Source organism: Camelus bactrianus, chromosome 24 (genome assembly GCF_048773025.1).
Source record: "Camelus bactrianus isolate YW-2024 breed Bactrian camel chromosome 24, ASM4877302v1, whole genome shotgun sequence".
NCBI lineage: Eukaryota > Metazoa > Chordata > Mammalia > Artiodactyla > Camelidae > Camelus > Camelus bactrianus.
This window is the reverse complement of record NC_133562.1, coordinates 820,856-961,549: the sequence shown is the minus strand read 5'-3', so window position 1 is coordinate 961,549 and position 140,694 is coordinate 820,856. Positions and strand designations below refer to the sequence as shown.

At 53.6% G+C, this 140,694-nt stretch overlaps 3 protein-coding genes across 21 annotated transcripts; 2 read left to right on the top strand and 1 right to left on the bottom strand.

Moving 5' to 3' along the window:
• The first annotated feature begins 42,127 nt into the window (after window positions 1–42,127).
• On the top strand, window positions 42,128–110,929 carry GNAL (G protein subunit alpha L). Of its 5 annotated transcripts, none has more exons than XM_074352378.1 (13): window positions 42,610–42,744; window positions 59,066–59,307; window positions 59,558–59,630; window positions 60,306–60,360; window positions 60,513–60,632; window positions 86,648–86,745; window positions 102,642–102,696; window positions 103,992–104,065; window positions 104,442–104,500; window positions 104,805–104,925; window positions 106,532–106,662; window positions 107,935–108,002; window positions 110,128–110,929. In XM_074352378.1, exons 2-13 carry the CDS (start codon window positions 59,166–59,168, stop codon window positions 110,272–110,274), a joined length of 1,143 nt encoding a protein of 380 aa, XP_074208479.1. In that variant the 5' UTR covers window positions 42,610–42,744; window positions 59,066–59,165; the 3' UTR covers window positions 110,275–110,929. The 5 variants fall into 5 exon arrangements, with proteins under 5 accessions (XP_074208475.1, XP_074208479.1, XP_074208476.1 ...); XM_074352375.1 differs by lacking the exon at window positions 42,610–42,744 and adding an exon at window positions 58,414–58,514 and having other exon boundaries at window positions 59,063–59,307; XM_074352376.1 differs by lacking the exon at window positions 42,610–42,744 and adding an exon at window positions 58,415–58,514.
• Window positions 95,036–97,258, top strand: CHMP1B (charged multivesicular body protein 1B). The gene has a single exon (XM_074352397.1). It carries the CDS (start codon window positions 95,168–95,170, stop codon window positions 95,765–95,767), a length of 600 nt encoding a protein of 199 aa, XP_074208498.1. The 5' UTR covers window positions 95,036–95,167; the 3' UTR covers window positions 95,768–97,258.
• MPPE1 (metallophosphoesterase 1) lies at window positions 110,548–126,123 on the bottom strand. Of its 15 annotated transcripts, none has more exons than XM_074352383.1 (14): window positions 123,773–124,077; window positions 122,939–123,002; window positions 120,998–121,307; window positions 120,770–120,911; window positions 119,767–119,877; window positions 119,289–119,670; window positions 117,505–117,613; window positions 115,845–115,948; window positions 115,274–115,348; window positions 114,585–114,693; window positions 114,379–114,447; window positions 114,180–114,302; window positions 113,462–113,602; window positions 112,058–112,625 (listed from the first exon to the last, which is right to left on the bottom strand). In XM_074352383.1, the coding sequence occupies exons 6-14, from the start codon at window positions 119,588–119,590 to the stop codon at window positions 112,443–112,445; spliced, it is 1,215 nt and encodes a 404-aa protein (XP_074208484.1). In that variant the 5' UTR covers window positions 119,591–119,670; window positions 119,767–119,877; window positions 120,770–120,911; window positions 120,998–121,307; window positions 122,939–123,002; window positions 123,773–124,077; the 3' UTR covers window positions 112,058–112,442. The 15 variants fall into 15 exon arrangements, with proteins under 15 accessions (XP_074208497.1, XP_074208484.1, XP_074208486.1 ...); XM_074352385.1 differs by having other exon boundaries at window positions 120,998–121,121; XM_074352388.1 differs by having other exon boundaries at window positions 120,998–121,121; window positions 123,998–124,012.
• Window positions 126,124–140,694: the final 14,571 nt, after the last annotated feature.

The window sequence follows — 140,694 nt, the reverse complement described above, 5'->3', positions numbered from 1 at the left end:
CCAAGTGAATATAGCTTTCAATGTGTATCTTGTGCCCACGCGTCTCTGAGATCAGACAGAGCCACGCTCAGGGTGACCCGGGAGGAAATGTTCCAAACATCCTCTCCTGAAATTTGACCACGTACAAGACGGCCGAGGGTGCGGGTGCAGAATCCATGCAAGTCCACCACCTGCGAGTCGCGAAGCTCCCTGGGCCGCAACGAGCTCGTTAAAGCAGCAGCAGTCCCCCAAGCCGAGCCCACTGGACTCGGGTAAAGAGGTGTTAACCACCTGGAGGGCGTCCGCAGAAATTATACGCACAGTGTACAAGGCTTTGTTGTCCAGCACATCCAGGGGCCAGAGAGCCGTTAAGTGGTGGATCACCCGAACGTTTCATTTACGTGAAGTGCACCCCGGCGTCCACACCATCACAGGCCCACGGCCTCAGAGGTGGAAGGCGCCGGGTGGCCACATTCTGCAAGCCACGCGCTCAGCCGTCCTCTGTGTCTTCACCTTCTCTCGCATCTTCAAGTCCCAGAGTGTTTATGGCTCCAACAACTCACTACACCACCAAAGCACCAGCGATGGTGAAGCCCTCGGCCCTGCACCACGGCGGGAGCAAAACCCACTTCTGTGTCACCCCAGCCTGTCCCAACTCACGCCTGGGCTCTTCCTGGCGTTGGCTGGAGACGGTGCCCCTGACCCACACCAGGCCGTCCCACCGTGTCACCCGCATGGCCAGCTCAGCTCACCGTCGGCTGGACAAAAGTCACGTCCAGGCTCCCCTCTGGTGGGACCAACGGACATTTACGCCCCTATGAAAGGTCTAGGAGCTCCCTGAGAGCCATCTCAGCGGCTGAGAGACAGTTCCCCCGGAATAAAAAGATGCGATGATGGAGAACCCTGAACAGGCTGCGGAGAAAGCTCAGCTCCAGGGTGGGCTCTTCGGCAGGCAGCTGCGGGACTTTGGAAAATCGGTCCTTGGGCTTCCCGCTGCTGATGGGGCAGCTGGAAGACAGACTCTCCCAGGAGTTCTCTGCTCCAAAGTCCCTCGGCTCCTAAGCGAGGGCCACGGAGGTTCCCTGCAGGGCGTCGCCGTCAGGCCTCACACACAGACAGTCCCTGGAAGGAGAGCGACTTCCCAGAGAAAGCGGATGACCCTTTCTCTGCTCATACTGAACGGCCAGTTCTATCATCGAAATGTGCTTCAGCCACCAGCATCGAAGAGGCTGTGCTAACTGGCCCCTGAGCTGAGGGCTGGGGACTGGCCACGGCACCAATGTCTTGCCATCCTGAAAGGTTTGGTAAAAGGCCAAATAGCACATCTTTTATTAGAAACGGAGCATCACATAATAATGATTTGTGTCTGTGAACAGCCTGTGCCTGACCTCCTCATCCTTCATTTAAACAGCATTTTTATCAGATGTGGAGAAAAATGTACCATTAAATACATAGTCACAACACCCTAAAATATGTTACAACCCATACAAACTGGCGCAGCATGTAGAAAGAACAAATTAAGTAAACAGAGGAAAAGCAATCGTTTTAACCACATTTAGTGATTCTGTAGTAATGCAGAAAGAAAGCAATGGAAGTTTAAAGGACTCAGATGACCCTCCCTAACCCAGAGGATCCACGGCATGGAAGTGAGTTAGTGTTTTCTTATCAGAGAGACAGATTTTTCTTGTTTCCACCTTCTTTTTTCCACTCTAAACCATACATTCTATACATTTTTCACATATTATTTTTCCAGATCCCTTTGAAATAACTTCACGTCTTCACATGCAGCATTCATGCTCATCCCTGGACAGACGATGGGGTTTCAGTAGCTGACAGGTCAGCATGGAACTCAAGGCCACACCTAAGAATCCTGGAACAGCTCCAGGACCCTCAGAGGTTCCCCAAAGGTAAAAGCGACCCCTGCACAGAAAAACAACCCCTGGACATCAGTCACTGGGGGGATCCCAGTCTGAACCCATGGTCTTCTGGAACAGTGTGCCAGAGCTCCCAGAGACGCCCAGAGGACACTCACACGACACCTGTAGCCTCTCCAAGGACGGATTCGCTCCCAGCACAGGGCAGGGCCAGCGGGTTACCTGAGGGTCTGCCCGAATCTGAGTCTGGAATCCTACGGGGATTCTCACATCCGGCTCTGCATTTCACCTGGACACACTGTCCTCTGGCTTTAGCTCAGCTTTACCAGGCGGTCAGCTGTGCCTCTGAACTGCCCCCAGAAGACACCCACGCCCGGATCCCGAGAACTTGAAATGGCAAGAAGAACTCCATGGGTGACTGAACTAAGGGTCTGGAGAGGGGAGACTATCGTTGATGGTTCAGGTGGGCTCTCGCTGTCAGAGCGGCAGAGGGCAATTTGACAGAAGGAGGGCCCTGCGAGAGGGAGCAGGGGCAGGAGGGAGCGGCCGCCAGGAGCTGGACGGGGCGGGCCCGAGAAAGTGGGCCCCACCAACCCCCGATTTCCACCCAGTAATACTGACTTTGGCCTTCTGGCCTCCAGAACTGTTAAAAATGGTTTTTCTTTTCTTTTTTTTTTTTTAAATTATTGATGTATAGTCAGTTACTATGTGTCCATTTCTGGTGTACATAATGTCCCCAAAATAGATTAAAAAAACAAGTTTCTTCTGTAGAGCACAGGGAACTACATTCAATGTCTTGTAATAACCTTTAACGAACAAGAGTATGAAAACGAATACATGTAAAACATTTTTAAGCCGCCAGGTTTGTGGTAATTATTACAGCAGCTGCAGGAACCTAATGCAGTTTTCAGCTGGACTTTCCATTGTTCTGCACTGACTGTGACCTCGGAAAAGAAGCTTTGGTGTTAGACACCCCTAAGAGAGCTGCAGACATGAAGGACTGCGCTCAGAGCAGTCCTGCTGGGGAGACACATCCATTTTCATGGACAGGAAGGAGTTATTCAGCTTGTTAATTACAGGAAAATGCAATCAGGGCTCCTTTATATGCAGATAGAGTTGGTGTCTCCATGCTAACTAGCCAAAGCTAACAAATCAATTAAATTCTGTTTCTAATCCACCGAACAGGTATCATTTTGCTACTTATTATTTGTCTGTTCAGACCAAATCCTAATTACAAGTCTTAGAGGAGACTTTTCAGATAAACACGTTATCTAAAAATTGGAAGTTTTGTGGTTGCCAGGGGGGAGGTGGGTGGGAAGAGACAGACTGGGAGTTCGAGATTTGTAGATACTGACAGGTGTATATAGATAAACAGGTTTATACTGTACAGCGCAGGGAAATATAGTCAAGATCTTGTGGTAGCTCACGGGGAAAAAGAACATGAAAACGAATACATGTATATTCATGTTTGACTGAAAATTTGTGCTGTACACCAGAAATTGACACAGCATTGTAAACCCACTATAACTCAATAAAAATAAATTAAAAAAAAATTTTAAATTAAAATAAAAATTGGAAGTTCAAGATTTGCAGATACTAGTATATATAAAATAGATAAACAACAAGTTTCCACTGTCCAGCACGGGGAACTAACTATATTCAATATCTCATAGTAACTTAAAATGAAAAAGAGTATGAAAAGGAATGGATGTATGTATCTGGATGACTGAGACATGATGACTAGAAACGGACACACCAATGTAAACTAACTATGTTTCAATTAAAAATTTAAAAATAAATAAATGTAAAGACAAAGGTAGTAAAAATGAGCCCACTCCGCTACCAACTGAGAGCAGAGTGCCTGCAGGGCGCCTGCGGGGAAAGCTGGGCCGGGGGGAGGGGAGCGTCCCGCCTCCTGCCGGCTCCGCCCCTCCCGACTGCTGGGGGAGAGGACAGCGGGGTGGCCCTACGGAAGGGGCCGGAGCCCCGGACTGACATGCGCAGGGCCGCCTGGCACCCAGAAGCCCAGCGCGCGGCACCTGGAGTGAGACGAAACGAACTTGCAGAACGTACTTCCCTCGGGCCCCCTGCAGGTGCGTCCCCGGGACACCCGGTCGCGGTGCGCCGCGGGGCGGGGCCTCCCAGGCTGAGTCTCAGAGACGCGCTGGGAGGACACCGCGTGCTTTCAGGCTGAGCGAGGCGCGCAGAGGCTGAGAAGGCGCGGGCTGGAAACATCCCGGTTTCCTAGCCCGCAGCGCCCTCTCGTGCTGCGAAAGCGGCATCGTACCTTCGTTGTTAACAGCAGGGTTTCCACCTCTTTAAGTGTCTCTGTCGTTTTGCTTGGGCCTTTTCTAGACACAGAGCGGGAGCAGCAGAGGCCCTGGGAGGACGGCGAGGGGCGGCAGCAGGTGACCCAGGGACTCGGCCCGGGGTACGTCCCGCAGCGTCTGAAATCCAGGCCGTGTAACAAGAGGAGGAAAACTCTGCCCTGGGCAGCGAGATGTCTGAAGCAAAGACATTTAGGAGGGGTCTCAGATCAGTGACCTCACAGCTTTCCAACCTGCTGCGAAGACGGGCGGGGCCGCGGCCCCAGAGCAGCAGCTGACCCTCTGCCCTCGGGCACCCTAACCGCAGCTTCCCGTCCCACTCCTGTAAAATTCAGAAAGGAGCACGTCCTGGGGCCACTGGGGATTGAGTGAGGCGGTCCGTGTGCTCACTGCCAAGCAGCAGCCTCCGAGGGGGACGGGCCCCTGGGGAAGCTGAGGGGGGACCCTGGAGCACCTGTGGGGGGCCTGGAGCCCCTGAGAAGAGGGGCCACGGGCTGTGGGAAGTGAGAAGCTGAGCTGGGGTGGGGACGCACCCCTCCCTGCCCCACAAGACCTGTCCGGGGTACTGGGGCTCAGAAACGTTTGCTAAGGGTAGAGTACGGAGTGGCTTACTAAGCAGAGGGGCCTCAGGGCGCTGGCTGCAAGCCCCTCGCCTGGCCGGCACGACTCACGTTCACAGAGGAGTTTGGGATTTCCTGTCTGTTTCACCAGAAGGAAGTTACTTTCATCCAAGATTAAAAGTGAAATTTTATTTGTTATCATGGGCAATGACAGAAACAAGATCATGGCTAGATCATTTTCCCCCGAATACAGTATATTTGACACGTAACACTGAGCAGAGGCAAGGTGCACCGTAGCCTCACTGACGTGTTTGCACACTGTGGAGACAGCTCCTCTTTCACAGGACGGGACTGTCCTTCCTTCTCCGGGGTGGAGGAAGTTGTAGTCCCTGAGCGAGCTGATGGTTGCAGAAACTACCCGCGGCAAGTCTGTACCCCAGCGCCACCTACCCTCTCACCACTTCACCCTGTCCTTTGGGCTTCAGCCCTCGCGGTGCTTGTCTTCCTGTCTGCCTTTCCACACTCAGCAGAGTGTGCCGTCTCAGCCCTGCCACCTCAGCCTCGCCCAGGCGTGACCCCCGGTCTAGGTCAAAATTCAGAGGCGTCACCTGGCACTTTCCTCAGACAAAAATGCACTGAGGAATGCAGAATAACCCTAGAGTTAGAGCCCTGATTGCCGGACAGGTGTTCAGGGAGTCACTCTGAATTAAAGTGAGGCAGACAGCCGTTCCAAATTCTACACAGGCGTCCCAACTGCTTTCTAAGGATAAAAAGATGGCGGCTCATTAAAATCCTGACAAACAGTCCCTAAGTCAATAGCTAGAAGTCGTGGATGTTAGTGGGCACGGATGAAGTAATTACATCTTCACTGATGGCCAAGAAGAGTGTAGGTGGAGTCTTCCCTAAGAAGTCACAAAATCAACGCACATCCATGTTTGCTAAATAATTAGCCTTTGTTTCGGAAACCACCGACCTGACAGCTCTCAGGTCAGTGCATCAGAGGGACCGAGTGCCTCTCACTCCCTGTAATCTGCATTTTGATAGAGGACCACACAGGGGTGTGAAAGGTTTATTTAGGCTAGGGGTGAACTGAAAAACATGTTCACTGATAAAACTGACTGATTTAAATGTGGTTTAAAAAGGAGGGGGAGAGCACAGCTCAGTGGCAGAGCACATGCCTAGCATGCACGAGGTCCTCAGTTCAAGCCCCAGTATCTCCACTGATAAGTAATAATAATAAATAAACCTAATTACCTCCCCAACCCCAAGTTTTTTTTAATTAATTAATTTTTAAAAGGCCCTTCAAAGTGGATGTGGAAGAGGGCCAGGCTCTATGGGACAGCTCACTGGCTCAGTAGGACTGTCTTTCTCATGGGCTCTGCAAGACAATGAACCCGTTAGGACCGACTAAGGTCTCCTCCACCCCGTGAGAGCTACTGCTATCTCCCTCGTTCACGTTTCTGCCCACCCTTGTGATGCCCTGAAACCTGCCACACTCCTCCTGCCTGAGGAAGGAGAGTCTCACAAGCGCCAAAATCTCCACACTTCAAATTGATCTGCTAGAAATTCTCATAGAAAAATCCACATCCAATTTCACTTGTCCTTGGATCCTAATAGGATTCTTAGTTTTAAGAAGTGCAGGAGGGCATCGGTTCGTCCAGGATCTCAGGGTTGGCCACGCCAAAGCGCCTCAAAGCTCGTCTCCAGTCTGCCTGTTACCAGAGGCAAAATCGATTCGAATGTCAGTGGTGCTCAAAGCTTGTGGGCCCGGGGATAAAAGGATCAGTGCAGACACCGAGAGGGGCCCGGCAGGGAGGGGCAAGATTTGGAGGCGCTCTGGAGATAGTGCCATCAGCAAGGAGCCTGCTTTCAAACGGCCATCAGATTAAGGAACCCTAATACCTTACTGCCCCTGACGAGGAAGCTATTACAGCAGCAGGTACAGAAGAGCAGGACTTCAATGGTCAAGGAAATTCTGTGGCTGACCCCTCTGCCCAGAGGGCAGTCCTCACTTCGGTCAAGGCCTCCTGATCCTACACAGAAGGAGACTCTGGGAGAATTTCAAAGAGGCTGTCAGGTGAAGCCAAAACTTGGCCCAGTACCAGACAAACGATATGGGTAATGATCTGGCCCTTACGTCAGAGCCAGAGAACTTCAAAACGGAGCTTTGCAAAAAGTTTTTCATAAAGTCACCCACCGGAATAAAATGCACTTAACCCTGCTGGAGAAACTGTACTAAAATTGTTCTGTGAATACCTGAGGCATGTCTCATCATTATCCTGCAAACTGTAAGGTAGGATGTGGACAGGAGACCAGTCCTCAGAGGCCCCTCCCGTGGACATCTGCAAGTGGACGTCACACAGGAACCATCACCCTACGTAGAGAATTCAACTCTGTGTCTCTCCAGTATTCAAGGGACCCACGTCACTGAAACTCTCGTTAAGAAACTCTGAAAGTTCCAGTCAAGATGGCAGAGTGGTAGGACCACGAGCTTGCCTCTCCTTGCGACTACAATGAAACCACAACTGAATGCTTAAAAACCACCGAAAAAAGACTGGAATCTAGCAAAAAAGGTCTTTTGCAACTGGAAACATAAAGGAGGAACCACAGCAGGATGGCAGGAGGGGCATGCTCGCGATATAATTGGGCCCCGTACCCCCTGGGTGGGCGACCCACAAGCTGAAGATCTGTTAAGTCGCAGGGGCCCTCCCACAGGAGTGAGAGCTCCAAGCCCCGCGTCAGGCTCCCCAGCTTGGGTCCCGGCATTGAGAGAAGGAGACCCCAGGACATCTGGTTTTGAAGGCCAGAGGGGCTTGGCTCTGGGAGCCTCAAGGGACAGTGGGAAACAGAGACTCCATTCGCTTGAGAAGCGTAAACAGAAAGGCACGTGCACCAGGGCCAAGGGCAGAGGCAGCGATTTCACAGGAACCTGGGCCAGGCCTGCCTGCTGGGTTTGGAGGGTCTCCTGGGGACGTGGGGGATGGCTGCGGCTCACCCAGGGGACATAGAAGCTGGTGGCGGACATTCCAGGAGTGTGCATCTACGTGAGCTTTCCTGGAGGCTGACATCTTGATTGGATCATTAGCCCCAAGACCTAGCTTAGAAGACCTAGCCTATGATTCCAACCAAATGACCTTCTGGAAAAGGCACGGCTACAGAAACAATAAAAAGACCGTGGTTCCCAGGGGTCTGGGGAGAGAGAGGGAGGGAGGGAGGGAGGGAGGGAGGGAGGAACAGATGGAGCACAGGGGGTTTTTAGGGCAGTGAAGTTATCCTGTATGATATGATACCATAGTGGTGGCTGCATGTCATTACGCATTTGTCAAAACCCATAGAATGTACAACATCAAGAGTGAGCCCTGATGTAAACTATGGACTTTGGTCGATAATAATGTGCCCATGTTGGATCCTGGATTGTACCAAATATGCCACGCTGATGAGGGACGTTGAGCACAGGGGAGTATATATGTGTGGGCGGGGAGGGCTTTTGCGAACTCTGTATCTACTGCTCAATTCTGTTGTGAACCTGAAACTGCTCTAAAAGAATAAAGTCTATTAAATTAAAAAAAAATACATAAGAATTAAAAAAAAAATTTAGCTTAAAAAAAAGCAAACTCTGAAAAATCCTAGCACTCACTCAAAAACTCTGTTTTGTCCATGTTATCTTTGGTCTTCAGGCAATGCCTACAGGACAAATACCATGTTAAAAGAAAAATCAGAAAACCTCTCAGAGACCCTTCAACTTCCACGACCAAATCTGTTACTGGCCACAGTGACCGTGGAGGTCACGACTCTCCCTTCACGTGCGATGACAGGCACCTGGGAATGTCACCCAGATCTTACAGTCCACCTGCTATAAACTCCTACAGCTGCATATTTAAAGGGGCCACTGCACACTGCAGCTTCCCATCTTCCTGGTGACTCTTCCTCCGCGTCTCCCAAACCAGCCCCTACATGACTGAGAGCCCAGAGACCTTGCCTCCTAGATGGAACGCCAGAGAGAGGCAGCTCCTCGACCCCGTCAGGCCCTGCCGGCCAGCAGCTCCCTGGGCTAATTACAAGGCGCTGACCTCTGGATTTGCGTCTCCCGGTTCAAGAGAAACCAGCCTTCCTTAGACCACAGGGAAGCCACCCAACAACAACACGTCCAGACTTTCAAGTGTCCCCCAGACGCACGCCATCTCCTGAAGGCAGCCGCTGACCCCAGGCGCCCGGGGCATGCAGACGGGGCCGGGCAAAGCGGAGCAAGGTGTCAGGCACCCGCCTCGTGGGACTGCCACAAGCTTCTTCGCATGCTTTTGTTTCTTTCTTTAAAATATTTTGGGGGGGGGTGGCTTATGTATTTATTTTTTTAGCGGAGGTGCTGGGGATGGAACCCAGGACCTCGCGCAGGCAAGGCAGGCGCTCCACCGCCGACGCGAGCTTTTGTTTCCCGTCGCCTTAGCCGCTGTCTTTTCTCTCTGTAGTTTTAAGGTCCTGGATTTCTAACAGATTTGTGTTATCTCTTAACAGTAAGACTTATTCCCCAAAAAATTATACACAGACTCACCCTGTGATCCAGCAGTCCCACTCCTGGGCACGTATCCAGAGGAAACCCTAATTTGAAAAGACAGCTGCACCCCAGTGTTCACAGCAGCACTATTTACAGCAGCCAAGACGTGGAAACAACCTCAATGTCCGCGGACAAACGACTGGATGAGGAATCTGCGGCCCATTTAAACAGTGGAAAGCTACCCAGCCATAAAAAAGAATAAAATAATGCCATTTGCAGAAACGTGGATGGAGCTGGAGATCATCATTCTAAGTGAAGTAAGCCAGAACGAGAGAGAAAAATACCATATGGTATCAACTATGTGTGGAATCTAAAAAGTATGACACAAATGAACTTACTTACAAAACAAGCACAGACTCACAGACATAGAAAACAAACTTATGGTTACCATGGGGAAAAAGATGGGGAGGAATAAACTGGGAGTTCAGGATTCGGAGATACAAACTACTGTATATAAAATAGATAAACAAGGTCCTACTGTACAGCACAAGGAACTGTATTCCATACCTTGTAATAGCCTATAATGAAAAAGAATATGAAAAAGTGTGTGTATATTTATATACACACACACACACATATATAAATGATTACTATGCTGTACACCAGAAGTTAACACAACATTGTAAGTCGACTATACTTCAATATAAATATTTTTGAAACCACAAAAAAACTAGAGCTGCTATGTTAATTTCAGACAAAGGCAACCTGAGAATCCGGAAAACGATCAGAGACAAAGAGGTGCACTCACACAATGATAAAGGGGTCAGTTCCCCAGGAAGACGTAATCATCCCCAGAGAGTGCGTGCCTAACAACAGGGCATCCAAACACAAGACACGAACGCTGCCGGAGCTTCAGGGAGAGAGAGGCGGGTCCACCACGACGGCTGGAGACTTCAACACCCTCTGACAACAGACAGCCCCTGCGGGCAGTGTCACGGCGGACGCAGCTGAGCCGAGCCACACCATCAGTTACGTGCATCCAGCTCACCTCTGCAGACCACTTCATCCAACAGCAAGAGAACACAGATGCTTCTCAACACACGTGGAACATCCACCAGGACAGACCCCATTATGGGCCATAAAGCACGCTTTAACTTAGAAGAACAGGTATCATACAATGCATGCTCTCAGGCCACAGCAGAATTAAGCGAAAATCAGCAACAGACGTCCAGCTGCAAAAGCCCCCGAGCACTTGGAGGTAAAGCAACGCACCTCTAAATAACACGCACTCAAGAAATATCAAGGGGAATTTTTAAATACTTGGAACCAAATGAAAATGAAAACATTATGTATCACAATTTATGTGATGCAGCAAAAGCTATGCTTGGAGGGAAGTTTACAGCATTGAATGCACATATCAAGAAAGAAGAAAAACCTAAAATCAATCATCTAAGCATCCACCTTAGGGAACTAGAAAAATAAGAGCAAAGTAAATCCAAGCAGTCCAGAAACAATAAATCAATAGAAAAAAAAATCTATGAAACAAAAAGCTGGGGTCCTCGAGGGAAAAAATCAGTAAAACTGATGAACTGCCAGCCAACTAAGCTAAGAAAAGAGAGAGAAGACACAAACTCATGAAGTCAGAAATGAAAGAGAGGGCACCACTGCTGATTCCACGGACGTTAAACAGACAATAAAGGAGTATAATGAGCAACTCTATGCTCACAAGTCTGATAACCTAGATGAAGTGGACCAGTTTATCAAAACGCACGACTAGCCAGACTCACACAAGAAGGGACAGACGATCGGAATCAGCCTGTGTCTGTTCAGGGAATCGAATCAGTCATTAATGACCTTCCACACAGAAAGCGCCAGGCCCGCTGGGGAGCTCTAGCAAACATCTTAAGGAAGAAATTTTACCAGTTCTCTGCAATCTCTTCCTGAAAACAGAAGTAGAGGGAATAAATACCTCCGAATTCCTTCTCTGAGACTGACGTGACCCTACTACCAACACCAGCCGAAGACACTGCAAGGAGGAGAACTCCCGACGAATCATTCTCATGAACAGAGATGCAAAAACCCTCACAAAGTACTGACAGCAGAACAACCAACCCCGAGCATGGAATAAGCAACCACGGGGGTGGCGCCGCCAACTGCAAGCACACAAGGAGGGAGGTGCCAGTCCAGAGGCCGTGACAGTGCCAGCGACAGCCGCGAGGGCAGACGGAGCCCTTCAGGCATAAACAGGGGAAATTGTCCGAAACGTCTGCCACTCACTCAGGAAAGCGTAAGGGAGAAACGAGGCCAAGAAGATTCATCTGTTACCAATGCTGAGTGGGAGACAGTCAGAAACAAGAGACCTGGAGAAGTCTGCTAAGACGGGTAACGCCCTGTGCCCAGCGAGAATCCCAGAGACCTACAAATCTGCATCTCCAGAGAGGACTGAAATGGGAGTCAGCCTCAGAGAGACTGAATCTCAATCCTACGAAGCCCACCAGCAGTGATAAAATCAACAAGTTGTGAAAAGAGAAAAAAGAACGTATTAGCGTGCCAAGCCCCACAATGCATAAAAAGGACTCTACACCAGGACCAACTGGTCAGTTACTTGTTCCGCTCAGAATGGTGAACGTGCACAGCGAAGTAAATAAATAAAATCCACGCAGAAGCACATACCACAGGATTTCAGAATCTTGGCCAAAAAAGAAAAACCTGAAAATATCCTCAAGGGAAAAAGTGATCAAGAATAAGAATTTTCCCAAATCCTAAATAAAAAAGTAGTATCTAGGAAAGAATGCAGCCGTGCAAAACTGTGAGGGCGAGGTGTTCCCAAACTACAGTCTCACAGCTCTCTCGTGCCTACCCCGAGGAAGGAGGAGCACATTTTCAGACACGTAAGCTTTCAAGAATTTTACCAATCGTGCACATAGTCCCATGAAGCTACTGGAGAGGGTCTGCCTCCTCACAAAACTGAGGAAGGAGGCCTAGAGTAGGAAATGGGCGTGGGCGCACAAGGAGCCCAACACTGGAGAAATTTAATAAAATTCCCAGGATAACGATGGAAACCATCTAGCTGGCCTGGATCAATGAACACAATGGGGATTTCGCACAGGGGCAAGGCACCTGGGGAAAGACTCACCTTTCCAACCAGTGGTGATGGACGGAGTGGAAAAACACCTACAAAAGTACGTGAAGCGATCTCCACCCTGACTGCACACCGTAGCCCAAACTCAAAGCGGGCTGAAGACCTCGTATAACATTAACAACTAGAAAACTCCCCCCAAAAAGCTGAATAATCAGGAAAAGACAGACTTGTTAATGTCTAGCATGGATGTCTTAAACACAGCATCCAAGGCAGAAACCAGAATAGAAAGAAAAATTATAAAATCCACTTCATTAGAACACGAACCTTTCGATCTCCAAAATGCATTGTTAAGAAACGGAAAAGATGAGCCAGAGGCCTTGTGTCTGGAATGGATGAAGAATTCTGGCAGCTCAGTGGTGAGTCAGATAGCTTCGTTTTTTTAATTGGCAAAATATTTTAACAGACATTTCCACAAAGAAAATATATGGACAGCATTACCACCACCCCTGAAAAGACTCAGACTATCATCAGTCATTAAGGAAACGCTAACTAAATATCACTGCATCCCCAAGAAAACGGCCAAAAGTAAAAGACTGACTCTACGTTGGCCAGAATGTGGAGCCGCTGGAACTTTCTTCCACTGCTCATGGAAATGTAAAAACATAAAACCAGTTTGGAAAACAGTTTGGCAGCTCCTTTAAAAGTTGAGCCCACAACTACCCTATGACCCGACCACTCCACCGGTAAGCATCTAACCAAGACGATGAAATCACGTGTCCAAACAGAGGCTAGGACATGAGTGTTTATGGCAGGTTCATGCATAATTGCCAAAATCTGGAGAATAACCAGGTGTCCATTACCAGGTAAATTAATAAATCGTGGTACATCTGTCAGCAACAAAAAAGGAACAGACTGTTGACACATGCCATCATAGTTGAATCTGAAAATAATGATGCTGAGTGAAAGGAGCCAGACAAAAATAGGGTCCTATTGTGTGATTTCATCCCATTTCTGGACAACGCGAAGTTGTCTAGTGACAGAAAACAGATTAGCGGTTGCCCGAGAATGGATTACACAGAGACATAAAGGAACATTAGGGGGTGATGAAGACATTATTTTGACTGTGGCGATGGTATTATAGGTAAATACATGTGTTAAAACTCACCAAATTATACAGTTAAAGCAGATGCAGTTTATTTTACATAATTACAACCTCAATAAAACTGGGGAAAATGAGCAAAAAAGATTTGGGCTGCCCCACCACACAGGTCAGCCTAACTAGGGGCGCAGTCACCATAAACCATTTCCTTCCTAGTGTCAGATCATGTTCAGAAGACGTGGGTGTTCCTCCCAGAAAACTGCTCCCCGTTCCAGTTCATTCTCTGTGGTTTTCCATGCGATTGCTGTCCGTCCTCAGAGGTGAAAAAAACCCAAAAGACAGGCTATTCTACAGACTATGCAGTCTGAAGGGTCTTTTCTACGTAAGAAAGGAACCGCCTTTGTCTTGGGTTTGAGACCCCCAGCGGCTCTGGGGATGACCTGCTCCTAGAGACCCTCAAGACCTGCCAATTCTCTCTGGCATCTGGGGAAAGTGCCCAGACAGGCCGAGGCAACCTATGGATCTGGTGAAAAGATACCTGACTTTCAACTTTCACAGTCAGACGGGAAGTGGATCCCCGCAGGGAGTAAAGAGCTGAGAAGTGGAACCACTAGGAAGAACAGAAAGGAATTCTGCTGAAGACACTGATGAGGGCAGAGAGCCCCGCCGGGCACACGCGCGGCCCCGCTGCCATCGGCACAGCCAGCGTCAGGCTCTGGCGACCAGGGCACCACGGACCCACCAGGACACAGAGGAGGAGACGGGGTGGGCGGTGGCCCGGACAAGTTCTGGTGCATTCCCTGCCCCGGCGAAAGCAGGACTGCCTTAGGCGACACCACGGTGCCCTCCCTGGAGTGGATTCTGCAGTGACCCTCCTCCATCTTTTACAGAATATGGAAGTTGAAAGTCCCAGTAGCCCTGAGGCAAAGTGACGCCCACCCAGTTCATCAGCGCCTTCGCTGGCCGTGGCTGCGGAGGGTGCAGACCTGTGCCAGGGGGGCGGTGGGAGCAAGTCTGGTAGCATCTCCTGGGAAAGCAGTTCTCACTCATTCCTGCAACGTGTGCTCCCGAGGTGCCCCACGACGCACCTGGGGTGAGAAGTTCAGGAAACTCACCCTTGGCCAGAGAGGCAAAAGCCCCAGCCTCCAAGAGGCCACTCTCCAACACGCCCCCATGAATGACATTCCACTGCTTCTGCAGGTGTGGACCAGGCACGTGAGGCTTGGAACCACAGCAACCACTGTGCACCCTGAGGGAGGCCCCGCTGAGTGCAGTGTTTACTGCACAGAAGGCAGACGGGACAGAGAGACCAGGCACTGATGTCACTGGTGTCACCGCTGAGTCAGCGATTTGAATGCCGGTTCCCTGAAGCAATGTGACGTGTATGGTCTGCAGGTGGGGAGAGGGAGAGAGAAGCATCCCGACAGGAGAACAAGCAAAAGGCAGAAACTGACACTCAGCAGAGAGGAAACAGGAATGGCCAAAACCCAAAATACAGAAAGATGGCCTTTCTCATTATCAGTCAAGAAACGGAAATTAAAGAAAACCTAAGTTATCATTTTGCATCCCTGAGACCAAAAAATAAAGTTAACAACACCAAGATGTTGAGCAAAGAGAACTCTTTCTAATGGTAGTGACGATATAAATTCCCGGGCCCACTCTGAGAAACAGCTGGGCGCTAGCTACCCCTACAGTCGCACACACATACTCTGAGACCCAGGGGTTTGTCTGCTAGGGCGCTGCCAGGCACAGTCCTCGTGCGGGCACACCAGGAGACAGCGGGGGCGGGAGTGAAAAGGACATGTGGCCACAGTAGGAGTGTGTCAAGAAAGTAAGGTATTGTCACACGGTGGAACACGAGCCACCACGCAGCTCATGTGACAACAGACCACACCCAGTATACCAGCACATGAGGAATGCAAAATAAAGACAACCCAAGCCAGACATCTTGCTTAGAGACACGAGCCCCCAGCGTGAGGCCGGACGTGCTGGTCTGCTGTGCTGAGCGCCTGCGGCCTCGTCCCAGCACTCAGTGCCCACATCACACTGGTTGTTAAATATTTTGAGTATCTGCCCCTGGAAGAAACTCGAAAGAAGGCCGAGGCCGTACAACCACAAAGCTCCCTCCTTCCCAGTGCAGGAGCGGCGTGTGCGGGGAACCAAGGCGTACACAGCAGTGACGTCACGGGGCATGCCCCCCCCACTGGGTGGGGGCTGCTTGTTTCACCGTGTTCCCTTACCTACGTTACCTACGGTCCGCTGCACGGGGTGGGGTTTGCGTGGACAGCGGTGTGACTGTACTTTTCTGCTGGCTCGGTGCCGGGGGGCAGCAGCCCCCACCACGGCCCCAGAGTGCTCGCTTCCCGGCATCCGTGTCTAGGTCACAAAAGGCACATTCTCACCCCATGGGACAGAAGCCAGCTGCCATGTCGAGTGGACCCTGGTGCAGCCCTGGGGGGGATCCCCGGATCGCCTGCCAACAGCCGGCAGCCACGTGCCTGCCCCCGAGGGGCGCCAGTCCCAGGAAAGCCTTACCAACGACTGCGGTGGCAGCTGACCCGGGGCGGGACCTCCAGCCCCGCCGCGCCCTGGCTCCCATCGGCAGAGGACAAACGGGTGCCATTTCCAGCATCTAAGTGCTGGACCGTCTGTTACACGGCGACAGGGAGGTTTGAGCACGGGAGGTGGGGCGCTCCTAACAGAAACCTGAAACGTGGGGGGCGGGAGGCCTTCGTGGAGGTTTATGAAAGGAACAGCTGGCAGAGCGTGCTGACATCTGAGAGGCCACCATGAGGTGTGGAGGAGGAGGAGGGCATCAGGGGAGCCCAGGGCTCACGTGGTGGCAGACAGCCCTAACTGTCAGCGCTGCCACCTGCAGGCAGTGGAAAGCATAAAACGGGCTGAGGGACCCCGCCATCTGGCTGAGTTCTGGAGGGGCGCTATTCTTCCTTTCTTGCTGCTCATGCTAAGATGCACAGGCAGAGCAAAGTGAAGGAAGGACTACGAAGCACAAGGGAGCCAGGAACGATTGGGCCTCCAGATGGCTGAACACACGGAAACTGAGAAATGGCTTCTGGGCAAAGACCAAATCCAGGGCCTTCTCAGAAAAACAAGGTGTGAAGGTGAGGCTGAGAATTTAATTCAAAGTTCTCTGTCCTGGCCTCAAGGAACTGCTCAGCCCCAAGCCGTCTGGGGCGTCCCTGTCCTTCAAAGGTGTTGCCTCTCTGTGGTCTGAGCAAGAAGGCTCACCCCAAAGAGGGTCGTGGGTGTGCCACGGAACAAAGCCCCGAAGGCCGGAGACCCACGGAGACCTGAAGAGAACTGCTTTGGCAGAAACATGCTGGACGGAAAGGGACGGGGGGTTCGAACAAGGAGCAGCCTCTGGACCCCGGACGCAGACAGACAGGAGGCTGGACGCACTCAGGTCAGACACAGGCTGCCTTTCCCAGGGAAGGAGGGAGTTCAAGGTAAAAGCAAGAGTCAGAGGGCAAAGCCCGGGGCAGGGTACGCGCTCCCAGGCAGGAGCCAGGCTGAGTCCCATTAAAGTCATCTTTTCAACCTGCCTCCCCCAGGGCCCCGTCTCTCCGCTCTCTGGACAGGAGCGTCGGGGCAACTTTTCTCCGCCTGCCCCACCGTCCAATGCTGGGCATGCCCGAGGCCCAAAACTTGCCTCTTCAATTCCCGGATCTTCAGACTGTCAGGAACTGCTCTGAGTGGCCCCAGCCACACTCGGGCCTCATTTAGACAGTGAGCCCCTGGCATTTTTGAGGAGGTGCTCTGATGGGGTGCTGCCATGGGGGCCTCGGGAAGGGGGAGTGGATTTTGCACGTAGGAAGGACATGCAGCACCAGGGGCCCGAGGGGGACTGTGGTGTGTCACCCCGTGCACTTGGTGCCCTGTGCACCCGTGTCCCACAGGGAGGAGGGCCTGTGAGTACAAGCAGAGGGGTGTTACAGAAATCACAGTGCATGACTCCCAAGACTGGATCATCGGAGACGTCTGGGGCTTACCCTGAGGCCTCCTGGATCCTCCTTCTTGGGGAGGCCCAAGGCCCAGCCAGAAGGACATCAGGCAGCCTGGTGGGGGGTCCACGTGGCCAACAGCAGCCCCAGTGGCCAGTCCTGTGACTGAGACGCCGTGGAACTCTCGCTGTAGGCATCTGAGTTTGGGGGTCATTTGTTACGCAGTGACGGATAACTAACAGACTTGGGAACCTGGAACCAGAGCACTGCTTCAAAAAAGGTGGGAGGAGCCATGTATCCAGCTGTGGGCAGAGCCCGATGCCCCGCCCCCAGGACGCAGCTTTCCGGTAGCGGCAGCGCTGCCCGAGGTCCTGACTGCAACCTCGCACAGCTTCCAGCCAAGCTGCTCCCAGATCCGGGCTCCACTGAATCCGTCAGGGTAACTTGCGCGCAGCACTAGCTTAACTAACATACTTCACAGCAAAAACTCCACAAGCGGAGCAAGTCCACTGCAACGCGGAGACAGAGACCACACGAGGAATCTGCAGCGGCGAGGTGGTGCCGGGGGCTGGAGCCACCGACTGTCCGTCTCACCCGTCCCACCCTCCAGTTGCACAAGCCCCCTCAGAGCCAAGGAAAACGGCACGTCCGCTTTACGTCTTCTAAGAAAGAAATGTTTAAAGCACGACTATTGAGAATTATATTCTGGGTGGTTTTCAAACAGAAACACTAGTTCCAGGGAGAGAGAAAAAAAGTGTGAAGCCGACTGCCCGACTGGAGAAAGAAAGTAAAGCAGGATTTCTGGTCATTATTTATTTTAAAGCATATCATAGTTAGTAAAACGAATGTATTAGCAATTTCATTTCACTAATACTAAACAAGAACTCTTTTTCAATTCACGCACACACCTGCCCCAGCCGTGCGTGCCCTTCCCCGAGCTTTCTCCCAGGATCACACTCAAATGCATATAATTTTCCACAGTTAAAGTCAAACACACAGCTGTATTCTTTTCTCAGTTAATACTACATCTTATGGGGTTTTTCATATGGACCCAAAGACTTTGTGTTTACCATCATTACAGATGTGTATTTTAAAGGTCCCTTCAAGTGTCTTGCATAATTTACAAATTTTCCCCTTATTCTCAAGGGTGCAGAGAAAATGTGGGGTCTTTACTCCCCGCCCCATAACCACCTGGATAGTCTCGCGTGACGGCGTGCACCACCACAATCCCTGCCCAGTGAAATGAGCTCTCGTCAGTGGCTTCCGGGGGCAGAGCGCCTACCCTCTCCCCGCTTCTGCAGGAGGGCTGGGGGCTGAGGGGGCGGGGCTCTCACCCCCGGTCAGGTCCTGGGCGTGCACTCGCGGCTTAGCTTAGCCAGCGGGTCTGGTCCTGCCCCTAGGATCCAGACGGAAAATGAGACCTTTCCTTCAGAAGAAGCATGCGGCCACACTTCCCTTTGCCAGCCCAGCCCACCTTGGGGTGTCCCCGTGTCACAAATTCAGTGCAACCCCACCCCAATCCCGGCGTCCCTTCAGCCGGCTGCCAGGGCAACCCAACCCCCGCCCCCACCAGCAAGTCTCTCTGATCCTCGCTGCCTCTGCCTCGTGGAGACACTTGTGTGTCTGGGCCCATCCCTCGCCCCACAGGAGCTGACGGGGCTCTGCACCTGCAAATCCTGAATCTCCATCTGTGATCCACCCCAGCCGGGCCCCCGCACCACCCCTCCACAGCTCCCCATGAGAGGCAGGGCCAAAACCCATCCACTTGGGGCTTTCCAGCCAACCCACCTAAGACGCCTCCCCGCTCTGCCCCAGCCTTCCAGCTTTGACCCTGTTCCCTTCCGACAAGGGAGGCATGGGGGTAAACCCAGAAAAGTGTGTAGGATGGAGCCCAAGGACAGACAGAGGCTGGGAGCCCACCGCGGACAGCCAGCTGGGAGGAGGAGATAAGCCCCGGCCGTGGCGTCCGCTGGCCTTGGCTCCTGGAGGTGGGTGGGGTCCTTTGGGGGAGAATGAGAGGGGGGAACCCGGACTGGGGGCGGTGGTCAGAAGGGGAGACATTGGATGTAGACACTGCTTTCAAGAAATTTGGCTGTGAAAGGGGAGAGAAGGCGTGGATGGGAGGTGGCTCCCGGGCAGACACAGCCACCCAGGTCCCCCATGCGCCAGGCCAGTCCCCCCCTCATCCCACTGACCTTGGGGCTCGGGTGGACGTGTGGGGTGAGGGAATGGCGCCTGCAACAGACATGCAGCTGGAAGGATCCTTAGAAATCATCTAGTCAAACCACCCTGTTTTTAGCAAGGAGAAACCCAGCTTGGATAAGGAGCTGGCGGCCAAGCAGACGCCCTACAGTGAAGCCCCACAGGTCCCGCCGTCCCTCCAGAGGGAGCCCCACTTGCCAAACGACAGCCCCACTCAGCCCCTAGACTAGACGCGGAGAAACCGTAGAGCAGAAGTACCGCAGACTATAATACCAAGGAATTTATCAAAACAGAAGGCACAGCTCGGGGCACATAACTTCCCAAGAGGCTAAAGTTCCAGGTTTGCCACAACTGTTTCTCGCTTCCCCTGAGGGTCAGCCAGAGCCCCGGGGCCGGCGGAGGACCGTCCACGGACCGTCCACACCCGGTCATCGCATCATTAGCAAGTATTTTCTCCCACTCAGTAAGTTGCCTTTTCATTCTGTTGATGGTTTCCTTTGCTGTGCAGAAGAGTTTAAGTTGAATTAGGTCCCATTTGTTCATTTTGCTTTTATTTCTTTTGCCCTGGGAGACGGATCCGAGAAAGTGACCATGGCCGGGGAGTGACGGTGAAGACGTGGGAGCTGACTAACGTTCCTTGAGCGCCCCCCGACCCCGGGACTTACTAAACACCTCCAAGCACGTGCCCCACACATCCACAGTGACAACCTCACAAGGTCTCCATCCTCAAACCTCTGACTCTGCCGGCTGCCACATGGCCCAGGAACTAACCTCAAATGTTCCAAAGAAAATGGAATGTCACATTGTGACAGCATTTCACCCCATTTACTCCCCTTCCTTCCTCTGTCCCTCCCATCAGAAACAAAGGGCACAGCTCCTGTGGATGCCGTCTCAGGTGGGCACCTGCTTTCCCCTCGCCTCCCCGGCATGATCTACTCCATCAGCACCCGCAGGCCTCTGTCTCCCCCTGGGGAGCCTCCCCGACCTCCTCCTCTCAGCCTCACCCACACTGGTACCCCCTTCACCCTTCCCACCCGACTGGCCGCCTCGACCTGCTCTCCTTGGCTCTGTTAGGGCAGCAGAGACTTGCCTGTGGATAAACCTGCAGCCGGTCCACCTTGCCCCTTTTGGCCTCTCAGAAGCTGTGGGCACGGGTAGTCCTTCTCTTCCTTCTTGAAATACTCTTCCCTCTGCTTCCCGAGAGACGCCCCCCACCCCATTCACCTGCTGATTCTCCGAGTTTCCCTTGAGCTCTCGTCCTCCTTCTGCAATCTCTGCACAGTGGCCTTGACCAAGTTCCTGCCCCGCACCCCCTCCTCTCCAGGCCTGTCCCTCCAAAGTCCCGCCCACACCCGCGGCCTCCAGTGGGTTCCATCTCAGGGCCAAGTCTCTTCTCCAAGTTCCAGTCCTGCAGGCCGACCACATGCTGCTTGTCTCCGTGGACGGGCTCATATCTGCTCAGTCCCTGCAGATCCCAGGCCGACGCCCCATCGGCTCTTCCCGCCCCACAGACAGGTCCTCCTTTTCCAGCCCGCTCACCCCCTGGGACCCTGACCCCCAGGGCCCGCCCCTCCGTGGAGACGCCCTTCGTGCTGAAGGCTGGAGCTCCTCCCGACCCTCCCCACAGGCATCCAGGGGATGCTGAGTGCTTCCAATCCCACCTCCTAAACGTACTCCCAACCCATCCACTCTTCTCCATCTCTATGCCCTCCACCCCAACCAAAACACCTGTAATCCCACGGCACGGCACTCCCCTGCCACCCTGTCCCGTCTGAGCTGCCCCACCAGGCAGCCGGTGGGGGGATGCTGTCTGAATGCTCACATCCCTGGGTGTCAGGCCCTCCTCGTGGCCCCAGCCTCCCCATGTTTTCGTCTCCATCCAGTCCCCCTTGGAGGCCATGCCCCAGACCCTGGCCGCATTTCACGTCATGTCAGGGACCTCCGCCCAGAGGCCTGTCCTGCCCACCCACTGCCCGCACGTCCCCGCTCTGCGCAGCCCAGCCTGGCCAATCCAGCCCATTCACTAGCCTCCCCTTCACCTATCCCCATGGGGACACTTTCGTGGTCACCACCATCCCCAGAGCAGACCACGTCCATGTATTCACAGCATTTGTCCACAGCCCTGCAAGGGAACCTAGGAGTTCTCCAGTGGTTTGCTAGGTGGGTGTCAGGGCCGGCCTTCGACAGACATCTACTGGATGAGAGAATGAACCCTGGGCGCAGGCTGCCGTGCAGACAGTCAGGTCAGAGCCTCCCCGGTGCCTCTGCAGAGCCTCGAGGCCCGCGTCCTCCATCCACTCCTCACAGGCTCTGGGGTGGCCACCCACCCCCGCTCGCCGGGGCGGTCCCACTTTACCCCCGCTGTGGTAGCATCAGTATAGTGTGCGCCTGCCCTCCCAAAGGGGCTGAACTTCAAGAACCATGGCCCCCTGTGCACCAGCCAGGGCACATCCTCGGGGCTGCAGATGCTGACCTGTGGGCCCAGGAGAGCGGACACATCAACACCGTCGACACAGAGGCCGAGTCCCGGCACGTGGGGCCGGCAGGTGGAGGTGGCCTGCTGCCCGGTCAGGTAAGAGCACTTTCAGGGGGCTGGGTGGGGGGGGTCAGCATGATGTTTACAGAAACTGTCCACTTGCGGCTGGACCATGGAGGAAGGGCCAGCACACTCCCGCCTAGAGGACCAAGAAGTTAGGCCAGCGTCCTCGGTACCCAGGTCAGGACCAGTAAGGGCCAGTGGGGCAGGACAGAGAACCCGACAGAGGAACCCACTCTCACCAACTGCAAGGACTCAGCAGGACAAGATAAAACTAACCTTGGCACCTCCGTGCCTTCCGTGGGCACAGGGTACCCATAACGCTGGACAGAAGCAGCCCGAGAAATGCCGTGGACCCCCCCGGCCGTGGCCCGAGGCAGCTGCTCCCCCTGAGCTCATCCCGCACATAAGGGTGAGCCTGGGATCGGAGGAAAGAGAACTGTGTGATGAAGCACCAGCTGGGGAAGACGCTGGGCACCTCCCCTCGAAGGGCCCTGGGCAAGTACTCCAACCTTGCTTCTTATTCCTGTGGACACTCGCCATCCGCAAGGAGACCATCTAAACCCGTCCAGAAAGCCCCGCCCCCAAGCCCTCCTGAGGCAGCGAACTGGCACTTGGCGGGGGTGCAGCAGGAGCCGTCGGGGAAAGAGCGATGCTTCTGACGGCACAAGACTAACTGAGCCCCGGCAACCATTCACAGCTCCCCAGAAAGCCCAGCGGGAGCAGCACGGCGCTGCGCTGGCTTCTGAGGGCCCCGGCCCGGCGCAGAGCTGGGAGGAAGCCTTCCGCAGCGCCGCGCTCACCTCGCAATCGGAGGTGTGAGAATTGAGGCTGATGGGGAGAGGCCACCTGCCCCTTTGGAGAATATGCAAAAAGCATTTGCCTGGGGGAACCAGAATCCACATCCCGCTTCCCTGCCTCTGTGTGGAGAGCAAACGCTCCCAGCAGCACGCGGAGGCTGGCCGCCCAGACGCCTTCCTCTCCCTAGAGCATCCACTAAATGACAGGCAACCTCGGGCCTCACCTACGCATGAGCATCCCCGGTGCTCCCTGGGCACCAGGTGCTGTGGACAAGGAGCCTCCGTGAGTGCGAGCAGTCTAGCTGTCTGAGCTCCTGGCTGCCCCGCACCGCTGCGGGCAGTGGGGCAGAGGGGACCCAACCACCCTGGCTGAGTTCCCACCAGCAGGATACACCGCACAAACACAGACGAACACGAACCACAATGAGTTAGGGTGGCAACGATAGGACGAGGGCGATGGGCAGGGTGGCTGGACCACCGTACAGCTGCGCAGCCGGACATCACACCTGCTGTGGGGTGTGATGTGCGGGTCCATGTGTCCCCGTCACAAGAAGAGGACGGGCCTGTAACCGCCGGAGGGACAGGGAGGGGCAGGCTCGCGAGTCACTAGCCCAGGACAAAGGCCGAAGGGGCAGGTCACCCAGGAGAAGAGTCTGCCCTGAGCTGAGTCAGGACCAGCCACAGCAGGTGGAGCTCCGCCGAGGAGTCCACACTTCGCGCGGGGGAAGGGCATCGTCTTGGCAGGGAGGGCGGAGGGCCTGCCGGAGCGGACAGACTGGCTACGAGGGGCCGCGTTCACCTTCTGAGATGCCCGACCACACGCCGGCACACCACTGGTCTGGGCTGAGAAGGCGGCCTTCATGATCCCACCTGAACTCTGTCTTTGGTCCCCAGGACCAAACGTACAGGCAGAATAATTTTTTACTTTCCTGGAAGAGGTTGGTGCTTTGGGAAGAGGAGGAAGAGGCCCCAGGCAGGCGGGGGCCACGCGATGGGGGCGGGAGGGCAGGCGGCGGGGGGAGCTCCAGGCTCTCCCTCCAGCCTGAGGTGGCGGCAGGGGACGGGGTTGGGGACGGGGTTGGGGGCGGGTGGGCCCTTGGTCCCTTGGGAGGCAGGGCGGAGCCTGAGAGGAGACGCAGGGAGGCAGGGAGGCCAGCACTAAGGCACGTCTCAGGGCTGGACGCTCCCTGACGCCAATCCCACCCACCTCGCCGGGTCTGCACACCCACTTGGGACCCTTTTTCGGAAACACCACATCTCATTCGCTGTTCACAGCAATCCTGCGGGGTGAGTAGGCCCTGTTCCCACACTGTCTGCACATCCGATGGAGAGACGCGAGTGGGGCGGACACGGGGGTCCCTTTACCTGCTCTCTAGTCCCGCTTCCCCAAACCCTGAAGGCCGAGGGCACCTGTGAGAGGCATCATCAAAGACGCCTCTGCAGGTCAGGTCTGCAGTGCCCTCCTGGCCCCCCGCCCCCCACCCCACTCCTTCTGCAGACTCCAGACGCGTCCTTCTTCATGGGGGCTTCTGCCCTCCATCGCCGGCTCTTCCCGCCCACCCAGGGTCACCCCCAGGCCCCCGCAGCCCATCCACATGAGTTATGAAAGTTAACATTTTCTCCAAGTTTCCCCAAAAGAACCAACTCGCACAAAAGCACTGGTGGACTTTACAGATCACTGCAGGGAACCCACCACACTGTCCCCGAGACCTGGGTGTCCGCCCTGGACGTGGCCTCGGTTCTAAGCCCCCGACCCGGGAGCAGCCTCCTCCCTGGTGCACCGTCCAGCCCACGGCCCCACAGCCTTCCCCGCCGCCTCCCTGGGCACAGCCGTGAGCCCCCAGGTCCGCACCCGCGAACCCCACGTCCTGGAGCCAGACACCTGGCTCCCTCCACAGATGGCATCCGTGGTCAGACTTTACAACTGAGCCTCTGAGTCTAGGGGTATTTCATTTTTACTTCTGGTTATACACAGAAGCACAGGGTTTGGCTTTGTTTCTGTTCCTTGAAAGCCAGCAGTCAAATCATCACTTCGCAAGTACCATTTACCTGTGGCTCTTCTAACCAGCAGTGATGAACCCTTCCAACTCCAGACCCAAGGGGTCTGCTGGGGAGAACAGGTAATCGTGGGGGGCCACAGATTCTGTTTTTGTTTCTGGGCCAGAATGCAGGCTGAGAAGGTCTTGAGAAGTGAGGTGGGAAAGAAAAGGGGGTGGTTCTGAAGAGTCTTCAGAGAAAACATTCGGGGACGAGGTGACCTAGAGGAAAGACAGGTGACTGGGATTTAAGGAAGAGAGGGGGGTGGGGTTTGAAAGTGATAGAATCCCTTCATTTCTCCCCAAAACCTCAGCGGGAGCCACCTGGATCCCCACGAAACCCTCCAACGTAGAAGAAACTGTCAGAATTTCCCCGTTTTCTGGATCAGGAGCACGAGGTGAGACAGCTAAGCCCTGCTCACCAAGCTCTCAGAGTGGAGACCAAAGATGAGGCCGGGGTCCACATGAGAACCAGCCTCTTCCCACCTCACCCCAAACCTGTCCTAAACATTTCCTAGAAAACGCATCAGCTCTGGGGCCAGCAACGACTTTGGGAGCCGAGAGGACCAAGTCAGGTCTTGACGGAACTAGCTAGAAGCCAAGTGAGGGGTCCTCAGAAGGGCCCTCTGCCCACCCCACCCCACAAACCCCAAAACAAGTACGACCGACAGGAGCGCAGCCGCTCCAAGAGCATCCGGCCTTCCCGGAAGAGGGGTCAGACCCCACGCTGCCCAAGGCCTCCCGGGAGCCCACCCCTTTCCCATCCACGGCCCGCGTGCTTCTGGGGGCCAGACCCCTGGCCCCAGCTCTCAAGTGGACGCAGGCCCTGCCCAGCCCACCGGGGAGCTCTCTCCAGGGGGTCGCAGTGACTGACTCGGGAATGAACATGTGACGTCTTCCCAGAACTTCTGCTGGAATTTTCAGAAAAGAAACACCTCTTTTGAGCGTAGAAAACTAGCTGTCAGGGTGAGGTAAGCCATATTTGCTACCAGGCAGGTAGAACCTACACCAAAATGGGGTCACCACAGAAAGAACATGAAGCTGAGCGATGCCGTGAGTGTCCCCAGCGACATTCCAGCCCCTGGACGTGGTCCAGCTTGGAACCACCACATCCCAATGCTTCTGAATCATCTGGGCAAAAAAATTCCCTTTTCCCCCCCGTTTTTGCTTAAACAAGTTTGAGTTGGGTTTCTGTCACTTGCAACCAAGAGTCCTGACTATTAAACCCAGTATTAATCAGAAGTAAACACTGTGAAGCGGTCCCATTAAATTAGCATCGAGTGTTTTCAATGTATTGCTAGAAGCTGGTAGAGGGAAAAAATGTGTAATTGTGTGATCGCAGCCTGTTTGAAAATACTTCATCTGGGCCGCCGCCCTCTCCCCAGCTTCGCAGATGCCCGCACTCTGTCTGTGGAGTTGCATCTACTTGTACTCTGATCTGAGCACCCAACCCCCACACCTCTCTCTTGCCTCTCAGTGTATCTCTCTGAATAAATCTACCTTCACTCAACTGTGGCTCGCTCTTGAATTCCTTCCTGCGCGAAGCCAAGGACCCACACTCGGCGGGGCACGTCCTAGGGGCTCCCCCGAGACCTGGGACGCGGCCCTCCTCACGCCCCACATCTGTCTTCCTGCAGCATCTCTCTGGTGCCCAGCGTGGGGCATTTACACAGAGAGACGGGGCCCAAACGGCATCATCTCGACCTGCCTGTTGGGCAGCAGACCCCCTCTCTCTGGAGGGGGTCGGGGGTTTCTCCCGCGCCATGCAGATTCACGTAGCCCTCAGGTGGCGGCTGGCGCTGCCTGCAGGGTCTGGCAGACTCTAGCTCTCGAGCCATGGAGGAGCCCCCCGAGCCCAAGGCTTCCTCTCCCGTCTTCTCATGCTCTCCACTATCACTCTGTCTCTTCGGACTCGAGAATGTCCACCAAGGAGATCCCTCGGACCCCCAAACTAAGACCACGTGGCAAATAACTGGCAACCTGACTGGGTGAGATTCCCCTCCGTGATTCCTTGAGCCCAGCTCCTTTTCTCCTGGTCCAGTTCTGGGACGCCGGAACTGTGAAAGGGGGCCTGAGTTAGGGGACTCCGGGAATTACCCTTTACAGATTTGCAGCCCGGCCCTCCCCAAGTGCCCTCGGGGTGCACGGCCTCACTGCATCCAGAGGCAGGAGTCGCGGGCAGGCACTCCCCTGAGCGGGTCGCAGGCCTAAGCACCCCGAGGGGGAAACCCCGGGCGGGCACTCCCTCCATGGGTCAGGTTTGCACCCCTCCCGGGGTTGTGGCTTCGTTACACCCCGAGTGGGAGCCGCACTGGGCCCATGGATCTCCGGTCTGGGAGGCGCTGTGGCTAGAGCACTCCCTCTTCGTCCTAGGTTTCCACCTTTCGACACTATTTGTTACTCTTTCACAAAAGGTAACCAGCTTAGCTGACCTGGGGCCTAGTCTCCTCCTTCCCACTAAAGGACTTAGACCCTGGGACTCTAGCCACCATTTCTCCCGCTGGCCCTTGCTCCCTTCCTTCACTAGTCCAAGGGAGCACCTCAGGCTCATGCACAGAACATCCCAACCACGACGGGGCCAACTACAAGTACCCAGGGGACTCCCCACTAGGGTGCGTATTCATAAACTGGGAAAAGTTTAAACAGGATAGTTTGAGGGAAAAGGAGTTAATTTTCCTTTGTAACACAGCATGGCCTCTATACAAACTAGGCGACCAAGAGGTCTGGCCAGAGAATGGGTCGTTAAATCACAGTCCCATCTTACAGCTGGACCTGTTTTGCAAAAGAGGAGGTACACGACCGGAAGTCCCATATGTCCGAATGTTTCTGGCCCCACCCCAAGACCCAGCTCTCGGGAACTCCTGCCGGGTGTGCCTGGCTCGCGTGCCCTTCAAAGCGTCCCCCAGCAGGAGCTCGATGTTTTAGATGGCTCTTTGTGGGTCCACCTCCCCGAGGCCCACAGCCAGGAACTTTTACTTCCCTGGACTCTGAGGGGGGACAGTCTTCCCAATCATCTACCCCAAGCCCCTTCTGGGCAGCTGGGGACCCCAGGCCCCCATGAGTCAGCTCATGGATCTGCCGTTTAAAGTACTTAACAATGGAGACAGGGCCAAAGAAGCAAAAAGGATTCAGGGGCAACGGCGAAAGGCACAATTCTTAGCGGCAGCTTTAATCCCTGCGCCACCGCAGGGTCGCCCTCCGCAAAGACCCATGGTGAGGACAGGATCTAGGACGCCTGGAGCAGAGCCACTGTCTCGCCAAAAAGGGACCTGTTTCAAGTGCAGCCAGGAGGGCCACTGGAAAAACGAATGCCCCATGTATGGGGACAGTCCATCGGGACCCTGCCCCATGTGCAAACAAAAAGGCCCCTGGAAGCGGGACTGCCCCCAGACCAGAAGGGGGCTGGGGGCTCCCAAACCAACGATGGCTGAGATGACTGAAGACTGACGGGGCCCGGGACCCTCCCTGGCTGCCACAGGACACCGGGTCGTTTCTCCGGCGGAGCCTCGGGGAACCCTTGATGCGGCAGGTGGAAAAGCGGTCTTCTCATTAGATACGGGAGCCGCCTGCTCTGTGCTGACTGCTTTCCCTGGACCCTTGTGCCCCCGCTCCTGTGCAATGACGGGGATTGAGGCAAAGGCCCAAACCAAGGCATTTTCGCCCCGCCTTAGCTGCCTGCTGGGAAATTTCACCTTTGCACTTCCGTTTCTGCTCATGCCTGAGTGCCCCCCCCCTTGTTGGGAAGGGTTACTGGCTACACTGCAGACAGTCACACGCTTCGGAGACCCTCATGAAGAAGGCGCCCACCAAGAGAAACGACTGCTCTTGGCCAGGAGAGCCCACCTCAGTACCGAGCCAGAAGAGGTCTCCCTTCCACCCCACATTGCTTCTCAGGTGAGCCCTGCTGTCCGGGACGCTGAGGCCCCGACAGAGCTACTCTTGTCAGGTTATCATCAGAAATGGGACCACGCGAGGCTGCAGGCAAGTCTCTTCAGGTCAAGGGCCCAACCAAGAGCCTTCATTAAAAAACTTCTCAAAAAGCCTCCTCAAAAGTGGTCGTAAATAGATGGCCAAATGGGAGGCCACCGGTTGGACTAAGCCCAAGAAAAAAAAATTGGGGGAAAGTCTCCCTTAAGCTAAAAGAGGAAAAACAAAACTGCCTTTGCTTTACAAAGCTAGTCTCCACAGGACCAGAGCTGTGGCTCCAAAAATGATACAGAGCCCGCGATCCTTCCACCACTCCCCACCCTCCCCTATGTGTTCATCTGGCCTTGAAGAAACCACGTCTTTCTAGGAGAAGCATGCCTTCCCACCTACGCCTTTGAGATTCAAATGTTCCACCTTGTCTTCTCTGGGGACTCTGATCTCACCACCTTTTCAAAATGCAAATCTCAGAAAAAAAAAGGGGGGGGGATAAATAATTTGGAACTTAATTTGCTAAGAACAAGTAAAACTTTTGTCTCTTTTCCGTAGATATTAGTAAAAGGGCTTAGCCATCTGCACGGGCAACTCTGATCTGTTCTACCTGCCAAAATCCCAGTTTAAATCCAACCTCTTCTGTAGCTAATGGGTTTTACTTTGTTCTATCTGATTCGTGACCAAAATTTTAAAATAAAAACTATAAGGTGTCTGGCCTGCATGTCATAGGTGTACGGTATTGGCAAAATTACATGGTAAAAGAGCTCTTTAATTGGCTTAAGAAAATTAAGTACTTACATAAATACTCAAACATAGAGAAAACTGGCCAAACAAATTTTAGGTTCACGTTATCTAAAAAGGACACCGCACTCGTGTTGGTACTGACGCCAGCTTAAGCTTGTGTTTTAATTAACACAGACGTGTCTTCAGAGACGTCAGCGTCAAGCACAACACTTCTGTCCTGCTGAAGCTCACAGGGCTCCAGCAGGACTGTTGTGTCTGTTACAAATTTGCCAACAAGAAAAGTAACTCAATGTAAAAAAAAAAAAAACTTTCAAAGAGTAAACTCTACAGGAGCTTTGTTTTGTAAATACCTGTCTTAAATTGTCTCTCCTCAAATTTTGCTACTTCAAACTTGAAACTAAGTTAAAAATTTCACTGTCTGTCACTTATAAAATATTAAAACATTCATTGCTGGGCGGGTCTAGGTTTGTCTACCTTTGCCTTAGGGAAAAAAAAACTAAAACATGTTTCCAGTCAGGAAACAGAGATATGACAACCAACTCACAGTTGCTTGCTTCTTGGGTTTTGCTAGAGATTTAAGGTTGTTAAGGGTTAAAATTACAATATTTAATAAAGCTCCTAAAATAAGTATTTCAATAAACAGTGGGAATGTATGCATGTTTTCAGTAAAAGAGTTTCATAAAAAAAAGTATATGTATACAAAAAACTTCATGCATAATCAGAATTTTAAATTTTAACAAATTCTGGAAGTTTGTAGCTCCAGCTAACTGAGAGGCTTTAAAAATAAGCTGAGACATCTCAGATATTAAGTTAATTAGGATTAAATACGTCAAGTTAAATACAATCAGTCATGATTGTAGCAATCACAGACACGTCTCTCTATCGATTGCAGATGTCTGACCATGCCTTTTAAGTCTTTTTGTCGTTGCAGACTGTCAGACTGCTGTTACAAAGGGGCTTCATCTTCAGGAAAATTCACCAGAAGTCCGTGGAAACTGTGGGTCACAGCAGCCCCACATCAGACGATGGCTGTGCGAGGATCCCAGCCCACACCCTCAGCTCCTGGATGCAAAAACAAAAGGCTGTCCTGCCCCTGGGGCCCCTACATTAGACACTCAGAGACCTTCACTCCCTGATGGGCAGGGTCAATGCCCCTGCTCAGCCTGGAAGCAGTTTCAGAAGACGGACCTTCGCCCCTCTGCAACCCCGTAAGATTATGGGAGTAAAATTTCTGAGGTGGGAACGAGACAGGATGGAAGAGGGCAGGCCACAGCTGTTCAAGGAATGCCACAGCAGTGAACATCAAAATGGTGGAAGATTCAACCCCCAGGAGGCCTTGAGGCTCAACATGATGGGAGATTTGACTTCTAGCAGATCTTAAGCTTCATTGTATGCCCGTTGTAATGTATTAACATGGTGAATAACACGCCCACAGGCACCACGGCAGCCCCAAGGCTGGCCACAAAAAGTCAGAGTGGGAAATGGCCAACTTCCTGGGAATCCCAGCCCCTTCCCCAGGCTAGTTAGACTGGCCCTTCCACTTATTAGCATATGAAGTCACTGAGCCCATAAAAACTGGCAACAGTGCCTCACGGCCACTGCCCTCTCTCTCCCTCTTCGGAGATGGCCCGCATCCTGTCTACGGAGTGTGTACCTACTTTTACTCTAATCTGAGCACTCAACCCCCACACCTCGTGGCCTTTCTCTTCTTGCCTTTCGATGTCTCTCTCTAAATAAATCTACCTTTGCTCAAAAAACAAAAAAAGAGAAAAGAAAGTACTTCATCTGTTACAGTTCTCGTGAACGGCATTAATCACTGTTAATCACATGTGGCGAGTGAACGAGGTGACAGCCACCCGATCACGCCCCAGCCCCGCTGCGCTGACAAGGCGGAGAGGAGACTCGCGGTGCTGGACAGTCGATCCATCAGCAGAGGAAGGAGGGAAGCGAGGGGGATTCGGAGTCATCTATCCAGTGGAAACAACAGACACCACGTGGGGGAGTCTCAGCATGGCTGAGAGGGAGCCCGGGGGCCAGGCGAGCCTGGGGCCCTCTTGGGCATCACCACTGCCTTCGCCACCGACAGAGCTAGCAAGTCACTGCAGCAAAGAGGGAAGGAGCAGGTGGAAATGCACCTCCCACCGGTGACTGCAGGGATGCAAACCCAGTCACGGTGGGCAGAGCGCAACACGGGCCGATAGTGGTCTACTCCACTCCCATTCCAGAGAAAGTGAGGGCCAGAGCCGGTGTGCCCGAGGGCCTGGTGAACCCTCGACGCGGTGGGTGGAGCCCGGCACAGGGCAGAGAACTAAACCTCAAACACCATCTTCCTCACACTTCCCGCGCTGCCTCTCCCGTAGCTGCTTCTCCCCCTGTGCCGTTCTGCGTGTGGACCTTCTCCCCAAAATCTCTGGGGCCAGACCTTCACTTAGGTTGGACCTCGAGGCCTCCATTTTGGTCATCAGCTTTAAAGGCCCAGAAACTCAATTTGGAGCCCAGCCCGGGGCTAACCCCACCCCTCATGTGTGCATCAGGCCCCTCCAAGTCCCTGAAATTAAACGGAAGGCCCTGGGACCTCTTACTGTCACCCCAGGGTCTCAAGGCTCCTGGGCCCTACTCCAGATCTTTTTCCGCTACATCACAGTGACCTCAGAGGCAGCTGACATTATCAGAAAATAACCCCTCAGTATTAAAACCAGAGGAACCGTGTGTAACCCCTCATCTCTCTGGTAAATCACAGAAAGCCTGGACGATGTCATCAGACCCACAGCCCCGGACACCTCCCCACGCATCCTGCTTCCCCTCCAGTCTGCCCAAGCTCTGAGACCCTGAAAGGCCTGACTGTAAAGCAAATTTCCATAATCCAGATCCTCCTTTTTCGTTGACTTCTTCCATGCAATGTCAAATCAGCCCTGTCAGCAGATTATTTGGTTGGATTCCATGCTGGCAGAAATCATCTGATAAATTATAGTAACATTCAGAATAATGCAAAGCTACTAACGGGGACAAGTCAGGGCCGTTACTTCCACGTTGGGTTTTTTTTATTATTAGAAAGTATGAAAGTTTCATAGAAGGATTATTTTCCCCCCACACTTAAAAAGAGTAATTCATTCAACTAACGTTTACTAACGTGCCAGTCTCCAAGGAGACAAGAATGATGAAAACAGTTTAAAAAAAACCTCTGCCCTCAAACACTCACCCCCTCTTACATTCTAGTGGGAATCATGTATTTTCATTTGTTTTTCATAAAGCAAATCAAGTTGAGAAGGTTTTACTGAAGTTTCATTCAGGGGCTTGCAAGGCTCAGTGAAAAAGACAAACTCCAGAGCCTTTATCCTTTTAGAACGTAAAGCGGTTGGGGAAGACAGACATGGAGAAACTCACAGACATAACTGTCAGTAAAAGGAAGACGGTCAGGTTAACACCTCAAAACGAGTCCTGAGAACAACTCAGAGTTAGAGAAATCGGGGCAAGTTTGGGAGTAGCAGTCTTGTCGTGGGGAGGTGGGGGGGGGACCTGGCGCAGCAGAGAACGCAGTTGGGAAAGAGCTGGCTGTCCACAGGCGGTGCAGCTGTCGCCCGGCCAGCGTGAGAAACGCCTGCACCCTCCAAAGCTGGACTGAGATGCTGTACGTTCATGAATGTACAAGTGCATGAATCAAGCTTTACAGACGTTCAAGCCGGGACCAACCAGCCAGCGGGGTCCCCCTTCTGGCCGCACACGGGGCAGCTGCGAGAGAGACCCCAGGCCACGACCCCAGCACAGGCCTGCCCGGTGCCAAGTGCGGGCTGAGGCGCCCCTTCCCCCAGGGATGCCCTGAGAAAACGAGCGCCCCACGTGGAACAAGGGCTGGGAGCGAGTTACGGGAGGCAGGGGCACATCAGGCCCCTAGAAGAAGGGAGAAGCTGGGAGGCCTGCAGCTGGACGGCAGGCAGCCGGGGCAGGGGGGCGGGGACGGGGCTGCAGAGGCAGGGCCAGGGCGGAGCTGCGACAGCTTCTTGTTCAGTTCACTCTAGCTGCTTTGTGGGGGTCAGTGGGAGTCAGGAAGGAGGGGCACCCCACCCGAGAGATGCGGGGGGTCCCGGGGAGTCCATGGGTTTGAAGCCCTTCCCTGCTTGTCCCTTGGTCTGGCCAGGGGCACGGGAACTAGAAGCCAACATCAGTGCCAAGTCCAACAGGATATTCCCAGAAAGGTGCTGAGGGAGGCTCAGCGGTGCCCTCGGGGCAGGGACCAGCCTGCTGGGGTTGAGGGGAGAAGTAAGAGGAGACAGCCCACTGCCTTTCCAGGCCTTGGTCCTTAACCCCTCCTCAGGGCAGGACCCCCTACACACCTGCCACCTTGGCAGGAACGGTCTGGCCCCCCTAGCCCTGCACTTCTCAGGACGTGGCCACAGCAAACCCTGGGCTAGGAAATTTTAAAGCACAAAGAGCGAGAAGGCATGGGTGGCCCTTGGCCTGCGTTTCCCTCTGCCGACGCCCAGCATGTGGCCAGCAGCGCCTGGGTGCTGGGGCTGGGCTTCCGTGGAACCAGCCCCCTCTAACTGCCTGGAGCTCCAACTGCTGCCCCGCCCCTCAACGGCTTCCAAGCAACTGCCACTGGCTCAGAACCGCCCCTGTCCCAGCCTGTGCTGGACCAGCCCCGAATCTCCACCAGCATCTTCGCTTGGCTTCCTGGGCTCCAGAGCTGCACCCAGAACCAGCCCACTTCCCAGAACTTCCCGGTGGTGCCGAGTGCTGGTGACTGTCTCCATCAGAGAGGCATTTTAAGGACACATGGAAATACCTTGTCAAAAGCTTGGGATCACACAAAACTTTGTTAAAAAGAACATGATGTTACAGACCACTGTTCTGGCTGGGGGTCCCCCCGAAAGACTGGTCTGAGGTCTAGGCTGGGGCCCACCATCCCCTTCTGCCTCAGCCACCAACATTGCCAATGTCATGTCATCAGGACTCAATGTCCAGAGATCTATCATTTCAAATTTTGCACAGTCAGAACTGGAGGCTGGGTGGACATGCTCTCCCCTGCCAGACAATGGCCCTGCCCGTCCCCACGTCACTCAGCCTCCACCCTCACCCCGAGCTACACCGTCTTCTCCTCACAACCAAATGTCTTGAAAACTCTGCTCAGTTCTCTCCCTGTTTCCTTAAACATTCCCCACCACCACCACCACTCTTTAATCCACTGCCTTCGGGCTCCCCGACCGCGCTGCGGCCAACACTGTCTTCTGCTAAAGGCATCAGTGAGCGTCTCATTGTCAAAAGTGATGAGGCCGTCTTGTCCCGGTCCTGGGACGGCACTGGCGTCGCATGTTCCGCCGAGTCCTCTGCTTGAGCTCTTGGTACACACGAGAGGCCGCGGGGGATCCAGACGCGGCCCTTTGGGACGCTCCCAGTCTGGTGGAGGAACACAGAAGGGTGCTCATCCGACCTAGGAAGGTCTAGGAGGCATTCCTGAAGGCTGAGGAGGGTGCCCCGAAATGGAGACGTGGGAGAGGCCAAAACGAGGGCTGTCACGCCCGACCCCAAAGCCACCGTCACAGCTGGGCCTGGGAAAAGGCCAGGAACCCAGCCCTGAAAGGCCGTCCACAGACTGCCCTCCCCTGGCCCCCGGGCCCCAGCCACCCCACAGCTCCTGCGTCCGCACGTCACATATCAAAACAGAAACTGGCCGATCTCCTTGATACCAAGTCTGGACTTGGACGTGGGTCATTTAAAGTCCCGACCCAGCCAAGCATCACAGGGGAGGGGGCCCTGCAACAAGAACGGGCCAGCGGGAGCTCCCCTCCCCCCCCAGCGTGAGCATCAGGGCCCAGAAGCAGGGAGCTCAGCCCCCCATCGAGGCAGGGCCAGGCCTCCTGACCAGCAGAACCCAGCTCCCACACGGCCGCCCCCTTGTTCTGAGTCTGACTTGCCACCAGCCACTCGTGGGAACCGGGATGCTGGGAATGAGCTGAGCATCTGTGGGCCCCAGGCCTCGGCCTCCCCAGCTGCCCCCGAGGTCTGACTTGATTCCTGGGACCATTCTGCCTCTTGGGCAGGAGTGCTGAGATGCCCAGTGCGGGGATGCCCCCAAACCTCCTCCCCACCCCGCTTCCCTGCAGCAGAGGGCACTGGGGCTCGCAGGCTGGTAAGCCCCGCCCGGCATCCACGGAGAGCCCTGCTGGCGGTCCCCCCAGCCTGCCTAGATGCCGTGGATGCTCAGCCCTGCTCGTGGGAGCCGCCTGAGTGTGGCCACACCTGCTGTCCTGCAGCCCCACCGAGATGCCCAAGCCTGGCTCTGCGCAAGCCCCCAGGGGGCGGACGAGTGTCCTTGGGAGGGGCCCTCGCTGTGCTCCTTCACCCTCCAGGCCGGTGCCTCTGGAAAACTCAGCCTGCCTGAAGTACAGCAGACCACCCCCAACACACACACACAGGTCCTTTAGGTAAACTCGTGATCTTCCAACGTGCCACGTGCTTGCGCATTGTAACTCGTACTGATCTCCACCCAGCAGGTTAGCCTGGGTGTCTGAGGAGGTGTGGACGGGGGTGTCGAGGACAAAGCAGGGAAACAACAGGAGATGGGGGCCTTGCAGACAGGGATGATAACGGCCCAAGAACCAAGGAGTGTGGAGAAGTGAGTCTCACCTCCCGGTCTCTCCTAGCGCTGCTCTGCTGCGATTCTCAGGACATAAACCTGCTCCCGGATTTCTCTTCTGCCACCTGCTTCAGAAGAGAACCTTTGTGCTGCAGGAGCAGCTGGGACTAGATGTGCTGAGAGCTGGAGGTGCCTGGGAAGCTAAGGCCCTGGGATCAGGCCCCTAGCCAGCAAGGCAGAACCAGGACTGCGTGGCACCACTCCTCTGGGGTCCCCAGGAGGGGCCGAAGCCAAGACATGGCCTGAAGTCCCTTTGGGCCTGTCTCCTCCTAACCTGCCTTCCCCACCTGCTAACCAGTCTGTCCCGGGAGAACTTCCCTAACAAACCACTTGCATCCAAACCTCTGTCCTGGGGTCTGCTTCCAGGGAATCCCACCCAAGACAATTTCCAGCATGAAAAAAAAGGGAAAGAAATTGCTATCCCCAAAACCCGTGCCTGTAAGGAATAACATATGTTTTCCTACAACCCCACCAAATTGCTGTTTAGAGACCTCGTTTCCCCCAGATGGAATGAATTCCCCAGTCCCTTGGAGGTCTGCTTCCAGGTGTGTACTGGTAAACTGGGATCTCCAGGGAAAAGTGTTAGAGCAGGCAGACAGCTAGATATGAGCAGAGAAAGGGGGACACAGGCCAAACAGCAGGAATTGGGCAGAAAGGAGGGGCACAGGCCAAATGCAGGAAACCACATCATGTCAGCAGCAGGGGTCCCTGGGCAGAGAAAGAAAAGCAGGAACCTTGGGGCTGATAAGGGATCATGCTTTTTGGGATGACAAGTGGCCTGGACAAGAGCAAAGAAAGGTGAGAAAAGGCAGGAATTTCCAGTGTCTGAATGTAACCTTTTACTCATTGTGCCCTCATTTCAACAAAATTAGCCTTGCAGATCAGAAGTCCCCATCATGCACCGACGCCATGACGCTTCCGATCCAGACTAAATAAGGACAAAACTCCCTCCTCCCTTTGGGAAGGTGGAGTTGGGATGATAATCAGGGAATGCGACCCAAGCCTTTCCCTCCCCAGTGAACATTCCGCCCATTCATTTTTACACCCTGTGTAGCTAACTTGCCAAAGAAACTCCGGGCAGCTGCCCACCTGAGCCTGCCCGCTCTCCCCTGAGAGTGCACTCTCCATCCTTTAATAAATCCTCACTTTACCTTTTCTTAACCACCAGGTCTTGTCTCAGAATTCTTTCTGGGACGGGACAAGAACCTGGAACACCGGCTGCATCTACCAGCAACCAAAGAAGAGGAGAAAATCCTGGTTTCTAGCGTTTGCTAGTTCCCTGATGTAGATACGCCCACCGCAGCCGTCACAAACCCCCAGCGTGATGTCACTGAACAGGGTGTGGACGGGGCACCGGGAGGGCCAGCTCCAGCCTCCACCACTTCCCAACCTCACTCTCGGGGTTTTTTTATGTTACTGTGAACACGGGTGACACCGTGACACTGGTGTGGCGGCCCCTAGTCCAGAGTCACCATCAGACTTCCTCATGCACACCATCTGATCCCACGGCCTGACCTGCCTGCTACATTCCCATCACACAAGTTGTCTGTGGCCCCGTTTCCAAACTGCAGCTTGACCTCGTGATTCTCTCCCTCTGGGTCTCACTGAAGCCCCACCATCCCGCCCAGGAGGCAGGGTACACTTTCTTCCTCGTCTGTCTGTCCTTCCCCAGGCTCGGAGAGTCCACTCTGGGATGGGAGGTGAGACGGGTTGGGGGGCTTCCCGCTTCCTTCCTGATGCGTGTCAGCACTCTGCCCCTCCTCTTCCCTGGGGACCATGGTCAAAATACCTTCAGCTCACTCATTCGCTGCGCTAGACACAGGGAATACAGCGACTCAGAAAAACTAGCTTCGCACCCCCGGGGAGCCTCCACTCAGCACCTGTTCCCGACTCCAGGCCATCAGCCTTGTAGCGAGGCCGCCTGGGAGAGCTTTCTGGGCAGAGGAGAGAGCAGCTGCAAAGGCCCTGAGGCAGGAAGGAGTGAGGTGTTTAAGGCGCAGAAAGCACGCAGGTTGTGGGGGAGCAAGAGAGACGGGGAGCAGACCGTGCGGGGCACCAGCCACGGCAGCGAGGTGGGGGCCTCCCTCCAAATACAAACCACTGAAGGCTGATGCGGAACCGAGTGAGATCAGTGGGTTTGCGTTGTTAAAAGATCCCTGCAGCCACTTTGTGTTTGTAGTGGAAGCAGATATTTAGGCTCCTGCAGAAAAACAAAAAACAAGAAGACAAACAGAGTGAGAGAAAGTAATCACCGGGCCCAGGGTGGAGGCCGAGGAGACAGAAGGAGACGCAGACAGAAAGTGCGACAGCACTTGGTCACTGGCTGATGGGGAGCATGGGAAGGGGGACGGAGGAGGCTCCCTAAGCTTCTGTCTCAAGCAGGTGATGGGTCTCCTGGGTGAGTCGGGGAAGAGAGAAAAAGGAATCACCTTGGTGGGAGGAGTCCAAATCTCACCTGCACATGTTAAAGTGAGATGACTGCTGAGCTTCCAGGTGGAGATGCCTCGCCATTCATTAAACACAGGAACCTGGAACTCAGGGGTCATCGACATGTCGGGAGGATTTTAACCACGACCTGGGAAGGGAGTGAGGGCTGAGCCCGGGGACGCAGCAAAAGGAGTGAGGAACACAGAGTAGGGTGAGGGGAGGCAGGTCAAAAGGAAGGAAAATCAGGAGCTCGTGGTCACAAACGAGACAAATTCTGAGAGCCGTGTCACAGGTAGCTGAGTTCGAAGGTGACACAGACGTGCCTGGCGGGTGCAGCAGCACCCAGGCCCCTGCTGCCTGGACAAGGGTCACCGCAGGTGCCAGGGGAAGGGGCTTGAAGAGGGACCTGGCCCGGAGCTCCTCCAGGGAACATTTCCATAGAAAGAGGCGAGATGCCTGCAGGGAAAGCAAATGCTTGAGAGCAAGAGGGAATGACGGAAGGGGGGCAGCCTCTGATGGGGGCAGAGACACCCACAGGAAAGACAGGAAATGGATGGACGGTGAAACGTCTGCAGGTCTGGCCGCGAGAAGATGAGGCCGCTGTTCCTTTCTTTGCAGCTTCCTGGTCAGCTGCAAAGCACAGTCTGAGACTTAACAGGTTCTCATACAAAGAAGGAGCCTTGAGGACTATCTGGAAGGTAGAAAACGACTTCGCCCCCCACCCCCGCTCCCCCACCCCACCACTGGTGCCCAATTCCAGAGCTTACGGAGCCGCCACCAGTAAATGCCCGCTGGAGGCGGCATCCGTGGTAACCACCGCACACAGAGCCGTGCGAAGGCCTAAGATCTTGGCTCCGTAAATCTGATTTACAGGCAGGCGATTGTGCTATTTCTGGATGAACCCAACTAGCCCTCCGGCAGTGAGTCTGTCGTCAAGACAAAAGCCAGCCTGGATTGCCTCCGCCACTTCACAGGTCTTGGTACCAAAGGGGGCCGTCCTGTTTGACTAACATTCCCGAGACAGCAGTCTTTTCTTGGAGGGGCGGGGCACAATCGGGCCTCCTTTACATGAGAACACTAGATGCAGAGTTTGTGATCCGAGAGACACAGAAGGAATGGCTGACACCTCTTCCTTTTGGTGTGTGCTTCAAAGCTGACCAAGGCTGCTTAGCAGACCCCCACCAGACTGAAATAAACCTAAAAAGAAAAAGATTGCAGGGGAGAGGAAAACGAACCAGATTTTGGAAGCCAGAAAGTAGATGGATCTATTGGAACAGCCATCACAGGCCCAAGAGTTGTATCCTAGGAGAGCAGTGCAGGCACGATGTCCCAGAAGGGGGACCTAAATCTGTCCCTGGACTCCCAACCACACAGGAATATATCAGACACCACAGACGGAGAGACCCAGAAATGGGGATCACAGTGAAGCCGTAAAGTCCCCTCCCCGACTCCACAAGGTGCACAGTGGCCCCTCACCCGGACTGGCAGAGACCCAGAGCTGGGTTCTCTGGAGGAGACAGATTATGTTACTAAAAATAGAGGGATTAACAAAGTTTGTGCCCTGAACTATGAGCCCCTCAACTCAGCTGTCAGAAGCAGGGGCCCAGGCTCCGGCTGAGACCCTCTGGGCAAAAACATGGAGGCAACTTCTCTGGAGAATCTGAACACCCAAGATAAGCCGCCCACAGATACTCAGCTGGGGCCACATCACACTGCAGGGAAGACAAGGGTGTGGAGCAGTCATGCCCCCGCGCACAGGGCTTTCAACACGCTCTGAGTTCAAAGGATGGCCAGATAGTTCGAAGGCAAAGAGATAGAATGAAACAAACACATGGAAAGAAACCTGGAGGAAATAAATTCAAGAATGAGAAAATGTCAAAATATTCTCACTGATATCTTCACAGAGGCAAGGAAAAATGGGTCCCCACTCAACAAGGACAGGATGGTCTTATATTTTCAGATCAATGTAGGTTATAGCCATAAATGTCTGAACAAGAACCAAAGGAAAAGAGCTATGGGAAGTTAAGAGTCTGATAGTAGATGTTAAACATCAGTCACTCCACACACAAAAATAAACTCAAAATGGATCAAAGACTTAAACGTAAGACAAGACAGGATAAACCTCCTAGAAGAAAACATAGGCAAAACATTATCTCACAAACATCTCAGCAATGCTCTCCTAGGGCAGTCTACCCAAGCAGTAGAAATAAAAGCAAGAATAAACAAATGGGACCTAACTAAACTTGTAAACTTTTTGCACAGCAAAGGAAACCATAAGCAAAGCAAAACAAAACGACAACCTACAGAATGGGAGAAAATATTTGCAAAACATGAAACTGACAAAGGCTTGATCTCCAGAATATATAAACAGCTCATACAACTTAATAAGAAAAAAAAACTCAATCCAAAAATGGGCAGAAGATCTAAACAAGTAATTCTCCAATGAAGAAATACAAATGACCAATAGGTACATGAAAACATGCTCAATATCACTAATTATCAGAGAAATGCAAATCAAAACTACGATGAGGTATCACCTCACAGCAGCCACAATGGCCATCATTCAAAAATCCACAAATGACAAATGTTGGAGATGCTGTGGAGAAAAGGGAACCCTCCTGCACTGCTAGGGGAATGTAGTTTGGTGCAGCCACTGTGGAAAACAGTATGGAGATTCCTCAAAAGACTAGGAATAGACTTTCCATATGACCCAGGAATCCCGCTCCTGGGCATAAATCCAGAAGGAACCCTATTTCAAAAAGACACCTGCACCCCAATGTTCACAGCAGCACTACTTACAATAGCCAAGACATGGAAATAGCCTAAATGTCCATCAACAGATGACTGGGTTAAGAAGATACGGTATATTTATACAATGGAATACTATTCAGCCATAAAAATGACAACATAACGCCATTTGCAGCAACATGGATGTCCCTGGAGAATGTCATTCTAAGTGAAGTAAGCAAGAAAGAGAAAGAAAAATACCATATGAGATCGTTCATATGTGGAGTCTAAAAAAAAAAAAGAACATAAATACAAAACAAACAGACTCATAGGCATAGAATACAAACTTGTGGTTGCCAAGGGGGCAGGGGGTGGGAAGGGATAGACTGGGAGTTCAAAATTTGTAGATACTGAGAGGCATATGTAGAATAGATAAACATACAGCACAGGGAAATACATACAAGATCTTGTGGTAGCTCACAGCAGAAAAAAAATGTTGACAATGAATGTATGTATGTTCATGTGTAACAGAAAAATTGTGCTCTACACTGGAAATTGACACAACACTGTAAATTGACTGTAATGCAATAAAAAATGTAAAAATAAAAAAACAAGATAGCTCCGGGCACGACCCCTGCCACACTGTACACAGCTGTGCGCACGGCTGGGCGGCGGTACTTACGGTAGAGGGGGCCGGGCCGAGCGGCGGTGTTTACAGTAAGAGAGCAGAAGGCGGGACTTACGGCAAAGAGGCCGGGCGGCGGTATTTACGGTAAGGAGGCGGGCGGGGCGGCGGTACTTAACTGTATTGGGGGCCGGGCCGCGGAGGTGCGTCCGGCCGGAGGTCCGCGTGGTCAGGTGATCTCCGGCCGAGGCGGCCGCCGCCCCCTGCAGCAGCGGAGAGCGCAGAATGGCCCTCGGGGGCGTTGAGGGGCCGGGGGCCCGCCGCACCCCTGCCCCAAAGCCCGCGGGCCGCAGCGCCGCGCTGGGTCCCCGTGCAGCCCCCTCCCGCCCGTCGGCGGGGGCCCCGGCCTGAGCCCTGCGCCCGTGCCCGCGTCCCGCGCCCACATGGGTCTGTGCTACAGCCTCCGGCCGCTGCTCTTCGGGGACCCGGAGCCGCCCGCGGAGGGCGAGCGGTCCGGCCCGGACCCGACCCCGGACCGGCCCCTGACCCGGACCCCAGCGGGAGCAGGGACAGCGCGAGACCCGCCGCAGGAAAGGCGGCGGTACACGGAACGGCTGCTCGCGGAGGAGCGCGAGGCCCGGCGGGTCAGCAGGAGCATCGACCGGCGGCTCCGCGAGCAGAAGCGCGACCTGCGGCGGACGCACCGGCTGCTGCTGCTCGGTGGGTGCGGGGCGCGCGGAACCGGGGTGCGGGGGTCGCGGGGCGGGGCTCACGGAACTGGGGTGCAGGAGCGCGGGACCAGGGGTGCATGGGGGCGGGGCCAGGCGCACGAGAACAGGGCGCGTGGGGGGGGCCGAGCCAGATTGAGGGGGCGCGCGGCCGGGCGCACGGGGCTCCGCGGGGTGGTCCCGGGGCTGCGGAGCGCTTCTTACCCTGAGGGCGCTCCCTGAGGTGACTGGGCCGCGGCCGCGCCGCCCGCCCGGGATGATGCGCCTTTCCGCACCTGGCGCTCGGGCCGCTCGCTCACTCAGGCCTGACTGACGAGGCTCCCCGTGAGCGCGCGGCCTCCGTGGGTTCGCTCCCACAGCGTGCGGCCCGGGGCGCGGCTGAGCCTCGCCCCCTCTCCTCAGGCTGCGCGCGCCTCGTTTCGCGAGCGCGGGAGAGCGGGGTCGGGGTGGGTGGGGCCTGTCCCGCGAGGAGAAGGCGCTCGCTGGCGCGAGAGCCCCGCGCGGAGCCGTCCGCCTGCGCCACGTGCGCGCGGGCCGGTGCGCGGCGGCAGCCGGCGCTGCAGTCCGGCCTGCGGGCCCTGCGGCCGCTCTCTCGGAGCGGACCCCCTGAGAGGTTCCCGACGCTACTCGCTTGCTTTTCAAGTTGAAGCCCCCCCCAGAAAGGTGGGCTCTTAACCCAATTTTGTGAGGTATTAAACAGAATAGGGGAGAGGGTAGAGCTCAGGGGTAGAGCGCATGCTTCGCATGCACGAGGTCCTGGGTTCAGGCCCCAGTCCCTCCATTACAATAAAAAATCCCTTCCCACCCCCAGAAGGGGAGTTCGAAATTTGTAGATACCGACTGGTATATGCAGAATAGATAAACAAGCTTACACGGTACAGCACAGGGAGGTATATCCCAGATCTTGTGGTAGCTCACGGTGAAAACAATGTGACAGTGAATATATGCATGTTCATGTAGGACTGAAAAACTGTGCTCTACACTGGAATTTGACACAGCATTGTAAACTGCCTATAACTCAATTTTAAAAATGTTAAAAATAAATAAATAAAACAGTAATGAAATAAGTAAACCTAATTACCTCCCCCTTCCCCACAAACAATAAAAAAGAATAGTTGTTGAGTTCTGTGCCCTGCTGTGCCCAAAGAGCCCTGTCCACGAATGGAGGAAGATCCCTGCTTATAAATGAATGAGACCATTGTAAATACATGCACCCCGATGTTCATGGCTGCACTGTTTGCAATAGCCAAGACGTGGATGCAACCAAAGTTCCCATGGACAGATGACTGGATGAAAAAGTTGTGGTATATTTATACAATGAAATACAACTCAGCCTTAAAAAAGAATAAAATCATGCCATTTGCAGCAACATGATGGACCCAGAGATTATCATACCAAGTAAGCCAGAAAAAGAAAGGAAAAATACCATATGGCCTCATTTATACGTGGAATCTTTTAAAATGACACAGGTGAACTTATTTACAAAACAGGAACAGATGCACGGACATAGGAAACAAACTTACGGTTACCAGAAGGGGAGAGGGGATGGGAAGGGATGCACTGGGAGTTCAGGATTTGCAGGTACTAACTACTATATATAACGTAGGTAAACAAGTTTATACTGTGGAGCACAGGGAACTGTATTCAGTCCCTTGTAGTAACCTGTAGTGGAAAAGAATGTGAAGAGGAATCTATGTATATGTATATGTGTAAGTGAATCACTATGTTGTGCACCAGAAGTTAACACATTTTAAACCAACTATACTTCAGTTTGGAAGGGCTCACCGTCACGAGAATGAGTAACTGAAGCAGCACAGGCCTAGCTGCTGTATCCTGGTGAAAGGTCTGAATTCTGCCATAATGAGACATTTTTCCTGAGAAACGAACGAAAAATATATAACTCAAGGAACCGGTTACCTGAAAGGGAAGAGGACACGTCAGAAGCAGAGGTCTCACCCACGATGCCAGCGCCTGGAACAGGACAGAGCAGTGTTTCCAGAGGTATGAAAATACAGGCTGGCAATCCTAGAACTTCATACCTCGTTAACCGCTGTGTCTGTGTGAGGGGAACATAGGTTTCAGATATACAGGTGTTCAAAGTCTATCACCAAGCCACATATTTTTCTGGAAGAAAATCAATTAGAAATTACTCCAGCCAAATTTCTGTTAAAAAGAATTGTGCTCTCAAGAAATAGGAGAGAAATAAATTAGGTCTAGAGTTCTGGCAGCATGATGTTGTCTTAATGTAATCGTGCGGCTGGACAGAAATATCTAAAAGGATCTGTGAAGCAGAAGAGTTTGATATTTTATATAAAGCTTTTTAAACATGATTCTGTGAAAAGGTCCTGTGAGGTAAGATCTGAAGACTGGAACAGTGAGCAGTTTCTCAAAACACATGTTCAAGACTGTCCCTTTAAAGACACCGTCACAGCGTGATGCAGCTTGTGTCCAGCGTAACATCTGATGTGACGTTGAGTCCCATGACTCACAGGCTCAGCGGAAAGTGCCCTGTGTCTTCCAACCAGTGGCATCAACAGTGCAGCCCAGACTGTTGTACCAGGTGGGCCTTCGGTCCAGACCAGATGTCCGTCTAACGGGCAGCTGCTTCCTCACTTCATCCAGCTATTGTCTTGTGAGAATGGAGGCCCAGTGTGGCCAGGTCTTGGATTTCCAGAATAAGAGGGAGATGCCCATTTTCCTCTGAAACCACCTTACGTTTAACAATTGGCTCAAATTAATAAAACACAATCTGCTTGCCTGGTACCATCCAGGGGCCACCAAGCCTCACCTGGGACCTCCAGGTCTCACCTGGGACGTCTCCCAAGCCACAGGGACACTTCCTCAGGCCAGACGCTGGACCCCAGGGGTGGCAGCCCCAGGCCAACAGCAGCAAAAGCACAGTTGACAAGACTGGGCGCGGGTTCAAAAGATTTAACCTGTGAACACATACAGCCAGCACTGTCAGTTCCCGTTCAGCACATTTTGGTTGGAAAATGATTCGTTTGATAGCTGCTTTTTCCAGGTAATGGTTCAACTCAAAAATGGCCAGCTGTGGGTAGGATTCCTGCTTTTTGCTTTCTTCAGTTATTTCCTGCTGTTTTCCTGTGTGTTTGGTACTTCTCCGCCAGGAATACGTCTTTCGAGAAGGAAGCGATCTGTCTGGGACAGTTGCTGCCTTTCCCTTGTATTTGGCTGTTGGTGGAAACGGAACTCTGGCGTGACCTCCACCCAATGCCTCTGAGTGGACGTACTTTGTGCCGTCACAGGAAACCAGAATGTTCTCCACCTGGGGGGTTTTGATCACTTTTTTTTCAGATAAGTGTCCTTTTTTTCCTTAATTAATGGTACTGCGTACAGCGTCCAGGATGGCGGTGCTCGAGTCAGGTGGTCACGTGAGCTGTGTGTGCTCCCCAGAGCCTCCATCTTGCCCCCGCCTCCCAGGACACCGTGGCTTTTAAAGTCAGGAGAAACGTCACATGCTTCAGCTGCGCCTTAGCTTTTCCAAACTCACACACACACTTGCCCACCGCCTCAGAGGAGGGTGCAGAGCAGTGTGGCGTTTCGGGGACACCTTCTCCTCGTTGTAGTGTGTCATCTGTCACCTGCAACCTTGTGGACTCCGAGCTGCCATTGTTTGCCAGGAGGCGAGTTTCGTCCCAGGAATCCAGGCTGTTCTTTGACCTGTGAACTCTGTCGAAGGTGCACTCCTCAATCGGTGTCTCTGCTCAGCCTGCGGTGACAGGTCCCCACGGGCTGCCTGGCTTGAACAACAGACATTCCAGAGGCTGGAGCATCCAAGACCGAGGCCCTGCAGTGTTTGGTGTCGGTGGAGAGCCCTCTTCCTGGCTGGCCAGCCCCCTCCTGATGTTTCCTCGCACAGTGAAAAGAGAAAGCTCTGGGCTGTGTTTCTCGTCTTACGAGGTTAGCAACCCTACAGGGCCCCCCCTTATGGCTTCACTTAACCTTAATTGCCTCCTAAAGTCCCTATCTCCAAGTGCAGTCCACCAGGGAAGAAGTCTTCAACATATGAACTTCAAGGGGACATAGTTCAGTCCAGAGCAACTTGCAAACCATTTGTTTGTAGGGATGGTTATTACTGGCCCTGAAAAGGGACTCAAGCTGGATGTCAACCCCTGGTAGTTCAGTGTGTCACTGGAATGGACAGTAATTTTATGAATACTCTAGAAACTTGGGGATGTACTTATGACCCACTAAAAGATGCAGAAGGAGTTTGGTGGTTATAAACATTGGCGTCAAACAGGCCTTATTTGAAGTCCCAGGACCCCCATTTAGTGGCTACATGGCCCTGGGTAAGCCTCTCTGACCTTGTCTCCATCACCAGTAATAATCTGGTAGCCACACGCTTAGAGAGGATTAAGTGAAACGAATTGGAAGAAGGGATGGAACTTGCCTAGTGCAGAGTTTAGCACGTGGTAAGCCTGAGTCAGCGTGGTCCCTGAGCTTCTGCTGAACACTTCTCTCCATGATACCAGGACTCTGAATTGTAAACTCAGGGGTAACATGAGATCACACAGCCTTAAAAGGCGAATTCTGTTCCAGGCCCCATGGCTACCCTGTCACGGACCCAGGCACCCCGGTGTCACTGCCAGAGCTGGTGGTTGGCTGCAGGGCCAGGTGGAGATGGTGGCAAATGTCCAGGCAGAAGACACAGAGGAGGAAGTGAGCAGGGCGGGGTGGAGGGGAGGAGTCTCGTGAACTCTCAGTTTTCCAGCCGAGGTAGAATGGTGATTGCACCCCCCAAAGCAAGGCATCGAAGAGGAAGAGGCAGTGATGTGAGGAGAGAGCAGTGACCGCACTGGGGCATGCTGGGGACCAGATGCCAGGAGAGTCCAGTGGGCTCATCTGGGAAGCAGGTGGCGTCCCCCATGCGTCCAGAGCTCGGGGAACTTGCTGAGCAGTGGAAGCCACCGGGAATGGGTCCTAGGCAAGTGGGCAGCCACCCCGGGGACCATGCAGAATGAGAAGAGAGGAGGGCCTGGGGCAGAAGAATGCAGGCCCCAGCCTTCCAGAAGAGGAAGAAAGGAAGAACAAAGGAGCTGGGAGACGCCCGGGTGGGAGGGGGTCTCGGGAAGACGGGAGCTCCAGGATGATGAGGAAAAGGAATCCAGCAGATCCCGGGTCACGGAGCGGCAGGGGCAGGAGCCTGACGCCTGAAAAGGATGCGGAAACGTGGGGCCGTCATGGGGCCTGTTTTGGGGGCGACTTGGGCTGTAACAGGACAGAGCAGCTGTGGCCACACCTTTCAAACTGGATCTCGTGGAAGCAGTTTGGAAGGACATGAATGGCACTTCACAGCTATGATGGTGTTGCCTCTGGTGACAGGTAAGAGGCTGGGACAGGGATTACCCAATTTCGTGAGGCACTGGCTTGTTGGGCACTGGTCCTGAGTCTGCTGTTTAAGCACTCAGATGTGTGGACCCAACCTCGGGCCCTCCACACGGTAACTTCCTGTTGACACTGTCAGACATGTTTGTAATTTAGGGTGAAATTCTTCAACGGCAAGCAGATTTTTCAGTGGAGCCAAGACCCGAAAGATTCAGCAAATTCTCTAGCTAACTCAGGCTGTGAAGTTTACAAGCATAAGCACCTTCAATGGTGAGACCCAATGACCACGGTCTAAGATCAGCTCAGGACACGAAGTGACCACCAGGAGCGGGGAGGGTGGTGGGCGCATGCTTAGCGTGCACGAGGTCCTGGGTTCCATCCCCAGTGCCTCCATTAAATTTAACAAAACTCAAAAAAGAAAAAAATTGTGCCTCACAGCACCCAGAATAATTTACCTCATGCCTAAATGTATTAATACTTAGGGTTTTTTTTTTTGTTTTTTGTTTTTTTTTTTTTGATTGGTTGTTTGGTTTCAAAATGAAACAAGCTCTTTTACTGAAAAAAGAAGGGAAAAAAAGAGAATTAGACCCTTTCAGCTGAAACAATAACTCTCATCGTATTTAGGGTGATGTGAAAGTTGTCCCACTTTTAATTATTTTAAAATCCCCTCACTGAGGGGGGCCAGGCACAGAGGAATTTTAGGGCAGGGGAAATACTGTGTGACCCTGCTGTGTTGGATACACGTCATTACACATTTGTCCACACCCCGCAGATGGTCCAGCACCCAGAGTGAGCCCTGGCATAAACTCAGGACGTGGCGTGATGGTGTGATTATTCCGCCATCGTAACAAGTGTGCCCCCCGGTGCCAGGTGGAGCTGGGGGGGGGGAGAGGCGAACGCAGCTGCGCCTGGTCGGGATCCAGGAACGCATCCGCGAGGTGGACGGACTTTCCACGGCGACCGCAAGCTGCCTGTCAGAGCCTCCGGCCCCCTGTCCTCTTCCCTGCATCCCCCCTGAAGCGCCCTCCCAGGGCGGGGCCGAGAGGTGAGAGCTCGGAGGAGGGGCCGGGCCTGTACCCCAGGTCTCTGCGGCGGCCGTGGACCTGCGCGTGGGCGGCTGCGCAACACGAAGACCTCGTCCTTCACGCCCACCAGGAGCAATTATCAGCCACGAGCGTCCACCGCGCGCGCACACGTGCAGCTCTTTCTGCGAGCGCAGCGGGCAACCGAGGACCACCCAAAGAGGGGCGGAGACTGGCTATCCAGGGCATCGGCCACCGTCCCAGACCTGGTGGGAAAGCTTTTAGGGGAAAGGGGAGCCTTCAGCTGGCTCTGCATGGAAATCAACAAAGACCACGGAAGGGAACAGGCCAAGGCCCTGCGTGGAGGCCACTGACTTCAGGAGGCTACAGGCGGGCTCACTGGGTTTGGGGCGTCCTGTCTGGCTGGTATGGGTGCATCATTTGCCCTCTTCTGGTTGGGCCTAAGTTGGAGGCGGGGGTGAACTCAGGGAAGCCGTCAATTACCAGCCAGGTCGTGGACACGCGGGGCCAAGCGTCAGAGGGGTTATTGTCCGGCTGGCTGGACCCGTTGCTGGAGGGAGTGGTCTGATTCCCTGGGCCCCTGGGCCGGTGGCCACAAAGAGGAGGCCGGCCCTGGGGCTGGTGAGCACAGCTTGTGGTCAAATCTGGATGTCCGCATCGGCGAGCTGCCGTCCGTTTCTGTTTGCGGTCTCCACTGGCATGTTCTGCCCAGGAACTTACGGTGACGGGGCAAAGCCCAGGTATCACCTAAAGGGACAGCCGGAATGTGGGACTTTTGAGGGGCTCCTCTGGGACCAGCAGCTACACAAAATCACAAAAGTAAGTGAGGCTCAGGTTTTCGTTCCCCCCACCCTTTCTGTAAACACTCCTTTTCCCAGGAGCCACCACCAGACACCTCCACCTGTTCCATCACAGCTGCCCCTGGTCTCCACTCATTTTATGTGTAACTCCCTTAAAATGCCTTTTTATTTTTATTGAAGTGTACTCAGTTTGCAATGTTGTTAATTTCAGGTGCACAGCACAGTGATTCAGTCATACGTATATACGTATATTTCTTTTCATGTCCTTTTTCATTTCAGGTTATTACAAGGTATTGAACATGGTTCCCTGTGCTGTACAGCAGGACCTTGTGTTTACCTTAGAATCCCTTTTTACCTGTAGACATCCAGAAGTTGAAGTCCATGATCAGACTACATCCTACGAGGGTCATGTCCACACTGATTCACCCCTGTCTCCCTGGACACTTGACCAAGTCTGCCATAAAATAAATGGGAAGTTATCTCTGACAAAACAGAGATGAGAACATGGAAATTCCAACCCAGAAGGATTGCCTTCTGTTCTTTATTTCTTCGATGAAATATAATTCACGGACCATGAAGTTCGCCTTTTTAAAAAACTGTACAACTTGGTAGGTTTTTAGTGTAGTCACAGGATTGTGGAACCATCACCACTACCTAATTCCAGAACATTTTCGTCTTTCCAAAAGGAAGCCCCCCACCTGTTAGCAGTGACTCCTCGCTGCGTCCCTCCCCACCCCTGACAGCCACTAATCTATTTTCTGACTTTATGGAATTGTTCTGGACATTTCACATAAATAGTCATACATGTGTAGTCTTCTATGCCTGGCTCCTTCCACTTAGCACAGTGTTTTCATCCATGTGATGTGGGTCAGTACTTCATTTTTTAAGGACAAATAATAGTTCCCTGCATGGAATGGCCACATTTTATTTACATTTGTTTAGTTGGTGGACATTTGGGATGTTTTCACCTTTTAGCTGTTATGAATAATGCTGCCATGAATGTTCACTTGCAAATTACCATCTGGACATGTGTTTTCGCTTCTCTTGAGCATGCATCTGTAGTGGAATTGCTGGATCATATGGTAACTCAATGTTTAACTTTTTGAGGAACCACCGGACTGTTGTCCAAAAGCAGCTGGGTGGTTTTTCATTTCCACCAGCAACATGTGAGGGTTCTGATTTTTCCACATCCTCGTCAACACTTGTTACTGTCTCTCTTTTATTTTTTGTCACAGCCACCCTAGTGGGTGTGAAATGGTATCCACTTTGCTTTTGACTCGCATTTCCCTGGTGACTGCTGTGGAGCGTCTTTCTGTGTGCTGACTGGCCACTTGTGTATCTTCCTCGGAGAAAGGTCTATTCAGATACTTTGCTCCTTTTTTAATTGGGTTATTTGTCTTTCTATTATTGTGTTGTAATTTCTCAACTATTCTGGATGCTAGAGGCTTCTGTTCGTAACCACACGTAAGTCTGTCCTAACCTTCAGGATATCTGTTCAGTAATGAACAGTGTTGGTTTTGCCTCTGTTTTTATCATCGTAATTGCCTTGTAGTTTAGCAATGTCAAGAGTCTTAATTCCAAGTTTGTAAATACAAATCTTACCAACATTTACAAACTTAGGGGGAACGTGTGTAATTTTCTAAACAACTTAAGACGTCGGTATACTTGAAACACCTTTATATCAACGGCACTGTTGAGTCAGCAGAACCGGATGATGGATGATGAACGCGACGATTTATCAGCAGTAACAGAATTACAGGGACGTCGGGGGGTGGAAAAGAGGGAGGGGCCTTGGGAAGACGGGAGGGAGGAAATGGGCAGGGGATGCTGGGAATTTTGAAGTAGGCACTTTCTGTTCTCTGATTAGCTGACGTAAGAGAAATAGCGAACAGAAAGGGAGAGAGAAGCCGCGGGGAAGGATGCGGAGCGGGTGGGTGGGTACCAGCCCGGCGGGACCCAGGGCGTCGGGAGGCTCGGGAGCCGCTCTCGGCCGGTCGTTCCTCCGGCGGCCGCCAGGTGGTGCTGCCTCGGAGTTGACGGGCGGCGCTGTGCCCGGACACTCGGTCCCCACCGACCACCCGGGGGTTGAGTCGGGAAACCAGCTTGTACCGCGCTCCAGGTGTGAATGGTGGTGCTGGGCGAGAGGTGAAAGTGACAGGTGCCCGGCCGGTGGCGGAGGTGGGCCCGGAGGGGCGCCCCGCTGGCGAGGCCCTTACCTGCACACATCTGCACGCGGCAGCATTCTCCAGTGGCAGTGAAAGCGGCCCCTCCTCTGTGTGGTCCCTTTTTTCTCTTCTAGGAGTAAGTGTTTGTGTTAGAGAACCTCCAAGCCCAGGAGGACTTGTGTGCTCGGGTGATTCTGTGCATCCCGGGACAGGTTGGGCACCTGTCCACCCTGCACTGCTGTGACCATCACCTCTGTCCTGGAGCAGACACAGGCTTCCTGACGCCTACGTGATCAGTTCCCCCGTAAAACTCCCAGGCACTGCCCTGCTTCTGACAACTCTGACTTCCCGCGTCCTCGGGATAAAGAAAAATCCTTAACAGAACCCACAGCCTGAGAGTGTGAGTCCTGACTCCTTGGGGGACACCAGGCGTGCGGCCCATAAAGACTTGGGGAGACCGACGATAAACTCCACGTAAACAGCCCAAGTAGGCAGCAAGGAGGAAGGCAAGGGACGGAAGAACTGAGTGAGAGTGGTTCTTGTTTCGGGGTGACTGATGGTGGGTCCCTCCCCCCACCCCTTTACTTACTTACCTGCTTGTTACCGGCTTGGACAAGTGGTATGCCTGTACTTTTCAGTGGCTTAGAAGTCACTGCTGGGGCGGGGAGGGTATAGCTCAAGTAGTAGAGTGCATGCTGAGCATACACAAGGTGCTGGGTTCAATCCCCAGTACCTCCTCCAAAAATAAATAAAACAAGCAAACCTAATTACCTCCCCCCTAAAAATAAAAAATAAAATTTAAAAAAAAGTGACTGCTGTACTTAAATATTTTGGTGCTGAAATCATCCCAGATTTGACCAGATGAAAGCTCCTTCAGTCTGGCTTTTGTGTTCTCATGACCTGCCACCAATATTTTAAAGCGGTTTTCTACTTTCTGGCTTAACCACATCCCAGGTTTATCTTGTAGTGCCCCCCACACCCACCCGCACCCTGGGATCTGCTGCTTCTCGGAGGCACCCTGGCTCCTTTTGGTGGTAGGTGATACTGAGGACCACATCCGGCCACTGGGTGCGCTCACTGATACTGGTGTGTCTCATGTCTGGGTCTTTTCAGAGACAGAATGAGGGAATGTCTGTGCGCACACACACACAGGTGCACATAATCACAAACACGTAGGTACATACTATAGGAATTCCGATTGCTGCAACCCCCCCGTCCACCCCACAGGCTTCTTGCCTTTCCCCATTCGTATTTGTACATCACCTCCCTCCTGAAAATCCTGGTTCTCAGCAACCCCTCGATACATCTCTCCATCCGCTCTGTCCTGTCACTCATACACTCAGTGGTTTGGGGTTTGTCTGCACTCAGAGTCTCCCTTTTGAATGTCAGTCTTTAATTTACCTGTAGTTTAAGTTCATCAAATGGTTCCTATTTAAAGACAAAATAAACAAACCACAAATGGCAAATACAGACACTGGGCTGCCATCCTGTTCAACAGCCTGCCAGCTTCAGGAAGAGCCATTCCAACTTTGCAGAGAAAGGAACACAGTTCCCACCTGTGATCAGAGGAGTTCATGTTCTGTTTAATTTCATACACAAGCTGACATCCTATCACAAGGAATACTGTTGCTTTAGGCTCTGTAACTCAGCCAAATTCTAAAAGAAACCAGTTGCTAAGGCAACTGAGCAAAGAGTTAATTAATTCATCAGTCATTATATGCAGATTAATCTGCCGGAGTTAGAACGGAGGTGGGCTTGTTTGATCATCATTCCTTTTGGAGGAGAGAATGGTGCGGTTTCTTCCACCTGGCAAGGCCTTCGAGTTCCTTCTGGAAAGGCTCAGGCTTTGAGATCAGACAGGGCTCCACTCCTTTCGGGCTCCTGGGGGACCTTCAGACCCACAGTCTGATCTGCAAACTGGGGATGACCTCTGGCTGTTGTGATGGTCAGAGCCTCTGGAGAGAGAGCACCTTTCAGCATCTTGTAAAAATAAGGCGAAGAGTGACTTGCAGAGGTTAGCACACGTCACTCCAGGAAAGGAAGGGACATTTCCCTTCACTTTTATAGTTGGCCCCACATGCCCCCTGTGCTTCTACGATGATCTCCACAGAACCCCGAGGGCTTGGTTGCGTGTCGGCCCCTCTTACCAGAGACTAAACTGCTGGAGATCCGGGGCAAGGTCAAATTCATCCTTGTAATCTCAAGGATATGTGTGTGTAGGATTCAAAAAATGCTTTACGGTGAATAAACGATGAAAACGCCTGGTTTCCAGCGTCCTTGGAGCCTCCTTTTGTCCCGGCTCCACGTTGCCGCCTGCTGGTAAGAAACTGTAACTGCATGTTTGTAAACAAGTAATTGAAGTCAGCTGACTCCTAAGCGTCAAAACAAGTACCCTGCAGCCACCTGAGAGAAGGCTCGCTCTCTCCCACCACGGTCACGATGAAGGTGTGCAGAAAGGAAACGCTGAAAATGTTTCCCTCCTTCTCTGATAAATAATGTAAGCAACTGGCCCCAAGAATTTTTTTTTATTTTAATGGAAGTGTAGTTGGTTTACAATGTTCGTTTCAGGTGTACAGCGAAGCGATTCAGTTATACATGTACATATATGCATACATGTGTACATACATTCTTTTCCATTGCGACTCATTACAAGACACTGAGTCGCGTTCCTGTGCTGCACCGCAGTCCTTGCTGTTTAGACCGCGAGATTTTTTTTAAGTGCGCTGTGATGAGACCGGGGAGCGAGCTCCGCTGCTGAGAATGAAAATAACCCACACGGACTATTTCCAAGACACTGAGAAAGGACAGAGGGACAACAGCTGCCAGGTGTTGAGGGGCACAAAGGCGAACGTGGCACGTGCCCCGCGGCTTGTCTGCAAAACGCGCTGCGGCTTCCAGGGTCCGGCACCCTCGGTGCCTGTTCCCTCGCCCACACTTCGTTTCTCCTCTTTTAAATCTTTCCACATACCTGCTCCGGATGTCTTAGAGTGCCGTTTTAACCGTTAGTAACCTCGGAAGTGTAACATGATAGACCAGCTGTTAACTTTTAAAATACTGATTTTTTTTTTAAATTAAATTTAGTCGATCGGCTCCCTTGTGCTACACAGCACTCTGGTCACTTTTCAGACTAGCTCAGCACACCCTGGATCCAGGCCTTTTGTGGCATGAAAGAGTTTCTTTGGGTGTTTTCATCTCGTTGTTACTCAGATTTCTGTGTGGAGCCTCCTTAGGATGGGAGGCAAATTTTGCTCTCGTTGCTGTCGGGGACGTGTGTGCAGCTAACCAGGGAACGGGTGCCATCTTTTCGACATTTGCCAAGGTCAGTCAGAGCGACCAAAACAAAAATAAATTTCAAAATCGCCCAGAATTCACAAAACTAAATATGGAGGAGTTTAAGTAACGAAACTCTCAAATGCAGTAAGACTTCCGAGATACCCTGTCCTAACGTCAACAAGAGGCAGGAAAACATATCACTTTTGTTTTACCTTTGCCCTTTGGCCCCAAGCTCCGCGAGTTCCCACTCCTCCCGGCCGCCCAGGGCCTCCCCCGCACAGCATCTCCCCACCAGGCCGCCCCCCATGCCGGCGCCGCGCAGCACAGCGGCCTTCATCTCCGCAGGTGGGCGTGCGCTGCTGGGCGCGGGTGCTGATGCTGCGCTGCCGTTGCCTAGCGACCGATGCCTGCCGGCTCCAGGCTGCTCCCTGAGCTCCCCAGCAGCGCCGCTCCCGCGCCCCAGGTGAACCAGCGGGGGCTCTGGATTCTGATCCCAGGGTTCAAAACTCGAATGAGAATCCGTTTCCCCGGTCCAAGGAAGAGGCCAGGTGACTAGGTGTTTTGTTTTTTTTTTTAAGTGCCTTGAACTCCTACCTGATAACAGACTTTGTAAAGATGGGCTTTGCATTTCTCATCAGAAGTGTTGCATCGTGTGTGAACGTGTTGCCTTTACATTTTAGACTGGTTAGCAGTGTTCTGGGGAACACACTGCAAGACGTGTAGTGCAGGCACTGCAGCGAGGCTGCCAGACACACCTCTTACCCTCGAATGTTCTACAGAATAATGGTCACAACCATTCCTTTTAGGGTTATTGCAAATACTAATAAATTGTTCCATGGAAAGGATTTAGTCCAGTGCCAACAATCACTGAATAACTCGTAGAAACGATTTTAGAGTGCAAACCCAAAGGATTATTACTATGTTATTGATATATTAACTTCCCATGTATATTAAGGCATTTCTGTCATATCTGTTTATCTAACCTCTATAAAATTCCACATATAAAAAGTTGTTTTAACCCTAGCTCCTAAATTTGAACAAGTGAAAACGTTTTGCTATATTTTTAAGGTTATGGGTTTCCTTTAAAGAGTATTCTTATTTTGATATAGTACTAAACTGGACAAGTAGTTTATGAATTTAAAATCTGATGGTGAAATTCCTTTCATGAGAACTGGCACTGCAGGAGGAGTCAGATCTGGCTTTAGTGAACTCATTCATCCACGCCTTAAAGATTCACGGGGCATCTCCCCTGGGCCAGGCACTGAACTAGGCACAGGTGCGGTGGGGACTCAGCCCTGGCCCTCACCGAACCCGGAGTCCCGTGGCGTTTTGAAAGAGCAGTAAACAAACCATTACAACGTAAGGTGCTGGTGAGACAAGGGAGCACAGAGAAGGGGGCCTGACCCTGTGGAGGCAGCTTCGAGGCTGGAAGGGCAATGGGGAGTTGGCCAAGTGGAGAAGGGGCCGCACGTCTCCCAGACAGAGTCAACTGGGCACCCAAGCAATGGACTCGGGTGTTCAGGGAGTGCAGGTGGTCAGAAGGGGGCTGGGGGAGCCCTGGGAAGAGGAAAGACACAAGGTCTGAAGCTGCGGAGCTTCCACTGACTCATGGACGGCAGCTGGGGCTTGGAGGTGGTGGAGGCAGTGACGTGGCCAGATTTGTGTGGTCAGTGTGGCACCAGTGCAGGTGCACGAGAATAAGTGAGCAGGAGGCCACTGCCCACATCCAAGTTGGGTGAGTGACTGTGAAATGGCAGATGGGGAGGAAAGAACAGGAACGATGTTCAGAAAACAGACCCAAAGGAACAGGGCAACTGTCTGGGTCTGCGAGAAGGAAAGGAGTCAGGCATGCACCCCACGTTCTGGTTTGGAAAACCAGGGGCCTTATTCCCAGAGAAAGGAGCAGGTTGGAGTGGGGGGTGGGGGGTGGGGGCATGGGGCTGAGCTCAGGACTTGGCCGGTTGAGCTGGAGATCCTGGGAGGTGTGCCTGGGGACAGCGATGGACAGTCGGGTGGGCCGGCCTGGAGGCCTGCTGCGGTCGGACTAGTCAGCTGGGTGTGCTGCGGGTGAAGGTGCAGTCAGCTCCCTGGGGGAGCCTAAGCGGACAAAAGCTGTGCTGCGTCTGAGGCCCCTCCTCTGGGTGAAGGGTGAGCAGGAAATTCAGAGGGCCTTGTGGTCAAAGTCAGAGGACCTGGGGTCTCCGGGAGGGTCAGAGCCAGCTCCACTGAGTCAAAGGTAAAGGCCACAGGTCACGGAAGTTCGACCCCTGGAGGTCGCTAACCCCGGTCAGAGTATTTTTAGTGACGAGACTGGGCCCGGTGCCAGGGGCTGGAGTGTGAACAGGAGGTGAGGACGGACAGGCGAAGGCAGATCCCGGTTTGCACTTGGAGCCGGTGGGCAGGAGGGGCCGTCGGTGTTAAAGGGGACAGGGTTGAACGTGTTTTGTACCAAGAAGCTGGAGGGGAAGGGAGAGGGGACCCAGGTGAGGCCCATGGGTCCCAGGGCGGCGGAGCGCGGAGACCGCCAGCGAAGCCCGCTGTCCATGAAAGAAGCCAGGCCGCACTGAAAGCAAGGGGACATCGTGGGGCTGGAGGGACGTGGGGACTGGACGGCAGAGCTGAGCGAAGCCACGCGAAGACCCGGCTCAAGGTGCCAGAGCCCCCCAGCCTGAAGACCCGATACTTGCACTAGCAACGCACCCGGAGACGACCCCCAGGCCCGCCTGCTGGCCTCCTCCCGCGTCGGGCAGCGGGAAGGCGGAGCGCCGGCGCAACAAGTGGGAACCGGGCAGCCGCCCTCCTTGGTTCCCGCTGCGGTGCCAGGCTCAAGGCCACAGCATCTTCCAGAAAAGTAGCGAAGCTGCTCGGAGCGCGGCAGAGGAGAGCCGGGGGCGGGAGGCACGGCAAGAGGCTGCGGGAGGCGGCGTGGGGGCGCTGGAACCGTCTAGAACAGGAACGGGAAGGCGGGGTGCCCAAGCCCGGCACAGACCCTCCCCCTGATAGAATATGCATGATCCTGCGCGAGGCCTCGCCCGCCCGGAGCCGGAGGCGGGGCGGGGCCGCGGGAGCGCACGCCCAGACCCAGTCCCGCTCGGGCTGCGAGGGAGCCGCGCGCCGCGTCCGGACCGCACGCGGGTGAGCCTCCGCCGGAGCCCTTCGAGGGCGGCCGCCACCCCTCTCGCAGCGTCAGCGCCCCTCCAAGACCCCGAGACCCGCGGCCAGGCCGCCCCAAGCCCGCTCCCCTTCCGGGCCGCGCGGAACCGGGAGGGCGCGCGGGTGGCCGGCAGGTGCCCGAGGTAACCCGGCGGGGATCTGATGCGTTCGGTCCCTCCGCGCCGCGCTCGACCGCCACCGGCGGGGCCGCCCCGGGCCGAGCGTGCCTGCTTGGGGTCCCCCTGGGCTCTCCCGGGCCGCGCACTCAGGCACGGGGAGCGGGGCGCGCGGGGAGCGGGGCGGGCCAGCGCCACTGGGCTCGCTCCGGCAGACCCAGCGCTCGTGGCCCCGTCTCCGCAGACTGTGCGGTTTGTCCAGCAGATCATTCTAAACTATTCTTTTTAAAAAGGCTTCGGCTCCGCGTGTCTTCCTTCCGTCCTTTGGAGTTGGGAGCTCGCGGCGGGCGGGGGGCGGGGGGAGAAACGCCTGTTCTGATCGGAAACACCGAGAGACCAGGACGTCTCTTTCAGCAGCGAGGAAGAGAGGCCGTCGTAGGATCCACACACGCCTGCGACTCCCCGCTCTCTTGTGCAAATTCCTAACTGTGCCTCGGCGTCCACGCTGCGGTCAGGCATGGGGTGTCTGGGCAACAGCAAGACCTCGGAAGACCAGGGCGTCGATGAAAAGGAACGACGCGAGGCCAACAAGAAGATCGAGAAGCAGCTGCAGAAGGAGCGCCTGGCTTACAAAGCGACTCACCGCCTGCTGCTGCTGGGTAAGGCGCGGGGCGCGCGGCGGCGCCCGGCCCCAGCGGAGCGCCCGGCCCGGAGCGCGGAGAGGGCCGGGCGGGCAGGGCCGGGGACGCGCACCCCGGCGGGCAACCAGGGCCGACGCCCCCGCCGACAGCCGGCGCGCACCTGCGCGCACCTGCGCGCAGGGCAGGACACCTGCTCAGTCTGGGTTGGCGTGAGAGATGGCAACGGTCTCGGGCCGCGGATCACAGCATTCTCTCTGTTTGTTTGCAGGCGCTGGTGAGTCTGGGAAAAGCACGATCGTCAAACAGATGAGGATCCTGCACGTGAACGGATTTAATCCCGAGTAAGGAACGACCGATTTCGGCTTTGCTTCCAAACCGCACGCAGACTTGGCCGCTTCTCTGCCGGCCTTCCCACAGTGCTTTCTCTAAACAGTTGCTTGGATCTTGGAGTCTGCCTTTGAGGGAGGAAAGCATAGTGGTGTGTTGCTGAATTGGGGGTATTTAGGCAAACCCTTCCTCTGGTGGTGCCTAGAGCAAAATAGAATAACTTAACAAAATACGACTCATTAGGTATTCTGAGGTATTGACCTGCTTTGCCGGTATTGCTCTGAGCACATTTATCCAGTGTGCCAATGTATGCTTTTCTCTACATCCCTTGTCCGCGTCTATTTCAGTTTATAACTATAGACACATGGATAGATTCAGACAAAATATATCTACAAATGTAGCTGTGTAGTTCTCACACACACTACTCAGAACGATTTTGCCAGAATGTGTGTAACAAGTGTGGCTATTTAGAGCCAGAGATTGTGATGTGTGCATTCAAGTTTGTTCAGAGTCCAGACCAGAAAAGAGGGATATTTTCCTCTCCCAAATAAAAAGTCTGCACTGTGGTCCGGGGCCTGGTGTTGACCTCGAGTAGGACCATTCTAGCCCCACTGCAGCTGGAAATTTGAAGTCTCACCAATTGAAGGCAGTGCCGAAGGTAAATTTGAAACCATTCTCTTTTACTGCAGGGAAAAGAAACAGAAAATCCTGGACATCCGGAAGAACGTGAAGGACGCTATTGTGGTAAGAATTTTTTTTTTTAATGTCTGTTAAGTACAAAGGGTGCGTCCTCTGCTCCCTAAAACTGCATAGATGGAAGTTATACTTTAGATTATCAGACCTGGAGCCGAACCGTTTTCTTTACCCGTGTGTATTTTTCCTTCTTTCCACTGCAGACAATTGTTTCAGCAATGAGCACTATAATTCCGCCGGTCCCGCTGGCCAACCCAGAAAACCAGTTTCGGTCAGACTATATCAAGAGCATAGCCCCCATCACTGACTTTGAATATTCCCAGGTAAGTACATCCTTACTGAGATATTGTAACTGGAGCAAGATGAGACGATTTTTAACGAGGTGGCTTCCTGAGAACCAACGTTCATATTATTTCATTACTGACCTTCTTCAAAATGCAGCTGTCCGCTTAAGAGAGGTGCTTTCCTCCATACCAGAATATTAACATGTCTTTAAAATATTAGAGACCATAGGTTATAAGAAGCGCTGTCATGAATGTATAGGTAAGGGTGGAAATCAGGAAGGCCGCATACTTCTAAGAATTATTGACAGTACTTTTCCCTACGTGTATTTCTAAGTTAACAATTAAGCAGGTAGCCAGATGGCAGAAGAGTAGAAATTCCATTAGCAGAGAGAAGTGCTTTATGGTACGTGACTGCCTCTTTGTGATCAATAGAAAGATCGGAATCCAGTTTACTCTTAAGATGTGCGTCCTTCAGCTCCAAGGAGCATAGCGTGCCAGTTGCAGATACTGCGTGGTCACTCCTGAACGTTCACTGTCTCCTGGGAAGACGTGGCTTGCTTCACTTCTGCAGGATTTAGGACTTGGTCCCTCACCACTCGGGTGGCAGTATTGCTTATGCAAAAGGGTTTTAGGAAAGTTAGTTTTCTCTTGTTTGGTGGGTACACGTTTCTTTAAAACACTGTTATGGGGTGATTTGATTAAGCATGTTTCAAAGGAGAGCATGTCTTCAGCTGGATGGCTGGAAGGCGTAAGGAGATGATGGCACGGGGGAGCCAAAGCCAGGGCCTCAGCCAGCTGGAGCTCCGTGTCCTCCCGGACCTCTGTGACAGTTCACACCCTGGAAAAGTCACCCCAGACTGCAAGGTCCTAGCTGAAATCAGGTTGTTCTCATGTGGTTTCAGGTTGACACACTTAAGAGACATTTTTTTTTTGAGTTCTCAATGTTGTTCCACACGTTTGCCTAAAAGTTGTCATAAGACATCTCCTCTGTGGTTCTGATGAAGAAAAAAAGTTAGTCTTAGCATCTGACGAGAAATTAGGATCCAGACGTGTCCATCGGTCACGCAGCTTCTCTCTCCTCTTTCTGATGAACTCATACCTGATAAGTGAGCCCAGATTCAGTCTGAAATGCAGAAACAGTGACTCCCGCGTAATCACTAGGGAATCCAAAGCAGGTGCACATGTGTTTTTTGAGCTAGATCATGAATAGTTTCAATAAAAAAGATAAAATTCAAGAAACCATTTCCATGGACGGCATGTGTTTTCATATGGATATGCTGAGGCTGAAGGCGACTGTCAGGAGCTGTAATTAACTGTCAACAGAGCAGAAGAGAACTGGGCGCCCGCAGGTGCAAATGCACTTAGGCTCTTCCAGAGGTCATCTTTTTTGGTAGTTTTTAAGCCGGCATTCTGTTGCCATCTGTGTTTCAGATGAGATTGTGTTTATAACTGAGCCTAAACTTAAATGAGGAAATTAATTTCTAAGTGTGTAACTTTCCTTATGAAAATTCTGTGCTTTACTTTGACGTGCACACAGCTTTCAGCACCAGTTATCCCACAGTGCTCTGAAACATGCAGCACTCATGGTGTCAGACTGAGTAATTCTGGAATTTGCATTTTGATCCTCGGAAGAGCGATGTTAAGACAAACCTCTGACTTGTGTACTAATTACACGTGGTGCACTTGAGACAGTTAACTTTTGTTTAAAGAAAATGTCTGCTGTTGTAAAAATCATGAAAGCATAGCTAATTTAAGTATTTAATAGTACACATAACAAAGTTATGAAATTAGTACTTTTTTGGGATTAAATCCTTGAGAAAGCCTTTCTGTGTCACAATCCAATTCCTTGAGGGTCTTAAGTTTATCTTCCTGTAGATATAGAACAATTTTTTAAACCAAATATATCCTATCATTAAAAATTAATTTCTGAGTTCTTTAAGAAAAAAAAAAGTGAGAAGAATGTTTAAGATCCTTCTTTATTATTAAGAATTTGAGATTCTGCATGAGATTGCTGTAATGAATACTGTGTTTTAGAGGTACCGTAAAATTTCCTCTGAGAACGTCTCACTTCCAGTTACCTTACACTTGAGTTTAAGTTGAATTGTACGAAAGTTGCATTGGAACAGGAAGGAGAGTGAGGCTAGTGTGGCCCACCCAGCGAAGGGTGCGGGGGCGGTTCAGGGCGAACACAGGGGCCAGAGCTCACGGGCCTCTTGGGCCTGATCGGTACCATTTGCAGCTTTCTCTCCCGCCTGGGCTCTGGACTGGGTGCCACCTGGGCCACGTCTGGGTGTCCCTCTCCCTGCGCAGGGGGCGATGGAAGACACAGCCCTTGCTGATGACTGTGATAGAACGCATGCCACGTGATCATTTACACAGTGGGCAAATATTGTGGTTCCCCCACCTCCCAAAGACTCTTAGCATGACGCCAGACAAAATCACGGGTGAATTAGGGTCTTAATTTGTTTGCTTGGTTTTTTCTTTCTTAATAGGTGCACGCTGTATTAGCGCTTTCTAAAACATGATTTGCAAGATTTTTATGGGGCAGGGCTTCCTGGCGCTGCTCTTAGGAGGGTGTGGGCTGAGCCGTGCGGCCCCAGGGGGCTCGCGGCTGCTCCTGCCTGCCTGCGGCACCCGGGAGTGTGTGCCGGCCTCAAGGTCGCACCATCCAGGTTGGAGGTTTTCCTTGTGATTTTTTTAACCAGCTGAACCCTCTCGCCCCCACCCACACCACCCAGAAATCCTCTGAAGCCCACAGTGTAAACCAGGCAGGAGCCCCAGGCTGCAGCCTCCACACGGGCCCCCAGCACCTGCGCTCTGCCCTCAGCAAGCCCGCGGCCCCACTGGGCACCGTCAGCAATGACGGGGGTGGGCGTGGGTGAGGCTTCGTGTGCATCCTCACGGGGGTCGTTGGCAGGTATGAGAGTGGGGTCTGCGTCTGTGTGCTCGCCGCCATCTGCTGTCCTCAGGGATTTTCTATCCGGATCAAAGAGAAAAGCATCATCTTCGGTATTCTCAGGCGTCATTAATAGACAGGTCACTGCCGTGGACGTGGTGGGGCCTTGCCCAGCACACCCTCCCCGGGTCCTGGCCGCCCTGACCAGGTCCGCAGCCACCAGGCTGCCGACATGGAGGCCGACCTGGGGTTTGCAGGTTTCCCGGCCATGCACCCAGCTGACTGTGTCTGTCCAGTGAGAGGTTTCTGGAGCAGAGGGGACTGTGCAGTGGTTTTTGGTGGCTGGTGATGCCCCCCCACCCTAGGCTTTTCCTGCCAAAATAGAGTGTGAAGGCACCGCCCAGGGAGGCAAGGGATGCGGGAGAGGGGTCTCCCTTATCTCCTTTGGCTTCTCTGGCTCCGACTCTGCAAATGTAGCAAAGGTCTGTGGCACCAGGGGGAGTGGGCACTGCCCTCCGCAAAGAGCGTGTCATCCAAGGGAGCGTAGACGCAGAGTCGAAGCCACTTAGAGGTGTTCACAGGGGGCTGTTGGGAGCACCTGGGGACCCCACCCAACCTGCCACAGGCTGAGCCGAGACGTCCTTGGGTGTCAGGTTAAGGGCAGAAGGGGGCACAGAGCCCAGGGGGCACCTTCCAGGACCTGCAGAGGCAGGGAGCGGGGGATGGGTGGACAGACCACTGACGCCCTGAGCGCCAGGCAGCTGGGGAGCCTGTGTGCCGCCCGCAGGGGTGGGCGCCCCCCAGCCCAGGTCTGAGGGTCAGGAAATGCCGTTTTCTCTGAAAGGAACTGGCCTGCCGGGGTGGGGGAAGGGGACCCAGGGCTCTGTCCCCACAGCCCGTGTGCTGGTAAAGGCGCGGCTGTCCCTTTAGGAGAACTTTCCAGGTAGATCACTGACCACACTGGGACCTTGCTGAAGAGACTTTTTTAAAATGCCATCTTCTTAATGACTGTTTATCATGAAACAGTTTTAAACTTACCCGCCAAAGGCAAAAGTGGTGCCGAGAAGTCCAGCCCCTTCCCCAGGTCCGTCAGGAGCTGACATCCATCTCCACGGACACGCGCTGCTCTGGGCTGGTTGTGGCCCTGGCGCCCCCTGTGTGTATTTACGCGTGTGTTTCCTACGAACACAGCCGTCCGCTTGTGTAACCAGAGCACGGTTACCGAAATTAGGGGACTTAGCGTTAATACAACATCTATTCAAATTTCACCAATTGTCTCAATAATCACAGTGAAATTATGATAATAATGATCATGCTGTTGATAAATCTGGTCAGGAATCCAGTCCAGGGTCTGCTGCCTTCCTGGTGGTCAGGGGGTGTTAACTCTGGTCACGGAGGGAAGGAGTGAAAGCGGGGTCTGCCTTGTACCCCCCACTGAAGGTACCCTTCCCCTTGTAATTCACGTGTGTTTTGGGAATGTCTGTCGAGTCTGTGTAAACACCTGGTTCTTTCCGTCCACACTGTCGATACAGCACACCAGGGTGTTTTATCCCCAGTAAATGAGGGAAAGCTGCTGGGAAACTTTTCTGCTCTTTCTGAAGGCTGTAATGAAGGGTAAATAGAGGCTGAGGCCTGCTGCCACTTTACATATGTAAAGTGTGTCCTTTGTGCTGCTAACGGAACCCTGTGAGGCTCACCCAGAGCAGAGACCCCTCGTCTACACCCGCACGCTGGGAGACCTGGGCTGGAGCCCTAAGACACACTTTCCCTGGAGTATTTTTCCTCATAGGAGACACATCCTAAGATCACAAAGTAAGGCAGCATTTTTTTTCAATTCGTTGGATAAGATGTCATTGCAACTTCAGATGCTCTGAAAGTTTGAGACTGTCATTGTCAGGGTGCCCCTCAAAGGTGGACATACTGGAGGCTGAGCACTGGGCTTACGAAAGCCCAGTTCGTTTCTCAGGGCACTTGCGCTTTTCAGAAGCATTTGACTTCAGAAACACCTCAGGAGGCTGGGAAGGGATGCATTTGGGAGTTTGAGATTTGCGAATATTAGCCACTAGATATAACAATATATTTTTTAAAAAGTTTCTGCTGTGCAGCACAGGGAACTATATGCAGTATCTTGTAATAACCTTTAATGAAAAAGAATATGAAAATGCATATATGTGTGTACATGCATGACTGGGACACTGTGCTGCACACCAGACATTGACACACTGTACCTGACTGTACTTCAATTTAAAAAAAAAGAAAAAAAACCTTAGGAATGGGGCATGGGGTCCTTACCCCTGCAGTTTTATGTTACTCCGAGGGAACACACTTTTAACTGTTCACCTGTCTCTTGGGAAATGGAGGAGGGAGGAGAATGAGTTGATATTCTTTTGTCAGATGGAGGCTTGAGTGAGTCAACACACGTGGTATACGACGCAGGTACACGGGGCTTTCAGAGGCAGAAAAATGCAAAGATGCCTTTGAAACACTGGCTCTGTAATTTTTGATCACATGAACCCTCCATGAGTACATGGGTTCTTTCTTCACCTTCTAAAATAATCCCACGCTTTTTTTATCCTGTCCCATATAAGGGCGTACAGACTGACTTAAATCAGCTCTGTGCGTCATAAAGCCATTGCACTTTTTAAGCTGTGTTTGTATTTGTTTGAAGAGGAAGTATTTGTGTATGGCACCAAATCCAAAAGATGGAAAAGAGTGAAAGGTCCCTGTCTCTCTCCTGCCCCCAGGCACCCAGGTCTTGTCCGCAGAGAGAGCCAAGGTGGCAGAAAACTGACTTAGGGTCCTCAGAGAGCAATCTTTTAAACGTATTTTTCTGTCATAGCAAATAGCCAACTAGAAATGCAGTCACACTTCATCTTATTTATGGAGAAAACATCTGGCCTGAATTGCCAAGTAAACTCGTCTGTCAAATAAAAGTCAGCATTAAAGTGAACCGTATGGAGCCTGCTGGCGCTGAGACAAGACGCCCCGGCCCCGCCTGTGTCCCCAGGACGGCTGCTCTTTCCTGCTTGGTCCCCAGGCTCCGCCCTTCCCTCTGGCAGCTTCCACCCCCTCACACCCTGAGTCTCTCAGATGTTTGCGCGGAAACCTGGCAACCTGCCGTCTGTCCGGGGAGCCTCCCGACCGAGACACGAGAGGTGGCAGATCCCCCAAAGCCAGGCACTGCGTCCCGGTCCCCGCCTGGGGAGTCCGATTCCTGCTTCTTCAGTGCCTGTTTGGCCAAAGCACCACGTGTTTGGTGGCTGAGCACGTGACACGTTGGCTGCCCTGCGGCCGCCCCAGCTGCAGGGTCCAGCAGCCTGTGTGAAGGATTGTGTGTGCAGTCGCCCCAGAGAGTCTCAGTATGTGAGGAGGTGGGAGAGGAACGGGCTGGCTCTCCGGGGAACCTGTTTCTGAAATAAACTGGCCTCCTTTCCTGAGGCTCGTTTCTGAAAAGATAAGAAGCAGAATGGCACCAAGAGTGTAGCAGCAATAGCTCTGCTTCTGTAATGACATAAAAACAGCTGATCTGGTCGTTTCAGTGGCTAAGGCTTCCTCAGTGCGATGGCTAAGGATGCAGGCTTTGTGGTCCCCACCTCCTCTCCGCTTCCTGCTATCTGTACAGCCTTGGGTGAGTTCAGGAACACCTCTGGGCTCAGTTTCCTCATCTATGAAATGGGGGCAGTAATGATAGCGCCTGTCGTGTGAGGCTGTGATGAGAATTAAACGCAGTAATACATCTGAGGGCTTGGTGCTCTGCCTGGACCCTGGAAACATCCAGCCAGTGTTGCTGCCACCCTAGGTGCCCCGTAACATGACGTTTGTAAAGCTTGCCTTTTGAGATGTTAGCACGTGCTGAAGCTGCGGAATCTTCCTGTAGGAGGTTTGCCATCAAATACGTGCTGAGCGCCTCGAGGCTTGCGGAGGGAGAGGTGGGACCCTCCCGCTCTCCTGAGGGAGGCAGAGAGCTCTTGGTACCCTTGCTGAATTCCTGAGACCAGCAGGGCCCGCGGCAGAGGGCAAGGGCGGGTGGGCAGGCAGAGAGAAGGGATGGGGCCCAACCCTCCGCCGTCAGATGCCCGGGCTGCAGGCCGGCTGCGGTTTGATGACACTTGTTGGAGAGGCCTGGGAACAAGCCTGGCTCTGAATAAAGGGTCCAGCGTGGTGTCTGCAGGGGACCCTCTCTCTTCTGAAGCTTTTCAAGGCTTGCTTTGCATGGAAAGGGTCAAAAATCCTGTATTCTGCAGGAAAAGGTTTTTTATGGATTACTCTTTTTTATTAACATATTTACAATATTGTGTTAGTTTCAAGTGTACAGCAGAGTGATTCCATTTTATATATATTTTTTGCAGGAAAGATTTTGATCTGGAATAGATTATATAGTGCAGAGAAACATATAAAGGAAACCAAAATTGGGATTTTAAAATACATAAGAGCCTGTAGGAAATTTTTTCTATTCCTACTTTTCATCTTATTTTGGTGATGTTGGTCAGTTGGTTTGATCCCAATGACTATAACGCCTCCTGCTCTGACAGCGCTCAGGCCAAGCCCCGTCCTGAGTCAAGTCCAGCGCTGTCCACTGTCCTCACTGCACATGTGAGGGGACAGGAGCTCAGAGCGGGTGACAGACCCGCCCAGGGTCGGAGGTAGGAGCTGGGAGCAGGCGCTCAGGGCTGGAGCCCGGGTAGTCTGACTTCAGGGTCTGCCACATGGCCTTCCTGGTCTCAGGAATCACCGGTCCAACCCACGCACCGGGTCAGCCTGGTTCCAGCTGCAGGGGGCTACGGCTGGCCAGGCTGTGTGGCAGGGTTCAGCCCCACGGAGCGGCCTGAAAAGGGGGAATTGCCCGAAACCACAGGGTGTCGTCTCAGGCCACTGCAGTCCGCCTCCAGCTGCTCTGTGAACAGTCAGACCTGGGAGCCACTCCATCCTTTTAGGAGCAGAAATGCAAGTGGATGAACATGAAAGTCTGGGAATTCTTGGAATCATTCACTCATGCAGGTCGAGTTTCCTGAGCACCTCCTGGGTGAAGTCCAGGGTGGTCTGGCAGCTGGAATGTCACAGTGCCTGAGACACAGCCCTGCCTCAAAGGACAGTTGATCCACCAAACCTTTGCTGCAAGTCAGCCTTTTTCACCTGAAAACTCTCGCGGCTCTGTTCAGTTCCTTGCATCATGCTGTAAACATTCCACTGTGCGGTGGTTAACAGGAATCCAGATGGAAAATATCAACCAGGGATGCTGTTTCCACGAGCCCGTGAGAGACGTCCCTGACAGTCCGCTGTGCGGAACAGCCCGCAGGAGCGGGGTCACCAGCCCCGTTAGCGCCTCTCCCCAGCTGAGGTCTATGTCCTTCCTCTTCCTCCGCGTCTCAGGTGGACATTTCTGGGATGTAGCGTGAAAGTATCTCCTGATGATATTCTCTTTTTCATTTTTTTGACTTCTTTTCATGTTCTGTTACCTGCACTTACTGTCTGGGACCTGACGCGGAGGACTGGTGCCCAGGCAGGACGCACTCCGCTGTCCAGGAGTCTGCCTTTGTGGACTGGGCACGTGTTTGCATCCTATTTCGTAAGCCCATCTTCCAGAGAAAACATCTAAAGATTTATGTTCTGTCCCTTTTACTTGAAAAGGGATGTGTTTCTGTCAAATTTAAGCGGTGCTAACTCTGAATCTTTAGATGTTTAAATGCCTATGGGAACCTCTTTGCCTCTTTACAATAAAATATTACAGCTGCAACTTGCAGGTCGGGGCCGGCCTCCAAACCGTTTCCACAGTCACTCCAGTGAAGTGGGTGCAGCAGAACGAGCCCAAGATTTAAGGACTGGAATCCACGCTTGGCCACACACACTCTCTTAGCCAGCTTGCCTTTGAGTTTTCCCATCTGTAAAATGGGGACAGAGCTTCATGCTTTGTAGGGTGGTTCTGGGGGAATGAATTAGATCCCATGAGAAAGCTTGGTCATTTAAGGAACAGACTGGCCATGAATTATTCCTGCCGTTTCTGTTGGCCAAGTTCAGATACTAGAATCAGAAAGGGACTTGAATTACAAGAAAACTTAGCAGGAAACACAATTTGACGTGCGCTTTGCTGCCAGCCCCCTCCCTCTCCGGGAAGGCCTCAGTCACCTGCAGGTGTGGGTGGCTGACGACAGGCGCCCTCCCCCCAAGAGTCTTTTGTTTAGGCCCGGAGCCTGGGGTCACAGGGCTGGTAGTCTACAAGTGAACTTTCCGGTATCCGCCGATGAACGCCTGAAACCCGTCAGTGCTTTTTATGGCTCTTCCAGATTAAAACTTCCCTGGAGGGAAAGTAAGTTTTATTTTTCCCTAAAACGTTTATTCTCACAGGCACCTTTCTGGCATGCCACATCCACAGTCACTGCAAATAAAGCCTTCCCTAACCTCCCACAAAGCTGGGCTCAGACACACCCGACCCCCGAGCCGCCGCTCTGAGCCACTCGGAAGGCTCCCGCGTCGCCCAGGCCAGGACGCCCCCCCCCAGGACCGAGAGCACCTCGTTGCCCTTCACCTTTGAGAAGTGTGGCTCTTCTGAACCTGCCATGTGCCCTGCAGGAGACACGCACATTTCGTGGGGCAGCGCTCCCCTCCCATACACCCCCTCCCCCTCCCCCAGGTCTATTGTTAAAACAGTACTACGTCCAGAATGAAGGAAATACAGCGTTTTGTGGGAAAGGAAACATCATATCGCTTCACATAAAGGAAAGAGCCGTTCGTTGTAGACATTTACTTGGCGAATCGCATAATTCTTAAAAAACATCATTTTACGTAAGGAGCAGGCTACTGAGTTCTTTGAAGATAAACCTTGTCTTTTGTGATGTGTATATTATATATGTACAATTAAAGGGACTGAAATTTGTATTTGGTGAGTCACGTGGACAGGAAATTCTAAGTTGCGCACAACAGAATCATCACAGTGCCCAGTCTTCTTTCCTCCGTCTTTTGAGGAAAACCTAGGTTTCTGGCTCCTGCCAGATGGACAGGGATTATGATGATTTCAAAAGTAAGCTTAATTATTAAGTTAAACTTAATGATATATTTTATTCATCACAATTTGCCCATTGTATTATTTCAACACGTGATTTCTAGATGTCACTGAGCTGTCTGATAATCTTTTTTCTTAATCAGTCTTCAAAATCCGTTGTGCATTTTACACGCCAGCATATCTCAAGGTGAGGAAGCCCCACGCCAGGTGCTCAAAAGCCACCTGTCACTAGTGGGTGCCGCTTCAGCCGGCTGGGGCTGGACCGGAGGGTGGAGACAGAGGAAATAATGGTTTCTGCTTCCGCAGCCTGAGCGTTAGTGACGGTGACGGGTGCAGGCCAGGTGGGAGGGGCTCTTTGTGGGTATTCGCCGTGCCTCTCTGAGCCCTCACTGGTCCCTGGCTTCTAGGCGGCCCTCTGAGCCTGGGTTGCAGTGGAGGGGACGTCCATCCACTGAGGAGGGGGCCCGGAGCCATGCTCCCGCTCTCAGGGGCCAGGCACGCTCGTCTGCCCTCCCAGTGCTGATGAGAACCTCTTGTTCTTCTAGAACCTTCTCTGCCACCCTGTCCTGCCTCCGGGCCAGTGGGTGAGGTGTCCACCGCTTGGCAGGAGCCCTCCTCCGTCTCCCGTGTCGTGTCGCTGGCACGACACTGGGGCTGAGTCCACCCCGTGGCCCCGTCCCACATCTGTAGGTGGCATCACTGACGTCCCCGCCCTCTGTGCACAGCGGGTGTGCCTGCGAGGGTTCGCCTGCCACGCCTCCCCGGAGACGCCCGTCGTGACTGAAAGCGGTGTGTTTTACACGTATTTTCTGGCCGCCTCCTCCCAGAAAGGCCGCACGGTGTGCACGGCGTGAGCAGAGGCAGAGCGCGTCACTTCATCTTTTCATTTTCTTCCATGAATGCGCTTTTTAGAGCATTTAGTAATTCCCTGAAAACATACAAATGAGCGTTTTCCTTCTGGGCCAAGAAGCTGGCTCTAGACTGTGTGTTTAAGAAGACTGTACTGTGACTGAATAGGAGACATGGGGGAAAAGATTCTTTTTCGGCTCAGTGGCGGGGGAGGGGGGCTCGGGGGGAGCCAGTGCCTGAGTCCTGAGCCTTAAAGCAGCTCGCTGAGCGGCCCGGGTGTCCGTGCACGAGGGAGCCAGAGAAGTGGGCGGAGATGAGTAACTCGCGTGTACAGAGAACTCGAGTGCGGACAGGCGGGACGAGCGCGAGGCATTACTCAGCCACTCCTATTTAAAGCCGGGGGCAGGGGGCAGGGAGCACAGTGGCGCCTGAAGACAGGGTGTTGGAACTTTGTTAGTTTCTCCGAGGCTGGAATCGCTGTGATTCACACTTTCTGTCGATCCCATGCTTAGTCTTGTCCCCTCGCGGCCACTGGGAAGGGGCACCTTCCTTCCCCTGCTTCAGTCCACAAAAGTCTTCTAGACATTTCTTGTTGCCAGGTTCGGCCCAGGGGAATTTGGAAATCAAGTCTAGAGAGATGAGAGGGACAGAGCCTGGGTAGGGGGACCTGGATTCCGCCCGCTCCCCGGGATGGCATCCCTCGGGACTGTGCCGTGGGCGCACGCAGGGCGGGGGAGGGGGGGGTCTGTTCACCTTGAGCCCCAACAAGTAGAGCAGATGGAAAAGGTCCACTGTAAGCTCTGACAATTCGAGGAAACAAGGATGCTGGGCGGCGTTCAGAGGGGCCAGCGCCCAGGAAGACGGTGCTTCTGCCCTGGCCCGGGCCGGTGAGACTGCGGCGAGCCTCGGTCCCAGGGTCGCCCTGTCCAGCCTTCCCGAGGCTTTTGTTTTTCTCTCTAGCATGTAATTAATTCTCTCAGGTAAAAGAGGTCAGTGCCAGTGAGCTTCCCACCGATTGCATTGTTTTTGGTTTACTCTGTTTTGTTTGCCACGTGTCTTTCCTAAATTGGGTCCTGCCCGTTGTACGTGAGGCCACAGGGGTCGTTCTGACCCGAGACCTGCTTCCGTCCCCGCTCCAGCAGAGTGCAGAGGCCACCTCGGTGCTGAAGGGGTTACCGCGCCAGCCCCCCGGCTCCCGTGTCAGAGCTGTCACCAATGTCTTCACAGATTCCCACCCACCTCCGCCCACTCTCCTGCCGGGCGAGAGACGTTTTAGTTCCTCTCTCAGGGGAGAAAGTTATTAAAGTGAAAGAAAATGAGTGTTCCCCGCTCTCAGGAGACAGAAGAATGGGTTCTGGCCCTCTTCTGTCATCCTGGACCCGTGGGGAGGGCAGCAGAAGCGGGCAGAGCTGGCTCAGAATCCGGAGAATGGCGTGTGTCCCGTCCGCCCTCTGAGGGCTTGATTCAGCTTACAGCCCGGTGTCCGTGACTGGTGGGCCGTTTTTACCGTGCAGCGTTTTCGCGTGTTTGGGGGATGTCTGTTCGCGGGGCTGGTGGGAGCCGGGCACCGGCTGGGCCTGGGGAAGGGAGAGGCCCACGGTGGGTTCGACGGCTGTTTCATTGACATGGCCAGTCTCCCACTCCAGCCCCAGACCTGCCTTCTTTCCTGCCTGCTGCCCCGGTGAACTAGTCCTGCTCAGACCCGGGCCCTTCCCGCAGTCAGGCTTCCGCATCAGAAGCAGCCCCGAGAGCTTCTCAGCCCCGGGGTCAACGCCTTATTCCCAAACCAGGCCGCGCCTCAGTCGTATGGGGAGCTTTCAAAGCAGATCCCTCGGGCTGCCCTGAGACGTCTGAGTCAGGAGCTCTGGGGGGAAGGCTGCAGGAGTCTGTTCTGGAAGCTCCCGGGGTCAGGTCTCAGCACCGGCCAGGCTGGGCTGCGGCCGTGGGCTTGCAGTGCCCGCAGTGACCCGGTGTGGGTTACGGACAAACGCAAGGCTGCCGTTCACAGTAACGGCTGTGCTTTCCTGTAGCTGTTTTCATAGTTACAGTTCAAGATAAGTCTCGAGTCATTAAGAGTGACTTGACAGGATTTTTGCTTAAGAACAGAATGTGGATGATGGATTAAATGTAAATGGTGGGTTGGAAAGAGGACTGACCGCCGTCCTCAGTCAGACCCCTCTAGTTGGTCGGCCAGCTCTGCGCCGGGTGCCAGGTGTGCCCTCGGCCTGTCCTTCTGCTCCCACCACCCCCCACCAGGCCTGCAGGGACCAGGGGGGGCTGGAGCGGGTTTGGCCAGAAGCTCTCACTGCAGGCATCGATAGGGGGGCAGGGGGGAGGAGTTGCTTTGCTGGCTGAGAAGGTGGTGGTGGCAGCCCTGGGGTCGTGGGAAATGCTGGGGGCGGTTCTGTGTGTTCCCACAGGGAATGGTGTGGTGGCAGCCCTGGGGTCGTGGGAAATGCTGAGGGGGGGGTCTGTGTGTTCCTACGGGGAACAATGAGTGATGAAATAGGCTTAGAATGGGGTTAGGGGTTCCAGCCCTGGGAGGTGCTCCAGAGGTAGGGGAGTCCCTCCACGTCCCCTTGCTGAAGACGGTCTGCTGGCCCACTTCTGCATCTTCTCACAGCTCCGCCGCTCACCCCACGTGCGGCAGGGTGGGGGGCACCTGCAAAGCACGTTTAGGGGGAAGTCGACAGAGACAGCCGGACCCTGGGTCACATGGTGCGGCTGTGCGCCTCGCGGATCACAAACACAGACCAATCTCCCTTTCTCACCGGGTGTTTCTAAAGCTCCCTGCGTCCACTTCTTTCCTGCTTACGTTTTATGCCCACTTTTTTCTTGGCATTTGTGCCCATGGTTTGGAAACCATCTCCCGTTGGGAGTTGTACCCATTATTTATGCAAACAGTGCTCATCTGGCTTTGAGGAGGGGCGTGGAGAGTTTAGACCCAGAAGCTCTACGACAGCCTTGTTCTGAGGTGCACCTCCCTCGCCGCAGTGTCTCAGAGTAGAAGCCTCAGAGCCTGAGTTCTGTTTGAAGTGAAAGTCCCTGTTCTGCGGGAGGCACAGCACACAGCTGACTGCGTGGACGCAGGCTACGCACCTGGAGAGGGGGCGGCTCGCTTGCACCTACACAAACACCGAATCAGCACGCTGTATGCCTGGGACTCACGTACTGTCCTGTGTGGGTCATAGCTGAACCACGTGGACAGTAAATAAGGAAGTCACGAGGAAGGAAAGGCTCAGGTCACTGGTGTGAAAATGAGAAAATTCTGGGAAGCCACGCTCAAGGCCTCCGTGTTCTAGAGATTGCCTGAGGGCCCATGGAAGGTGCTCTTTCTGAAAGTCACAGGACGCCTGGCTGAATCACTGCTGTGCACCTGAAACTGACACTGTAAACCCACTACACTTCCAGAAGAATTAAAAATTCAAAACAATAAGTACCTAGAGACCAGATACACGCAAAGCAAAAATTAAAGTGGGGTCTGGTTTTTCATGGTGTAAATAGACTTGCTCAAGCCATTCCTCCCAGGAGCAGGGATGCCAGGTCTCTTGGGGGGGCTCGAAGCCCTGGGCCCTCCCCGCCCTCAACCCCCCCTGCTGGGACTGGGCCCCGAGGGCGTTTGTTCCTGCATTGCAACTCCCTAACATCCCAGGCTGACGCCACCAAGACCTCAGAGGGGCTTGTTTACCAGCGAGCGTGGATCCACCCTGCAGTGTAGACGCACCCTGATGCCGGGCTGGGGGAGGGTGTGATACGTGCCCCCTCTCCCTGCCTTTGCTCTGGATCTCTGAGACCCCTGATGTCTGAGACCCTCAGGTGTTTAATCTCATGTAAATTTCTGTGGTTTGCAGCCGTTGATTTTCCTATCAAACCTGTTTCAGTACTTAGACAAAGAGAAAAGCTTCTGCTCAGAAGCGACAGAGCAGACGCCCTGACTGGGGAAGGAAGGCGCTCCTGGAAGCCGTCCCTCCAGCCCCTGCAGTCCCGGGCAGGGGGGCTCCATGCAGCAGAGCCTGTGGGCTCAGGGCCGTGGCCGGGGCCCTGGTGAAGGCTGCCGGGGAGGTGGCGCTGCGGCTCTCAGGAGAGCTGCTGGCACTGGAGCGAAACCAGTACGTGCTTTCCTGTCGCCACAGCAGAACGGGCTTCCTTGTCGGGCCGAGAGACACCCAGCGGGAGGGGAGACCAGAGGGACCCTGTCTGCCTTCTCAACAGAAGGCTGATCATCAAGAGATCACACTTGTTTGTTTGAAAGAAATGAGCTGATTTCTCTCCTGGGTGTTTTTCTGGGTAAAACATTTTAAAAGCGGGGGAGGGCAGAGCTCAGTGGTAGAGCACGTGCTTAGCATGCAAGAGGTCCTGGGTTCAGTCCTCAGTCCCTCTGCTAAAAAAACTGAAATAAATAAATAAACCTAACCCCCCCCCCAAAAAAAAACCACGAACATTTTAAAAGCTTTCAAGAAGAAAAAAAAAAAACCCTGCAACCAACTCCACACAATGGAAATAAGATACTCTGCCCATATAGGATCCCCTCCCCCAGGAAAGCCAGCCTCCTGGTGCATGCGGTGCGTTTAGGGAAGACACTGGTAGACGGGAAGCAGCCTGGCTTGGTGGCGTCAGCCTGGACTCGGCTGTGGCAGCCGAGGGCACTGGGGGGCTTTCCACTCCATGGGGTCTAGTGACGAGGACACAGAGGAGAGCGAGACAGAGGACTGTAGACTCAGTCGCTTCCTGTGTCCACGTCTGCCCTGCTCCGGGGTGCAGGGTCTCACCGGTGCCTCCACCGCAACCCCACCAGCCTCACCTTGGGGCCCTGGTGTCATGTCTCCACCCAAGAAGTTAAGCTGGTCTGTCCGAGGCTCCTTCATCGCTCACATCCTGCTGATCCTCCTCTGGAGACCTTCCCAGCTTGTCTGAAGCTGGGTGATGTCTCCCCCTTCCCCAGGTCCCTGCAGCTTTACTTCCTGTGGCTTCCCAGGTGGCACTCTGGCGTCAGTCCTCGTCCCATCCAGTCCTTACCGCCCTTCACTGTCCCCTAATTATTTGGTAAATCTCAGCCACGGTCTCCCTATGTAAAGCAGTAATTTCTTGAGACCAGCAATCGTGGCTTATACTGGTGGCCCCTCTCTCCAGCGCCTCACCCTGTGCTGGGCGCATAACCTGCAGAATTTCACACTCCTTGAGGACAGGGACGACGTCCCCCTTACCCACTGTGGTCACCTTAGCCCTGGACACAGTGCCTAGTGCAGAGCTGGAACTCAGTGAGTCCCTTTTGAACGATTGGTTGGTTATTGGCACTTGGGGCATATGTAGCATTGACGACAGGTTTTGAGGGAGAACGTCCTCCTTTTTTTTAAATGTCTAAGAAACTACCATTATGATGACATGGTGAAACTTCCATGTGAGATTCTTCCTGTCCCATTTGTGGAAAGAGGGCACTGCAAACATTTTCATAAGATTAGGCATGTTTATGTAATATGGCCTCATTATAGCATTGAAATGTGTCATTTTGCAACCAAAATTCCTGTGAATTTGAGAAATAATCTAGATTGAACTGACTCTCTGACTCTATAAATAACCTCATACCCTACACAAAACTTAATCCGAAATGGATCGATGACCTGAATTTGAGTTAAAACTGAAATGCTGAGGAGAAAGTAAAGGATTAGGTCTTCATGACCTTGGATTTGGTGGTGATTTCTTGGATTTGACACCAAAACCTCAGGCAACAAAAGAAAAAGTAAATACATTGGACTTGATCAAAACTTAAATTGTTTGTGCATCAAAGGAACCCACAGAATGGGAGAAATATTTGCTAATAATATATCTGATAAGGGTCTAATATCCAGAATATGTAAAGAACTCTTCCAGCTCAACAACAAAAAGGACAAACAGCTCAATTTAAACATGAGCAAAGGCCTTGAACAGACATTTCTCCAAAGAAGACATTCAGGTAGCCAGGACGCACATGAGAAAACGCCCACCGTCATTAGCTCTGCAGATCAAGACCACAGAGAGACACAGTGTCACAGCTACTAGGATCGCTACCATTTTTTTAAAAAAACCCGAAAATACCAAGTGTGGTGAGGACGTGGAGAAATTAGACCCTCATGTACTGCTGGGGGGAACGTAAACAGGTTGGCAGTTTGCCGCCCTGGACCCTCTGTGACTGGCTGGTTTCACTCACCGTCACGTGCTCCAGGCCCACCCACGCTGCAGCCTGTCTCAGAATGTCCTCCTTTTGGGGGCTGAATGCTGTTCCGCCCTGTGGGTAGACCACTTTGGTTCTCCACGTGTCCGTCGATGGACACTGAGTTGTTAGCATTAGACTGCTGAGCCCACTTGTGATGTGGTCTGACTTAACGTTCTCCAGGAGTCACCGGCTCCTGTGCTGAGAAGACTTGGGAGGAAGAGGGACACAGAGGTGGGGTGGCGGTCTGTGACCACGCCTGCTGGTCCCAGGTGATGGCTTCAGCCAGGAACGTAGGTTGACCGCGGGAGAGGAGGCAGACCAGGAAACCAAGAGCACGTGTTCCGGGGGAGGGTGTGGCCAGCTGTGTCCGATGCTGCAGTGAGCGGGGCATCAGGATGGGAACGGGGACCCGCCCCCGAACCCAGCAGCCTGGAGACCTCGCCCTGCATCAGGGCCCGCAGGAGGAGCCCCTGCTTCCTTGCCAGCCCTGCCTCCTATTGTTAAACTGTTATTAACTCTCTTTGCTCTTTCTGTCCCCTCACAAGTCCTGCCCATCCCCGGCCCTCGAGAGTCTGTGCAGATCAGGGACTGGCAGCTCCGGGTGAGTCCGCGGTGGGGGAGGAATGACCCCCACCACCCCACCCCAGACACCCGCTTGGTCACTTCAGTTCAAAGGAGAAGAATCCTTTCACTGGTCTCCGCTGTTTCTGCTCGTCATGGCCAGAGTGAGCTTAGGAGACAGGTGGGCGGCCCGGGAGGCCCAGGGGGAGGCCTCCCTGTTTGTGGGAAATGTCACAGGAACTCGGGTCCCTCTGTGCTCTGGCTTAAGTCACAAACGCACTCACGTGCTGGGTGGCATCCACCTCTTGGGACATCTGCACGCCGTCCCCGTCCTCTAGGATAAATGAGCACTTAATAAAGTGACGAAACGCTGAGAGGAAGTCAGTGTTTGAATCAGAAATTCCAGCTAGTAACTCTTGACAGGTGGTTCCAGATGTCTCTCTCGGGAAAGGTGACCCTCTGCTAGGTATGTGCCCAGGAGAGTTAAAAACAGACATTTACACAGATACGTGAATGAGCGTCCACAGCAGCACCATTCACAGTCCCCGGAAAGGCCAGCAACCCAACCCCGTCAGAGGACGGGTGGTTGGTCCACGCAGCCAGATCTCATGTGGCCGCAAGAATGAATGAAGCACCAACACCCACTACACGTGGATGAGCCTCGAGAAGATTGTGCTCAGGGAAGGAAGCCGCACAAAAGGCCACATGCCGTGTGACTTCTATGAAGTGTCCGGAGGGCGCTGGGAGTGAGACGCGATGCTCGAGGTTTCTTTGGGGGGTGACAGGAGTGTTCTGAAGGCGACGGTGGTGACGGTTGCACAGCTCTCAGAATCCACCAAAAGCCACTGAACGGCACGCTTTAAACAGGTGACCTGTGTGGTGAATGAACTGTATCTAGTCGAACGGTGACGGAAGAAACGGAAAGAGGGAAAATGGAAAACTTGAAGTCAAGAGAGCCCGGGGGGAAGGGACGGCCCGGCCGGCTGAGCGCTGGGGTGGAGTATCGAGGCGTGAGGGCGGTGCTCTTCCCCCGCACTTCGGCCGGCCTCGCAGCCACTGCGGGATCACAGAGGTGGCAGCGCCTTTGAAACCTGTTATTCCAGGGAAGCGTGGATCCCCTAATACCCCCAGCGAACGTGCCCGCAGGGGCCGTGGCCCTCGGTTACGTCTCGGCAGGTGCACATCCCCACCGAGGACACCACCAGCTAAGTTGCAGGTGTTGGGTCCATGCAGCGGCCCCTTAGCAATTCGGGGCTCGTCGGCCTGAGCGCCCTGGCTTCATCCCCACCCCCAGCTGCCCTGCAGGCCGAGCTGGGGGTGCCCCAGGCACCCCCCACCCAACTCCCCGTGCCGGGACTTGGAAGCTGGCTTACAGCACCAGTCATCCAGGCAGGTGTCGGCGTGGTTGGCCTTGTTCCTCGTAAGCAGCGCAGTTCTGTTTGCCTCCCTCCCCGTCAGTAAGTGCAGGAGTCCCGGGGCCTTTCTGGAGGGCCTGGGAGCCAGGGGCGAGCCCAGGATTGGAAGCTCGGGTACCGCTCTGCACCTATGGCAGCGCCCACGGGGCTCCAGTCCCTGGTGTCCGCTCTCTGCCGCCACAACCCACCTCGTGCAGGTGACCGGAGTTGGTCCCTCTCCCCCTGTCCCTAGCCCCACGCGTTCTCCCTCCACCCGGCGCCTGGGCTCTGTAGCTCCTTCCGGAATTCAGTTCTCAATCCTGCACGGGACACCCATTCCCTCGCCACGTGTGTCCCTCCGGGCCTGTTGGAACCAGGCCAGCCTTGCCCAGTCCTTCCAGAGCTGCCATACCGGGTCCCCGCACCATCCCTGTGTCCCAAGCCAAAGGACTCTCCAGACCCTCACCCCCGACCAGCCTGTCACATGGTCGGTCCTTGAGCTCTCAGCTGCCCTGAGACCGGTTGGCCCTCCCTGATGCCACCCCATGCCACTTTGGATTTTGTCTGTCCTGCCCCCACCTGTCACACCTCCGTGTCCTCACCCACCACCTCCACCCTTCCGCCCAGGACTCATCACTGTGGCCTGAGGGCCAGCCTCTGCCCAGAACAGTTCTGTCCTGGGGAACAGGGCACAGTGGTCGGAGTTAAGAAGGCCCTGGCTGGGATGTGAGCCCAGACACTCAGATCCCCAGATCTAAGCTCAAACCATAAATTCTGTCTTGGGATTCCTCGCTAGGCACCTCCAGTGTGTTTTACACTAAAATTTTCCCAAAGAAATACGCATCTAATTCTACAGCCGTTGTCAGTGGGAATATAGCAAACCCGCTTTCATGGACATTTGCTGTAAATCTAACCTATTCCTGAAAAGAGGGCCTCCTCCCTCCATTTTGCCTTTATTTGCACATAAAACAGACAAGACCCAGAGTGACTAAGAGGACCGAGAATAATACCTTTGAGTGTTACATAATCAGACTTGACATGCCGCGAGAACTTTTGTCAGGCAACTTGACAGAGGCTGTCTGGAAGCAAAGGCTAAAGTCGTGATTCTTTGAGCCTCTTATCCCTAATAAAAATACCTAATTGTTTTATTTCTGTTCCCACACAAATAAGTTTCTCCTGTGAGTCTCTTTTGCACGCACCCAGTGCACAGTTCTGTCAGAGAACTAGGGTTTTAAAGAGAGAATCTTAGGTATGAGAGTGGGAGTATTGTGAAAGAGAAAATCAAAAGCTAAGGCATTAATTTTGTGGAGAAGAGACACTTAAGGAAAACTATATGTCCCCATCGCAATGGGGTAGATTTATTTAAGGGTCGTGGATCTGATTACTAAAACTTTATACTTATCCATTGTTTTCTGAGACTATCACTTGGAGGTAAAAGGCGGAGTCCCTAGGCAGACCTTCCTGGATCTTTGAACATATTTTTTAAAACCCAGGTGTAAGAGCAGCGGAACCCATGCAGGCTGGCCCGGGGGGGGGGGGGGCAGGGAGGGCCCCTTGGCTCAGTCTGCCTGCCCCCGCTCTGTGGGACCACAGGGAATTCTGATTCTGCCCCAGGCCTTATGGATCTTGTTTTAGGGAGAAAAGAGAGAGAGGTCAGAACTACGTAGTTAACTATTTCTGTGCTCAGCTATACGGGAAGGAATTTAAAGCCGGGAAGAACTAATACATGAAAGGAACAAGGTTGCAGGATACAGGGTCGAAGACAGAAATCAACTGCTTTCCTAAGTACTAAGAATGAAAACTTGCAAAAAAAGAAATTTTAGGAACATGTACCTTCAAAATAACATTCAAAAAAATTACTTAGGAAAAACAATCTAACAAACAATATGAAAGATGTGTACACTGAGAACGAGCAAGCATTATTGAGAGAATTTAAACGACATAAATTAATAGATATACCATGTTCATGGATTGGAGAACTCATTGTTGTTAAGATGGTACTTCTCCCCAAAGTAACCCTGAGACTCAATGCAATTCCAACCAAAATACCAGCAGGCTTCTCCATAGAAATTGACAAGCCAGTTCTCAGATGTATGTGGAAATTCAGAAGACCACGAATGGTCAGAATGATGCTGAAAAACAACAAAGTTGGAGGATTTAACATCCAACTTTAAGACTGACTCCAGAGCTGCAGGAATCGGGACAGATGGAGTCGGCCCAAGGATGGACGTGCAGGTCAGTGAACAGAGTCACGTCCAGGAGCAGACCCACGTGTATATGGTCAGCTTCAGCCAAGGCACTGAGGCAGTCAGTGGAGAGAGGGTGGTCTTCTCAGTACGTGTGCCGGGGAGGCTGGATATCCATGTGGAAAAAAGTGAAAGCTGGCTCTTCCCTCTCGTTGACCCCAGAATTAACGCAGATGGATCACAGACCTAAAGGTAACAGCTAAAAATGTAGAACTTTAAGAAAACTTGAAGGAAAACCTTAACACTTTGGGTTAGGCAGAGATTCCTTAGAACACAAAAAAGCATAAAAGTGAAAAGGAAAAATTACTTAAATGCACATCATCAAAATTAATAGCTTTGCTCATCAAAACATGCTTGGGAAGATTAAAATACAAGCCACATTTTGGGAGAAAGTATTTGCAAAACCTGTAACTGACAAAGGTCTGAATCCACACAATCTTTTAAAATCTCTGACTCTTAAAAATTAAAACTTAAGAAGACATACAACCTGGTTTTTCATGGGAAAAATACTTCAACAGACACTTCCAAAAGAAGACATGCAAGCAGCCAACAGTCACATGAAAAGATGCGTGACATCACTGGCCAGCAGGGAAGCTGGATGCCACTGTACACCCTTGGGAGTCATTAAAATTAAAGGACTGACAAAACCAAGTATTGGTGAGGTTTGGAGGAACAAGAACCCCTAGACCTCACTGTTGATGATGGGAATGCAATGGCCACTTTGGAAAACAATTTAGTAGCTTTTTAAAGTTAAACATGCACCTGCCGTGTAACCCAGCAATTCCACTCCTGGGTATTGACCCAAAAGAGATGAAAACGAAAGTCCGTACAAAGCCTGGCACGCAGATATTCCCAGCAGCGTCACTCATAACGGCCCCAAACCAGAAGTAACCCACACATCCACCCACTGGCGAATGATGCACAAAAGGTGCTCGGTCCACACAACGGAGTAGAACTCAGCAATTGTTTTCAGAAGCTGCTAATCCACAGAACGAAATGGGCGAGTGTCAGAAATACCACGTAAGTGAAAGCAGCCAGACACAAAGCGCTGCATGACTTCATTCATGTGCAATTTCTAGAAAAGGCAAAACTCTAGAGACCTAGCGAAGTGGACTGACAGCTGCCCGAGGTGGGGGAGGGGCCAGGGGGAGGTGTTCCACCACTTGGCTGTGTTGGTGGGTGCGTGGCTGGATAAATAAATGGGTGAATTTTCTGGCACATGAAATACACCCCAAAAAGCTGTCAGAAACGATTCTAAGAGAAAAGTGGGCAGTCCTGAGAGGGGAAATAGACGAGGCTGGTGTGTGCTGTAGGCTTCGTTGGCCCCCTCTGGCCTCCAGCCGCAGGGAACTCCCCTCGGCAGGGGAGGAGGAGGCCGGCCCCATCCCGAGCCTGCGTGTGAGTCCAGGGTGATCGCTTCCTGGTCCAGCGAGCGCGAGCAGCCATAAAGGACGCGGGGTCCTTCTCATCTTGCCATCTGTAACACGGGGGCTAAATCACCTACGGGGCCGGGTATCAGAGTCTGATGGGACCTTGGCTGGGAGACCCTTGGGACATTGCCTGGGACACACGGGGCCCTCGGGAGAGGCCAGGAGCGAGCCCCGCTTCACGTGTGGTTGCTTGCTGTGGTTGTCGCCCCCGGAGCCGTGCTTCGCGCCTGGAAAGACTCCTGACGACTGTCTGTAGTTCGTTTGGGTTTTTTGGCACAGGTTCTGAAAGCTGTCCCTGACTAGAGTTTTCAGCACACCATATTTACATTAGACCTGAGGGTGGACAGAGATTATGAACAACAAAATCCTAGTGCTAACTAGATCCCGCACAGACTTTCCCCTTGATATCCACCAGATAAAAAGGAATGGCGGAAACCTCCGAGAGCCTTCTGCTCTCTGAGGGATTCAATTCCGTAGGTGCGTTTTTAATGGGTCAGACCGAAACTTGAGCTTCAGAAAATTCCATCTAAGTGGCTACTCGTGTAACCGAAACCGCCTGTTTATTTCTAAGCCCATTGGATGAGGGTGGTGGCCCTTGTTCAGGAAGTTACCGTGGAAGGTTCCACTAATATTTACTTTTGCTTCAACTGGTTCCTAGTGCCACTCACAAAGTTGTAATGCAAGTTAATAAAAACACTGAAAAGCACAGCAGAATGAGGCTGGGGCAGGAAAGTAAGTTACGTGGGAGCAGAATTGAGGTCAGTACCCAGAGTGTAGAACCCACCCCCAAGCCAGACTTCCAGGGTCCCGAGCAGTCAGCTCAGTGACGTAAGTGGAAAAGACGTCACAGGGCCCACAGGATGAAAAATTCAAAATAAAACTTAAAAAGCAGTTGCTTGAGAAATGCAAAACACCTTCCTGATACTAAAGTTAAACAGGAATGTCTTCCAGAAGTCATCCTAGGAAGAACATGGAGCATAGGGAATACCATTTTTTCGCTCAACTCAGTGACGGTTTCCAGCAGCCTCAGGACAGGGCAGCTCGTGGGCAGGGAGCTCCACCTGAGACCTGGGTGCCGTGCAAACCACTGGACAGCATCCATTTCATGAGCTGAGAAATATTATGCTTTTGATTTTATTTCAGAAAGGAAAAATGGAAGGGAGGGTAGAGCTCAGGGCTGGAGTGTGTGCCTAGCCTGCACGAGGTCCTGGGTTCAGTCCCCGGCACCAACGTTTAAAAATAAATAAATAAGCCTAATTACCTCCCCGCCAAAGAAGTAAATTAAGTTAAATAAAATTGAAAAAAAAGCAGTCCTTTGTGGAATTCAACTCAGGCTGTGACCTCAGGCTGGGGAGGCTTTAAAAAAAAATTAAAAATTTATCCTAAGTGTCAGTATAGCCAGAGTTGTTTTATTGTATTCTATTCGCAGAGAAATCATGCAGGAGTTTTTTTACGTTTCTTACTGTCATGCCTTTATTTCTATTCTAAAGCAGTTGTAAGGAATTTAAAAGCAAGAACAAAACAAAACAAAACATTGTGTCTCCTGAGAACTCCAGGCTGGCTCTGAGCGCCCTTTACATCTGCAGGAAGGTTTGAACAACAGAACCAGAGGGAAAGTGCTTTAATATAAAAAGGACGAGCTAGTATTTAATTTTTTAAATTTTAGTTTAAATTTTGATTTAAAAATCAAAAATATGCTGTAAAAATGTAGAGCCTTGCTTTTCGAAGGTAGGTTTGGTCTGGTGTCATTACAACTTTTACTTTCTGTAACACAACGCAGACTCCTTGCGTAAGAGTAACGTTCGTGTCCGTGTATCGCAGTGGCTGAAATGCATGGCGATCCCAGGGTGACCCCCTCCTCAGCGGTACAGGGGAGCTTGCGAGACGTCACTCAGGACTTTTCTTTGTACGCCCTCCACGTCGCGGCAGTCTTGGATGTCAGAACCTTCACTGGGACTAACCCTTTCCTTTCAGACACACGCACGCACGCACACAACACTGAAATTATTTTTATTTAGTGTTATCCATCTCCGTTGCTAATGGAGGCAGACTAAAATTATTCCTCGTAATTATTTCCCAGTTCTTTTAGCAAGCCTATGCAAATTCTAGCCAGGCTCGGGCCGAGTGCTGAGCTCCAGCTAGAGAAGCTGTCCTGGCTGACTGGGCAGTTAAGATTTCACCTGATCATTTCTTTACTTGCGTGTGTATCTTTGTTTGAGACAATGGTATGGTGGCTGTGACTTTTAAAAAGCGTTTATCATTTAGAAACATGTTGAAATAAAACAGTGTGGTGTCAGCTGCTGTAAAATAACGAAGGCGAGAGACAAGGGCATGAGGTTCAGTTAAAAGAAAATGGTCAAAAGAAAAGAAATGGCCCTGCCTTGCTAAACGTGGAAGCCACCCCGTGAGTCCCGGGCAGGGGCAGTTACCTCTCTGCTCCTGCAAATGTCATGTTTTCCCGAATGAAAAGCAAGCAAGCGCAGCCGCGTCCCAGGAATTCCCCACGAAGGTCTGAGAACTCCTCATTGGTACTCACAGTTCCTTTTTCCTTTTTTCAGAGAAGCCCCCCCACTTATACAAGCATCAGGCCCCACAGTACTTGGGTCCACCCTTAGAAGGAATCGTGAGTCTCTAAGAAAAGCGCCAACTCCAGTTTCTTTCCCGGCAAAGTCTCCTCTGATTCTTGGGAGGGGGCATCGGCTGTTTCCTGGAGGGGGCGCCCCAGACCCCTCCGCACAGACCAGGGATAGAAGCGGGTGCTTCCCGGGGTGGGAAGGGGTGTACGTCCTCTGACAAAGCGCTTTGTGAAAACGTACGTCACTTCTTCTCTGTTTAGCCGCTAAGGTAGTGTCATCTGCTGCCACAGCACTGCGACGCTGATTTGGGTAATTTTGGGAGTGTGCCTTCATCAAGCCACCTTTACAGAGATGGGTGAGTTCCCTTTTCAAAGGCTGCTGGGGCCACACTGGATGGAGCTGAGCACTGTGTGCAAACCAAAATCCTGGCTCGCACTTAGTTTCTAAACTCTTCGCAGCAAATCACTATCCCTAACGAGTGTAGTTTTGAAGGTTTCTTTCTTGTGTTCTTAGCGCTTCTGGGCCAGACTTGTCAACATGTCTATTCATAATCACGGCTCACCTAGAAAATGTAAAAGACAGTGGCCAAGACGGAACTGAGTGTGTAACAAGTGTGTGTATTCACGGCTGAGGCGTCCGTTCTGCCAGTTGAGTTGCTGAGCACCGAGAAGTCTAGATTCCTACTTGTGTTTACAGTTGACGGCTGTCATTAACCTATGAGCTGTCGTTTCATTCTGGAGGACTTCCTGGCAGGACAGGAGCGATGAGATGCAGGCCTGGCACCGTGTGGAGGGCGACCTCCACCAAGAAGGATTCACATGTTCCCTGCAGATTTTTGGCAGCTTCCTTGTACATTTAACTTTCAGGAGATGGAAACACACGTGTGTTCTTAGTTGTCACTTTTTCACATTTCAGGAATTCTTCGATCACGTGAAGAAACTGTGGGATGACGAAGGCGTGAAGGCGTGCTTTGAGAGGTCCAACGAGTACCAGCTCATCGACTGCGCTCAGTAGTGAGTCTGCCCCCGACCCCGGCAGGGGCCGCGCCCTGCCTGTGCCGCCCCCCCCGGATTCCCGAAGTTTCCTGGGTGCGGGGAACGAACAGGGAGCGGCTCCCGAGAGAAATAACTTTCAGAGTGAGACGTGTCTCGTAGAGGGGAGCCGAGAGCCCAGCAGCGGTCCTTCTCGGGGAGGACCCGGAAACGGCTGTGCCCGGTGCACCCGGGTCTCTGTTTGCAGGCCTGTTCGTGGTTTGCCTTCTGCAGAGTTCCAGGTGTATTTGTAAATTGCGGTGAACTTAGGTGTTCGTTGTTATATTTTAATTTGGGAGCAGGGGCTTTCAAGTTACAATTTAAAATAATAGCAACATCTCCAGTCAAGCCAAGCTCTTGCTTGAAGCAATGAGGTCAGCCCACACGCAAGGCAGCCTAGAGCCCCAGCGCACCCTAGCACGTCGCAGTACTTGCACACGCCACATACATCCACGTGCTGCATTAACATAATAGCAAGCGTCTGATGAAAACCTGAGAGACGAGAAGTAAGGACAGGGCTCTGGTGCCTAGGCCGGTGCAGGTTTTCCGTGAAACGCCCGCTTTCCTGTTTCCTCTTGCCGTCTTGGACTCCATCTCACCGCTGTGAGAGAGCAGCGGTCCCCAGAGAAATGTTCGTGGGGCGTTCTCCCTGTGTTTGCTCTACTGGCAGCAGTAGCCGTAGTTAAGTCCACGTCGTACGTGACTCTTCAGGCAGCAAGAAATAAGCTATTTTACACCCTAAGTCTGTAAACCCCAAACGGTCCCACTCGTGGAAGAGGCTCCGCGCGCGTCAGACCCGGGCTTCGTGACGCCGGGAGGCAGGTCTGCAGTGCGGGGGGCTGACGCTGCGCCGCAATGCTGACTGCAGGTGGGGGCACTGGTGGCCCCCGGCCCTTGCTCATTAGGGGGGCTCAGGCTCCGTTGCCTGTGACAGGCGAGGACCCGAGTGGGATGGGGTAGGGGTCCCAGGCGTGTCCCCAGCACTGACAGGTGGGAGAGGTCAGTGGCTGAAGCCCCACCGGGGAACCTGGCTTTTCCTCCAAAGGCAGCCTGTGGTTGTGGGCTGGAAGGGGGAGTTGTCAGGGTCACTGTGGCTCTGCGTGGAGGGTGAGTGGAGGCGGCAGGACCCGTGGGTGCAGTGGCGGCCGTGGAGGTGAGCCGTGGGGACACAGGGACACGGGTGGTAAGTGGGGTGAGGGAGGTGGAGGAGAGGGGTCAAGGGTGACGAGGGGGTACGTCACGGTGCTGTCGAGTGAGGCTGGAACCCAGGAGACGGTGTTGACAGGAGGACAGAGGAAGAGACCAAGCTCTGGTGCGGAGAAGCCGAGTTGAGCTGACAGGGGTCGCTGAGAGGGGTCAAGCAGTTGGATGTGGGAGCCGGGAGCTCAGACACAGTGGCGACACAGGTGTGGATGGTACCCGCCCAGTGATGGGATGGAGCCTTGAGATGTGGGAACACAGCAGGCGGGAGGAGAGGGAGAAGAGGGCGCCGAGCCCGGACCCTCAGCCCCAGGAGGCGGTTTCAGGAGCAGTGTGTGGGGAGGGAGCCCTGCGGAGGGGGCAAGAGGCCCTCTGGGCCCAGGTGGTCTTGGGAGGACTCGACCTCCCCTCCTCCTCTCCACGGCCCAGGACTGGCCACAGCCCCTCAGCCCGCAGGCCCCGGGGAGCTGCGGCCGAGACGCACCCCGACCTGCCCCACACACCCCGATGACCACCGAGCGCCTCGGCGATCCTCCCCTAAAGACACCCTTTACTAAGAAGACTCTAATTAACCAGAACAGCGTTTGGAGGTGGGCAGGTGTAGCTCCAGGGTAGAGTGCGTGCTTAGCAGGCACAAGGTCCTGGGTTCCGTCCCCAGTACCGCCATTAAAACAAATAGATAAATGAATAGAAACTGCCACTTTAAAAAAAAAATTTTAAAGATAAATTTTTTTTAAAAAAAGGGATTTTTCAGAGCTGGAGTCTCTGAAGCAACTCTTGAGTCAGAAGCACCAGCCCTCCTGTTCCTGCCACCAGGCGCTACCACCTCTCACCCCTGTCGCTGCCCAGCCGGCTGCTCCGTAATCCGCAGGCCAGACCCAGGGAAACGGGGCGGATGGGTTTGCTAACAGCCAGGCAGCCTGGTCCCCATCCAGCCTTGTCCCCGCCACACGGCACAGTCAGCGGCCCCTCTGCATCCCTGAGCAGGGGCTGCGGGGAGGGCGTGGGCACTGCCCGGTCCAACGCCACCGCTGAGCTGGCTGGAGGAGCGTGGGAACAGTCACTATTGTGAGCTTTATGTGTTGCGCTTTTGGTAAAAATGAGTGTCTCTGCGGCATCAAACAAGCTGAGCACATGACCAGAGACTGTATTTCATCCCGTTCCCACTGCGAAAATTGAGAACAACCCTAGCTGTGTTATCCCCCAAATGCACTTCCTCTAAGTCCTAATAATGCGTGATTCTGTAGTCATGGAAACAGCTATTTTGGGAGAAGGGAAGTCGGAGAAAATTGGATCTTTAGCGCAGGATGGTACAATCAGACTTGGCTTAATCTGACTTGAAACTGTAGCTCAGAGGGTGGGTTCTGCTGCTGCGCACACGCACACGTGTGTCTCCGTGATCCTCACCGTCAGGGTACCTCTGTTTACATAATGGGAGTAGAAGACACTCCCTGAGGGAGAGAACATGCCAGAAAAGAGAGGAGCAGGGCAAAGGCGAAGTGACTCCCAGCACGCCCCACAGCTGCCCTCTGCTGCCGGCAGAAGCGTGGGGGCCACGTCCTTCCTCTCACCCCGGTCTGAGTCTCACAGCTCCCCAGTCCTTGAACCTGAGCTGTCAGGACAGTCCAGATAAACTGGGAGTTCGAGATTTGCAGCTACTAACTACTGTGTGTAAAACAGACGAACAGCATGGTCCCACTGTACAGCACAGGGAACTGTATTCAGTGCCTTACAATAGCCAATAATGAAAAAGAATATGAAAAGGAATATACATATATAGCTGAGTCACTATGCTGTACACCAGAAACTGGCACAGCATTGTAAATCAACTATACTTCCATTTTAAAAAAATAATAATAAATAAGTTAAAATTGAAAAGAAAAGTTTAACAAACATTATGTGAGCTTCAGATGTGTGCCAGGCACTGCCACACAGTAGATTTTGAAGATGACAGTGGCTCCAAGCTTATAAAAAGTGAATTTTCACAAGGCCACCCATTTTCTCAGATTCTGAAGTCACTCTCTTCAACTTTCCATTTCTGTCTAATTCGTCTCATGAACCCGGTTTGCAAGTGACAGGCAGGACAGCTTGGTTCTGCACAGAATGCCTCAAGGGTCAGGACACATCAGGATAAATCACAGAAGAGGGAGAATGTTTGTAAATCATGTATCTGATAAATTACTTGTATCCAGAATATATAAAGAACTCTCTTACAAAGCAATAATAAAAAGATAAATAATCCAGTTTTCAGGCGAGCAGAGGATCAGAAGAGACATTTCCCCAGTAAGATACGAAAGTTACCAACAAGCCTGAAAAGACGTTTGGCACCGTCAGCTGCTGGGGAAACGCAAACCGAAACCCTGGTGAGGCACCACTTCACAGCCACCAGGATGGCTAGACTCAAAAAGTCAGGGATAAACAGATGTTGGCGAGGACAAGGTAAAACTGGGGCGCTCATACACTTCTGGTGGGAATGTGAAATGGTGCAGCCCTTGTGGAAGACAGCCTGGTGGTTCCTGGAAAAGTTAAACCTAGGATTACCATGTGACACGGCGGTCCCTCGGTGTGTACCCAAGAGAACTAACTGAAAACATAATCTACCCCCCCGAAACTTCAAGACAATGCTGCGGAGGCCATCCAGCATGAGAAGCACATGATTTCAGATTTCGCAGTCTCACTTTCCTTTTTAAAATCAGCTTAAAGAGAAAAGGGGAGAAAAGGAAAAACAAAAATGCTGATTCAAAATAGAATTCCCGTATGTTTTAATCTCGCTGAACAGTCGTCTTTATGGAAACTGGCAGGTAACGTTATAGCTGTTAGTTCCCTCGGACCCAGAGCTGCTCTCCCCCAGGAAGCGCCTGACACGGTGGCGTCTCATCAGACAGTTGCTGATGAGTAGCTGAGTCTCATCAGGCTGTTCCAGCTCTCCATTCCAGACGGGTGACTGTTCCACGGCTGGATGGTCACGGGGCATCAGTGTCCACCGCTGTGCCTGGAACACAGCCCCGCACACAGTAGGTGTTCAAAAAGCCTCTGAAACCAACAGACTTTTAGGTCATACCTGTTCTTTCCCTGCTCTGTCTACTGTTTCCAGTCTGCCATCCTCACGTATACGGATTAATCTCTCTACAAAGCTCAGATACAGACACAGTACGTGTTCACAGCAGCGTTATTCAAAACAGCCAGAAAGCGGAAACAACGCCAGCGTCCACCGTGTGACGTCTGGGAGACGCAGCGTGTCTGTCCGCGCGGCGGGCGGACCCCCACGCAGCCTTCACAGAACGGAGCTCCGGGTCCTGGCCCTGCGTGGCCTCCCTTCCAGCAGGAGTCTTCACTCAGAGAAAACTGTCGCAGTAAACCGAACGGTACACAAGCTCTCCCCTCCTCCCAGTAAACGGCGAGGACGTGTTCACACATCAGGAAGTGTAATTAAAGCCTTTAAAACAGGATTGAGGAAGTAAGGAGGGTGCCCTTTGGTGATTTCACATCAAAGAAAGCTTTCAAAAAAGGGAGAAAGCACAGCCTGCCGTAGGTTAGTACAGGCGCCAGTGGTGAGAGTTAAATCCCTTCCTCACGCCGGACTCCGCTGGTTACATAATAGTTAGACCCCATGATATCAACGGAGAGCTGCCTTTCAGATCCAGGCTTCGTTCTGTGCTTGTGTGCACGTACCTGAGGAGATCCAGGTTCCGTCTGCTCCCTGACAGTTTCATTCCTAGGACAGCGGTTCAGCGCACGGCGGGCCAGGGTTTCCTGCTCTGTCATGTGTCGGGGTGACCCTCGAGTGTTGGGCATTATTTCTGCGAAGAGGGGATGAAAGATTCATCGTACCAGCTCCCCAGGGCTAAGAAAGAAACCGCTCTGCCATGACTCTGCTAAGACGTATGCAGTGGCTAAATATATCTTCTAAGATTCCTCTGGGGCGGATAATCGAGGTGGAGCCGCTGCCCATGATGCACACTTTAACATTATTAGGTAAAAAGGAGAGCTGCTGTCACCGACACTTCCACCAGTCATGTGTGAGCTTCTTCGCAGTTTCACGTCTTCGCCAAGGCACACTATTTTGAGACTAGGTGCAAAGTAGCGAACTTTCAAAATGTCACCTGGACAGTCGGAAGGGACAGACAGCTACTGAGCAGATCAACACAAATAAATACACAGATACAAACGTGGGAAGTGAGGGGGAGCGCTGAGAGAGAAACTGGGGCAAAACATTTCAAAACCCCTAGAAAGCTGCCTATAAGAATTCAGTAATATTTTAACATGCAATAAAGTAATTTTCTTGTCTGCTTTTTTTTGCCTTTACGTTTAGCAAATGATTCTTTTCCAGTGAATTCAAGCCACAGGTCCTCCGTAAGTATCTCCAGTTTCATCTTTTGTGTTGATTTAAAGAAAGGTAGGAACGAATAGGCCACAGGTACCAAATTGTAGCATATTTTTCTTCCACCATTTTATGATATAACTAACTAACCGGTTGGACTTGCAGCTTTCTAGAACCGTCTGCACTTCACTAAAAACGTTCTGACAGTCCTAAAAACAAAACCTTTCTACTTTGGCAATGGGCTGTATGCTCTTTTTCACACCATGAAGAGAGACCAGAGGTTCTTCTGTGCCACCAGACTGGTCATGGGACCAAAGTCTCCCTTGATAACCTTGCATGCTCCCAAAGCAGTCTCCCCTTTCCTAGAGACACGAAAAGGGAACCATAATCCTGTTTGCGTGTTTTCATTGTTCCTAAAGGGGGTACTAGGCGCTGAAGCCCGCACCTCCTGCCTGGTAAGCAGGCGCTGTGCCGCCGAGCCGCTGAGCTGTGCCCTCCCCCTGGAAGCAGGACACTCTGACCTGACCCTGAAGCGTGGCCCTCAGCAGAAGGCAGGGTGTGGGTGCAGGAAAGAGGCTGAGTCCTAAGAATCCGAAGGAAGAACTTGGCGCGGAGGTGCTGCTGTTTAGTGAGTAGGAGGTCTTGGGGAGGACAGCGCAGTCGGGGGAGGAGGCCTTGCCCCCAGCTCTCCAGGGTCAGGGGGCCCACAGGTACGCTGGGCTCAGAGAAAAGCCAGAGAGGACTGGTCTTCTGTCCCTGTTAACTGACTGGCCCCCGTTGTTTTATTACTGGTCCCGCCGCATCCATGGAGCCTGCTCCACACACTCAGCAGGTGTGGCCCTGGCCAATGGCTCAGGTCTGGTGCTTCAGTCTTCCTGCCTGTGAGCTGGAGCTGCTGATAGTATCTACCCCCTGGGGCTTGTGAGGACGTGATGGGTTCACGGGAAGCGCCCAGAACAAGCCAGCACGCCCACACTGAATAAACGTAGTTGTCGCTGCCCTCACAGTCTGTCAGACCCTCTCACCCAATTAGACTTTGTCACGAAGCGAAACTGGACCAGGCCAGGGGCCCAAAAGAAAGGGTGGCTCAGGTGGCAGGTGAGCCGCACAGGGGCTGTAGGCCCTCTGAGCTCCACTTCAGACAGATTTCTTTCCTCTCTTGGTTTTTTTATATTCTGTTTCTAGAAATGTCTCATGTGAAGAAAGAGTTCTGCTTTAGGGTAAGAAAGTAATCTTGGCGAAGCATCTAACTAGGGTCCTGTCCTGGCGCCTCGGCCACAGGTCAGTGCAGCCAAGCTTCAGTGGATACACATGCCTGCTGCATGTGGAGGGCTTGCTGGTTACACGGCGGGAAGGGAACAAGACTGTTCTCTGCTGTCACGTGGCTCACATAACAGGTACCCGCGGGCGGTGCCAGGAGGCCTGCCCTGTGTGCTGTGCAGACGTGCCTGCAGGGGCAGTGTGGAGGAGGGAGTCCTGGGAGGCTTCACGGAGGAGGCAGCTTTTGAGCAGACGTAGGATTCAGTAGGCAGAGGTTCGCGAGGTAGAGCCCAAGCAGCAGGACAGTGTGCAGAGGGAGGACCATCCCGTCTCATCCACGGTGACAAAGTGACACAAACGATGCTTCCGTCTGGCTTGACTGGCACCAGGGGAGGGGCAGAAAAGGGAGGGTGGGAGCCGTGTCTGCCAGGTGCCTTTCTGCCCAGGTTTTAGAGGAAGAGAGTGCTACAACCAGAACTGTGCTTTATGGAAACGCAGGTGACAACAGCACCACTGGCGAATTATCACAGGAGACCCAGAGGGACGGGGAAACTGCGTTAAAACTACAGCAAACAAAATTACGCTCAGAATTCATGTTCAGCCCAGCTCACTGGGGCGGGCTGGGCCTTTATATGCCGTTACTGCTCTTCGGGAGGAATGTTTCTAGAAGGCGAGGGCCCGCACGCTGAGGGGTGCCCGGCGCAGTGGCAGCGGGCGCCGGCCCGGTGCCTCCCAGCCTCTGCCTGCGTAACGCAGCCTGACAGATCAGCCTGTCAGACTGAAATGGGAGTCAGGGTCCTTGGATAGTTATAAAACACCAGACAGAGTCCTATCGGCAAAAGATGTCTTTTCACTAAGGATTCAGTGGAGGATTTTTGGATGGCGGTTGCTGGCAAGTCACCCACAAGCCGAATCGCCGCGGTGTAAGTGTCTTTTCACCAGTCCGCCGTCGGGGAGGTACTTTCACCCCCTGCAGCCCACCTGTCCTCAAAGACCGCGAGGCCGGTCAGCGATCAGCCTTCGTTCTGCTTCGTTGTTAACGCATGAAGGGCCCAGGTTCCCCGGAAAGCGGACGTCGCCAGTGCGGACGGAGAGGGCTGCGGTCCGCACACCTGGGGGCGGACACTCAGGCCGCCAAAGTCTGACTTTGGGCACTTTTTATGAGCAGCGCCGGACCATCCTTCCGTGTCTAAGGAGGTGTGCGGACACGCCTCTCTGTGCGTTTACTCATGTTTCAGTACCGTAACCACCGCGGGGAACTCGGCCAGGACAGCGCGCGTCCGGGTCCGCGCGCCAGCGTCCGCGCGGCGGCGCGCAGGTCCGCGCGGGGCGGTCGGAGCCCCGCCCCCGGCGCTGTGCGTCCCGCGGGCCCCGCCCCGGGTGCCGTGCGCCCCGCGGGCCCCGCCCCAGCGCCGGGCGTCCCGTGGAGCCCCGCCCCAGCTCCGCGTGTCACGTGGCCCTCGCCCAGGCGCCGGGAGATGACGTCACCTCCCGCGCCTCGCCCAGGAGAAGCAGGAAGTGGGACCAAAACAAAGGAGCGGCGGCCAGAAGCGAACTCCCGGTTCCTTCCTCCTTCCGCGCCCACCTCGGCCCTGGCCGACGACCCCGAGGAGCCGTCCGACCATGTCCAACATGGAGAAACACCTGTTCAACCTGAAGTTCGCGGCCAAAGAACTGAGCAGGAGTGCCAAAAAATGCGACAAGGAGGAAAAGGCTGAGAAGGCCAAAATTAAGAAGGCCATTCAGAAGGGCAACATGGAAGTTGCGAGGATTCACGCCGAGAATGCGATTCGCCAGAAGAACCAGGCGGTGAATTTCCTGAGAATGAGTGCGCGGGTCGATGCGGTGGCCGCCAGGGTCCAGACGGCCGTGACGATGGGCAAGGTGACCAAGTCGATGGCCGGTGTGGTGAAGTCGATGGACGCGACGCTGAAGACCATGAATCTGGAGAAGATCTCCGCCCTGATGGACAAGTTCGAGCACCAGTTTGAGACGCTGGACGTGCAGACGCAGCAGATGGAAGACACGATGAGCAGCACGACGACGCTGACCACCCCCCAGAACCAGGTGGACATGCTGCTGCAGGAGATGGCCGACGAGGCCGGCCTCGACCTCAACATGGAGCTGCCGCAGGGCCAGACCGGCTCGGTGGGCACCAGCGTGGCCTCGGCCGAGCAGGACGAGCTGTCCCAGAGACTGGCCCGCCTGCGGGACCAGGTGTGACCGCAGGACCCGCGCTGAGGCCGCGGCGCATCGGAAGAGACACCCTACACCAGAAATTCGCAGCGTGCCGGAATGCTGAACTGCCCTCTACTGAAGACTGTTCTACCCAGGCTCTCTCCACTCCTGACGGGATTCTGAAGTTCTGTATAGCTTGTGATGATCTGTATTTTTATAGCTGCCTTCTAACAGAACTAGTTAACTTGGTGTGTATGAATGTTTCTCCAAAATTTGGTCAAAACTCTAATTCCTGGGAATTCAGTTTTCTGCCCGAATTATAAAAATTGAAGGGGTGTGTGTGAGTGTGTGTGTGTGTATTATAACTGATAATATCTAGAGTTGACAGGTGGTGATTACTTAGATTGACTACAGGGCTGTCAACACCTCATCCGCGACCTTATTTAAGGACAGTGCTATTCTGCGCATCTTTTCTTTTTTGGCATCAAATCGAGAGTACAGTTGACTATTAATCTGTTCTCATAACTTACACTAAAATTACCCTAGGACTTTCTTGCATAATACTCTCTTACTGTCTGCGTTATATAAATTCTTCATGTGGTAGTTGTCATTTTAATAACGGGGGAAATGCCATGTAACATCCACTTATTATAAGAGGAAATTATTCATTTATGTTAAGATTTACAAAGTTTAACATGGGACTTTTTTTTCAAGGGAACTTTTCTAATAAGTTTCTAGTTATTTTCCTATTTAATACTTTAATTGGGCTTCTTATAAGGTACGCTGCTTAGCATGGCAGTCATGTTACTCACTTTAACATTGCCAAAGAGCTGTTGATTGAGGAAGCCCTGGGACTGTGTGTGCGCATAGGTTTTGTTTTGATCTTAATCAAAAATAGAAATAAAATTAGAACTGCATTTTAGGGCCTAATTATTTGCATTTCTTATTTTGTCTTAAAGCAACACTTTTAAAACCTTTCCTTCACTGGAAGATTTCTCCATGAGAGAATTATTTCAGATAATTAAAAATATTCCTCCAAGTCCTTTGAGAGATTCGTCACCAAGTATTCACCATTATAACACTCTCCTGTGTTAGTGCGCGTGTTTAAGGGGGAGAAAACGAAGAGGTTTGTGCAGATGCTGACCGAGCCTCATACTAAGTGTCATTCTGACTGGATGCTGTTCCAGAGTTTTCCGTAAGGCACACCTGTCAGATGTCAGCCGCAAATCTTTCTAAAACTTGTCCTTTTTTGGTGTCTCCTGTGATTCACATGGTTGCACGGAGACAGCTGTGTGTGAATACAGCGTGAGCCCCACCCCCTCTTCAGACTGGAAAAAAATAATTACAACCTGAAAATTAGCTTAGTGTTGATCGTTTGGTAAATCGAGGACCCTTTTATAGCGCAGATACTCCCAACAAAACTAATCTATTTTGTGAGGTTAAACAAAGCTTGTATATGCTTGGACTTTCTTAAATATGATCATTTCAAACTATATGAATGTACCTTTCTATGAAACATAAATATTTTCAAAAGCATACCAAGCCCACGAGTTATTTCCTCACTTTTGCAGTTGTTGAAATGCTGAAATGGAAGCCATAGAACTTTGTCAAATAGGTCATTTTACATTGCATGTTACTGCACATGAGTGCACATCCTGTTTAAAAAGCTATTGAAGGAAGAAGAATTCAGAGGTAGATTTGGTTCAGAAATCGTGGTGGATTCCCAGACTCACCCTTAGCAACCGGAATGTCTGTCTGGTTAGCACGGTATTTACATGCATATTTTAGACGACTAAGTTGTTATTTCTTTGCTGTAATAGTTTGTTTCTTCACGAGAACAGGATTCTTCCTCACATTGATACTTCCAGGCTAAGGAGAGAATTTACTGAGGATCCAGAGAGATGGTTCATCTTCCATGCAACCACTGGTGCAGTGTTTACTCTTACCTTCTCTTTTTATTTTTCTGCCTTCAAATGCGGTTTCCAGATGGATTTAGAGCGTACTTTTAGTCTGTGCCGTGGACTGTTGAGTTTGTCTCAGGCCACATGGTGAGTGCACTACTGGAGGGCTTTCTTACTGAAGCTGCTGCTCCTGAAGGAGTGTCGATGCGCGTTCACCTCTCAGGTGGGGGCCCCCTGCGGTCTTTGATTTGGAGAGCCACCTGGACTGAGCCCCATCCTGACAATCTTATTAACTGAACGTGGCCTCAGGTCAGCCATGCTCACCTTGTTAGCAGAGGGGAGGCACTGCGTGTCCCAGATCTCATCTGCAGTGAGCATGACACCCTCATGGAGGTGTTTCTGTGGCCAAAACCCAGAGCTCAGGGCCTTGAGGGGTTTGGCAAAAAAATGAGAGCCCTCGGACATTAACCAAACAGGCTCCTGTCTTGTCTTTCTTTCTCTTTTAATCAACTGATTGGAATGAGCAGAATTCCTGCCTGGTTTTCCTGGGTTCCTTTCCCTACAACTAGGTGGTACATTCCATCTGGAGCAGGATCAGGGTGTCGGAGTCACGATTCCTGGGCCTGGTCGGGGGGCCCAGCTCAGCGGGCTCCAGGCTGGGTCTCCAGCATGGATGCCCACCTGCCCTGGGCGCCCTCCCTCCGTGAGTGCACGGAGGGTGCGGTGGGCACTGGGCAGAGCCCAGTGTGCCCTCGGGAGCCCGAGTCCTTTTACTGCTCAGCGTTCCTCCAAATCCATGTCTGCACCCGCTTTTCCCATCTGTAAGCCTCCCTCCCAAAGAGTCTTTACCCAGAACTGCCGAATACAGCACAAGATTTAGACTAAAGTCTATCAGGTGCTGGCTCTATGGGCTTCCTTCCAGAAATAAAAGACGTGCTTCTGTGATAAACGGCCCTCGGTGGAGTTAGGCGAGGCCTAGGCAAACAGGAAAATGCAGAGGTGTGTGCAGGTGTGGAAGAGTTGAGACGAACACTTAGTTGGGTGCTCCTTGCACACCGCGTGTTAGACCTCGACCTATAAAGGGGGTAGATCACAGCAGAGGGCGTGGACGGCGCTAATCCAGCCGTGAACCAGTAACTGCACGGGGGGATTATAGCCTCCCTGGTGGTTAGAACTGGCTTGTTTGCCTTCTCTTATTTTTTATTATATTTCTACATCTGCATTGAGCGCACCACCAAAAGTGTACTTTCCGTCTGTCACCATGTAGTTAGTTGGCTCCCTTCACCCATTTCCCTCCCCTCTCCCCCTCTGGTAACCACGACTCTGTTCTCTGTATCTACGTGTTTGGTTTGCTCATTTATTTTTGTTTGTGTTTTGTGTTCCACACTTGAATGAAATCATATGATATTTGTCTTTCTCCATCTGATTTGTTTTACTTGGCGTAATACCCTCAAGGTTATCCATGTCACAAATGGCAAGGTTTCATCCTTTTCGTGACTAAATATTATTCCACTGTATACGTACGTCTTGGCTCCTGTAAACAGTGCTGCAGTGAACAGGGGTGCAGGTATCTTTTCAAATAGGTGTTTTCATTTCCTTTGGGTATCTTCCCCAGAGTGGCATTGCTGGTGTACAGTAGCTCAGTTTTTAGTTTGAGGAACCTCCATACTCTTCCACAGGGGCTGCACTAATTTACAGTCCCACCAGCAGTGCACGGGGGCTCCCTTTTCTCCACATCCTCGCCCACGTTGATACTTGTGTTCTCTTTGGTGATAGCAGTCTGACGGCTGTGAGGGGACATCTCACTGTGGTTCTGTTTGCACTTACCTCATGAGTAGCAGGGTTGAACCTCTTTCCACGTACCTGTTGGCCATCTGTATGTTTTCTCTGGAAAAGTGTCTACTTGGCTCTCCTGCCCATTTTTAAATCAGTCGTTTGTTCTTTTATTGCTGGGTTGCATGAGTTCTTCATGTATTTTGGATACTAGCCCCTGATCAGATACATGGTTTCCAAATGTCTTCTCTCGTTCAGCAGGCTGTTCGCTTGGCTGGCAGTCTCCTTTGCTGTGCGGAAGCTTTCTAGTTTGATGTAGTCCCATTTGTTTACTTCTAATTTTCTTTCTGTTGCCTGAGGAGACACCTCTGGAAAGACATTGTCCAAGAAAGACCAGTGTCCAAGAGCGCACTGCCTGTGCTTTCTAGGAGCTGTGTGGGTTCAGGTCTCACATTCAGGTCTTGCATCCGTTCCGAGTGGACTTTTGAGCGTGGTCTGCTTTGGTTCTCCTGCATGTGGCTGTCCAGCTTCCCCAGAGCCTGCCCCTCGTCCAGTGTATGTTCTTTGCTCCTTTGTCATCAGTTAATTGTCCATATATGTGCAGGTTTATTCTGGGCTTTCAATTCTGTTCCATAGAATTGGCTTCTTAGAACAGGGAGAGAGGGTTCAATCTGGGGCTTCCAAGAAAAAAAAACTGGAAATTACACGAAGGCCTGAAAAGCCGAAAACTCCATGGGGATCTGAGTGGAATTGAGGGTTTGGCGTCAAAAAGAATGAGGAAGAGGTGGGACAGATTGCCAAGGGCTTGGAGACCGGATTCAGGGTGGACTGTACCCTGAGGGGAGGAGCAGGACGTGAGTCATCGGGTGTCCCGTCCAGGTGACCGAGAGGACAGCCTTGGGCGGGGAGGAGGCGGCATAGTGCTTCCCGGAGCAGGCTCATCCCCCAGGGCTGCGGGGCGGGGGCTCAGGTGTACAGCGTGGTGCCGGGGGTCTGCGGAGGCCAGTCCTGGTCTGAGGACACCTCTGACGCTGCCTGGACCTCGGCCCCGCTGCGCGTGGGGACGGCCTGGTGCTCTGTCACTCTTGGTAACACTTCCCTTGTATCTTTATATCAAGGAAGTAAGCGTCACGCAGTAAACCCCAAGACCACGCTGAGAAGTTTTTTATCTGCCTTGACAGAGCTCCAGCTTATGGCATTTTTCACAAAAGAAATCATTTAAAGTGCATCCTAATGAAATTTCGCCGGTGCTTTTCTTCAGACCCAGGTGTTTAAAGGCGTTAAACAGAGTAGTTCCATCTTCCCACGGTCACGGCCCCGGCCCGGCCCCGCCCCGGCCGCAGGGGCCCTGACTGCAGTGGGGGAGCAGACGTGCGAAATGCTCCGAGTCCGTCTCAAGCAAGGCGGGTGAGGATGAAAACACTTCTGCAAATGCTAACCTCCCCAGCTGTGGCGGGAGACAGTGAACAAAGCCGAAGTATGTTGCGTTCAGCTGCTTTTCTTCTGGTGCCCGGTGGGAGCGAGCTCCCCCCCCGCTGTAAGTTGTGCGGCCCTGCCTCAGCTCTGCGGTGGGACGCAGCGCCCTGGCCGGGGCGGGAGGCGGTCTTGCTGGGTCTGTGCCCCCGCTGCCCCTGCATTTCAGGCTGCGGTGCCGGCGGGGGAGGGGATCGTGTGCCGGTGGGAGGTGGCCCCAGCGTCTGTGGTGCGGAAGCTCACAGGCACCGGGCTGGGAGCGAGGACCAGCAGCGCGTCACTTCAGACACCTGTGGTGGACAGCACAGCATCTGGGTGGGGAGGCGGGCCGTGTCCCTCTGGCCTGTGTCATGTTCACTGTCCCCAGGCCGGACCCCCCCTGGCCACAGGGACACCCCGTCCAGGTGGGCACAGGTCACTTGGAGCCTCCTGGTCCTCACGTGCATCCCCTCCTGAAGCCCCTGCCACCCCCCGGGAAGTGGTCCTCTGCTCACAGCCCCGGGCCTCTGTGTCCGTGGTGGGCGTGCCTCTCAGCCGCCTGCTCTCAGCTGCGGGAGGAGGAGGGCGTGGACAGCGTTCATCCCACAGCTACGTGGGGGCCGGCAGCACCAGGTGCCGGGAACCTGGGCCAACAAGGCAGACCCGCCCTGGGGGCCTCGCGTTTGGAGGAAGAGACAGATATTGACAAAAAATCAGTAAACAACCAATAATAAGAATAGGAGAGTTTTATGTGAGCCAAACTGAGGACTAGCCCAGAAGCCCACTTCCCAGATCACTGTGAGGAACTGCTCCGGAGAAACAGGGTTTCAGCAGTTTTATGTCTGGTCAGAACAAAGAACATTAAACAAGTCGGGGTTACATTTCTTCAAGGTTAATAAAAAAGAAAAAAACAGAACAGAACAGACCAGCAGCGTGCCCTCGGCACCCGGGGAGGGAGTCTCATCATCAAAGGAGGACCAGCACTGGCGTCCCGGGAAGGGCAGCGTTTAATCTGTATTTTTAACGTGGACCTTCTTCACTTCTGGCCAGCGTGCTCTTTTCTATAGTAGCTAAAGCAGATGTACAATGTACGTCTGATGGGCCACAGACAGGCTGTTCTAGTTAGCATCAAATTCAAGTTAACTCGTGTCTGAGCCAAAATGACTTCCCTGCACTGCAATATGTGAACCCTTCTTTAATCACAGATAAGAAACAGATAAACAACTGCATGTGAAGCTCGTCAGGCCATGGGAAGCGCTGGGAAGAGAAAGAGAGCAGGCTTGACAGGAGGAGGAGGGCCTTTGAGACAAGGTGGACGCGGCCTCTCTGCAGGCGGAGAGCGAGCATCAGCGGGGCCAGGCTCCTACAGACCCGTGTCCTTCCCTCCCTCCCTGTGTCAGTGACACATCAGGCCGCGGGGACCAGCTGCACACTCACAGCCTCCGCCAGGCCTGTGCACCGGGCTCGGCTCACACTCAGCTCTGCGTCCTCCTGGGACGGTCTTGCACTGAAGGACCATCTCCCGCCTCCCACGTTGTGCCTCATCCCCACATGGCCTCCTTGTGGAGCAGCCCCGCGAGGAGGCCCGTCCCTCCCAGGGTCTGCGCAATGGGAGAGGGAGGAGGGCAGCCTGAGGTCCGGCCCCTCATCAGGACGCTGACCTGCCGGGGAGACGCACACCCAGGACACAAGGCGGGAACTCCGGGGGCCCGTGCTGCCCCGTCCTCTGTACCTGCCCCACAGCCCGGAAGGACGTCTCGGGCACCTGTGAGCAGCTCTGGCTTTCTTTTCAGCTTCCTGGAGAGAATCGACAGCGTCAGCCTGGTGGACTACACGCCCACCGACCAGGTAGGAGGCCAGGGCCCTGGCACGCCCGGCGCTCATCTGACAGCATGCTCGGGGGGAGGTCCTCCGTGCCACCTCTCCTTGCAGGCTGTCTGTGCAGGGCTTGCGTGAGCGCGCGGTATGGTCACTGCACCCTGCGTCTTGCCCCCCGACCTGTTGCCCTCAGACTTCCAGACTGCCAGCATCGAGATGACTGTATCTGTGCAGAGGGAAGCCGCCCTCCCCTTCCTCCTGGAGCCATCCACAGAGAGACTAACCCTGGTTCCCAGCTCAGAAACTGTTCAGTCCAGGGTCACAGACCCCAAACACACTGTGGGCCACGTCCCACTTGGGGTGAGGCGGAGAAAAACGCCCACAGCACGTGTGTCAGCAGCAGAGGGGGACCTCCTGTGTCCCCGCAACCTCTGACCCCCAGGTGCCTACAGGGACTTGGAGAAGCCTGCCTGGCTCAGCTCCGAAGCCCCCAGACGCCCCTCGAGCTAGTGAACCCCAAGGAGGTTAGAGTCTCTGCTCAAACTGACCCTCCAACACTCCCAGTGTCCCTGTCCCCTGGGGGGCCTGGTGGGGCCCCTCCTGGAGGCTCTCTGCCCCCAGGGGTCCGAGCTCCTTGCTGTCCCCTGAGTCCATCCCTCTGGGAGGTGGCCCCGGGAGCTCAGAAGCACCCAGCTGATGGAGCTGTCGGGACTTCCCGATCTTGAGCTGGTCGTGCTGGTCCGTCAGAACACTTCAGGCTGAGAGGAGCGGCCCCTCCCCACTGCTGGAAGCATTGTGGGGGCGGAGGGAGGTTAACATCCCGCTGGGTTAGGTGACACGTGACAAGCGTGCAGCGTGGTCAGCTTCGTGAAGCTACGGCTCTCCCGCCTCAGGAGCACCTCGGCCTTTCCCTCAGGAGCAGGCACAGGCAGAACAGGGGGGCCCATCCACAGGCAGCCAGCATCCCGCTCAGGAAGCTCACGGCCCCTGAGCGCAGAGGGTCGCTTCTGTGGCTTCTCACCCAAGAGTGCGACCCCGAGTGGGCGGCGTCCGGGCACAGCGGCGGCTGGTGGTCGGGACGTGCAGCAGTGGGAAGCGGTCCTGAGCGGCTCGGAGAAACCCCCACAGAGGATGGCGGCGCGGCCGCTGGTCTCCGGGGCCATGTGGTCCGCGTGTCTTCCTCTGGGGACTGGGACGGCCCCGTCTGAGTTTTTACTGTCTCTTTTGCGCGGAAGGGAGTATGACTTGAACTCCCGATGACCCACGGCCCCCGGCCTGCCCCTCTGGATCGGGGTCACCGGGTTTGCTTTTCTTCCTGCCCCCAGGACCTTCTCAGGTGCAGAGTTCTGACGTCAGGGATTTTTGAGACTCGATTCCAAGTGGATAAAGTCAACTTTCAGTAAGTGTGTGGTGGAGGAGCCTCTGCGGGGATGTGGGCAGGGCCCTTCTTGCGGGTCCCCAGGCGTGGGGTCAGGGGATCGGCCTGGGCACCAGGGAAGCCGGGACAGACATCACTGCGACGCCCAGACTGCGTGCCCATCCTGAAGTCCCAGCAGGATGCGGGCGGGAGGCGTCTGAGCTGGACACGCGGAGGCCAGGCAGCGGGGGGCCTCCGGGCCAGTGGGAGGAGAGGGGCGCCCACGGGCTGCGGACTTCAGGGCAAGGGTCAGGCCTGGGGAAGTTTCGGGGTATGGGCCCCAGTCTGCGAGGTCCCCTGGGGAGCGAAGAAGGCAGCCCCTCCCTCCCCGGGTAATTGACCCCCGTGTCCCCCGCAGCATGTTTGATGTCGGAGGCCAGAGGGACGAGAGAAGAAAATGGATTCAGTGCTTCAACGGTGATTTCCACGCTCCATCTCTAGAAATGGGGATGTGCACACTCCATCCTGCCACTGTGCTTACATAGCTTTCAGTCTGCTCCCCCGTGAGACGCCCTGAGCATGAGCCCCCAGATACGCGAGCCGAGCGCCCAGAGCTCGCGCTCACCTTTGCTAGTCTGGGAGGCCCAGGGGCACCCGCCTTCCGGAAACCCTTTTTGTCTCGTGGTCCCCGAGGGGCAAGGTCCCTGGACACGTGTGCACGGGGCGGGCTCTCTCCCGGATCCGCTCTAACCGCCCTGCCTCCTTCCCCCCTCCCCACCAGATGTCACCGCCATCATCTACGTGGCGGCCTGCAGCAGCTACAACATGGTCATCCGCGAGGACAACAACACCAACAGGCTGCGCGAGTCCCTGGACCTCTTCGAAAGCATCTGGAACAACAGGTGACGAAACCATGAGGCCTGGGTCCCTCCAGGTCCGACGTGCACGCGCCTGGGTCCCTCCGGGTCTGACGTGCACACCACACCACTCACTTTCACTTCCGTCCTCCAGACACCTTCCTTCCTGGTGGTAACGACTACAGTCCGTCTCATGTGCAGATTCACCGAGGGTGGGGCTGTTCTCTGATGTAGCTCTGATCCTGCTTTGTCAAGAGAATCCATATCTCAGTTTGGGGAGCCTGAGATCACATAGGGTTCAAAGTTAGTTTTGTTTGGTTTTTAAAATTTAGGAAGTGCCCCTCGAAACTTCCACAAATAACCAGATGGTCCTGAGACCCTTCACAGTCTAGGGTCACTGTGTGTGAAGGTGGCAGCAGCGATGGCGCCTGTTAGTTACTGTCCGCCAGACACACACGCAGTGCCTCCCTGTGCAGGTGGAGGTCAGAGTTCCCTCTGAAGTGTCACCAAGGAGCACAGGAAACCGCAGCTGTTCTTGCAGGGGGTTTGGATTATCAGAAACATATTTCTCTAACAAACGTTCAGGAGCTGTTCTCAGCTCTACAGCATCAAGACAGTTAATGGTAAAGAAAGTGTGTCAAGAAATACGAGGAACTCAGGGAAATGCTCTGGAGTCATTAGAAGCGCATGCATTTATGTGTATAACACATACATACTTGCATGGATGTCCACACACCCACGTACACACACATACATGTATGCAGTCACTTGGGGAAAATGGCCACCGTGTTGGTAAATGAGAAAGGAAATTTAAAAACATCATGATCTTAGTTTTGTAAATATATGTGAGGATAGAAAAAAGACCTGTAAGTAAAAACATAAAAATTCAAATAGTATCTCTGGGTATGATTACATTTGACTTTTTTCTGTGTATTTTCTACAAGTAAAGATTCATTTTCACAAGGGGTATTTTATAACTAGAAGAAACAGGCCGTTTCCACTGGGGAGGAAGTGGATGGTGTTTCTAGTTCGTAGTAAGTTCCCCGACCACGTGTCAGCCTAACTCCGAAGTGACAGGTTCCCCTGACCACTGGTTCCTTTGACGTAATGGGCTAGAATGTGCTGGTTTGCACAGGCAACCTTGTCTCACACTGGTTCTCAACATCTATCTGCTTCCCCTTAAAGGAGACATGCCCAGACCCTCCCTCGGCTTGTCTTCTGAGGTGACAGTCCCTGACCTGGACCCTGAACCCCCGCTCGGTCCCGAGGGGCCCCCCCCCCGCCTGCTCGGAGGCAGCGGAGGGAGAACTCAGCGACCCCAGCACTCGGGCTGTCAGATGCTGCGTCGTCTGTTGTTAGAGCTTGAAGTCCTCCTGCTTGTCTGACCTTTGATTAGTAAATTACCCCACAGAAATCCGGGTGCATTTACTCATTACGTGAACCTTGGCTTTGGTGCCAGGAAAGGTGCCTCCCAGTGGAGCTGACGTTCCTCCTGCCAGTGGAGTGGGGCCTGCGGTGCTGGTGCAGCACGTGACTCCACACCCTGGACCTCGTCAGCGGGGCGGCTGCGCTGTTGTGCTCATGGGTGACGCCTGCACTGGAGGTGCCTTCTCATCCCGCGGACCCACGTGTGTTTCCTCCCCCTTCCCAGGTGGTTACGGACCATCTCCATCATCTTGTTCTTGAACAAGCAGGACATGCTGGCGGAAAAAGTCTTGGCAGGGAAATCAAAAATCGAAGATTATTTTCCAGAGTATGCAAATTACACTGTTCCTGAAGACGGTAAGATTCCAAAAGAAGCACCTGGCGATCAAAGAGAAGAATCGTTCTCAATAGCCCCATGACTATCATTCCAACAGTTCTGGTGAATCGAGGAAATTCAGTTTAGAACTGTTCTCTCAACTCCTGCCTCACCCTAAGGTCCTCGGGTACTGAAATGCCCTGGACAGTCCATCTGTAGAAATGTCATTGTGCCTTCATCCACACTGAGCAGGAGGAGGGGCAGCTCAGTGTGAACTGGGGTTTGCGGGGGAAGCTCTGCCTCGTGGGGCCCTGGGCAGGTCTGCACTGAACTGGCCCTGGGTCAGTCTCCACGTGGACCTGCCTGCTGGCCCTCCGAGGGAGGGGACGCCGCTTGTCCGAGCCACTCAGGCAGGGCCCACGAGGACCAGGCAGCAGCCGACCTCTGTCCTCAGCTGCCCGCTGCCGGCCACCATGTGGAGGCCTCTGTCTCCAGCGATGACTTTGGCCACAGCATGATGCCTTTATCGGGTGACCAGCCATCCCGGGAGACTATGGGGCCTGGGACATGGGACTTCCACGAGCTGGGAAGGTCCCATCCGGCAGGCCCGGCGGAGCTGTGAACCCATTTCCAGTGGCTGCTCTTGGGTTTTGAGTTCACCGGGGCCACCAGAGTGTGCTGACGGCAAAGTGTAACCCCACACCTCGAGGTTAATCCCAAGCTAGACAAGCGGGAGGAAAGGGGCCTTCCCAGAAACTGCAGGTAAGAAGTGAAGAGGCCCGTCACGGTCTTGGCCCTGACCTCGGCCAGCCTTGGGGCACGTCCTAGGCCCGGGTGGCTGCCCCTCGGTTGCTGGACCACCGCCCGCCCCGCAGGCCCGGGCTGCCCTCACTTTTCCTGGGAACCAGCCCCTACCCCCTCGCCCCGTCCAGTCCACTCTCTCCCTGGGAAGGTGTGAGGACAGGGGGCAGTCAGAGTGGGCACCGCGGTGATGGCAGTGGGGCTGCAGGTGCCCGAGTCCGTAGTGGGCGTGAAAGGGGCCCCCAGGGACCAGGCCAGCGGGACAAGCTGCGAGGGCCGGGGGACGGCTTCCCAGTCACTGAGCTGCTTTCACTGTACTTAACTGGAAGTTGTCCTCCCACCGCCAAAACAAAGTTTCATCAGAGCCACAGACAGTGGCTAAAATCAGTGAGGGAGAAGAGCTGAAAGGCCCGTTCCCGCCGTCAGCCTCGGCCCCCGCCTGCTCCCGGCCGTCCCATCGAGCTGCATCGGCTTCTCGTCACTTACACAAAACTCCCTTTGGTCTTCTACAGCGACACCAGATGCAGGAGAAGATCCCAAAGTCACAAGAGCTAAATTCTTCATCCGGGACCTGTTCCTGGTAAGCGGTTTCCGTACCTCCGTCTCCCTGCCACCTTAGGGTGCCCTGTTCTCTGCAGCTGGCAGATTACTTAACCTTTCCTGACCTCATTTAATCTCCCCCAAGATGATGAGAGTTGACAGAGGGTGTCGTTCCTTCATCTCACAGCCAAGCACACCGAGGCTCAGAGAGGTCAGATTCTGACTTCAGGTCACACAGCTTCACAGCAAAGACAGGCAGCCAGGGCTTGCAATTTCTTAAAAGGAAAGAGCCCTTCAGCAGAGTCTGAACCACCAGCACCCAGGACAGGGCGTGACTTCCTGAGTCCCATACGCGGAGGCTCTGGGTTAACGTGGAAGCTGACCGGCAGACATCCCCCTTTTTGAAAAAAGCGTTTTATTGTGAGATAATTTCACACTTATATAAACAGTGAAAGGACTGCACAAAGAATTCCCACATACTCCTCACCCAGACGGGCCAGTTGGCAAAATCTTGCCGTGTCTGCCGCGTCTACCTACATACTGTTTTCCTCTGGCATAACGTACGGTATGCCGCTGGCCGTGAGCGTCCTTGGCTTGAACCTAGCGGACGCCCAGACACACTGACAGGCTGGCCCACAGAGACCCCGACAGCACTTGGTGCGTGTCCCCCCGGACTGCCCGCCTTTCCGGGGCATCAGACCCTCGCCTGACTCCTGGGAGCCCCCTCTCTACCCTCTGCCCACCACGCCCGAGGGCTGCCTCTCGAATCTCGTGCTGAGACGGTATCGACAGTGAGACGTCACGTCCCCCATGTCCCCCAGGGCGGTTAGGGGAGCCCCAGGGCAGCTCAAGCTAGCGTCCCCCACAGCCCGACAGCGGGCACCTCTGCTGCGCTGACCGAGATTGTCCCTGTCAGGGCGCCCTTCTGAGGATCATAAAGTGTGAAACCCACAACATGCTTCTAACGAGAACTAGAAGTTAGTGTGGAAATCAGGCATTTAAGGACTAGAAACTGAGCTGGGCGTTCCCCGATATGAATACCCCCACCACCCTGTGCAGACCTGGGCGAGCCTTCTGGTCCCTGACGGTGGACAGTGTCTGCCTTGTACCCAGTTTGCGTGGCGGGGAAGTCAGGGCCCGGGGGTGTCGACGTAACTTTTTTCTTGTGGAGTTTGCCTGGGGCAGAGGGGCGTCCAGGGCGGCGGGGCTTGGAGCCCACGACCCGGCCTGATGAGGCAGCAGGGCAGACTGCAGAGTCAGTCATTTACCATGTTTAGTCTGGACAGGAGCATTGCCGGTGGAACACAGGCCTGAGAGGAGGCAGGAGAAGGTTGTAGGTGGAGTCCAGCCCGGCGCCAGAGCCCTCTTAACGCTGATGGTCAGCGAGGGGCCATCTTCCTAGCATTGTCCGGCACCCTCACACTCCCTGACCCTGAACTCTGCCGCCAGGGGGAGGGAGGCAGCCAGGCGAGCCGGCTGAGGCAGGACCTGCCCGGGGCCCTGAGAGGCTCGGGTCGGTCCATTTGAGGGACGATCAGCATGTTAGGAGAGTTGAGGCTGTTTGAAGTTTGCCTTCGCAGGGACCCCACCCCTGAGATCTGTGTGACTGCAGACGGGCAGCCCGGCCAGGTTCTTACCTCCAAGCCTCTTGTGGAACCTTGGGGGTGCAGGGGTCCTGGTGGGGCTGTTTCCACAGATGCTTTGCAGAGAAAGGAGTAGGGGTCAGAGGGGCACCCGTGGAAAGAGCCCCACGGGACTCTGCAGGCGTCAGACCCAGGTGTCGCAGGGCTGGTCCTCCTAAGGCGTGAGGACAGCATGACCTGCCTGCACCCTCGCCTGGCCTCTCTGTGTCTGTGACCTGATCTCCTCTTGGGAGAACAGGTCATGTTGGATGAAGGCCACTCTCGTGACCCCATTTAACGTCAGTGCCTCTTTAAAGACCCCGCCCCAGATCGTCACACTCAGGTGCTGGGGGTTAGGGCTCCGCGCCGACATGTGTGTTGACAGTGACCAGGGCCCGGTGTCCTGGGCCTCAGCTGCGGGGCGTCTCCCCCACCGCCGGGAGGTGCTGGGAGGTTCGCTCCCGGGCGGTCCGGCCCCGATCCGCACGCTGGGCCCCGCTGGGGCGCCGCCCAGGCCCGGGCTCACGGCGCGCTCTCCCCCAGAGGATCAGCACGGCCACGGGGGACGGCAAGCACTACTGCTACCCCCACTTCACGTGCGCCGTGGACACGGAGAACATCCGCCGCGTCTTCAACGACTGCAGGGACATCATCCAGAGGATGCACCTGAAGCAGTACGAGCTGCTGTGAGCCCCGCCCCTCCCCCGGGGCGGAGCAGTGAGTTTCCCCAGCCCCGCCCCTGGGGCTCGGGTCCCCGCCCCGCTGGCCACGCCCCCCCCGCGTGGCTGCAGACCCCCGCCCTCCCGGGGGTGGCACTTGGGGGGGCACCCGGGCGGACGTGGGGAGTGGCCGACGCGTGGGGGCCGCCCTCCTGCCCGCCTTGGCCCACGACCTGGCCCAGACCCTCCGGCCGCCGAGGGGACAGGGCCCGTTCAGGCCCATCTCCAGTGGCGGCCGGCCTCTCACAGAGACCCCACGTGCGCTCGGGCCGCGGTCGGGCTCCAGGGGTCCCTGGACTCACCTGCTCGGGCACGGGCTCCTTCCCCAGGTTCCTTCTGTTGTTTTATTGCTGGTTTATTATACTGTACAGACCACAGAATCTAATACTATTTTGTACAACTACTCAAGGAAATCCCTGTAGAGCTCTGTGCCTTGGTAACGGCTACCCCCATAGAACAAATGTGTTTTTGTTGTGCTGAACAGCTGTCAACATTCCCTGCCGCTTGCTCTGAAAACAGGAATGAATGGTGTATTAGAATTTAGGACACTTTACCAGTTTGGTACTTTTTACAATACTTCTGGATAAAAAATATATGCCCATATAAATTTATATAAATATAAACTATACACGTAGTCACCCGCACCTCACGAAATGCTGCACCCACGCCACAGCTTCTTCCAGGGACCCAGGGGTGGTATTTTTCTCTAGACAATGTGTCTCCATTATTTCGCTCTTTGAAAACTGTTAGTCAAAGCTTTAGAACCACTTACTTGACCCCAGGTTCCATCGTAAACAAATAGCAGGAAAAAGACAAGGGTTCAGGCTTGTGCCTGGCCGTGGAGAATCGAAGGAGGGACTCTTACTTGCCTTTTGAAGAAGAAACATTACAAAACCTTTACTGAAATACCAAGTCAAAATACATGGCTATTTCTCAAACTTGAGAGATTTGCAGATGCAGCCTCGCAAGATGGCTCCAGTACGAGACCCAGAAAGCCCCTCATGCTTGGCCACAGCCCTGAGGGTGGCTTCCCCAGGTCAGGCAGTCTGTGAAGATGTCCGAGGTTCTACTCCAACCACACAAAGCAGAGAGGAGGCAGCCCAGCCTACGTGACTTCATCGACTTCATTTAGTCTTTGATAGTTTCAAGTTTGCTCTGTAAACCAGCATCTTGTAATCCTCTGTAAACTCATCCACGGCTAAATACGACTTTTACACAAAATACAGGATGGCGACGTCAAAGACAACACACCATCACGTTTTTTATCTCATTATCACCCAGTTCCTGCCTCTCCCATCCTTGCCTGTTTCATAAAACTCTCAGGTGAACGGAGACAGATGAAGTAGAAATGATTTTCCATTTCCATTGCATTTTCGAAGTAAAACATGAAGAAAACATGAAGAGATACAACCCAACACATATACACAAAAAACAAGAGTTGTATGTTGTTCTCCGCATCACTCAGCAATCCCCTGTAAGTGAACTTCCTATTTAAAGGTCTGACTGAGGAGCCAGACTCTCAAGGAAAAAATGCAAAAAGAATCCACTTTACCTGGCTTAAAATTACCAAGGCATACTTGTTTTTAAATACCAAATGCCTCTTCCTGGAGGCTACTTTTCAAGTTTCTTTTGCTCACTGACGGGCTTTTGATCCTGATTTAACAGTCGGGTCTGCTGGAGAGAAAATGACACTCATCTAAAAACCCGATTCCAACCAGTTAGCGCGGACACACAGGAGTCTGCGGGAACAGCTATTCCTGCTTGTAGCATCTGGGTTTATTTGAAGCATCTGACTAGCACAGGTAGGAACTTGAGAACCACCCGCAGGACCACTGGTGGTGTCACCTCACCCCAAGCCTGCCGGTGCTGACTGGGGAACGCAGGCTGTCGCATGCACGCCAGTGACGCCCGCAGCTTCTGCGAGCTGTAGATACAATCCGTGATTACACACATCTTTGATGAAGTGAGAAAACAGACTCTGGAGAGTGCACGCTCCATTGTGACAGCATGGGAACAGCACCAGCAGCTCACCCTCACCCCGCGGGGATCGGCCCAGGGGTCTAGCTCCCGAGCAGCGCTCAGTCCCACTCGCTGGAGCACCGCCCGCAGGTCAGCTCCTCTGGTCTTGATGCCTGTTACTCACGTGGTCTTAAATTTTCTGAGCAGGTTCCAACCCACGTGCAAAGGTGAGGCCAGCAGCCTCACGTGGACTAGCGTGAGGACCACGAGGCACCCGGCCGCTCCGCAGTACGTGGTCAGGACTGTGTCCTCGCGGGGCAGGGGGCACTTGGCCAGGACGTAGTCTGTGGGCGTAAAGCTGCCCTGGGAAGGAAGCGAGGACAGGCAGGCAGCCGGGCCTTCAGACCAAGGGCACGGGCTCCAGCCCACACCACCCCGACCCCAAGCCCTGGGCCTGAGTGTGCTGAGTGCAGGTGGTCCGGGAGCTGACCCCCCTCAATGAAGCTAGCTCCTGGTTCCTCCGAAACCCGGGGACAGGCAAGAGAGGGGATCAGAGAGGCAGGGGACTTAGATCAACGGTCAACAAGGAGCAGGCAGGGCATGGCAGCTTTTCATGCCACTCGATGCTGGAATGCGTGTGCTGGGGGCAGCCTGGTGGGCAGTGTATTTTGGTGGACACTCTTGCCGTGCGGAGTGACAGTGGGGAATGTTCACTGACTCTGAATTTGGAAACAGGAGGTTTCCCCCATCTTTTTATGAAGTAAAGGCACCTGACATAAAAGCACTGTGATCCGGATGCTGGACTCCTGGGTCAGAGAGAAGAGCCGACCCACAGGGGGTCACTAGTTACCATCTGCAGTAAACGAACAAGGTCTGGCCCATTTTTCTGCTGGAGCAAATGGGCATATTTGGAAGCTAAGGCGAGGTGACTGGGTGCAGCGAATGAAGGAAAATGACCCTGCTTCCTTGGAGAACTGAACAGGCTGAGCTGGCACTGCCGTCCCTGCAGGGTAAGACACTGTGAGGTCCCCCCCGGAACAACCATCCCCAGAGAGGTGTCCACGCTGGTGTGTCTGGGGAGAGGGGCGCTTGCGTGCGGCTTTTGTGTATTTCCACAGATTGCAGTAAGTACATAGTTGATCGCTGTGTTGATTTAAATACGTACGGAAGCTTTGAGACGAAAATAAATGTTCACCTACCATGATGAAACTGGGGTCATTTCTGTTCCTCCAACTGAACGACGGCACACTGACCTCCAGGACGCCGGCCCCGTGGAGGACCTCGCAAGCATGGTGCGTGTGGCCGCTCAGGACCAGGCACGGCCGGAGCCACCACAGCAGCTGCCCGGGGACGGCAGAGGCGGTGAGGGCGTGGCCACCTCCCTGCAGGGACAGGGCCACCACCACCACCCACCCCGCCCCGTCCAAGGGCCCCCCTGCACTCAGCCCTCCAAAGCCTTCTGTCTGCTCAGACTCCATCAAAAATGAGCTCAGGGCAGGGAGGGTGGAGCTCAGGGGCCGAGCACAGGGTCCTGGGTTCCCTCCCCAGTACCCCCATTAAATAAATAAATAAATCTGATTACCTCCCCCCAAAGAGGTAACTAAGTCTCATTCGCACCCCCAAATACATGTAACTTGGCGGGAAAACAGAATAAAGAACAGTTAGGAGTACTAATTTTTTTCCTTTTTACGGAGGTACTAGGGATTGAACCCAGGACCTTGCTCTACAGCTGAGCTGTACCCTCTCCCCCCAAGGGTTTCAGTAACCAGACGTTAGGGGAGGGAGGTGGGTTTCCTGGGCCGGTGCAGGGCGAGGGAGGGGACACGCGATGGAATGACCATCCGGGACACTGCCCACCCCGCCCGGTGTCGCCGCCCGCCCCAGGAAGTCTGACTCCACGCCCCACCGGGCACAAACCTTCCTGGAGGCCTCCTGGGAGAGCACGTCGTACCGCTCCTGGAAGGGGATGCCCCTCTCGGCTGGGGGCGCAGCGTCCTCCCCGGAGCAGTGGGCGTCGCTTCTCCGGTAAAGCGGGAAGTGCTGTCCAGAACCAGAGAAGAGTCAGGGGACAGCAAGGCCCTGGGCGCATCCACTGCACTCGGGCAGGCACCCTCACCTGCAGAAGGACTGGGGCCGAGGCTGGCAGCGGCCCTCCGTCTCCACACCTGCCGGGGTGATGCTCCTGCTGGTCAGAGAAACCCTGCGTTCACTGGACGGTGGGAGGGACAGAGGCAACCCAGGGTACGGGTGCTGGGTCGGGTGGCTGGATGGTGGGCAGGGCAGAGGGAGACCGGAGGCGCTGGGCCCCGCAGGCTGTCCTACCTCCCGGGAGCAGTTCAGCTGCCGGGAGATCTCCAGGAGCTCAGCCTCAGCTCCAGAGCAGATGTCACAGCCATCTCCTTCCATGGCCACGCTGTTGACCAGCACGAAACTGCAGAAAGGGCAGGGAGTCAGGCCACGGGCCGCCTGCCTTGTCCACCCGGGACACGCGTCCCCAGGGGAAGGAAGCTTTAAGTCTCTGCTCAGCCAGGCTGTGAGCACGTGCCAAGCTGACATTAAGAGAACAGAACAGCCTTTCTGGGCGTGGCATCCAAGTCAGGGTCAAGGAGGCTCCACCCTGAACTTGTGAAGGTCCCAGACACTCCGCACCTGACCTTGTCCCTGGGCCTGTGTCTTAGCGCCTTGGGCCTCGGCTGTAAACCAGGCCGGACAGGATGTGGGTCTGACCCAGCACGCAGTCCCCTCTGAAAAAGTTTCCAGGGGCGAGGGGCCTCCATAAGAATTCACAAATAATACTCACTCAAAGTACTATATATAATAAAAAGGCCCTACTCTAGAGCACAGGGAATTAAATTCAGTGTCTTGTAACAACCTTTAGTGAAAGATACGAAAAGGAGTATCTGTGTGTGTGCCCGGGACATGCTGCTGTGCACCAGAAACGATGCAACATTGTAAACTGACTAGACTTCAATTTAAAAAAATGTGTATATTACAAAAATAGTAATACTCACTTAATTCCTTTCCAAGAAAACAGCCTTTCGGGGTTGAAAACTTTCTCAAATCGTTTTATCTTGTATGTGTTCATCCTACATTCAATTGCAAAAAGAAGCAGTTTTTCAAAACAAGCCATCTTGAAACCTCTTAAGAATTATCATGAACACGGAAAAGTCACTTTCCGGATTGGGGTGCCAGCCCTTCTGAGCTCCCACTGGTCGCACTGCTGAGCAAGCTGGGGGCCGGGCCAGTGACTTAGTCCTCAGGCCTCGGCTTCCTCCCTGGCACAAAGGGCAAAAGAACAGGCCCAATGGTAACATAATAAACCTAAGAAGTAAAATAAAAGATACGCTCTGTGTAAATATCAGCTATTACAGCCCACGTCGTCTTGTTCTCTGACACCCAAGGAAAACGTAAGCGACCACGAGATGTAAGAGTCAAGTTAGAGTAACTCACGGGCACCTCAATCACCCGTCCGCTGCCAGAGCCCTGGGCGCCTCCCCCACCCCAGCTGCCTCCTCTCGCCCCAGGGCGGCGCCCGCAGTGGGGAAGTCGCAGCCCCCGCAGCCGTGATGCCGGGTCACTCACTGGTAGTGGAAGCCAACATCGTGGTTGCCGGCGACCACCCTCAGCTGCACGTGAGCAGGGTGTCGGAACATGGTCTGGAACCTCCCCACGTCGTCCGCCCAGGCCTGTGGGTAGGGGTCCTGCTGAGACCCGGGCACCTGCCCTGCCCCGACTGGACGGGGAGAAGGTGACCCCATCCAGATGGGTGTTCCTGAGGCCAGCATGCAGAATTCTAACCCAAGTCCCACCTCTTTTTCCAACACGCACTAGTTACTGTAACTATTTAACCTGAAGCCAAATTTTAATGAAATGGTATCTCTCCATCTTAAAACATTAACTGGCACTCCCCCAAACCCACTATTTCCCGGTCCCCTGACGACCACGTGCAGACCCTGGGCTGAGGATCCCTTTGCATCCAGACTGGTCCTAAGAACAGGCTCTGAGGCCACTGAGGCGTCCAGTACTGTGTGCTCTCCCACGGGACAGGGACCGGCCCTCCCCTGGTGGCTGGACGGCAGGACGGGGCGGAAAGAAAGACAAAAGCCCAGTAAATCTCTCAGGATGTTTCTGACTTTGGCTTTAACTGTGAAAGCTTGAGAACGATGTCCATTTAATTCTTATTTTTATTAAGCCTAAAAACAAAAACGGGGCAAACACTCTAGGTTGGACAACACCTCACTGAATAGTAGTCACCTTTATCCTTCAAGTTTTAAATTCGGCCCAGCCTAGGGAAATATGCTGGCTAGAGGGTCCTCCAATACATTTACCAAGACTTTGACAAGTAATATTTAAAGTTAGAATAACCTAACATCAGAATAACATAAAATGAGAAAAACAGAAAATGTTCCCTGTAATTTGCAAAGGCAACATCTACGTCCAACCTCATTTGCTAACTCATGGCTTTTAGCCGTGGCGTGTCCACAGCCCGAGAGTCACCGCGGACAGGACGGCAGCAGACTCTGCGGCCCTGCAGTGCGGGTTCCTATCAGACCTAGACCAAGACTTTCTTCGTACAGCTTTTAGATTGTCCTGGGAAATTTCAATGAATTTTTTTTAATATCTTCCAAAACCATTAGTGACTGAACATCTTTAACTAAGGAGGAAGAACAGCTTCTTGTATTTTTTTCTTTCATTAATCCCAAGACTGTACTGAGCAAAGCATTCTGACAGCCGAGGTGAGAACAGGCTTTCCCTTTGGTTTGTGGGAAGGCTGACGTCACCTGGTCTCAGGCCCCTGAGACCCCCTCACACCAAGCCTGGGTCCCTCCCAACCCCCCTCAGAAGAAGGAACATCAGGGGACAGTAACAGGCAACCTTGTGGCACAAGCTCCTAACGCAGCTGTTAAGGAAGCGGGGACAGTCAGACTACACTTCAACATTTATTCTCTAATTCCAGAGACAGCTGAAGTAGCACCCCTCCTGCCTGCCCGACCCCTTCCGAGAGGTTCGTGGGAACACGGCGTCCAGCTAACCTGCATACTTCCTACATAGACAGGTGTAAGACTGGCCAACCTAACTCAAGACTGGCCCTGACACAGAACCTAAGATCTTCAAGACAGACTATCCACTGTGGACGTCGGTACTTCCAACCCTCGTGACACGGCTCCACGGGTCCCCTGGGCATCCCGTGCTGGACCCCCGGGGCAGGGCCAGGGCGCCTGGCTGGCAGGGTCCCACCCACCTGGGAGGAGCTCCACTTCCCTTCATCGAAGACGTCCCCCAGGATGAAGACGACCTCCGGCTGCAGCAGCCACAGCGCCGTCTGGAAGGCTCTCTCCATCTGCCACTCCCTGGAGGCCGACAGACAGGAAAAGCAAGCTCAGCCCGTCTTCTGGGCCATTTAAAAGTGGACCAAGACGTCCCGTGGCCCCCTGCTTGGAAGAGCCAGAGTCCCCGTCTGCCTCACTGAGGGGGAAAGGGGCCGGGGGACACCCGGGCTGCCCTCCCACACACTTCACACCCCAGGCCTGAGGGCCGAATCCACCTGCCCAAGATGCCCAAAGTGGACTGACTTTGCGCCACACCAAGGAGATGCCAGCACCTCGCTTCTCAAAAGAAACTCGACCTCCTTCAGGCCTTCAGAGTTGGGGGGAGACCAACGAGAAACAGACTGGCCAGCATGAGACCTGGGAGTCCTGCAGACCCCAGACGTACAAACGCTCAGCCCAGAGTCGGACCAGCACAGAACAGAGCCTCGGGTCTGGCACCTCACACGCAGGCCAGGCCCAATGTGCCCGCCCCCCACTGGCCAGCAGTCACCTCAAGAATGCTGCCCACTCCCTGGGTTCCTAGTTTGTTGGTAAATGGAGACAGTGAGCCCTGCTCTCACAGGACAGTCCTGGGACGGAACACAAGGGCACACAGTAGGGATCCTAGACCATCAGTGTCTGCCCAGCCAACGCCACCTCGGCCACCGTCCTAAGGCTCCCAGCTGCCTCCCCTACAGGAGGGGGGCTACGTCCGAGGGGAAGGGGAAGAGGGGAACCTAGCGTGCACGAGGTCCTGGGTTCAATCCCCAGCGCCTCCATTAAAATCAATCAATAAATACACCTGATTGCCTCCCCCACCCCCCCCCAAAAAAATTAAATAAAGCCAAAAAAGAAAGCTCTCTGGAAGGTAACTTTTGGTCAGAGGAGCCTCTGAGGCCCACGTGAAGCTCAGCGTGGACATCTCCTCACTCGGCGTCTCACACATACGCTTCTCAGTTTGTCTCGATTTAGTGTTATTCACCCCAGAGAAGAAAGCAGGCAGAAACAGCAGCAGGAGGGCAGGGCAGACCGCCCGCGGGACTGGCCACGCATGAGGCTCCGGAGCCGGGGGAGCCCCAGGCTGGAGGAGGAGAGAGCTCTGGGGCGGACGGCGGTGGCCGCACAGCAGCGCGAGCGTTCTTAATGCCACGGGCGCTCTGCTGAAAGCGGCTGAGGTGGCCAACTGCATGCATTTCTATTTTAACATAATTCTTTTTAATTAAAAAAAAATTTTTTAAGCCTTCCAGTGAGAAAACAGAATAAGCTGTGCCGGTCGAAGTTGTCCCCCCACCTGCTCAGCTCCTCCGGCCGCCTGGAGGGGCAAACCCAGGGACTCGGGGCACACGAGGGACAGCGAAGGGGGCCTGCCAACGCTGCCCAGGGGAGAGGGCGCCCCCGCGGACCCCACTCAGGCGCCGGGCATCCTTCCTCACACGGCCCATGAGGTTTCCCGTGCGAACCCACCTAGACGGGGAGGCAAACGGGCTCGGAGGGCCTGAACTCTGTCCGGAGTCACAGGACTCAAACACACGCCCCACTCACAATTCTGGGTCCTTGTCCATGACAGGTACGCAGTAAATCGTAAGTTAAAGGAAAAGTCAGATGCCCCAAATGTCCTTCTTTGAGGGGAAAATAACAAAAAAATAAGTCCCTGAAGCCGTGCGGCCGGACCCTCCTGCCTACAGGCCTGCAGAAGGCTCCCTGTTCCCCCTCCTACCTTCGTAATTTGTCCAGCCAGTGGCCTCTCACTGCCCCGAGCAGGTGGGTATCCGCCAAAAACATGGCTCGCAGTGCAGGCTCGGGGGGGCCCCGGCCCCTGCCGTCCGCTGGAGTTTCCACCTCAGGCCAGTGACACCGGACGATCACACCATAATAGATCAGAAATTCACAGAACAGAAGCACTGACAAGGTGACAGCCGTGAGTTTCAGCAGCAAGAAAGCCCTCCTTGTCGGCGGTCTGCCAGACCCCAGCCTGATCACGGCCATGGTGTGCCTGGAGGAGCCAAGAGTCAAATCCATACCATCAACACTGGCAACAGGTCACCGCGAGGAAACCAGGCTGGGGGAGGTGCAGGCGGCGTCCAGGTTGGGGCCACGTGCTGCAGGGAAGAGAAGGACTGGACCATTTACGGTCCTTAATACGGCGCGATCACCACCTCCCTCCATCAAGGGACTAGTTACAGAATACCACCTACCTCCCGAACAAACAGGACTGTCCTGCTTTCATAAAGACACTGCATCCGACTGCCTACTGATCACGGCTTTCTAGGCATCCCCAGGATGGCACGACCAGAATGATCTTCCCACTAAGGGACAAAGTTTGGTCACTACCTTTCAGACAGAAGGGAAGGGGGCAGGGCACAACCATTAAAGGAATGACACAGTAATTAGCACCAAGATGGCAGAAAAGTCAACGCTCAATAGACCTGGAGGCCCCAGATGGTGGAAGATTTGACCTCCAGTGACCTCGTGCTCACTGTAATGTATTACCGTGGGAAATGGCACTCCACAGGTGCCACGACAGTTCCAAGGCTGACCATAAAAGGCCAAAACAAAGGTGGTGGCCCAGTGCCTGGGAATCCTGCTCCTTCCCCTAAACAGTCGGAGCGGTCCTCCTACTCATTAGCGTGTGGCGTCACCGAGCACGTAAAAGCTAGCCACCCCTTCCCGCCCCGTGGCTTCTGACGGCCTACACTCGGTGCACGGAGTGCACATCTCTCTCAATAAATCTACTTTTGCTCAACTGTGGCTCGCTCCTGAATTCTTTCCTGCATGAAGCCAAGGGCCCACACTTGGCGGGGTGCGTCCGAGGGACTCGTCTGGGACCCAGGACGCTGCCATCCTCTCTCGCGCCCCTCCTCTTACGACGTTGCCCCATTTTTTTCCTGTATCACTTTGGAAGTCACTGATCGGCAGTCTGGGGAAGGATGTGTGTTAGGGTAGGGGGCATGACAGGAAAACTCAGGGAATAGAAAGTAAATGCCACTTGGCTCCCCCCGGGATTCACCACCACCCCCTCCTTAAAAATCAAAGGCCATAAGTGCCCCCCTGCCCCCCGCCACCCTTTAATGCAAATTCATCACTTTTCTAAATGGCTTTTCCATAAAAGAAGAGAACATTCACAGACAAGGGGCTTCCTCGCTGGCTGAGCTGGGGTCCGACAGCCGCAGTCATGAACTCCGCCCTGTGATTATGCACCTGTTCACAAATGCGGGTTTTCACCTGCAAATCAGCCTTCCACTCTGGGCAGCTTCCACTGTAAGACCTTCACATGCAGTGGCTTCCCTCTGGGAGCCCTCCCAGTGTTTGGGGACGCGTCTGAGTCGTAGCACTTCACGTCCTGTAGGGAAAGCATCCGTCCTGACACACCTGAAGGGCAGCTGAGGACAGGAGCCCCTGAGACAGGCTCTGGGAGGGGCATCCTACCTGAGGCCCCCCGAATGACGCTCAAGGTGAGACTCTTAGGACGGGAGGTGGGCCGGAGGCCACAGAGGACGCAGATACGGGAGGCGCTCCAGGAGGCTTGCAGAGGGCGGGGGCTGCGCAGACACTGACCATGGGTCCAAATGGAGCCAATAAATACGGAAAACCCTCCCCAGGGAGAGGATTTTCCAGGATGCGTCTAGGAGCCTTCTTAGGGTTGACAGCCAAGGGGAAGAAGACACTCACTCCCGGAGGGCCTGGACCAGCGTCTGCAGAGTCCACCCCGAGCCCGAGTCCCGTAAGTCAGCCTGTTCTGCAGAGGGGTCATGTAGCAAGCAACCGCTGAAGCGCAGAACAACTAAACCTGCCCTGACAGTGAACAGGGGCAAACGCATTTTCTGAGCCATTGTCAAAAGTGCAAAACGTAACCCCGGAACTGAAAACACCCCCAGAAGCTGAGAAACGAGGGAACCCCCTCACGGCTGGTGAAGCCGTGCTGCCGGTGTCGGGCGGTGCGAGGACTCACTTCCAGGGCGGCTTCTTAGCCAAGAGGACCTGACGGGACGGTGCCCCCGCCTCCCGTCCCCGCCTGCATGGGGAAGGCACCGTCCGCCTTAAGTGCCTGATGAGAGCGGGGCAGGACCCCATTGCTAGACGCGCAGAGGTCAAAGCAGCCGTGCACGTGCCCCGTCTGGGACCACCTGCTCTCAGGAATTCTGCCGGGACGACGGACAGAACCTCAGTCACCAGGTCTGGGCCAGGCCTTCCCCCTCGCCTACAACCTGTTCTCCCAAAGGCTGAACCAGCATCGCTTACACCTTCTATGCCAACGGGACCACCTCGGAGAGGGAAGAGTGGCCCTGACGGTAAACGCTGTCACCCAGTGTGACTCGGCCCCGCGAGGCCAGCCCAGGACAAAGGGCGACTCCTCTCTGCTGCCGTCCACCCATCACAGCCAAGCCTCAGCATGTGGATGGATATCACCAGCAACCACCCACCCGTGTGACTCTCCCCTTGCGGATAAAACAGGGGAGGAGTAACGACTCTGTCCCTGCACACGGGACCTCCTCTGCTGGGGCTCAAACAGATCAAACGCACCCATTTGACCTGCCTGTCTCGTTTTCTTTTCCCAGGCCGCAAACCCCCCAAAATCCCAAAAGCTAAGGCCAAAACAGCAGCTGGAAGCCCCTCCCCACGGAGGGACGAGGACTGGGAAGGGCGAGCCCAACCGGCAGCAGCTCTGCAAACCTTTGATCCTTGGGTTCCCAGTTTCCCAACGTGAAAACCTGAAGGACAAGTTCAAACTGCCCTCCATGCCCACTGCGCTGAGTCAGAGAACCTCTTCTGAGACAGGGAGGCGAGGCCCTGGCCAGTCAGCCCAGGTGGGTCACCAAACCAGACCAAGAGAGCAGGATGCTGCAGAGACACGCAGAGGCTGGGGTGTAACCGAGCTGTGCCCATGCCGCCCTCTGCGTGGGCCAGCGTCTCCCTCGATAAGGATGTCCCGTAGACAGACCAGAGGCCAGGAGCCCTGGCCCTTCCTGCCGGCTTCCATGTTCTTAATTCCATAAAGAAACAGGGAGGAGGACACAGCTCAGGGGTAGAGCATGAGCTTAGCACACATGAGGTCCTGGGTTCAGTCCCCAGCTCCTCCTCTAAAAATAAAACCTATCTCTTCTTCGCCTTTTGGCTAAGATCAGTGTAAAAATAAAACCTAATTACCTACCCCCCATCAAAAAAAAAAAGGTACATTTTGTTATGTAAGCTTCACCACAATTTTTTTAAAAGGAACACAAACACACACACACACAGAAGACCCTATAAGTTAACAATGTCCTATGACAAAGGCTTCCTTTTACGATTTAAATTTACTACTTTTATATTTTAAAAAAAAAAGTCCCAGGAGCCTGGATTTAGGGGACTGTCACTGAGTCACTTTCTCACCTTTTCAGGAGTGCAACCAGTTGACAAGGCCGGCTTGTGCTCCCCAAAACCAGAGCGCCTTCGCCTGAAATAAAACAGAAAACGTGTTTTGTGGCTGAATAATCTTTCATTCAGATAACTATCACCAAGCAGGAAATACGTCACTTCCTAGAGGGCACCCAGAGGAGCCTGAGCCCCGGCTAACGGAAGAGGCAGAGAACCACACAGCTGAGAATATGACCCACACGCTGTCCCTGGTCCTTAACAGCCGCTTTTAATTACAGCATAAGTACGTACATCTAAAACACACAAACAGCGTTGTTCTGTGCTGCCAGGCACACCAGACTAGCAGCTGCAGCCCACAACTAGCAGCAGAATATTCCCTCCATTGGCTGGTTTTTACCTTCAAAGCCATCACCGAATATCTAACCCCCCCCCCAAAAAAACAGCATTAAAAATGTTTAACATTTGTCCATTATGTTAAATTCACATGTATTGTTACCACAATATCATGTGTAGCTGTTCTGCATGTTCAATTTTCCATCTTAAATGATATTTTTAAAGAAGACGGTTTTTGAAAGCTACATCAGTAAACTAGGAAGGGAGAGGCCCCTGCTATTTAATACACAGGCCTTAGGTGATCACGGTTTCCCAGCATATGAGTAATTCCTGGCATTCTAGTTGTTCCGTCGGTGAACCTGTGCCCCGGAAGGGTAGGGGGAGCAGCTCGCGGGGCTGGGAACAGCGACCAGCAGCAGCACAAAGGCCGCAGGGGGACGCGGGACTCTGGCCCGGCGGGCAGACCCGGGGGCCCGGAGGCCCCAGCCCGGCGTCGGCCTCGCGGCCCGGACTCACCGGCGGGTCCGCCCGCGCGCTCTTGGGTCCCCGACCTTCCCGCGGCCCGGGACCCGGCGGGCGGCAGGCGGCGAGCGCGAGGGACGGCGAGCCCGGGGCAGCGAGGGGAGGGGAGCGCGGGCCGCAGGGAAGGGACGGGACCCTGGGCCGGCGGGTAGTACGGGAAGGCGCGCCGGGCTGGGGGCGCGGGAGAGCGGCGCGGCGCACGCGGTGAACGGGACTTGCGGCCGTGGGTCGGCTCCCGGGACTCTTTCTGGGAGCGCGCGCGCGGGGCGGAGGGCGCGCAGGCGCGGGGCGGAGGGCGCGCAGGCGCGGGGCGGAGGGCGCGCAGGCGCGGGGCGGGGCGGGGCGGGGCGCTGGGGGTGGTACCGGGTTAGGGAAGCGGGGCTGCGGGCGGGCGGGCGCCGCGCGGCGCTGGGCCGGCTCCGCTGCTTTTCCGGGGCGCGCAGACCCGGGCGCGCGCGGGGGCGGCCGTGCGCCCTGCTCCCCTCAGTCCCCGCCGCACCCGCTGCGGGGGCGCCGGCACCGGGCGGCTTCCATCTTCGCCCGCAGGGCCTGGCTCAGCGCCTTCAGTAAACTCGTGAGGAACCAATGAGACAGGCGACGACAGTGACTGTTTATTTGGGGTTTTCCTTTTATTGTTATTTTTAACAGCAGTAGAGCAGGGCATATTACTTTTCAAAAAGCGTCACATCATTACTTAAAAAAAATCCTCAGAATAACCTAAGAGCAAGAATCACTGTTAAAAAAAAAAAACAAAAACTGAAGCTCAGAGCAGTAATTCAGTGCCTACCGAACAACCAATTCCGGTGTGTTTTTGCAAATCTGTGAGCATACTGCGACGTGACATGAGAAATCGCAGAAAAAAGCAATCGGCGAAATGCCTGGTTGATGTAAGGAAGCAGTAAGTGGTAATTACTGTTATCAAGGATATTGTAATGGTTTCGAATACGCCCAGAGGAACAATTTTACCCACCCAGACTGGCACAACCGGCCTGTCTGTGAACAGTGGTATGATGCAACAGGAGGTATACGGCATCATTGCCAAACTGTTACCGCCAACTGAAAAGAGGAGGGGAAAGATGAAATCTGGTTAAGCCTAGAACAAGATTAAAGAAATACGGGGACCAAACGAACATGCTATGTTGCACCAGCAGGAAGCCATCCGCAGAATCCACTATGTGGGGAAGTCTGCAGACCAAATCCCCCAGTTTCTTTACTCCACAAATAAGTAACATCACAACAAAAGGCAGATCTGCTGTTGCAAAGCTGCGTCAGCCAAATGCAGCTCGTGGTCTGGGTTGGGCCACAATCAGAACAAAGTAGCTTTTTAAAAAAGCCGTCTTTTAAAAGACTGGGAAACAGACATGGAAGGGATGTTAGGTGATACTAAAGAATTATTGATAATTTTGCTATAACATGCTATTAAGTGATTGTATTATTTTAAGACTAGAGAAACATACTAAAGTAATTATAGGTAAATTATATGATTTCTGGAATTTTCTTTAATACTCCAGAGAAAATTTAAAGTAGGGAAATAGGAGAAAAAGCAGTATCGGCAAAACGTTGCTACTGTTGACGCAGGAGGTGGGTGTACGACCCAGCGGTTGGCTGATTAATGGCCCCAAAGATGTCCACACCCTCATTTCCGGACCGATGGGCACGTTCCCTTACTGGGCAAAAGGGACCTTGAAGATGTGATGGAGGTTCAGGACCTTGAGACGGAGACACTATCCCGGACTACCCCAGCGGGCCCAGTCCAATCACTTGTCCTTACAAGTCGGGGACCCTTCCCGACGGTATGAGAGTCAGAGGCCCAAAGAACCTCAAAAGGAAGGTGTCCCAGTCGGCTCCGGCCGCCGTCATCATACAAAACACTGCAGACCGGGTGGCTTGTAAAGGACAGCGGTTGTGCTCGTGTCGCGGGAGAGCCTCTCCCCAAGGCAGCTTCTCACTGTGTCCGCAGACGCACGCAGGGCAGGGGCCAGGGAGCTCTGTGGGGTCACCTTTATAGGGACACTAATCCCACTCATGAAGGCTCCCTCTCACGACCCGAGCACCTTCCAAAGGCCCCGTCCCCAAACACCATCAAACCTGGCGTTAGGATTTAACATACACATGGGGGGGGGGGGCACAAACACTAAGACATAGCAGAGGGTCAGAGAGATGCAAGCTGACAAGGACTTGACAGTCAGTAAAGGACTTCGCACTGAAATTGGCGAGCAGAGTCGAGAATGGCCTGCAGAGGGAGCGCTCACGCGCTGTCACTCACCGTCATTTGCATGCACTAACCTTTATCTCCGTGCCCCACGGGAAGAAGCTACCGTCCTCTCCCAAACAGGAAGTGCACTATTTTACTCTTCTTGCGGAAGAATTTCTTCTCGTTCAGTTATAGTCCAGCCAATGAGAAACATTGACGTTCAGCCAATGAGAAGCCATTACCAGCCTGCCCTCCTTCTTTCCTCCAATGAACTTTCAGTTAAGCCAGCCCCCCCCACCAGTCCTTTTCCCTATAAAAGTAGGCTCCGCGGGGGTGTTTTTTGGGTTTGCCTGTGGGTTCCATGTTCTGTCTTGTGTCTTTCTTGTTTCTCCCAGTGCCACGTGCAGTGTCGTGACGCTGGTAACATCGCTCGGAATCAGCCCTGGTGGGAGTATGCCTAACTGCTTCTCTAGGTTTTCACTTTTTTCCCCCAGGAATCCCCTGTATGCACATGTAATAAACCCTTTCTCCTGTTATCTGTCTTCCGTGGCTTTAATTCACAGGCCCCAAGGACCAATCTCAGAGAGTTTTGGCAATCACAAAAGGGCTGCTGGGACACCCCAATCATTTTGGAAGTTGTAGCTGAGAACTCAGGGCATCTGACAAACCTGGTAATAAGTAAAAGTTCTTCCAAGTCAGCCTCTCAGATTTCTGCTTGGGGTCCAATGGGATGAGGGCAGTAAGCCTCTCTTACTTGTCTGCATTTAGATTAGTGGAGGAGTGAGTTCAGGGGTATCACCCGTGGGTGGCTCTTGGTTTTGATGACTCATTGGTAATTGAGCCTCTGCTTATTGGTTATTGATCCTTTGCTTTCCTGTGTGTCTTGTTTTGTGTCCTGAAAACTTGGCTTGACTTTCTGCCTGCTGGGGGGGCCCAGGTAGCCAGGCCTGCATCTGCAGGCAGCCAGCCAGCTTGCTGGGGGGCCCCAGAAGTTTGTAGTCAGTGGACAGAAATGTGGGTTGCACCCGTTGCAAATGACATGCTACTGACGGCGGCCCACTCTCAGGGACCTCGTCTCAGTCCTCCTTTCTCTTGGCTGTCTTTGGGAGTGACTCTGGATCATGTGAGCTGCATCTCCTGTACCCTCTCTGGAGATGCCTCTTGCATGCCTGGTTAAGCCCACTGATCGTGGTTTCAAGTCATGTTGAAAGAGGAGGAAAACAAAGGTGGGAGAGTCAATACCTTCAGGGAAATTTACTGCTGGTCCCAGACAAACCTGATAAGGAGATGCTTGGCAGGATTTTTAAAAAGAGCTGTCTGGTCAGAAGTTGGCACAATCAGAGGCCAATGTTTAGGCCCTGATGGGAGCTATTTGTAAGGCCTTCTCACCTATGAATAATGGGCTAAAATGGAACTAAGTGCCCAGAAGGAGAGAAACATCCTCAAGCCTTTGTGGAAAGACTTATAAAATCATTCCAAAGGCACACAGCTCTAAATCCAGGATTTAGGACTCTTCCAGCTCAGCTGGAAATCTTCCTGGTGTAAAGAAACCAAGTCAAGACTGTAGTTGGATGTGTGGGTCAGCCCCTTGGCGTTACCCTTGAGGTGGCCCGATTCTTTGAGGAATTAAAAGCAACAGAACCTGTCTTTCTAATTGAGTCTTTACCAAAACAGAAAATGAGGCTCTAGAAGTAATTTAAGGTCCACCCTTCCGTTTTACCAGTTCTCAGATCCCCTGTGTTCATCTCGAGCCACTTGCAGATATTGCAGAGGGTCAGGACATCGGAAATGGAATTGCCGTGCACATAAGAAAAAAAAAGGAGGAAACTAAGTTAGTAATGACCCTAACCCCCTGCTAACAGGAACTGTCTTCTCAAGAACGTGAGAGCCATCTCTTTGACGTGCAGACTTCCAAGGACATAAGTAACTCTTGGATCCCAGGCTGAAGGACATCTGACTCTAACTTCTTGAAAATAAACTGGATATTTTATTAATTCATATGAGAGTTTAAAATACCCAGACAGCCAGTTGATATTTCCAAAAAGTCTCTCAACCCAAATTTAGTCCACAGCGTCCATAAGATTACATATCAGAGCAAGTGAAAATCTTAAAAGTCTCCTCCACAAATATTGGTAGAAAATTTAGCCCTCACCGAGCAGGTAAACTGAACCCATCCCATCTGCACAGAAACACAGTGTATCCAGCTGTTTTATATAAACTAGTGAGTTTTGAATGACTATGTTTTCCTGACTCATGGCCAAAATTTTAGGATGAGAACCATAAGTCTTCTGTTTGTGTCTGTATCTGTCTGTGTACATTTCACACGTAAATGTATTTTCAACCTCCCCATAGTATTGCCAACATTAATTCATAAAGCCCCATAAAAGAGATCTATTTTAATTAGCTTAGAAACACCAGCACTTATAGAAATGAGGTATTCCTAAAAACTAAAAAAAACACGAACTCATCCAAAGTAGTTTTTCAGTTCACGTGATCTGGATCATCTTTGGTAAATGAGGATCATTTAACATTGTCAGCTTGATAAAGACGGGATGGCTTCAGAACTGTCAGCATTTAGTATAATACAGACAGACAGGTTTTACTCTCCCTGGGTTTACTAGTCAGGTAGGCTAGTATTATATCTACCAGCTGTTTAATATTGTTGAGTTAATTGACAGGAGGTCATCAGACTGAAGCGGCTCCAAGGCCCTTGGCCCCTGACCGAGGTGGAGGAAATGCAAGCCTGGAAAAGCCTCAGGGCTACGAAACTGAAGCCTGAGGACAACCAGTCAAAACAGGCTTTAGGCTTCAGCCAGTCAGTAATGTCCTCACTTTGCCTTCCTCCCCAGCCTCCCCGCCACACACCCACAGTCCACCCCTTCACCCCTTCACCCCCCAACCCCCTCATCCCCGCTTCCTGTGGGGGTGGGGAGCTCTTGTAACCACTTCTGACCCATTCAGGTAGACTTTTCTCAAATAAACTCATAAATTTTGTAATATGCCCCAGTTATCTTTCAAAAAATTATAAAATTGTAATTCATCCTAGGAACAAAATGTAGAATAAAATGAATTGTTTGGTGCATGCCAACCTCAGCAATAAAAAAAGAGAGTCATACATTTAGCTTTTTGTTTCTTCACTTCTATGATTTTTTTATATTTGCCAGACATGCATATGTTACAAAATTTGTCAACAGTAACAAAAAGTAACTGAAGATGATAGCTAGCTTTTTAACGTCTCACAAATTTTTCATGAGCAATCCCAACATAATTGTTCGTAACATGTGCACTAAATAGACGTAAGTGGGATAAAAGTCTCTAAATGAAATTTTCAATGATAATTGGGTTTTATAATCTGCCTGCTTAAAAATAGTTTTCAAAACCTTTTTGGCACCTTAAAACCTTAAAGTTATACTAGGTTAAATGGTAGACATTTGTTGACTATCTAGATCATTCCTAAATAAGATAAAATATTTGAATATTAACTACTAAACCTAAAAGTTTAACTTACCTACTTTTGATTTCTTATTTTTAGAAATAATCGAAAGATATTTGGCTCTGTTACTACATGCTATTTTGTCCCATTGAAAATTTGTACTCTAAAGAAACAGGCCTCTAAAAATTGTGACATGGTGTGTGTTGAGCTGGTTTCAGTCTATCGATAGTGACGTTGCTGGCTAGGAATCCAGGGGGCGCTCACCTGGGCCCATCCTGCCTGCGGCAGCCCCCACGGACATCTCCCTGACCAGGGTCAGCGTCGCCTCTGGACAGCAGTGTTGTGGAGGGAAGAGGGGTTCTTAATTATAACTGCAGGACGCACCTCAGCAACAACCATCAGGGAACTTTGAAAAATCAACTTTTTTTTTTTTAAAGAAGTAGTAAAAGTGCCCAGGTTGTGAACTAACCAGACTCGGGCCAATTAGCTCACAAAGGGATGGAAGGACTATTCCCAATGTCCCCAGCAGGTGGCGCGAGCTGCCCTCTGCTGAGATGAGACTTCTCACCCTGGGCTCCGTTCAGTATCAACGAAGGCTTCCCCTTCATCTGATGGTGGAAACAGGAGACCGGAACCAGGGAAGGGGTGGGGGCAGGAGAGAAGCTGCTCAGGAGGGCTGCAGGAGCCCCGAAGGAGGGAAGACAAAAGCTGCAGGCCTTTAAACTTACTTCTCATGTTAAACTGTTTAAAATTGTGCTTTGACCTCACCAATAATATTGTTCCATTGACATCATTTTGGGCTCTGAAAAAGTTAAGAATTCTTCCAAGACAGAGTTTTAAATTAAGTCCTGAAGGACAACAAAGTACCAGGAATCAGGACGTCTGAAGTCGTTTTTGTTAGGTGGCAGGATGACGGCCGAAGGGCTCTTCACCGAGAAAACCTTCCCCCAACACCCCAAGGACACCTCAGGAAAGGGGGCGTTGCTGGGGGGCGCCGGGATCTGCGGTTCTGCGGCGCCGCGCCGGTCCCTTGCGAGCACCCGAGCCTCCTGCTCACGGTCTGGGCTCGAGGCTATGCGGTTTTACTGCACGACCAACAGCGGCATGGAAAGCATTTATGTCTCTGGGCAGGAGATAACCCTCCTGGGGAAGGCAGGGGACATGGTATGTTATCATTGGAATCATCTTCAAAATCTGGGACAGAAAGTAGAAGTCTGTTAATCAAGTTCTTGCACATCTGTCCTCACAAGTTTCCAAAGAAATGGGACTTGGGAGTGTTCAGGTCTGTGACTAATTTCCAGTGAATAGCTGACCTGCCCCCACCCTTACCTCAAAAAGATGGTGGCCACAGAAACTTCCAAATAACAAAGTTTTTATGTCACCCAAGTTGGGGACAATTTGTTATGCAGAAATGGATACCTTCTAAGATGCCCCCACACAGACACCACGATAGCCAACTTAGAAGTCTGACATTTCAAGATCTGCTGTCGCTGTGGAGACGGGAAAGAGGCCGACACAGAGGAATTAGCCCTGAATCACCCTCTGGTCAGGATTCTGCCAGGAGAGAAGCCACACCAGTCACTCCAACGGACAGACTGTGATACAAAGAATCATTCACTAGGAAAGATGTTCACTGGATGACCAGATGTCAGCAAGAGCTGCTCCTTGGAACAAAAGAAAAAAGTTGGGCCTCCTGATATTTAGGAGGTCGGAGGAGGGTCTGGGACGGGTGTCTTGGGTGCTCTGAGGCTGCTTCTGAGAGTGTTGGGGGAAAATCACAAACTAGACTCAACTGGAATGCTGCTGGAGGGCACTGCGAGTGTGAGGGGTGCGGGGTACTGTAAGTCGCCCTGCCTGTGCCAGCCAGGCTATTTTAAAATTCTCTCCTCTTGGAGAGCCCCAAACTAAGTGTATGGGGGGGATCGGCCACCTCAGCCCGGTTCCTGCCTGCCCCAGACCCGGGAGGAGAGGACCACCCCCAGACCACAAAGGGGCCGCTCCCACCAAGCCCAGTTCAATTCCTCTAGGCCTGGCCTTGCCACCTTCCTCCCGCAATCTCCCAATCTCCTGGGAGAGGCGGCTCCTCCCCAGGACTGAGTGGCCTGTGGCCTCGCTCAGGGCCAGGGTCTGCCTGGTGGCTTCCCCATTATGGGCCGAGGGCTCACAAGACTTGCCTATGGGATTCCCGGCGTCTGTCCCCCCTCCCCAGTTGGTCACCCACCCAGGGCCCTGGGGTCAGCTGCCGCCTTGGACCACAGCCCTGGGTAGCCCAGGCCAGCTGCCACCCGGACGGGCCCACGAGCAGCTTCCAGGCAGCCCCCAGGCATAGATCTCACCAATGGCACAAAGTCGGACTTAAAACCTGTTGGTGAAGAAACTACCAACAATGCGTTTTCTCCAGGAAGGAGAACGCGGGGGAGGAGCCGTGGGGGAGGGGCCACAGGGGGAGGTGCCACTGGGAGGGAGGGGCCATGGGGAGGGGACACGGGGCAGGGGCCACAGGGGAGGGGGAGGGGCCACGGGGGAGATGGGGGGAAGGGACACGGGGCAGGGGACATGGGGCCGGGGCAGGCTTATCACACACATGCCAGTTTGCCTTTAGGATTTCATGTCACATGCAAAATTGTTCAAATTTTAGAAATGAAATCTTGCTTTTTCATCTGGGACTGGCTGCGGGAGCACGTTCAGTTGGTGGGAATTCAGTGAGTTCTCCGTCGGGTTACGTGTACTTTTCTGACTGTACTTCATAGAAAGTTCTCAGAAACTAAGCCTTGGGGAGGAACAGAGTGCAGCTCCCGCAGTCCCAGGGACATGTGCACGCTCGGGAAGCCACCCAGGTGTGCTTGGAGGGGCTGACCAGCTCAGGTGGCCTCGGCCCTCCTGTAAGCTGCCCCATCTCTCGGGCTTGGAGCACCCCCAACCCGTCCATTCTGAGCACATTCCTGCTTTCTCATCCTCCAGCAAAGGTGGGCACGATAGCATTTCTATTTCAACGGAAAATCATTCGTAGCCATTCGATGCTCACTGTGTCCCAGGTCCCTGCCCTCCGTCGCAGGTGTTCTCCCTGTTGGGGTTCTGGCTACAACACTCCGGTCAGGGTTACGCGGAGGAGGGGGCCTCTTCTGCTCCCGGGTCAGCTCAGGAATAGTCAGTGCTGACACCAGGCCCTGAGAGCAACCGGCGTCCTGCTGGCACTGGAATGCAATTCCCGAGGGGCGGGGCTCCTGGGGCCCGGCACAGAGCCTGGCTCACAAGCTCCTGGAACTGACGTTTCCCCATGAGCTGAGCCCAAAGTGACCGGGAGGGCCTGGACCAGCTGTCCCCTCCACCCCCAGGGCGCAGACACTACAGCACTGACAATGCCAAGACAAAAAGCAAAGTGTCAGGCAGTACAGGGTGGGTTACTGCCACTGGTGAACAGTTTGACACTCACGCCTGACAGTCCTGAACCTCTTGTTGACTTTGATGCTAGCGCAGACTTACAGCGCAGTTACACAGTCGATTTCCCATCTCTAACCAAACAGAGTGTGGTTGTTGGCAGATGAACCCTGAACAGTGGCCGATGAGGCAAATAAGGATTTTGAAGAGCTGGCATAAGACTGCAGCCCAGCGGAGGAGTCCAGGAGGAGGCAGGGGCACCTTTGTGTAACAGAAAGACTAGGTGGTGTGATGTGATGGAATGGTTTGGGGAAGTAACCTACAATGTGGCACATCAAAGTTGGCGAGAAGGGAGGGAATCGCTCCGTGGCAGAGTCCATGCTCAGCGTGCACGAGGTCCTGGGTTCCATCCCCAGCACCCCCATTAAACAAACAAACAAATAAAAGGTGGAGAGAGGATGGGGTTTGTCAGACAAGCTAGAAGCTGGCAGCAGAAAATGAGGGAAATAGATCAAGACTGCTTTAAACGAAAAGCACAGTCAGTAAAGACGGGTAAATTAGATAAAACTTGAACTCAGGGTATTTACTAAAATGGCATAAATCAGTGTCACCTCCCCAGGGTGCCTCAACTGAGGTCACTCGTAGCAGTTGATTCTGTATCTTGGGGCAAATAAAAGTCAGCCGACCACTTGCTTTGCTGTGAAAGATACGGGATAGTTCAAGCACCCAGCTTAAACAAGGGGCTCCCGTGGGCTAAACCGCGACAATTTTGCATTAAAAAGAATAATCACTGTGTGGAAATCCACCCCTCTCTCGTGGCCTCACAACGAGCTGCGCTAAAGGCAAGCTGCGTGGAAAGTTCCAATAATAGCTTTGGGAAATGGCGCATGTGGATCACCCCTGAGTGCATGCCAGCTGCGAGTCTTGTTTGACAGTAACGTCATGGAGAGATGGTTTGCATGTACAGCAGTGATGCTGGGCTCCTGGGGACCGGCCACCAGGAGCGGGCGGTACGGGCGGGGTGGGGGTTAACTGTAATCAGAGAAAAAGAATCGGAGAAAAAAGAATGAGTTACCAGGTGGCAAGGAGTTTCTTCCTTGGGGGCTGGGGGTCCCGGCCTCGCCTGCTGGGCCTCTGCTCCAGCGCGGAGACCTCACGCCTGCTCTCTGCAGGCCCGGGGCCTGGGTGCAGGGCCCTGTCCCTGGGCTGGGTGAGCACGTTTTTAACTCTGAGATGAAGAAAGCAGTCAAGCCTGAATCGTATGGGACTAGAGTACATTGTGTTTACGTAGCCGTGGTAACAAGTGTTCCAGTCACTGTGCTGTTTTTTGTCTGCTTTGACTGCTGTTGGGATGTTTGGTGTGGTCAGGGCTCCTGATTTGCTGGTTTTGGAGTCTGATTTATCAGATGGACGAAAACGTCCCAGGGACGGCGGGATTTTGCCCGCAAGGATCACAAACGTGCCCAGTAGAAGTGTTTGAAAGAATTAGCTATGACATTTGTAATTACAGCTCGAACTAAGGTCATTTAGTCAAGATTAGAAATACCGCTGTTTGAGGGAACTTAACCTGTCACATCCACACACAAGGGGACCACTGGTCACAGACGCAGGGTAGTTGACTTTCTAACATCAGGCGTTTGAGTAGATGAGCAAGATTTATACCCTGAACGTAAAGGTTGAAGAACATTTAGTTTTGAATTTTATAACTTTAGTTCAGTAAGTGTTGTTAAAAGCCACAAGCTTCTTTCCTTTTCTGAGCATACTGCCCACTCCCCACCAAACACTGATGGACGGGCCTCTGGCCACAGATTAGGAAATGCAGGCCCTCCCTCCAGCCACGGAGAAGGCCAAAGCTCCTTCTTCCTAACAGCTGCGTGGTCGCTTCCTGATGAGGACAACTTGTGAAGTATTCATGGGACAACAGTGTTCTCCAGTGGGTGTTCTCCCCCGTAAAGGGGCGTCTTGAGCGTGATCTTCAGTTCTTGGAAAAGCTCATGAGTCTTGGAAGTTCTGGGGCTTCTTACCAACGACTTGTTTTCTCCTCCCCTCAGGCAAGGATGAAGGGCCGCCCTCCCTGGACCCCCCCAATTCTTCCAGTCTTTGTCAAGCGCAGGCTCATGACAGGCCCCCCTGGGACCAGCCCTTTGCTGTGGTTCCCACATTCCTGGATTCCACATATTGGCAGTGGCTCAAAAAAATTTTTTTTTGGTGACCTGACCTACATAGATTTGTCAACCATTTACGTGGCCAAGTGAGAGGGAAAAACAAAACAAAACCTGCCACCTCCCATCAGAATCATTTTATTACAGAAATGACATTTTGACATCAAAATGCAGAAAGGATGTGACTTCGGCTCAGGGCACTTTTTTACAGGAAATACACTTAGCTGAGTGGAAATCTCCCCGATTCGTCCGTGTTACTCCGGTGTGGGTGTGACTGTCTCTGCGGGCAGACCAGTGCCCAGCCAGGGATGATGGCCCAGGACTAGGCTGTGTGCGGCGGTCCTGCCCCATCACACCCGCGCCGACGCTGTGCCCACACGGCCGGGCCCCGTCTCCCACTGCCCGTCAGGCACAGTGGCCCTGCTCCTCCGTCCACCTCCACCAGTCCAGCCCCGGCTGCCTGGCCTCCTTGCCTCCAAGTGGGCAGAAGTCTTGGCCTCAATCTCTTCAAAGCATCTGTGCTCCTTGACTAATGTGCCTTTCAAATTAGTAGTAAGTCAGCATCACTTTTGCCTCCAGAGTTGTCACAGGGCCAATCACAAGCCCAAAGACATCGCCCCTCCCTTCTGCAGAGACCAGCGGGGAGGGGAGTGCCCTAGTCCAGAAAGAGAAGGCCCACTGTGCGTTCCTGGGAGGACACTTAGTGGGATCGCCCTGTGTCCATCATGTTTCCCAAAGAAAATGCGAAAAAGCACTTTCCATGTATAAAAACACCTCCTACTCTCAGACCACATGCACTCTCCACGCGATGCCGAGGCGGGCGCCCTGCGGACATGGCTCCCTTGGCCAGCTGGCTCCGGGTCAGCTCTGCCAGGGGGAGCGCGGGGAGGAGACCCGAGGCCGGAGGAGGGAGCGGGCTGCTTACCAGCTGTTCTTGTCCACGTCACTCCGGCTCTTCTCCCCTCCCTGGGGTGGCAGAGGTGGCCGCACCGGCAGGCAGCAGCCTGGCCTCCAGGGCCCGCTGGGCCCCCAGCCCCACGGCACCCCTCCCAGCTGGCGGGTGCGGCCACCCCAGCCTCTGCCGGTCCCCCCAGCCCCGAGGGTGGGCGCACTCCTGCCCTCACCACCTCTGCTGCCTCCGTTTTCTGCTTCTGCCTTTTCATCTGCTTAGCCAATTTCTTATATTCAATTCTCCCCATTGAAACACCCGGGGCTGTGTCTGTGGTCCTGACCCGACGTGACTGACATCAGGCTGGGTGTGATGATCCCAGGCTGCGGGCGGGACTGACACGTGTGTGTGGGACCTTGAATGCAGGGCCAGCTCCTTGCAGACCAGACGTGGCCCACATGTGGCCCATGGCCCACGGAGGTGTCGCTCTTCAATGGTCACCCCATTCACTGTGAGGCGTCCACTGGCGTGGCCATGGCCCGTGACTGTTCCAGCAGCAACAAACATTCCCAGTGGTGGGCGGGTTCCTTCCTGCAGGAGCACGACCAGGCCTGCAGGCGTGTTGGAGAAGGAATCCAGCATCCGAGGGCCTGACTAGAGGAGTGGAGATTACGTTTCCTGCAAACTGATCAGCACTTTCCTTCCAGCTTGAGTGTGTGTGAGAAAGGCCATTCTGAAATACCGAACGCCTCTGAACGTGCACTTTATTACTTCACTGTAATGTAGCAACGGAAAGCCAGAAAACTAGTGTGCGTCTGGGCTCGGGATGCCTGCTATGAAATGCAGCTGAATGCGTCTCCTCCAGAGCTGGTCCCACAGGCTGATGCTTGGAGTGGGACGCGACCTTGGGCCCCCTCGCCGGCAGGCGGCCAGCCGCGTGGGCTCCGGGCCCCCGGAGGTGTGCCTTCCTCCGTGGCCCATCCCAGTGGACAGGAGCTTGGACTGGAAGAACTTCCAGATTCTGAGCACACTCGCCTCATGGTAACTTCCTACCATTGGTTCCAGTTTCGTCCCGAGAGCTCCGTAGGCTAATTCTAGCTCCGTGGAGGGTCCAGGATTAGCAGTGATAACAGCACTCGGTCTGGGGGGCTCTCTTTCAGGAAGTAAGAATAACAGTTCCGACGAACACGAGATTAGGTTGACGGCTTTGAGGAGGCCTGTGGGGGGGGGGGCGGAAGCTTCTGTCCGATTAGAGCAAATCCCCCTTCTCCTGAGGGTCCTCCATGTCTCCTCGTCCCCCACCACGCAGAGAGGTCCTCGCTTCTCCACGACAAGCATCCTCGACTCAGCCACTTGTGTCCTTGGATGTGTTCTGGGCTGTAGGTGACCCCCCTAAACAGCAGTGTGTGAATGTGAGCCGCTCCAAGAGGCACAGTGGGCGGCACGTGCCCTCTGTGGAGCTCAGAGATGCCGTCAATCACATGCTGAAGTAAATAACTTCCAGAGCGTGCCAACAGCAGAACAGGACACCCCGGAGCACAGCTGGATGACAACCCACGCGGCCCCAAATGTCAGGGCGTCTGACCCACGCTCATCAGCCCCGGCCGCGCTCCACACCCGTGCGTCACTCTCTCTCAGACCACAGGGGAGGGGTTTACACTGACCCCAGTCACATCTTCCTCCCCCAAGCCGTCCACAAGACTCCTGGAGGCCTCAGTCTGTCAGCCACCGTGAACTACCTCTTGGCTTTGGCATCTCAAAACTGACACGTGCTTCTAAAATCATCACGTGCCTCCTAGATTCAAAGACAAAGAACAGCGAATCATTGCACAATGTGACTTGGTCTGCATCCAGTGGGCGTGCTGGGCCCGGGGGCTGGGGAGGGCCGGGGAATGGAGGAGGGGCCCGCGTGGAAAAGTACTGGATGCTGAGTCAGAGTGGAGAAGGGCGTCTTCAAGGCCCCTGGACAAGGTGGTCTTGGCAGATGCCTCAAGAAAGTCCGCACTGGAGGCACCTCCCTGCAAAAGGAGGCCTGGGGTGGAGGTGCAGGTGGGCCAGACACCAAACGTGCCCCAGAGCACAGCTGGGGGGTGGGGAGTTGTCTGAGTCTTGGACTGAACTCCCTCCAGAAAACAGCCCTGTGCTTGCTGGCTGGCTGCGCAGGTCTAATGCGGGGAGGGCACACCCCACCCTCGGGAGGCCAGGTCTGAAACATCACACGTGGATTTCTGGCCTGGAAGCCAGACTCCTCGGACTAGAGTTAAAATGGGACAGGATTTCTCACCCTCAGCGTTATTGTCATTTGGGATTGGACAATCGTTTGCTCTGGTGTCAGGGCGTGGGGTCCTGTGCACTGGGGGACGTTTGGCAGTTTCCCTGCCAGCATCCACCAGGAGGTAGAAGCTGTGACAGCCCAAAGTGTCTCCAGATGTTGCCAAATGTCCCCTGGGGGCAGCACCGCCTGGTCAATGACACGGAGGCAGAGGAACCCCAGCTGCTCAGAATTCTGTGCATGTCAATCTACTTCTGTGTTTTTGGCATCACCCTGGGAGGGTCTCCTCTGCCTGAGACCACTTTCTCTCCTTTTCCGTTTGTGGCTCCTCTAGGAAGCCCACCCCAGTTGCCCTGCACCCACCCCCAGAGCCCACCCTGCCTTTCGCACGGCTTGTGCACTGAACACACGCTTCCGCTACGACTGCCTCAGACTCTCTGCCACACATCGCTCTGGTGCTTAATCGGCACACGGTCAACGCAGAGGACAGTGGCTCTACACGACGGGGGACAAGAACTGGGGCTGAGGGAAACGCAGGGCCTGGAAACCAGCAGAAGAGCCTTCCCAAGAGAAGCAGCGCTGAGAATCCAAGCAGGGAAATGATGGAAACATCCCCCGAGGGCAGCTTTCGGAAGGTGCTGGCGACACGTGGGGCGCAGTTTAGTGGGTGACGGAGGTGAGGACCCTTGCAAGGAGTCAGACCAGGTGGGAACTGTGGTGACCTGCCGGGAGCAGGGTCAACCAGGGACATTTAAGGAGAGAGAGGGCAGCGTGCTGACAGGGGAGCAGGAAGGGAGGAACAGTCGTGGGGGTGCTGTGGGGAGCAGACACCCTAGGGACGGAGGCCACTGATGAAGTCAGGCCTGGAGGAGAATCCAGGGACCGGCCGGGGCACACAGGAGGAGCAGCGCCCCTGCCCCCGAAACTCCAGGGCATGGGTCCGGGAAGGCGCTGTGTGACCAGGTGCAGGGAGGAGGGTCAGCCTCTAGTGAAACAGGGGGCAGCGTGAGGGGAGGGGAAAGGCTCACTGGAGGAAGTCGGGAAGTGACAGCGAACGTGCACACCCTGTGCGCCCGGATTTCACTCGTTTTTCACTTACCTCCCCCGAACAACCCGTGAAGCTGGTGTTACATCCAGTTTACAGACGGGCCTGTGAGCACAGAGAGGTGCCTGGAACCCCGTCTCCTCCTGGGAACCTGTAGGAAGCCCGGGCCCCTGCCTGCAGGTTTTCTTCTGCAAGACACCAGCTTGAGGAAGGGTCACCAGCCAAGGAGAAGACCAGGCTGGGAGCATCCCAGAGCCAACGGTGCTGAGACCTGGAGGGGCCTGAGGTGGAGGGAGAAACAAGCAGGAGAGGCCAGCAGGGCCGGCCCCTCATCTCAGCATCAATCAGGGCAGCATGGGCAAGGTCCAGGGGCCAGGGGCCCCTCCCAAGGCCATGCCCCCTCTGCATGGCCCCGCCTAGGGGAAGGGGGACAGCCCAAAGCTGCACTGATTGAATCTTAAACTTGAAATGTTGGAAAAATCACCCACAGGTCTGAGCTGTCCTGGAACTAAGTAGATTCAGTTTTCTACCATCAGGCAGGAGGGGAAGCCAGACAGAATTCGGTTATGGGGAAAGAGAGCATTGCAGGCAGTACCTCGGAGTCTCGGATTGCGAAACACCGTCTGCTCTCCGGGTATCGCTCATCTCAGGAAGGTCACCACGAAGACTGTCAGATGCTCAGAATTAAAAACAGCAGAACTTTAGTTTATGACTGAGGCCTGGCAGGTGAGAGTCTGAGAGAACAAAGGTGGCTCCCACGATCGATGTCCAATTTCACTGTCTCCAAAATCTGCGACTGTGGCATCCACCTGCACAGAACTGCGGGAAGGAGTGAGCGGAGGGTGTAGCAAAGAGCAGAGGAGTCCTGGAAGAGCCTTGTCACGTTCTGAAGGCAGCACAGCTTCTGGATTCTGAGGGAGCATCCCTGCGGCCACACTCAGCAGGAGGGGCGGTGACCACCACGTTAACCCCTTCCGCAATGGGCAGTCCTGCTGTGCTCGAGAGGTGTTCCCCCAGCAGGAAAGAGCACCCCCAGTTTCACAGTGGAAACCGACGAAGTAGGCCTGCAGGGACGTTGGACAGACACCCCTGCTGGAGCCAGGCTTCGCCGGGACTCATGGGATGTTCTTTGTTGCAGGGCCCACAAGTGCTGGGTGCTCTTTAAATACCCAGCCCCTGTGGGTCATCAGCTGTCTGACAGTTCAGGGGCAGGTGTGGCTCTGGCTAATTCCATTTAGGGCGTGAGTGACCCTGAGCAGCTGGCCGGGGGCTGGGTGGTGGGCAGAAGGCTTCTCTTGCTGTCCTGTCCTGGAGGGCCCCTCCTGACCATCCTCTACAAGGCTCTTGGCTCTGAAGAGCTCCTAAGTGTGGGGGTGCACAGGGCACCCTCTCAGCTCCCAGTGGTATCAGGGCTGCCGTGACCAGTCCCAGAGGCTCACGGCTCTGGAGACTGGAAGTCTGAGATCAAGGTGTCCGCAGGATGGGTTTCCCCTGAGGGTCCTCTCCCTGGCTTGTAGATGGCTGTGCTGCAGGCGCTCGAGGC

What these genes read in the sequence shown, in the direction of transcription:
- GNAL (XM_074352374.1), top strand. Translation starts at nt 42,468, where the DNA reads ATGGGTCTGTGCTACAGCCTCCGGCCGCTGCTCTTCGGGGACCCGGAG. An exon ending in GCACCGGCTGCTGCTGCTCG is followed by an intron (nt 42,745 to 59,557) that starts GTGGGTGCGGGG and finishes GTTTGTTTGCAG; the next exon opens with GCGCTGGTGAGTCTGGGAAA. An exon ending in ACGTGAAGGACGCTATTGTG is followed by an intron (nt 60,361 to 60,512) that starts GTAAGAATTTTT and finishes TTTCCACTGCAG; the next exon opens with ACAATTGTTTCAGCAATGAG.
- CHMP1B (XM_074352397.1), top strand. Translation starts at nt 95,168, where the DNA reads ATGTCCAACATGGAGAAACACCTGTTCAACCTGAAGTTCGCGGCCAAA.
- MPPE1 (XM_074352387.1), bottom strand. Translation starts at nt 119,590, where the DNA reads ATGGATTTGACTCTTGGCTCCTCCAGGCACACCATGGCCGTGATCAGG. An exon ending in GGAAGTGGAGCTCCTCCCAG is followed by an intron (nt 115,949 to 117,504) that starts GTGGGTGGGACC and finishes CCCTACCCACAG; the next exon opens with GCCTGGGCGGACGACGTGGG. An exon ending in GATGTTGGCTTCCACTACCA is followed by an intron (nt 115,349 to 115,844) that starts GTGAGTGACCCG and finishes AATTGAATGTAG; the next exon opens with GATGAACACATACAAGATAA.